At 43.7% G+C, this 138,825-nt stretch overlaps 12 protein-coding genes and 1 long non-coding RNA gene across 19 annotated transcripts; 7 read left to right on the top strand and 6 right to left on the bottom strand.

The window, feature by feature from the left end:
- Window positions 1–1,754: 1,754 nt before the first annotated feature.
- LOC124997866 (heparan sulfate glucosamine 3-O-sulfotransferase 6-like) lies at window positions 1,755–14,448 on the top strand. The gene is made up of 2 exons (XM_047571896.1): window positions 1,755–3,063; window positions 12,756–14,448. The coding sequence occupies exons 1-2, from the start codon at window positions 2,570–2,572 to the stop codon at window positions 13,372–13,374; spliced, it is 1,113 nt and encodes a 370-aa protein (XP_047427852.1). The 5' UTR covers window positions 1,755–2,569; the 3' UTR covers window positions 13,375–14,448.
- A 10,667-nt stretch (window positions 14,449–25,115) lies between these two features.
- Window positions 25,116–26,308, bottom strand: fahd1 (fumarylacetoacetate hydrolase domain containing 1). The gene has a single exon (XM_047571907.1). It carries the CDS (start codon window positions 26,187–26,189, stop codon window positions 25,530–25,532), a length of 660 nt encoding a protein of 219 aa, XP_047427863.1. The 5' UTR covers window positions 26,190–26,308; the 3' UTR covers window positions 25,116–25,529.
- A 212-nt stretch (window positions 26,309–26,520) lies between these two features.
- LOC124997869 (hydroxyacylglutathione hydrolase, mitochondrial-like) lies at window positions 26,521–30,473 on the top strand. Its single transcript, XM_047571901.1, has 9 exons — window positions 26,521–26,677; window positions 27,025–27,209; window positions 28,344–28,408; window positions 28,564–28,681; window positions 28,779–28,887; window positions 28,995–29,098; window positions 29,301–29,402; window positions 29,506–29,585; window positions 29,679–30,473. The coding sequence occupies exons 1-9, from the start codon at window positions 26,611–26,613 to the stop codon at window positions 29,776–29,778; spliced, it is 930 nt and encodes a 309-aa protein (XP_047427857.1). The 5' UTR covers window positions 26,521–26,610; the 3' UTR covers window positions 29,779–30,473.
- A 506-nt stretch (window positions 30,474–30,979) lies between these two features.
- hagh (hydroxyacylglutathione hydrolase) lies at window positions 30,980–35,970 on the top strand. Its single transcript, XM_047571903.1, has 9 exons — window positions 30,980–31,112; window positions 31,350–31,492; window positions 32,155–32,219; window positions 32,300–32,417; window positions 32,526–32,634; window positions 32,823–32,926; window positions 33,092–33,193; window positions 34,098–34,177; window positions 35,177–35,970. Exons 2-9 carry the CDS (start codon window positions 31,388–31,390, stop codon window positions 35,325–35,327), a joined length of 834 nt encoding a protein of 277 aa, XP_047427859.1. The 5' UTR covers window positions 30,980–31,112; window positions 31,350–31,387; the 3' UTR covers window positions 35,328–35,970.
- A 63-nt stretch (window positions 35,971–36,033) lies between these two features.
- narfl (nuclear prelamin A recognition factor-like) lies at window positions 36,034–40,108 on the bottom strand. Its single transcript, XM_047571890.1, has 11 exons — window positions 39,998–40,108; window positions 39,393–39,488; window positions 39,145–39,288; window positions 38,923–39,052; window positions 38,664–38,798; window positions 38,068–38,186; window positions 37,819–37,948; window positions 37,661–37,733; window positions 37,232–37,369; window positions 36,982–37,139; window positions 36,034–36,719 (listed from the first exon to the last, which is right to left on the bottom strand). The coding sequence occupies exons 1-11, from the start codon at window positions 40,061–40,063 to the stop codon at window positions 36,478–36,480; spliced, it is 1,431 nt and encodes a 476-aa protein (XP_047427846.1). The 5' UTR covers window positions 40,064–40,108; the 3' UTR covers window positions 36,034–36,477.
- A 1,050-nt stretch (window positions 40,109–41,158) lies between these two features.
- Window positions 41,159–49,741, top strand: e4f1 (E4F transcription factor 1). 2 transcript variants are annotated; one of them, XM_047571875.1, is made up of 14 exons: window positions 41,159–41,476; window positions 41,734–41,867; window positions 41,944–42,028; window positions 43,575–43,756; window positions 43,846–43,966; window positions 44,060–44,212; window positions 44,417–44,604; window positions 45,524–45,757; window positions 45,850–45,961; window positions 46,289–46,506; window positions 46,602–46,800; window positions 46,902–47,065; window positions 48,494–48,556; window positions 48,749–49,741. In XM_047571875.1, exons 1-14 carry the CDS (start codon window positions 41,380–41,382, stop codon window positions 49,133–49,135), a joined length of 2,337 nt encoding a protein of 778 aa, XP_047427831.1. In that variant the 5' UTR covers window positions 41,159–41,379; the 3' UTR covers window positions 49,136–49,741. The 2 variants fall into 2 exon arrangements, with proteins under 2 accessions (XP_047427831.1, XP_047427832.1); XM_047571876.1 differs by having other exon boundaries at window positions 41,162–41,476; window positions 44,435–44,604.
- A 1,241-nt stretch (window positions 49,742–50,982) lies between these two features.
- grid2ipa (glutamate receptor, ionotropic, delta 2 (Grid2) interacting protein, a) lies at window positions 50,983–75,806 on the top strand. Of its 2 annotated transcripts, XM_047571862.1 has the most exons (23): window positions 50,983–51,589; window positions 52,755–53,008; window positions 53,088–53,420; window positions 53,515–53,669; window positions 62,084–62,356; window positions 62,940–63,025; window positions 63,154–63,223; window positions 63,397–63,696; window positions 63,961–64,112; window positions 64,352–64,513; window positions 66,348–66,454; window positions 66,550–66,697; window positions 68,248–68,579; window positions 69,206–71,605; window positions 71,741–71,828; window positions 72,119–72,208; window positions 72,357–72,553; window positions 72,681–72,836; window positions 72,968–73,054; window positions 73,148–73,277; window positions 73,367–73,485; window positions 73,588–73,752; window positions 74,293–75,806. In XM_047571862.1, exons 1-23 carry the CDS (start codon window positions 51,508–51,510, stop codon window positions 74,371–74,373), a joined length of 5,967 nt encoding a protein of 1,988 aa, XP_047427818.1. In that variant the 5' UTR covers window positions 50,983–51,507; the 3' UTR covers window positions 74,374–75,806. The 2 variants fall into 2 exon arrangements, with proteins under 2 accessions (XP_047427818.1, XP_047427819.1); XM_047571863.1 differs by lacking the exons at window positions 50,983–51,589; window positions 52,755–53,008; window positions 53,088–53,420; window positions 53,515–53,669 and adding an exon at window positions 57,399–57,945.
- A 412-nt stretch (window positions 75,807–76,218) lies between these two features.
- slc5a11 (solute carrier family 5 member 11) lies at window positions 76,219–82,754 on the top strand. Its single transcript, XM_047571877.1, has 16 exons — window positions 76,219–76,383; window positions 76,699–76,842; window positions 77,839–77,910; window positions 78,029–78,133; window positions 78,219–78,278; window positions 78,363–78,467; window positions 78,562–78,667; window positions 78,763–78,843; window positions 78,926–79,131; window positions 79,490–79,625; window positions 79,869–79,976; window positions 80,049–80,199; window positions 80,647–80,815; window positions 80,956–81,171; window positions 82,137–82,317; window positions 82,390–82,754. The coding sequence occupies exons 2-16, from the start codon at window positions 76,699–76,701 to the stop codon at window positions 82,617–82,619; spliced, it is 2,070 nt and encodes a 689-aa protein (XP_047427833.1). The 5' UTR covers window positions 76,219–76,383; the 3' UTR covers window positions 82,620–82,754.
- A 130-nt stretch (window positions 82,755–82,884) lies between these two features.
- On the bottom strand, window positions 82,885–106,900 carry arhgap17b (Rho GTPase activating protein 17b). Of its 5 annotated transcripts, none has more exons than XM_047571870.1 (21): window positions 106,436–106,899; window positions 102,037–102,076; window positions 95,032–95,136; window positions 94,513–94,589; window positions 94,199–94,310; window positions 93,996–94,072; window positions 93,632–93,734; window positions 93,042–93,110; window positions 92,808–92,889; window positions 92,384–92,511; window positions 91,710–91,821; window positions 91,547–91,628; window positions 91,325–91,405; window positions 90,355–90,468; window positions 90,164–90,255; window positions 88,538–88,673; window positions 87,440–87,721; window positions 86,686–86,807; window positions 86,199–86,603; window positions 84,839–84,890; window positions 84,099–84,244 (listed from the first exon to the last, which is right to left on the bottom strand). In XM_047571870.1, the coding sequence occupies exons 1-20, from the start codon at window positions 106,486–106,488 to the stop codon at window positions 84,883–84,885; spliced, it is 2,280 nt and encodes a 759-aa protein (XP_047427826.1). In that variant the 5' UTR covers window positions 106,489–106,899; the 3' UTR covers window positions 84,099–84,244; window positions 84,839–84,882. The 5 variants fall into 5 exon arrangements, with proteins under 5 accessions (XP_047427825.1, XP_047427830.1, XP_047427826.1 ...); XM_047571871.1 differs by having other exon boundaries at window positions 84,108–84,244; window positions 84,845–84,890; window positions 106,436–106,900; XM_047571873.1 differs by having other exon boundaries at window positions 84,145–84,244; window positions 84,849–84,890; window positions 106,436–106,900.
- Window positions 106,901–109,640: 2,740 nt separating this feature from the next.
- LOC124997880 lies at window positions 109,641–114,429 on the top strand. Its single transcript, XR_007111000.1, has 3 exons — window positions 109,641–109,761; window positions 113,900–113,969; window positions 114,282–114,429. It is a non-coding gene; the product is annotated as an uncharacterized LOC124997880 (long non-coding RNA).
- On the bottom strand, window positions 111,041–115,456 carry LOC124997870 (meteorin-like protein). The gene is made up of 4 exons (XM_047571902.1): window positions 115,191–115,456; window positions 114,278–114,669; window positions 112,397–112,456; window positions 111,041–112,062 (listed from the first exon to the last, which is right to left on the bottom strand). Exons 1-4 carry the CDS (start codon window positions 115,274–115,276, stop codon window positions 111,731–111,733), a joined length of 870 nt encoding a protein of 289 aa, XP_047427858.1. The 5' UTR covers window positions 115,277–115,456; the 3' UTR covers window positions 111,041–111,730.
- A 2,318-nt stretch (window positions 115,457–117,774) lies between these two features.
- Window positions 117,775–120,494, bottom strand: cbx8a (chromobox homolog 8a (Pc class homolog, Drosophila)). The gene is made up of 5 exons (XM_047571900.1): window positions 120,275–120,494; window positions 120,116–120,159; window positions 119,645–119,710; window positions 119,145–119,211; window positions 117,775–118,745 (listed from the first exon to the last, which is right to left on the bottom strand). The coding sequence occupies exons 1-5, from the start codon at window positions 120,341–120,343 to the stop codon at window positions 117,930–117,932; spliced, it is 1,062 nt and encodes a 353-aa protein (XP_047427856.1). The 5' UTR covers window positions 120,344–120,494; the 3' UTR covers window positions 117,775–117,929.
- A 7,437-nt stretch (window positions 120,495–127,931) lies between these two features.
- On the bottom strand, window positions 127,932–135,296 carry cbx4 (chromobox homolog 4 (Pc class homolog, Drosophila)). The gene is made up of 5 exons (XM_047571995.1): window positions 134,993–135,296; window positions 134,817–134,860; window positions 134,024–134,089; window positions 131,667–131,733; window positions 127,932–130,699 (listed from the first exon to the last, which is right to left on the bottom strand). The coding sequence occupies exons 1-5, from the start codon at window positions 135,059–135,061 to the stop codon at window positions 129,287–129,289; spliced, it is 1,659 nt and encodes a 552-aa protein (XP_047427951.1). The 5' UTR covers window positions 135,062–135,296; the 3' UTR covers window positions 127,932–129,286.
- Between the last annotated feature and the right edge of the window lie 3,529 nt (window positions 135,297–138,825).

Genomic DNA, 138,825 nt, shown 5'->3' with positions numbered 1-138,825 from the left:
AATTTACTGTAATGGCTGACACATGTACAGGTCATCAGCAGGCCTCTGGCTATGGAAACCTCTGTTTGTGGGGCACGCAAGGATGCCGCACCAGATAGAACCTGCAGGCGCAACAGTTGGAAATTGCAGTCTAGATTGCACACAGGCCCCGCACAAATGCCTACACGCTTAGTGCGTAACATGTGAAATAAAGTGCATGCTGCTCCGGTAATGTATACAACGTCAGCGAGACGTACGCACTCATCAACAGTACTATCCGAGCTCAATCCTATATATACAGCCGCAGCTTACAACTCGCATGTCATATGTGTTTCCTCAACACAACTGCTGCCTGTTTGTTTCTTTTATCTCACTGTTTATATTTCTGGGTCCAGACCTGTCAGTATATCCCCAGCTAGTGCAATTAGCGTAAGGGAAAAGCAAATAAAATGTCTGATGAAAGTAAAGCCCGGATCCTGACCTCACTGTGACTGAAAGTGCCGCTAGCCAGCAGACATTTCCAGAGCTGTGAATTCCTCAGTGCCAAGCTGGCCTCTTTTTCAATGGATTTACAATGGCTGTTTGTGTGTCAAAACATATCATTATTCTATATTTGCCTGGGTCATGTAAGAATCCACAGAGGCCTTTGTTTGAGCAGACTGTGCAGGCTTTCACAGGCTTTGTAACACTTAGAGACGTTTAGCTGGTCCGTAAAGGAAAAGTTAGGGTTAGGGTTAGGGTTAGGGTCAGGGTTAGGGTCAGGGTCAAGGTTAGGGTTAGGGTTAGGGTCAGGTTAAATAACCAGCTGAAAATACTTCTGTTCACATTTTAAGTGTGTCTCCAAATCTCAAAATCTAGCTGTTTGCAGCAGTAAAGGCAACGGTGATTAACGTAACTTAACTACCTATGCCAACTTTGCATGTATCGGCATGAGTACATTTCTGATGAGCTTTTCTGTTGTGTGTTTTTTATGAGTATATGTTTTTTCAGATCAGACGTCACTTACGGAACTCATGGGCGGACCTCTGCTTTGACAGGAGCAGTTGTATAGGCTGTACTTAATGTGACCCAGGACGCCTTGTGTGTTCACACTGCTGACAGAGAGTTGTGAGAAGACCCTCGAAATGTTGTCTTGGTTTTTTGGACCTCACATGTGTCCTCAACATTTTAAGTTGTTATCTTTCAATCACATTACTCAGGATGGATGTCAAAAAGAAGAAAGAAATCAAACAAGGGTGTTTCCCAAAAACTAAATTTTAACGTCCTTCTTTTAAGCTCTTTTTGAGGATATTAAAGGACTAGAGATAAAAGAACACAGAATTCAATTAACCAACACAGTGAGCTTGCCAATTTATTATCCCTGTCTGAAACACACTGTGCTCCAGGGCTGAGGTGTGTTTAATAGTGTACGCTACTCTCTTTCAAGCAGATTATCTACCATTTAGCTCTCCTCCCTCTTTTTCTATCCTGTCATTCCATTCAAACAGCCGCAACCGGCGTTAGTCAGGTTCAAAGTTTGAACTTCATCTCCGAGGAAACTCTATACCTGCTCCAGCTTTACAGAGTCTGGGCAACATCCCGCCGCTGATCCTTCCTGTACAGCCCCAAAGGTGACGCACTCAACCTTCGGATACTGTATTTGTGGGAACAGAGACGGAGCGGCTGCAGGGACCCCTCCTCTGCCGCTTCGGGCCCATTGTTTTGGAGGTTTGTGTCAGGAGACCGGTCGTCTACGTGTTGCTTCAGTGTTGAATCTCAGGGTGCAGGGAGAGTACAAGAGGTTTTGGATAGACATCCTCGGGGCTTTTGTTATTCACAGAGCTCACTGAGACATCTATCACATCTATGGGTTCAAAGGGGCAAGGAGGATTTTCCTCTCTGAGGTCAGCTTACACTGATGCGCTCCCCTCCCTTCGGAATAAAGTGATCTTTTTCAGCTCGGGTTGTTTGTGTCACACTTTGTGTTACATTAGACCCCAAAATTAACTGCATTTTTTTATTTTTTATTTTTTACGCAAATTGCCTCACACAAACCTCAAACAAATCAAAAACACATTTCCTTATTAGAACTTAAATATGGATAAATCACTTTCCTATGGATAGTGTATTAAAATTACAAATGAATTTGAATATTTTCAATACATGAAACTAAATACACAGGATAACAGGCTCTGCATATGTCTCCCTTTGAGACATGTTTATCATATAGCGTATGGAAAGGGTGGAGACTTAAAAAAAAAAAGGGGGAGGAGGACGTGAGAGAAGCAGGGGAGCAATCTTGAATGAGAGATCACAGGACCTCAGAGAGCTCTGCTACACCAGGATGCAAAGTCCAGCTTATTAAGTGGCACTTTATTCAGTTTAAATAAATATGATTAGAGGACTATTCTGACAAAATTTTATGGAAAAAAAAATAGTGGTTATGAAGATCACTTTTGACAAACCAACTGTGCCATTCCGCTTCTGACAGACTGTCTCACCTTTGCGCAACAGGTATTGCTGGACACATTTAACAGTATTAACTCCATGTAGGAAGAAGAAGCATGCTGTCACCGTTTTGGCCCTTTGGCATCGAGCAGGAGATCAACTCATGGGATGTAGTGGATGCAGAGTTAGGTTCAACTTTGGGAAAGTCCTGTCCAAAGTGTCTGTGTTTTTTACCATGGTCCTGATCTTCACCTACTTCTTCTACTGCCTCACCGGATTCTGCGATTCGGCTCCGAGGACTTTGTACAGTCAGCGAGGTTTAGACGCGGACGATGACATGCTGGGCGGTCGGCGTAGCATACTGGAGGACCCGCCGGCGCGTCTCTTCCCCGACGCGTCTCACCGGAACCGCACGGACGCGCCGCAGGTGGTGCCGCAGCTGTCTGACGGGCGAGAGGAGAGCGCGCCGAGCAGCGGCATCCCCGTGTCCAACACTTTCGGGACCAAAAGGCTTCCGCGGGCGATTATAATCGGCGTGAAGAAAGGGGGGACCCGCGCACTGCTGGAGTTTCTCCGCATCCACCCGGACGTGAGAGCGTTTGGCGCGGAGCCGCACTTCTTCGACAGGTTCTATGATAAAGGGCTGGAGTGGTACAGGTACGCACACACTCAAAGACGCATGCGGGCTGTGCTTAGGGGTTAGTTCAGTTTTGGTAGGAAATTTTAAATTGTAGGGCATTTGAGAAGATTGTACACCGTGACAGGACTTATAAATTCCCAGCTCAAACATTTTTCTAAGTTCTGAAAAGTGTCGTTGGGCTGCCCTCATAACCAGGACAGGGTGATGTATGATGTCAGGCTGAAGGGGCAGATGAGCAGCAGCGATGACCCCGCCGCTGCTGACACCCAGTCACCTGTGCAGATGTGCTGCGTGTTGTTTTCTGCTCTCCTGTCAATAAACGGATAGGCACGACCCCGATGGCTGATTTATTCAGACCAGCTCAGAGAATATTACGCTCAGAGTGCGCTGCACTGTGGACCAAAGGGCCCGCAAAGTCCCGGAGGAGCAGTTAATCATCCTGACAGTCATCTAAACACCACCTATAAACTTCAACGTGGATGTCTTTTATTAGTTTTCCCACTTTGTTCCAAATGGTTCTGCACATGAAGGCAATTCACATTTACATAAGGTTCTCCAGACTGATAGATACAGTTGGGTTCATGTAGTGGTGATGTCCAGGTTGTGGTGTATTGTCGATGCACATAGGGCCTTCACGGGTTTAAAGCGGTTTATAGTTATTGCAAAAAAAAAACAAAACAAAAAAAAACAAACATTGCCCATGTCATTTTTTCCCCTAAGGTGCTTCAAAATATTTGTCACTTCTCCTGTCCTGATAGTGACCCCCCTCCAGTTGCATGTCACGATTTCACAGCCCTATATGGGGATACGTAAAACGTTCCTCTGCTACTGTGGAAGTGACAGCAGATGATCTTGGGCGACCAGGCTGACCAGAGCTATCATTTGGGTGGATTTAAGGCACTAAAGAGGGATTTAGGTCTGTGTGAAGTTGGGACTGATCATCTCCAGATGTTCTGCAAGTTCCTGGACATGTTTCGAGCCGAACAGTTGTACTCAGCAGTTTTACATTACTGCCATACTTATTTTAGAGAGACACAGAGAGAGAGAGAGACATGCCTAAATGGGCTGAAGAGCATTGAAACAAACACTTTGACAGCGAGATGCTCCTTCATCTTCATGGAATATGAGGTGTAATTCAATCTGCTCATGCCCCTTTTTTTCCCCTAAACTCCCTTCACTGTGTTTTAACTCTTGGAAAGCAGGGGGAATGGAAATGGTTTCACCAGTGACAGTTTTAGCGTGCCGCTATGTTTTCTCTGTCTGTTTCTCACAAACACACACATGCACCGTGTTAGCACTTTATTGCCTTGTACAGTACACATTTTCTTTTTTTACACTTCAATTGTTCCCACATTCTTCTTTCATATTTTCTTCCACAGCCCTCCTCGATACTATTCCAGTACTTACTATTTAGAGAAGTAGAAGAAGCCCTCGTGTGTAAATGCCGACGCAGAGCCAGTGTTTTTAGGGCATGTTTTTCGTTTTTCTTTTTTCTTTTTATTCTGCGTGTTTTAATTAGCCTGACTGCTGTGGTAAAGCTTTTGTGCTTGAAAGCTTTCTTTTTGTTGGAGCTGTAACACGGCAGCACCACTAGTAAAAGTTAAATCAGTCAAGCAGCGACGCCTCCATAACAAACGTGTACACATGGAGCTTTTGTTGTGAGTTAAATGCTGGTAGAGGTAATTTATACATCAGTCAGTGATGGATTTTTTAGGACATAGGCAAACATACGATTTGAAAAATGCACAACCTAATAAAAATGCTGTTTTTTAAGTACTGTAAAATGTTCATAGACCCACAGGTGGAGAGGGGGTTGGATGGATTAACGCAACAATAGAGAGGGACAGGAGCAATGTGATCTTGGGTGAAATCACTGAAAGGTGATTCCTCTGTTGTCACAGAACCTCACAATTTGGGGAAATCTGTTTGCTGTCATGTGCAGCGACCAGAGAGCGGCATTGTGCGTGTGTGTCAGAAAGAACTTATCCGTGTGGAACAAGCAAGGCCTTCTCGAGTGACTGTCGGCGAACGCAGGGTCAGCTCGCTGTCAAGCCTGAAATGCCTGAAACACACCCGATGCAGTGATGCAGGCTTCATCTGCATCTTTCAGAGGCACCGCGGAACGTACGGATATAAACGTTTCACCGAATCAATCATTCAATCATAGTGAGGCACTTATTAATCAATATCATCTTTAGTACGGTGACTTTGCCCTTAAAACACGCGTGACCTAAGGTTGCCAATATATCAGCCGTCAATCAATGTACATATTTAAATGCTGTACAGTCACCGTTCAGTTTGTGGACCAGCCACAGACTTACATTAGCATATCTGAAAAGTGTTTGTACATGTCACAACCCTTGTGCTTCCACGTGTCTTGGATGGAGAAGCAGATGGATGAGAAGTGAGCACTGTCGCATATTCGGTTTACGCTGTCAGATCCACACTCACCTGCCAGTTTATTAGGTACACTAGTGAAAATAAATGCATTCTAATATAATATCCCTGCGTTAAATCTTAGCTTCATCAAGGTTATGGCATTAATTTGTTTAACCTCCTCAGACCCTGTGTCCTCATATGGGGACATTACATTTTAGGTTTGCTGCAACTTATTCGTCTTCATTTAGACCCGTTGTCCGCATAAGGAGACACTTGTCTTGTTAGCAAATCGGTAAACGCACTCGTTTATTTATTCTAACTTTTCTAATTTGATATGACATGCGATAATTAACAAATTAACAAGTACTCATTTGAGGACATTGGGATTTCCTCGTTACAATTGTAATATACACTGAAATAATCCCTGCGTCCTCATAATTGCTTTCATTTCTTCTCAGGTCCTACTAATCCCAAATATCTAAAGACTCTTTATCTTATTTTAAAGAAATTAAGATAAATTCCAAACAAATGCTTGTGTCTCGGGAGGTTAAAGTCATAAACACAGCTGTTGATTCAAGTGTGTTTTCATTTTTGGAGGCTGTGATTTGTTGTACTGTAATTAGTTTCGTCTTGTACAGACATATGTAGGCACAGAAACACTTCGATGTTTAACTCAATCCAGTTTTAACAGCTCTTTGGATTTAGTGCAGCTCTATTATATTAATTTTTCACAAGTGTATCTAATGTTGTGGCATGTGACTTTACATGCTGGAGATACTTGACTCGGCCATACCCTGTTTTGTGCCGTAATCCCACAGCATTGTCTTCTGCAACACTTATTTCATGTGTTTTCCGTCGCTTTCATCTGAGCCTTCATGTCGGCCTCCATTCTCATTCTCCTCCGCCCTGTCTGCCTCCCCATGCCGGTCTCTTGTTTGCATACGAGGCCCATTACGGGAAAAGCCGCAAGCAAACAGAGCATCGAAAAACGAAGCAAAGATTGTAATGATTTTTCTGTGTTGTTTTATTGCTTCAAGGGGACTTCAAGGAGTGATGGGTTTCATATGGGGCTTGAGAGCCACCGCAGAACACTTGGAAAAAACCTCAGCCCTGCGTGGCACAATGGCTCCGATTGTCACGGCTTTGTCAGACTGACGTGGCCTCCGATGAGTAATGTGTACATTTTATCTTCCATTTGTTTTTCCCCCGGTTAAAGTGAACACACATGTTTTTGTCATTTTGGCAGAGGGCGAAAATAGCACCCCTAAATTCATGCATTTCTATTTCAGGAAAGAATTCCAGTTCTAAAATCCCATCAATAATTTGAAAGCTTATCAATTGGCTGACCTACAGTCTTGACACCAAAGGCCATGCCTGATCGGATTGCTATTAATATATAGTAAAAAAATCTTTTAAGGGCAGCACCGCGAGGGCAAGCATAAATGCTAGCACTGCTGAAAATGACATAGATTTATGCAAATAGGGACCCAAAGTGATGATAACAGGTGAAAATAAGAAGGAACCATGAGCTCTTCTTGAGGGTCTGTTCAGTATATGCTCTAGTGTGCATGGTTGATTCAGATTGAAATATTTATCGCGTCAATCTTGGTTTCTGACAGCTGAAATGGTGAAAGCGGATCCCACTGTGCATGGGGCAATGTTTTCCAGAGCGTGGGCCATTTTTCCCAACACCTCATACCGCATCCAGCCCTTAGGCCATTAGTGATGGAGGTTGAACACTTGGTGATTGGTGTAACAGACCAGGAAACTGTCTCTGTAGTGTTGAGTAGTAGCAGCGTGGTTTTAATGACGCTGGGTTTTGGCGTGAGTTGGGTCGAGGTCTAGGTGGTGGTGGTGGTGTTGTAAGGTTTGTTTCAAGGCGCCCGCCATATGGTGGGAATTAAAATAATTTGAGGTGCGTTGTGGTACATTTCGGGGCGCTTGTAAAATCTTGGGGAGGTTTTCAGTCGTGCTGCTATAGCTCTGCTGCAGTTAGAAACATACCGTGTGAAGAAAATAACAGTTCTGTTTCGATTGGCCAAAATGTTTCAGATGATTGGTAGTCATGCTCAGTTTCGCTGCCATTCCCAGAAAAGAATAACACGAGTCTGAAAACAGACTTAAGTATCAGATGGAAATCCAATATTTTATCAAACATAGTCAACAATTACATGGTTTGAAGACAAAATAGAGCTGACGACTACAGGAGTTCAAGGGCCAACACAGTCATTACAATTCACCCTAAAGGGGTGACAACGGATATCACAGCTATTCAACTCTACACCAAAAAAATGTGGACTTTATGGTGTAGTTAAATGAACAGTCAGCAAATTGCTCAAGTGATTAGAACCACTGGCATGATGGACCAGCTGACCTCTTTTGAGATGTCTGGATTAAATATATTCATATACTATATACTGTGCTTGAAAAACCCCAACCCTAGTCAAAGCCATTGCCATTAAAGCACCATAGATCTCACATCCTGTTAAGACTTGTAATTATAACTGGACACCCATTGTCATTAATTAGATATCGACGACCATAAAGTATTTTATGACTTTATAGACACACACTCAAGCACTTTTCCATTAACATAATGCTTTTGTCCCTCAGCCTAGTCCAAACCATCCCAACTAAGTGTCCACCAACAACCCTAACCCTAACCCTAACTACACAACACCCTGTTCCCACCCACATTATTCATCATAGGACAAATTCTTTAGGCTTGATACCCTTATAAAGCTGCTTCCTAGTTTTGCTTTCTTTGCTTTCCGTCAGGTGAAAGAAACTTTGAGGTCTCAAGACTTCCTCCTGTCAGGTTTCTCATTCAGACAAAGAATGTGGAGACTTCATGGTGACAGTCGCCTTTAGGATCCCACAGGCAATGATTTGCTACTCAGTGTGTGTGCGTGTACTGTATGATGCCATTCAACAAACGTTTGGGCTCCCCCGCTGCACTACAATGGGCTGCACTAGTTTGATGTTTGGCTTTCTGGATTCCTGTCAGCAGGAGCTGCTAGGGATGGACAAAAACACAGCAACTGTGTTGAAGTATTCTGCACAAATCAACATATTTGCATAAACAAGATTTCTAATAATGTAGGGGGCTAATTGCAGTCCTAGAAAATAGTTTAAACTTAGCAGGTGCTTAGTTTGGTTTATAGTTCATACTGGAAATGTAAAAAGGTAGCAAAAGTCCACACGTAAGAGTTACTGAGAGTTCTGAAAGTTGGTTCTAGTCAAGAAATAATGAGACACATAACCCCACGAATTGTCATTTTTACACTTTATGTACCGTAGATGGGATCATCAGTTGTTGTGTACCGCAATTACTGTCACCTTGGGACATAGCCATGGTAGCTCTTTCTGCCTGTATATCCTGATTTTCCAACTTTATGGTAACAAGCTGTAGCCAGAATCGATGGTGATGTTAATCCTTTCCAGCAAGAACACAAACACTCTTATTTCCCCAAATGCCAGGCTGTCCCGTCACATAGAGCTGCTCTGTTCTCGTGCTGAAACGTGTTTTCTTTCCTTTCCTTTTTATTCTGGTGAGAGGGGAATATATTTTATCCAGCAACAGCAGCATAAATCAAGGTTTCCGCGATCATCCTGTCAGCCTGATGGGCTGTCCGTGGCCTTCAGTCTGTTTCTGTCATCCTCCGAGCGTAGCAACGCTGCTGGGAAATGTTTCCCCTCAGTTTGTTGTTTGCACTCTTTCTCATTTTTATGGCCTTGATTTTCCACCACCTCTTTAATCGGATCTCGGCTAAGGAAGCTTTTGGATGTAGAGACGTCTGCCAGAGCAGAAGCTCCCTTTTGGCAGGGCAGCATTTAGTGTAGATGGTCCTGTTAATGGCTATAACAAGCCGTGGAGTCTGAAATCTGTTTCTGCTTGAGGAAGGGACACAATATTTGGATATTGTGTCCCCCCCCCCCCCCCCCTTACACACACCTGGCTCCACTTTGTGTGCCTTTTGTTAGGATGCTACAGGGGATGTAGCTGCACCACTTCAGCGGGAGAGCCCATAATCTCTGGGACAGGAAGTCTCTTGGCCACATCCTTGTTGCCAGTTTTTTTTTTTTTTTTTTAATTTAATCTCCTCATCCAGATTGTCTTGAAGACATCAGCAGTGCAATCAGCTCTGCAGCACTTGCAGGGAAGATAAAGACATCCTTTTAACAGCAGGGAGTTCCAGACTGGTGGTGTGACCAGTCAGCATGTCTTCCTGAAACCTCTACCGATCTCCACTCTATGCAGCGGGGTGGACTTAAAAGCACTTTTCTTAACTCTCTAACCCTCAGGTGTAAAGTATATCCCTGGCCTGATTAAAGTTTTTTTTTTTTTGCTGACACAACCGACCAAGACAGATTTATGATAGAAAATGGCCATTATTGATTCTCTGATAATGAGACTGTTAGTGATGAGGAGGGTAGGAGCCTAAGGAGAACGTGGAGGCGGGGAGGTGGCGCCAATTTATTAACTATTCATGAGCATGGAGAGAGAAGTTATGATCAATTACTGAAGTGTCACTTATGTGAAGGACAAACTCAAGGCTGGGGGATGAGAAGGATGCTGGTTTGTCTTCAGCGAACACTCACACCTCTGTGCTCGTACACACAAACACACACACACACACACACACACACACACACACACACACACACACACCGAGGAACAATCTGTCATATAGAGACAGACGTATTGATCAGACACAGATGAACTGGGGACAGCCGGGCAGTGATAGGCCATTTGCAGCTCTCGCAATTGGATAGTAATCAATTAATGGTCTTTTTTATGGGGATCATTTAATGGGGATTGATTGAAATGGCTTAACTTTAAGTAAAGAGGGAGGACTTGAAAGTCACTCTGGAGCAACTCTGCGGAAGTTTCTTTTCTTTTGACTATTATCTCGACAGCTCACTAGGGATTTGTGTAACTCCACTAATTACTTTACATAGAAAATGCCGTTCAGTCCCTATGTAAATTGCCATAATCAATATTTTATATAAACAATAAATCAAACGAAAACTGTGGAGATCATTTTAAAAGCAGACAGAAACATTCAACCATTGCAGAGTTTGTGGCTGTGAGGTGGTTGAAATCTAATTGTTGATCTCTGAGAGTATTGCATACGTTATGTATGATATATGATTTGCATGTCCACATGTCTACACCAGGGATCTGCAACCTTTATCCAAAATAAAACTGGTCTGATGCTGCAAAAGTATGCAAAGTTTCATTTATAGTTCTCCTGCAGTTAAACTGTCTTCTAAATAGAGTATACATCACTCGCCTCTGTGAGGAAAGGCTCAGCGCAGTAGATGTAGGATGTTACAAACCTTTCCGAGATATTAACTGCAGACGTCAAGGAACCTAAAAACTGACTTTTGACTGTTACTTTATCTGCTTTAAAAACAAACCATATTTTTCCTTGCGCATTAAGAGTTTGCAGGACTTATGGTTTCTCAGAGACAGGAGGAAAACTATTCAATCTTCCTCTATTTTTTGTTCAAAGCACTTTCTTTTTTCCTGCTTGTTTTTTGAAGTTTCCAAATGTCTCCGGCCTTTGACAGCAAACTATAACACGATTGTACGGCTTGCTGCAGTTTAATGTTAATCAAATCAGTGTTTGCCCATAGACAATCTGACTAATATACAGTAAACGGGGAAAATGAAAACAGATTTTCCTTCGTTGCCATCAACAGCACATTTCTGAATGGCCTCCTGTCACTGGCGTTTGGACTGAACAGAGACTTCCTATCTGAAACAAATAAAGCACATATGCTCCGTGACTTGTTTATTTTACGGGAAGCCACATTAAAGCTCTCTGATCCCAGGAACGCACCAAGAGACGTGTTGAGTGAACGAACTGTAGGCAGTTCATTTATCATGTTAAAACATTGCTCATCGTTCCTTCATTTGTTTCTGAAATCCAAAGCCGCCACAGCTCTGGCAAGCGCAGTCCGTCAATCTCCGTCGTAAACAAGTGAAAAAAGAAAAAAAAAACGGATCTGGCAAATACCGTGTTGCCCATAATGCCTGTTTTCCAGATTCTGTTGACCTGAAAGCGGCTTGTTCACTGGACGGGACGTCTACATTCATCTGGGAGGAGATGAATAAATAAAGAGAAGCAGAAGAAAAAACTTTTGTCAAACATGTTAGGACAGCAGGTGCTCATATGAAGTTTGTAAAGTAGTAGATAAGGAGATAAATAGGTAAGCTAGGTTAGCTAGATAATTCTAGGTTTAATCACAGATGAATTTATATTGGAGTTTGACTCATAACTTATCTCTGCAATTCGGTCACACATAATTTAACACACATCTTTTCCATCAGCGTATCATTTACAGCATCTCACCTCATTGCAGCCACATGTGTAAAACACTAGCTGAGCTCAGCTTGCCATCCTGGTCGCACTTCCTGCAGATTTTTGGGTCCTGTTTGGGTCCTGGTAGGAGCCTATAAGGGAGGTGAGGGGCTCTCGCAGGAAGAAGAGGGGGTGGAAATCTGTTGGAAATTGCTGTTAAGTGGTTCTTGAGGCTTTGTGGTTTTGACTCATCAGGCGCATAGTGAGTCCATGGTCCTGTTCTGCAGACCTTACAGCGAGACTCAGCGGGGCTTGTCTGGGGGCCCGTCCGTTAACACACCCGAGTGTCTGACGCTTTAATCATGCTGTAACCGTGAGAGAGGGTTTACGTTGTATCCTGATGTTCTTTTAACTGAAGTTAAATGTGGGGATTAGTGTCTGTGGTGATTTATATCTCCGCTTCAGCATTTTGAAAAGTTTCACCGGAGGTCTAGTTTCTAAACATAAAGTGGTATCTGGTTGTTAACGGACTTTAGTCATGTCAATTCCAGGTGGGCACCACTCACAGTTGTTCTTAATAAAAGAAATTAACTACCCACCATTTATTTAAAGACGGCAAGAAAACCCAACAAGACCAGATGATGTTGTTTCAGCTTGTTTTTTGGGTATACCGTGTCCTGGATGAGAGAAATATCACCCAGCTCCACTCCACAGACAATGTTTTTAGCATCCTATCCTTCACTCCTTAACCTGCTTGTCAAACCACCAGCTAATGGAAGCATTGAAGCATTTAGCAGCTAAAGCTGTCAAAGACCAAAACAGAGCCAAAAGGCTTTACATTCTTGACTAAAAACTGATTCCAAATGAATCCCAGTGTTGCTTTTCTTGACACACCAAATGTTGCTAACATGTTAGCCACAGAATTTTTTGTTTATCTTAAAAATGTCAGATGGAGGAACAACCAATACATTTTTGAACCTGTTTAGTCTTTATCTGATGGTTTTTTCCTTCTCGTGCAGGAACCTGATGCCTCGGACACTGGACGGCCAGATCACCATGGAGAAAACACCCAGCTACTTTGTCACAAAGGAGGCCCCTAGCCGTGTCTGCACTATGAATTGCCAGACCAAGCTAATTGTGGTGGTCAGGGACCCAGTTACACGGGCTGTGTCAGACTACACCCAGACACTTTCCAAGAACCCAGGCCTTCCATCCTTCCAGAGCCTCGCCTTGAAAAACTCCTCCACGGGTTTGATTGATACCACGTGGAGCGCCGTGCGCATAGGTCTCTACGCCATGCATCTGGAAAACTGGCTTCAGCACTTCCCTTTGTCTCACTTTCTGTTTGTTAGCGGCGAGCGGCTAGTGTCTGATCCGGCGGGGGAGATGGGTCGGGTCCAGGACTTCCTGGGACTGAAAAGGGTTGTGTCAGACAAACACTTCTACTTCAACCAGACTAAAGGCTTTCCTTGCCTGAAGAAGCCTGAGGGGAGCAGCAGACCTCGCTGCCTTGGAAAGTCTAAGGGTAGACCTCATCCCCAGATCCCCTCTGAGGTCCTGCAGAGGCTCAGAGACTTCTACAGGCCCTTCAATCACCGTTTCTACCAGATGAGTGGGCAAGACTTCGGCTGGGACTGAAAGCAAGAGATTTGCTGTTACCATTTCCACAGGGCTTATCGTTCTCAGGGAGGGGGTAGAGACAAAGTCCATCCTGCCCCAGTAGAAACCACATGACATGCAGCGCTCATGAACTTTCACAGTTTTGTCGTAAAGTAAAACCTGACGTGAACACAGTGCTGCTAATATGCAAGTTACACACATAGTTAAAGGCTTAGTTATCAAACCATTACGTGTATGTTACGTTCTCCTGCCTTTAAATACATTTTTTACTTTGTGTTTTTTTGTAGAATAAGCTGATATTTATAGTTTCTGTTGATACAAAAGACGACAGTTACATTTTCTTTTTTTTTATCAAAGAAATTAATTTATTTAGACATGAAACTAATGTCTTTGACATTAGGGATAATGTCGCACTCTACGATACGTTGACAACATTTATATTTTCATTGTACTGTTTCTAAATTTGTAATTATACATATTTTAGTCTGATGTCGCAAGATATGTACCGATGATACCTCGTCTGTAAATACTAAACTGAACATACACACATTCCATCTGTAGATAGTTGCTGTTATTTTCCCCTTTCAGAGCTGCATCACACTTTTCTTTGCCTTGGATGCTATTACCTTGGACCTTGGATAGCAAAGTTTGATCCGTGGTTAATTTTAACCATTTGAACTCGCACACTTGTGTGTGTGAAATCTTATCTGATATTGATTCTCTGTGTTGTGAAGTAAAGCTTTACCTGAAATTACATTCATAGCATGTTTCATCTCTTTTCATCACTGCAAAGATATGTTTTTGTTTTTTTTTTTATTGACGTTTTGTCCTGTGTTGCCCGCGACGCTGTAGTATGTGATTGTATCCACATAAATATAATCACATGTAGATTACAGGTTGTGATCATGTTCAGTGTTCTGCAATTGTCACATTTCATTGATCAGTCGGTTTGTAATGTTTAACTTATAAAGTTTTATGAATGAATTATGCAGCGCTAGCGACAGTAACCACTAAATGACTGCTATTTATAAGTTAAGTAGCTTTTGATGTGAAGACAACTACTTTTTAATAAAAATGGAATTGACCTAACTATCACCTGAGTACATCACATTTTATTTTAGGTGCAAGCAATGGTACGGGCGTTAAAATTGCTTATATTAAGACATGAAGAATAAATCATTCCCCTTAATATAGAACATAGAGATAATACAGAGGGGTTGCAAAATCTTTGGTTGCTTAGACATTTTTATATATATTTTATACGCGGATTTTTATTTACCCCCGCAAATTTGAATTTCTTTAAATAAATATTAATATGAATCCAACTTATTTTAGTAAAGGGATAAATGGAGGCAGGAGATGTTATCATTCACTCATTCAGCGATACAGGAGCTGTCTCACCAATACACCTTCACACAGAAGGCCCCGCCCCTATCGCTGCTGAGCCAATCACAAGGGCTGCGTTTAACAGACTCACTGTCAGGTGCAATTGGCCGAGAGCCTATTCAGTTCCCAAAAATAATCCCAGGTCTCTTCTGTAGTATCAGTTGAAGAGAAGTTAACAGTGCAGCTCGTTCCCTTCAGCCAACTACTGAGGCCAAAATCGATCGCTTTATCACTTAAACAAGTTTAATAAAGAAAACATATAGCCGGTAGCATCAGTTTAGGGGTTCTTGTCCTGAAGAACTCTGAAGCCCTCTGATATAAAATAACTACACAGGAAAAACTCTTTTATATATATATCTTATTTTGAAATTTGTCAATGCAACAACATGATCTATTTCCCCCTAAATGAAATCAAGAATGTTCCTGACTGGTGGCCTCTCCATGGAAAGCACGGCCTGTACTCAGTTAACAGGCTGCCACTGCAAAAGCAGAAAAGCACATGCCCTTCCCAAATTCATCCCATTGCAGTGTTTGTAAAAAGTTACCCACAGTGAAAATCTGTGGGCCAGCCATACATCATGGAACGAGGCCTGACGCTGACTGGGCTATATTCACAAACACAGGAACAGTCACACTGACTGCTAATACAACACTGTGGTTTCTTACTCTCTCAGTTGGGGAGTCGCCCAATTGGAGAAACTGCCCGTGCTCCTTCTAATTGTAGCTTCATGTCACAACAACTGGTAAAAATCTCCAAAGTTGGCCTTCAAGTCTGTCAAGCATGTCCTCATCCCTCTTGTAAGCAAACAGTTTAAAACTAAGAACTGCCCGTTCCACTTTTCCGTTTGTGATGTGCCGTGATGACGAAGGCCTGCTAAGGACAAAGACGGAACTTTTTGAATGTTTCCTGGGAATAGGTTCTTTATTTTTTTTTCATACGCAATTTCTGCTGTTTGAAAGTGAACCAGACCAGTGAATTTCATTATTTTTGATTTGTGTGTTCTCTGCAGCCTGTGTGGTGAGTTATCCTTATGGCTCTATTCTGCATACATTTATAGGTATTGCCCCAAATCTCTGCACCGTAACTTAAATTTACTAGTATTAATAAACAATAAAGAATGATTTATGGTCCAGAAAGTGTTCTGCCTTACATAGGCAATGAACTGCTCCATGATAGTTTGTTTTCTACATGTTTTATATGAGATTTCCAACTTATTTTTTCATCCACTATTACACAGAGGAACGTATTTTCATGAACCCTAACTACCTGTAGGTCAACACCATCTACCTGTATTCACGCTTGAGTGTTCCTTTTACAGTTCTCAAATAACAGAAGTTTTTTTTGGATTTAATCAGTTTCTATCAAACCACTTTTTGTATCACCTTTTTTGTATGTTCCCTCGCTCTTTTATTCATGCCAAGTGGTAACAGCCACCGAGTGTGAACTAGGGGCTGGTGCCAAAACTTCTCTGGCTCCATTAGACTTCCTTTTAAAAAGTGTTCCCATGAAATATTAATTATTATTATTTTTTTCCACAATTGTATTATGGCATAATTAGCTATATTAGCTACATTAGCTGCCCAGAGATCTAGTGGTTATTTCCTATAATTAGATTTAATGGTGGAGCTATTACAGAAGGGCATTTGTTGCTTGGGAGAACAATACTTTGTCTCTCATTATCTTGAGTCTTGTTTTCTTCTTTCTAGTTTATTATTTTGTTCATTCATTTTGAAATGCTCTTTAATACTTAATGTGTAAAGTGGACCCTGTGACGTGTTCAGGGTGTACCCTGCCTCTCGCCCAGTGTCATCTTGGATGACCTCCAGCCCCTCGCCACCCTTCATGAAATAATTGATGATAGATTATCGAAGGGTGAAGGGATGGACTTTTTGCAGAGGACTTTTGTGTACTAGCAAACACGGCGATAGTGTTTTAGGTCTTAGCACTGTGCTCCATGTTTCAAGTGTCACTCCCCTGCTCCACCCTACTTACATGTTTAGAAGGTCAGATGCCGTCAACCAAAGAGTTTGTTCTTTCGGCTTAATTTTAGCTCAAGCGCAAAACTGTGCATCATTTGCAGAGTCCATCTGTAAATGCGGTAGATGATTCATGCTCCCAAACTTTTGCTCCCTCACTCTACTCGACTCTGACTTTATTTACACCCCTCACTAGAGAGAAATCTCGTTCAGCCCTCCCCCCCCCCACACTGCTTGTCCCCACCACTTCCACGCAACGCAACCACATGTAGAGTCTCTGGCCTGCATGTGTTGTGGCCTTTAATTACGGAAGATGTCAGTTCGCTTAGAAGACCTCCTCCTTCTTTTTCTCTGGGCTCAGAATTAACAGCAGAGCTCTTCCCTTTCATGATGCACATAAGAAAAAAAAAAAAATCCTTCTCCCATGGAACAACCAAATAAGGAACCCAGCTGAGAAATGAAAATCTCACCGAGCTGCAGATGCTACCCTGAGCAGGATGATTAAAAATAAAATCAGACCGATGAAGGTTTTAGCTTTGTTTGTGAAAACGTCAGTGGCTTGTGAATAAAATGGATGGCTGCTCGGGTGTAAGTTTGAATGCACAGACACACACACACGCTGCTCTGGCTCCCTCCATGCATCTTGCCTCCTCTAATTCCAGTCAGTATTTCTGTCACATAGGTTCTGTTTTATAGGTTTGGCGTCAGTTTTTAGTGGGCCTCGCTAAAATTTTAAACATTGCTTGGCTCGCTTCATCTGTGCCAGGTTTTATTACTCCGCATTACTGATAGGGGACGGGCATTTTGCTGTGCCAGCCCAGCAGTAGGCATTTAAAGATAACCGATATTCCATTCTGCCATCTGGGAAAGATGTTAGTGTCAGTGTTGGTAGGACCAGCCCAGTGTCATTAAACCAGAACGACATTCAGCATAATCTACAGCTGCGACTTAACGTTGGTAATGATGTGAGAAATCCAATGGAGGAGATGAAGGGATTGGCAAGAAAAAGTGTTATACACGAAGATATTCGAAGATTTACTGCACGTACACTAAAGCCGAACTTCATCCAACTCTCTGATTTAAGTAAACAAGCTTTACAGAATTTGCTCAGAATATCGTCTGGGTTATGAGCCTGTGAAAGCCACCCTCCACTTGTGGCTGCCCCAGCAATCTGTACACACCACCACCAGAGTTTAGTCATATTTTCTTCTAGATATTTTAACGTTTAAAATTTATGGTTCGAGTCAACAGAGTATCGGGGTGTGTCCCACTACACCAGATGCTTAAAATGGAGCTAAAAATCGCGGATGCCAGTTACATGACCATTTTTGGTCAATTCAATAGTAGCACACAGTGGTAATCCAAGGTTCTAGGGGGCTTTGGGCAAGGACGTACATGTGCTACACATCACGTTACCTATAAAAAACTGTCCAATAAGTGTCAAACCCGCATTTATTGTGTATAGTCAGTTCAAACAAGCACATTCTGTCATGGGGTAGATATTAGGGGATCCCTAGGGGAGTTTTATGGCGTATTGTTGATGCATTTTAGGTTTAAGAGGGCTGTTTATGGTTGTCATTGCAATATATACCATAAGGCAGTCATCTAGTGCCTTCCTTGGTCATTTTTTTCATGGGGTACCCAACAATTGCTGTGATAGCCCATGCTGGTGGTGCATCTCTGCTGGTAGAATAGTTTAATGTTCAGATCAAACTAATATGAGCCCCAGTGCATTGGGGGGTGGGGAACCAGCACTATGGCCCCCCGCTCCTGTGGCCCGTGTCTCCTTGGGCCCTTCGCAAGTGCCCATCTCCGGGGTCGTCGGTGGACTCCTGAGTGGGCCTCCTCGGCTGGTTGGGGTGTCTCCGACCCGGGCCGGGGTTCAGGGTGAGGGATGGCGGTGGCGGGGGGTGGATGTTTGGGTAGATGGATGGGGTGGGGTATCAGAGCCTCCCTGGCCTGCTCTGGTTTGCACTTGCTTGGATGATTTCAGGATGCTCCCCATTGCCCACAAGGTTTGTCAGGGCTGTAGCGTGCCCTGTTGCTGTGGTGTTTCTCTGGGTACTCAGAGACTGTGGCTGTGGTGTTGGTTCTTGGAGGCCGGGTCCTCTGACCGGACTCTGGGCCCTGGTGATGCTCTCACTCATATTTAGGCAATGTCTTTCATCCTATCACCATGTGCCCTACCTTTGACTTAGCTCCTCTAGTGGGATACCTTTACCCTCCAGGACTCTCCCATCTCTCCAGAGATTTATACACAAACCCTCTGGACTCCTTAATCCTGAGTGAGGTGACTTGGAAAGCACATGATCCTACACTCTACCAGCACCACACGCCTCCCTTCCTCCGTCCACCTCCCACTTCTTCTCTGTCCTTTATTGTGGCACAAGTTACCCATTACTTTCCGTGATGTCTTTCCACTAATAACTGTCAGAAAAAGTCAAAACTGGAAAAGAAATGTTATTACTTTATTGATGGCTGACACCACAAGGCTGCGGAAAGTCACCGTGTGTTTGCCTCAAATCCAACTTAAACGTGTATAAGCAGGATTTTGTGATATCCCACTTCAGGATCCAATCCGCAACTGACAGAGCTCAAGTCAGTTTTATTTATGAAGCGCATGTGAAAACAAGAAAAGCTTACCAGAGTCCTGTTCAGTCAGATTTGCAAAACCATAAAACATAGACAAGACAAAGGAAGGGATAGAAACTAGAAACACACACAATAACATAGCAGCAACTTGGTTAAACACCAAAGAGTAAATATTAGTTTTAAGATGGGTTTGGAACTGTTCCACTACACCTCCCTGACATCACCCATTGGATTTGCGAAGAGCAGGCTTGAATTGAAGTGAATTGAATTGTGCTTGATTCCACCCACTCAGAATATACAGAAATGAGCCATGTTGGGGTGGGCTATGAAGGTTGTTCGGTAGATGTGCATGTCAGGGCCAGTCTATTCATTGATTTGCATACACTATGAATAAAATAGTGACAGAGTGTAGTATTATTATTATTATTGCTATTCAAAGAAGGAGTTTTCAAGCGTAGAGTAAATGAAAATGAACGATTGACGTCTGGATTGGATATTTAAGTCTGCACGCTGCATAACAAATAAATCATCATTATAAGTCTCTAAATGGCACAATGTGGTGTCATGTAATGTGTTGCTAAGCTCTGTATTTAACATCTCGTGCTGTGGTTGTTTCAGAAAGAGAGCTGTCTGCAACTGCTTTCGCAATGAAAGCCAGCTGAAAATCAAATACTCATCAAAAAGGTACTTTACAATCGCACCCAATCCAGATGTCATGAGGACAATACATTTTCTGACAATACATTTAAATCTGTCTGAAGCACTTTGTATTTCATACAACAGCTGAAAACAACTAAAATGTGAAGAAAATAAATTGGAGGTTAATAGGATTCCCAAGTCTTCCCTTGCCATGAGATCATCAATTTGTTTAGCTTTGGCTGGCATTCAGCTTCCAGTGATGTGAGCCCACAAATTAATGCACGCCACCAATTCCCGACTTTGTGGATTTGTCTGCATGAGTGAAAATTGCTCCGTTATACTTGCAGTCCGCTGTGATTATTTTGGATTAGGAGTGACGAGGGATGCGCATTTTCTGTGGCGACTCTTACTTTTAAATGATGGGTAAAACTAATAGGAGGGAATGACGAACTTCTGTGAAGGCTGAGCTGAAGGAGAAGGGGGGCGGTGGGGGGCGGCCCCTACAGATTAAAAGCAGGATCAGAGTGTAAAAGGGGGCTCCGTTCGAGCAGCCACAAATGAAGATGGTTCGTTCTCAGGACTCCACACATTTTCCGCCCATACCACAGTCTCCCTCAATTCAGGGAAGGAAATGCTCGGGGATTTTCTGTCTTCTTTGTGGTCAGGCCTCATAGTATCTTGTATAATTGTGACTCTTTAATTGATGAAAGAGAAATTTGGGTTGGAGGGATTTTCAAATGGTTGTGCTAGCTCAGTTCAAATTAGGGAACTTTCTACAATAGGATTTTATTGCATTGTTTTTCTGGACATATTTCAGCACGTGCTTTCACTGCTTCCTAAGCCTTGATTGAAAAACTTGAGCCCTCGGAGTTTATGGAGAAGCTTTCACTTGGGTGATGAGGTACAAACTGAGACCTGGCTGCCAAATGGACAGAAAGGTTCGACGCTAAATGTGAAGCTGTGTTAAGTTCTTCCTGAAACACTTTTGGAGGAGAATTCCTTTTCTAATTGGCTGTGTCCACGTGTGTAGAGAAGCAGCACATTTAGAGTTTAGGTGTTAAACCTACAGTATGTTCCACGGGACCCTACCCCCTTTGCCTTCCACCTGCAGCTTCAAACAAAGTGTTAGCACACCCGGTTCAGTCAGTCATTGAATGAAAGAGGTTTGCACCTGGGCTCCATGCATGTTTTTTTTTTTCACTTGTCAAAGACCCCATTCATTATTCACAATGAATTTGACTATGGATATCTCTATGTATGGTGTTACTTAATGATTAATTAAATGTACTGTTTCTGTTCAAAAGCACAAGTAAATCAAAACCTGTCAACTGTCTAGGACATAAAATGAAAAGACAAAGCTGTGTAATAACTGGGCGGACATCCAAGTATGTAAACTAAAACACACGCACAAAAGCACACACACTAGGACTTGAGTTTCTATTCTTGTGAGGACTTGTCATAGTGTATTGTAATCTCTAGCCTAGAGGTGCCCAATATGCTGATTGTGGTCAAACAAAAGGTAGATCACAAAGGTAGTGCAGGCAGAACGCTCGCAATTCAAAGAAAAAAAAATGTTTTAGATGTTGATCCATCATCTATCCTCACATCTGATGCTTGGTCGATGTACAATACATTGACGGTTTGACAGGTCACATTTACATATGGTCTGGTGACAGACTCCATATCTAGTGTGGGTCCTTCTGCTCTAGCACCTTACCCTAATCCTAACTATCTCAACTAAATGCTTTACCCTAACCCTGGGCATAGACTACTGTAACTCAGTAGGTAGAGTTGTCCAAGAGCCAGAAGGTTGGTGGTGCCATCCCTTGTACATGGACCACAGACCCAGTTTACATGAAATGGAGAAAATCCAATAACTGATGGATACATGCCCTCCTCCTCCTCCACACTAGGTGGCGATATGTGTCTTTTCAGCAGTTAAAACATAGCCATACAGTAAAAAAGAGTCGTTCATGCGGCAGACGTGTTTACATGCTCTTATGTCGTCCAGTTAAAGTCGGATTAAGGCAATCATTTTTTTTTCACATTCATGGCTTGGCATTGGTGTGTAGTGTGCGAGTGCTTGTGTGAATGAGTGGATGTGTCACTGTGACCGTGAAGTGCTCCAAGTACGAATAGGTAGAAAAGCATTCGCCATAGCTCTAACATGTGGGAACCTTGCTGCTGGGACCCACAATGTTAGTATCCCATGACAAACAAGACCACACACACACATACACACACACACACAAACATATACATAGACATGACACACAGAGTCTGCCGTTCCAAAAATGAAACAAAATTAATTCGCTGGCCCTGTGTGTCTGTCTGATGTCTGATGCGATATGTCATACATGGCATCCTCTCTGACTCACTCCTTCCAATGGTTGTGTGTGGTGGTCTTTTTTTTTCTTTTCTTTCCTTTTCTTAGAATTGCTGCACCGCAGACCTGTCTGGTGACATACCGTGCAGCATGCAAAGCCAGGCATCACGAACGGTAATTTTCTAAAACACACAGGCACACGCATGTTCCCAAGGAGTAAAAGACTTTCACATGTTGAACCTTCCTGCCACATTCTGCCAAAAAGTGACCGCTCCGCAATTGTGCATCTGTCACCAAAAAAAGCTGCATTTAAAATCAATAAGGATGATCAATCTGTTCATATATTCCGTCTTTAAACCTCTATGGTCACTTTGGACTGTTTACGCCGCTCCGTTCACTAATCTCTTCCGCTTTCCCATGCCAGACATCGTTTGTCATCTGTTTCTAGGTCTCTAGGTCTTTCCTAATTGAGCCCATTTACCCATGACCGCACCACAACCAATCACAACAACACCGACAATAGTCCGACAAGGGGAGGGAACGAGATGGAGCAGCTGATAGTTTGGTGTGGAGAGAATGCAGCTAAGGAGACTAAGGAGATTGTTGTGGTCTACAGGAAGAAGAAAACAGACATCCAGCCCTTACTGATAGGCAGGGACTGCCTCACAGAAGAACTAGACTTAAACCTAGGCCCAAACACTGTGGAGCTGGTGAAGAACACCCAGCAGAGAGGAAGAACAACATTCGTAAAGTAAGGAGGGCTGCTGAAGCGTAGGGGAAAGTGCTTCAAGGGGTTGTAAAGGTTGCCCAGGAGTCATAGGCTGACCTCTCCTCTCTCTTGAAGAACCGCACAGCACACACTGCCTCAGGAAAGCCCAAAATATACAGGAGGGATCATTGCATCCAGGAAGACAATACATGATACGTGATGAGCTGATAACTGATGTTGTAGCCAAGAACAAAGCAAAGGCAACTGGACTTGTTGGGTTTTCCTGAAGGTGTTTGCAACTCATCCAAGTTCTGATGCCCAGTTCCCGTAGGAAAGCATCTTAACTGCACCTTTACTGCCTCAAACGCTTGCACAGCGAAGTATTTCACCCTCAACGGCTGCAGTCGTACTACTAGTGGCTCTGTGAAGCCGCCATGAGGCTTGATTTCACAAAAGCAGTGACATCACCGTCAGCGTATGTCAGATCAGAGGACTGTGGTCTCCATGCAGCAGCCTCTCCTTTGAAAGACTCAAATATACCTTCTCGGGCTCTTGCTCACTCGATGACAACACGCCGGTTACTGTGGCGAACGTTAAGCCAGAGTTGAGCTCAAGCTTTGAAGCCATTGTTAAAACCTGCGAGGGTGTAATACCTTTAATCACAAGGGGACGATGAATAGTATGATGCACGTCTCATAAAAAAGTTAAACTTGTGAGCACATGCCAGCCTGCTGCACGGCTTCCCGCGGTTGGGAAGAAACGGACCATGACAACAATTCCCAGCTCCCAGATCTAATTGAATCCGTCTTGACTGCTCTAATGATGGACATGTATAACCCCGGAGTCCCCTGAGGGCCTGGGCTTGGTACTGCGAGTCTTTGAGATAAGGTGCCCTGCAGGTGTGGGAAGATGAAGTACACAGACTTAGGTTACAGCAGGCTGGCCCAGGACAGGTTGACGGAGGCTCCGATTGATCCTGTAAACAGAGAAGCGTGTGGGAGAGCTGGAAACTGAACTTGGAGCAGAGGTTGAACAGTGCGGTTATGGAAGTCAAAATTACACTCCGAGTGCAGAAAAGCCACAGAAAGTGTTATTGTTTAAATCGCGTGGCCTGGGGGAACATTTTGTGTGTATTACATTGTTAAAAAACCAACCAGAGAACAGAAGGTAACATCTAAACTCTGATCCAAATGGTAGTTTTGTAGCACAAGCGCGGTATCTGCGGTAACGTACGAAAGAAAAAAAAAACATATCTGGTAATCTGAAAAGGCCGCAAAATGGATTCCAAATTTAAACCACAGCCACGGGGTGACCAGTGCCAAATTGTTTTTTTTCTTTGAGTTTATATGAGGATTTTCCACGGCCACACTGACAGAACAGGGAAACCAAGAAATTGTTTGGCATAAGAGACATAAGAAAGGGCACCTTCCAGATGTTTATCCTTTTTGGCACATTTGTAATGATGTATATGATTATATTATTACTCTTATTATATATTTTTCTGTACCTGTATTTTTCTATTATTATACACTAATTAGGCATAACATTATAACCACCTTTCTAATATTTCGTAGGTCTCTGGGCAACAGAATGCTGTTAGTGTGGGCCTTTGGGTCGTATGTGTTGAGGGGAGGGGAGGGGCCTCTGTGGATCAGGCTTGTTCCAGTGCACCCCACAGATACTTGATCAGTTTTTTGGAGTTTTGTTCCTAAACTATTTTTGTGTGTACCACCAAAGAGTGGCCTGACCTCGGTGGTTGGTACATGTCAAAATAACAACCACACGTACACCAGGTTCAAAAGTGTCGCGGCTGAACATCGTATTGTTTCAAGGGGGTTGGTGTGGTTTACTTCAGCTCTCAGTGGTTTAAATGTTGTTTAACGTGTTAATCTGTAACAATATTGAAAGTGGGCATTTCGTCGCCACAGAAATGCAGTTAATACATCAGATCATTATCTTAATTACCAATTACCAATCTACTTATTATTTTTCCAGCTGGAAATAATGCTCTGTATCAGAAAATACTAAAACATATCCATCACGGGTTCTTGAAAACATCTGACATCAATAAGCATCATGTAAAACTGCAAAAACCACCACATCCTCACAAATGAGCAGATGTAAACAGGGAATATTTGTGTTTGTTTAATTGTCAATGAACATAGTCGCTAATCAAATAATCCCATTCACAGTTTTCTGTAAATAATAAATAAAAACCATATGATTACATCAAAGCCTCTTTTATTTAAAAGTCGTCAACACTTCCTCCACCACTGGGGGTCAAGACACTGACAACGTGTGACGATGAATGGTTTTTCATACCCCTGGTTTGAGTAAAACATACAGTAAAACATACGCTGCTGCAACTGTCGGAAAGTTGTAAACTGTCTTCTTGAAATGGTGTAGAAAAAATCTGGCACACCACTGCCATCTGCTGACCAAAAGCAGACATCGACGGAATCACCAGTTTTTCACAGTAAAAGCACCTTTTTCTTCACAGCCAGTGCATTTCTTTTGCCTCGTAAATCTATTTTGTGTCCACTATTATTCTTGTCTGTCTACTCTGAAGCTCATGGTAACTACGTCCTCGATCCCAGCCTGCAGCTCGTCGTGCTCCTGCACGGCGGAGACCCCCTTGGGAGTCCCCGTCAGGATGATGTCCCCTTCCTCCAGGGTGATGAAGTCGCTGATGTAGCTGATGAGGAAGGGAATGGAGAAAATCATCTGGGAGGTGCAGCCGCTCTGCCGCAGCTGATCGTTCACCTTGAGCCAAATCTTGACGTTGCCCGGGTCAGGGATGCGCTCTTTGGGGATGAAGTCGCTCACGGGGCAGGAGGTGTTAAAAGCCTTGGCCAGGGTCCAGGGCAAACCTTTGGACTTGCAGACGTCCTGGACGTCCCGGGCTGTCATGTCCAAGCACAGAGCGTAACCCGCCACATGCTCCATAGCGGCGGCCTGCGGGATGCTGGTCCCCCCTTTCCCGATGACCACCCCCAACTCCACCTCATGGTGCAGGTTGCTACTGTACAGCGGCACCAGGATAGGAGAGCCCTCTCTCACATAGGCAGACGGTGGCTTCAGGAATAAGACGGGCTCAGTCGGAATCGCGTTTTTCAGCTCCTTGGCGTGATCTGCATAGTTTCTCCCAACGCAGATGATCTTCCTTCCCCATTCCCAAAACCGAGATACATTTCGTGTAGTCATTGCAGAGAAATTGTGCGCTGTCCCAACCGCTCTAAAGCAGCCAGTGCAAGTTTAATCGGACTTTGACCGAAACCACTGACCGTCCGTCACCAGGTTAGCAGTCGACGGTAAGCCCGAAGGGACATGCGCTTGACTCTAAATGAAATCGAATCAAAAATATAATACGGGCGTATTTGAGAATTTTACCTTGACTAACGAGTACGATAAACCAAGACATGTACACCATACGGGGGCTCTGTCAATCCATCCCAAATAATTGCGTGAATAATCAAATATTTTTAAGTTATTATTGACGATCCACTGCTCTCGACTCGATTGGTAGAGGCTGCGAGGCTGCAGTTGAAAAAGGGGCGGAAGCGGAACTGACCCAGGACCAAACTTTTCAGGTTTATACGAACGTGATAAGACCACGGCTACTGTTATGTTATTGAAGTCACTAGTTGGGAGTGCCTGCACTCTGATAGGAGCAGCAACAGCCCTAAAATACGGTACGTACACACGTTTAATGCTTTAGCGTGCAGTTAACTAGCTCATCGGCTTGTTACGCGAAGGCCAAATACTGTTTTATTACTGTTAATATCATCTTAAGATGCGACCTGTCAGACGACAACAGCTGGCCCGTCTGAGGAGATACTCGTACCTCGTTACATAACCTCTTCTGTGACAGTCATGTTAGACAGAATAAAGCTTTGGCAGCTTTCTGAAAAAGAACGGACACATGTGTTCCTGTGTTTAGCATTTAAGCTGACGTTGTTTACATCCGAGTTGAGTGTCGAATTAACCGTAGACTGAGTGTGTCATCTTGTTAAATATTGATTTGTGTTGTCTCATGAAGTCCCTGTGGAAGTCAAGGCCCAAGCAGCCGCTCTCATTCATACCGCAACCAGGAAATCTCACCTGGTGGAACAAGCGAATATGAGGGTTGAACTTCTCCCAGCGCTCAGTGACAACTACATGTACCTGCTGATCGACGCGGAATCCAAAGAAGCCGCCATCGTTGACCCCGTGGAACCAATAAAGGTCAGCGCAAACTATATCAAAATATACTGTATTTATTGTGACATTTAGAAACAAAAGATCAAAGCTGTGGGCATCAATAATGACAGCGCAAAGTAGAGGAGAAACATTCATAACTAAAGAAAAATCGTGTACCTAATTAAGAGAGAGCATTATAATAAAAGAAAGACAATAGTGATTAAATTTAACGTCCTCTGTCAGGGAGTTCCATCCAACGGATCACGTTAGTCACTAGGTGTGTTTTAGGGAGAGCCAGGTGGAAGGTCTCAGCTACCGGGCACAGAAGGAGTTAAAAGATAACAATGTTGGAATTGATCCTAAAAGTAGCTGGAAACCAGTTAAGACTAGAACACGTTTCAGTAATTTGGCCTCACGGCTGAGCGAGTTCAAAGAGCAGCAGTGTTCGAATGAAATGGAGCAATAGGTGATGAGTGATGAGTGAAAGAAAAGGTCTAACTTTAGAGGTTGAATGAAGCAAGACTGCACAAACTTTGTCACACGAGTGATAAAACACAGACCACTCTTTAGATTTCAGGCCTCTTATGTAACATTAGTAGAAGCAAGGCTGGGCCAAACCAGTCAGTCTGTATTGTTTTGATTTGTTCAAGTCACAATGATGATTTCTGTTTGGGATTTTCAGACACATACAGAACAGTAAGGGGTATATACATCACTAGTAGGTTTCAAAAGGGGTTATTCTGTATCAAATATGCATGTATGTGTATATGTGTGTGTTGTAATGGTTTGTTTGCATTTGTTAACCCTCTCTGTTGTAGAAACTACTTGTGGAGTTCCGCAGGGATCCATTCTCGGCCCTCTACAATTTTTGTGGGGGAAAAAAAACAATATATGTGTGTGTGTGTGTGTGTGTGTGTGTGTGTGTATATAAAAGCCTATTTTTTATTTTTGACAAATGGAGAACAAACTATTTTAATGGGAAAAGATTACAGATGGCTCAGTCAAATTTTGTGCATAACTCTTTCAAAGGCAAAACCTAGAGAAGTTTTAACTAAGCATTAATGTAATTATTATTAGAGGCATCACAAAGGGTTGGAAAAGCTGATTGGAAGGTGTCACAAATGTGATTTTTCGATTAGTCATCTTCGAAACAACATCAGTTTTTTTCCCTTTCAACAGGTGGTGGAAGCTGTCAGAAAACATGGTGTCAAACTTACAACAGTTCTGACCACTCATCACCACTGGTAAGCTGCGTGTTATGATGTTATACTGTTCTCACAGCATTATTGAGATTTTAAGCTGTGCAAATGCTGCTATGGCACGCGTAGAAATGTTTATAAATGGCTAGTACCCTTATACCAATGTATAGTAATAATACAGTGGTCACTTTCTGTTTTAGGGACCATGCCGGTGGAAATGAGAAGATGGTGAAGTTAATGCCAGGGTTGAAGGTCTGTGGGGGAGACGACAGAGTTGATGCCCTTACGAAGAAAGTTTCTCATTCCAACAGTTTCAAAGTAAGACCACCCAACAGTTTGTTCTACGGTCCAAATATAAGCCCTTAAAACGCTGATGTTCACTCCCTGTTTTTTTTTTTTTTCTCCTCTTTCTCAGCTTGGATCTCTCAATGTCAAATGCCTGTTTACGCCTTGTCACACGACCGGTCACATCTGCTACTATGTGACAAAAGAAAACAGCTCGGAGCCACCAGCTGTTTTCACAGGTACGTTTCCCCCTCAGACATAAACTGCTCAGTTAAATACCGAGCAACACATGCCCCTTTGTCATCTGTGATCTTTAATGCCCAAAGGCCTCTTTTAACCCATGCAGGGGATACGCTGTTTGTGGCTGGTTGCGGTAAATTCTTCGAGGGTACGGCGGAGCAAATGTACAGAGCCTTGATAGATATTCTGGGAAGCCTGCCCCCTGAAACGGTAAATATGGCAAATTTGATTAAAGAAATTTCGGTTAAGAGTTCGGTTATAGCACTTTTACCCAAACCTTTTTTTGTATGTATAATGAGTGGGAAAAAAATCAACTACTCTTAATCAGTCAGTATAAGATCCATATTCATTTTCATTGTCAAAGGATGTTTAATTGGCATGACCGACTGACCGGGATGTTTTTGTGTTTAAGCGTGTTTACTGCGGTCATGAGTACACCGTCAGCAATCTGAAATTTGCACGTCATGTGGAGCCAGACAATGAAGTCATTCAGAAGAAGCTCGCCTGGGCAAAGGTATTTGAGAAATGTGTCATGTTTGACCAGACATCCCCTCAAACAGATGATTAACCACATGAAATAAAAACAACTTCACATCCGTGCCTTTATCTTCCCGTAGGAGAAGTGCAGCAATGGAGAACCCACTGTCCCGTCCACTTTGGCAGAAGAATTCACATTTAACCCCTTCATGAGAGTAAAGTATGTGACAACTTGTTGGAAAACTATGTCACTCAGAAGACTCTGTCAAAGTTCTGGCTGACTTTTTTTTTTTTTTTTGGATGTTTAATTCAGGGAGAAGTCTGTGCAAGACCACGTAAAGCAGACCGACCCAGTTGAAACCATGAGAAGTCTCCGGAAAGAAAAAGATGGCTTCCGCGTGCCCAAGGAGTGAAGCCCTGCGCATTCGTGTTGACAACTGCTTATAACACCGACAGCTTTTTATTATACGCTGAAGAAAATACCTAGTTAACTTGAAGTAGATCGACTACATTGTCTCTCACTAAGGGTACATACCAGGTTCTAACATATGACTCCAAGTCATCTGCCCTTCTTTTAAATGTATTTGGTTTGTTTTTGTGAATTTTAAGGAATATATGGCCATTGCTTTAATGCTTTATATGAAATGAAATTCAGTTTGTTGATCTAAACGTGTAAGAGTCTATTTAGCATAATGCTGAAATTCATGTATGAACAAACTACTGTTTCATTCACTTTAAATTTGATGCACTTAACCAGACAGGGAGCCACACGAGTAACAAATGTTAACATATGTGTACAGTGTCTGGGAATTTATTAAGTCATACCTACACATTTCTTTGTAAAGATTTGTATCAATGTTTTATTCCGACCTGGAATGTTTCTTCACTTCATTGCTTCCCTAGTAGCTGAAAAATGTTTTATCACGTCTAAAAAGTGATACAACTGCGTTCGGTGAGCGTTCAGCAATGGCTAGTTATTGGCGTGTCAGCGTTACAGTTTGTAAATCCTGAATGCTCTTTCCTTGTAAAATACAGTCTTACAAAAAGCTTCGCATGAGGTGGTTTGCATAAAACGCAATAAAAGACATTAGTTGTGAGCACAAGCAAACGTCTGCATTCAGAATATGACTTGAAGATCAGATGGTAACACAAAGTTAATTACGTGCAACTTGGTGGAGTACTAGTTCACGATGAAGACTCTAATTCATTTATCGCTAATTAAGGTTAAAGTAACGGCTTTTTTTTGGAGATTTTGCCATTGACATCTTTATGAAATCTTTCTAACTAAGATTTTAAAGGGTATTCAAATCAACCAATAAATGCATCACTTTTTGCATGACGATGTCTAGGTCTAGTTATCAGTACAAGAGAAAAAACTTGCAATTAGATAGAAAGATGCTTTATTCATCCCCAACTGGGACTGCAATGTACAAGTATTAGTATGTAAAAGTATTATGAAATAAGTAAATACGAAAATCAGTATCCAAACGGATTTAAATAGATTTCCGAAAGAATTTCACTCATTAACATATCAAATAAAAGTTCTGCATCAGGCATAGAAAACTGCACTGTTGGATCGAACCAAAATATTTTTCTTGATGATTCCTTTATGATTCCGGCTCGATTAAAATGTCTTGACTCGATGATGTCACGATAACTTCCTCGTCTGCACGGACAAATGTTGAATAATATTTTTGACAGAATCGCTGTCGGGCAGGAATAACAAGTCCGACACCACTGACGTGAGGTACGACCTGCCTTTTTATTATTGATGGGTTTGAGGTTGATATTCATATGCTGAGGCCACATTACTTTCATTAGTTTGCAGAGCTAACAACACCCAGCTTTTATGGGATGACTGTAAGTTTTGAACATGTGCATTGAATGCACCGCCAGTATGTTAACAAAATATGTGCAAATGGACGCTGAATAACTGATACATCGATACATGAGGAGTTGTTTGATCAACAAATCTCTTCCTTAGGCGTCGCGCATCGTGTTGCGCATGCGCGTGTGGCTGAAATGAAGGTAAAGGTGATCTCCATCCTGGAAGACAACTACATGTACCTGGTGATAGAGGAGCAGAGTAAACAGGCCATAGCTGTGGATCCGGCTGTACCGCATCGGGTGAGGGACTTTGTATTGTAAACACTGCGCTCCACTTCACATGTAAGGGCATCTCTACAGAAGATGAATGGGGAAAAAAATAGTGTATTATATACTCTGACACTCAAATAGAAGTGCAACAAACTGTCATCCGCCTCATCAGTTACGCTTCCCCTTACATGACATCAGTGCGCTGCAACCTAAGAAAACACAGGAAAAAGTCTCGGTAAATATAACACCAGCAAACAGAGTATAAACCACAACCGAAACATCCCAAAAAGCTAATGAAAAGGTATTATTATTTAATGTATATTATTAATGCTGTCAACCTGCACATACAAGTAAGTCTTAAATTACATGTACACTAAAATTACCGCTTCATTTGCATTATGGCCCCCTCTGGCCCAGGCCTGTTATGTTTCTGTCCCTCTTTAGTGGAGTCCATCCCAGAGATGTCCTGAGCTGACAGTTGAGTGACAACAAATTTTGTTAATTAAATAATAAGCAAAATACTAATATGGAAAGATGGGATGAGGATGGTATCATAATATAAAAATAAAATAAAAAAGTAATATTTCAACATATATATGTTCAGTTGCAAAAAATCCCAATAATTTCAAGCTTCACCCTTGAATGTTTGGTATCGTTGCTCTGAACTTAATGGATCGCTTGTCGTTTGACAGTTGCTCGAAATAGTGAAGAGAGAAGGCGTGTCTCTGGTAGCTGTCCTCACCACACACCACCACTGGTAAGACGAGCGTTTTGCTGTTAGAAATAACCAGCTAGAAGTCGCCGCTGCTGAATAATAATGATGTTTTCTGTTTCTAGGGATCATGCTCGAGGGAACGAGGCTCTGGTGAAGGAGGTTCCTGGCCTGAGGGTGTACGGGGGGGACGATCGGATCGGGGGTTTGACGGATAAAGTCGCAAATGCTCAGGAATTAAAGGTGCCTGTACAGTGACAGGAGAAAAATTGAAGATTAGACGGACAGGCAGTCCTTTTAGTCGTGGCTTTGTCATGTTGTCTTTCGATTTCGTCTCTTCTCCATTTGCAGTTTAGCAGCATCAATGTGAGGTGCCTGTTCACTCCCTGCCATACCTCTGGTCACATGTGCTACTTTGTTTGGGAGGATGAGTGCACCGACGCCCCGGCCGTGTTCACAGGTCTCTCTCTGTAAACTCGGTGAACCAGTTGAAATGGATTTCTCGCGACAGATTCTAAACGGCTCACTTCCTGTAACTGCCTGCATAGTTTTGAGTGGCTAGAGATATGAAGGCTTAATTGGTGTGAGCGAAGGCGTCTGGCCACTTCTCTCCGTCACATCCCCTTGTCGTTTGGTTTTGGTTGCTAGGGGACACGCTGTTTATTGGTGGTTGCGGGCGGTTTCTGGAGGGTACGGCGGAACAGATGTACCACAACCTCACCCAGGTGCTCGGCTCCCTACCTCAAGACACGGTCAGTGGGAAATGAGACATGTTTGTTGTTGGATTTGTGCAGCCCTCAGCAGCTAGCGTGACCCCAGATAAGCCACAGTGGATGGATAAGGACTGTGTGCAGCCTGGCTCTGCTTTGCCCCTTCACAGTGGAGCATCTTTAAACGAGGCTTTTGTTCGTCCGTAGAAGGTGTTCTGCGGACACGAGTACACCATTAAGAACCTGAAGTTTGCCATGCTGGTGGAGCCGGAGAATGAAAAGGTTAAAGAGATGCTGAGCTGGGCCAGGGTGAGAAATACACTGAAAACTGCCTGAGGACTAAAGCAATATATTCTTCTTACTATTTACAAAAAAACAAAGCTTTTTCACTAGAAGTTTAAACACTAGTGTATTTGTTCCTACTGATGAGTTAAATATTTAAAACCAGGACAAGTATACCCTGATCAGCCATATCATTATGACCACCTGGTCATAGTCTCTGATCAGGTGAATAACACAGATTATTCCATTTACATGACACTTGTCAGTGCCATGTAAATGGTATATTAGGCAGAAATGTGAACATTTTGTCCTCAAAGCTGATTTGTTAGAAACACGAAAACTGGTTAAGAGGAAGCATTTATACGACTTAGACGAAGGCCAAAAGGGCGATAGCCGGACAACTGCGTTGTACCATGTTCAAAACTGCAGCTCTTGTGGGTTGTTGCCGTCAAAAGTTATACATGGAGGGAGAAGCCGCAAACTGATCACAGGGTCATGGGTGACCATGGCTCACTGATGCAAAAGGTTGAGCAAAGGATGTCCATTGTGGTTCTACTACGGCCATATGAGAATTGGATACATACTGCTCCAGGATACAAGGAACACGTTGCTATGGCAGTGGTGTGCTTGGCCTGCAGTAGTATCTAGATGGTACCCATCGTCGACATAATTCAGTTCACTGCCTGGTGGTTTTAATGTTGTGGCTGATTGGTGTATAATTTAAAAAAAGAAAAATGCCTAAAAAAGCTGGGTGCTGTAATTTTGTTGCAAACATGTCTCAAACTAGAGTCAATACTCGACCCACTGGGAATATTTTTTGAATCTTGCATAGATACACTTTTGAAAATTTGTGGTAGCTTTCGTGAGTTTGCATACAGATGAGGAGTAATCATTTTCCCCAGGTTCCTTACAGCTTCTGTTGTGTCTGCAGGCGAGAGACGACGATGACAAACCAACGGTGCCGTCTACCCTAGTGGAGGAATTTGAATACAACCCGTTTCTTCGCCTCTCGTGAGTGTAGATATGTACATGCAATTTAAATGAACCGTGAAAGAATGGGCTAGGGAGGAGCAGTCAAGGTGGTCTTCCCTTAAAGGCAGAAATACACTCTAATGTAACATATCCAGAAAGTTGAAACCAGGGCAACTGGACATGCTGGGTTTCTTGAAGACTTTTCACCACTTATTAGATTAAATTCTTTAGACAAGAGTTTAGACAAACTGGTAGGGACTGGGAAGTTTTATTAGGTACCATGGGAGGTGGCCTATGGTCTGTGATGATCAGATACTTAGCTGTATTTGAGGGAATCTGTTTGGGTCCTGTTTTCCTTCTCCAATAAATGGTAACCTGGTCTTTAAAGACCCTAGTCACGTCGACATATCTCTGTCCGGATCTGGTGTGTTGGCTCTGGTAAACCATCTGGTCATCTCTGCATTTCAACCTTGTTGCAGCAGCTGTTGTACCAGTTTGCTTAACTTCTACTGAGCCAATGTAAGTTACGTTACCAGTCCAAAATTCCTCCGCCAACAAGGTTTCTGTAGAGGAATGTCAGTCTTGAGTCTGTTCTGAATTCGTTCAGAGATCTGTTGGGACAGTCAAATAGTTTGGGCATACGGCAAACTTGTCATTCAGGTCTCATTGGAGCTGAAAAGCAAGCAGCTTAGACTCCACTATGGTATCAGTGTAAAATATATTGACGGAAAACTGATACATTTACTGAGAAGCATACGAAGCATAATCCGTGCTCTGATTGATTGTAGGACTATCCAGTAATGTGCAGAGGTATCTTTTCTCTGAATCGGTTGTAACATGCCTCATAATGAAATTGAGGGAATTCATGTCGTTCAACTGGACAAAGCAGCACTTCTTAAGAAGGATTTAAGAGGCAGTCCTCCTTAGGAATGTGTATGTTTGGTCACTAGTCTCATGTTGAAGGTAAATTTGGTGAATTTTGGACATTTCCTGACACATATTTGATGTTTCTTTCCAATCCTTTTTACCGCACTGCAGGGAGGAAGGAGTACAAAAGTTCACGGGCAAGACGGATCCTATAGAGGTACTGAGGGTCCTGCGGAAGGAGAAGGACAAATTCAAGAAGCCCAAGGAGAGACTTCCTCCTCACGCCATGCTGGCTTTAGAGTGGGGCCTGCTCCGACCATGAGATCACGTCTCAGAGCTTAAAGGTCAGGACATACTCAGCTGCTAACGAGGGATGCGGTGAACGCGGCAAAGCGCTAGAGTGTGGTGTCTATTGCTTCGACTTAAGTTTGACCAATTTACCGTATGCTGCTGGGTGCCAGGTTCGCCCTGAAGTACCACATGTTTATGTGTTAAGTCTGCTCAAAAAAAGGCCAGTTCAAAGCTGCTTCCATTAAATATTCCTGCACTAATTTAAAGGCTGGTCTCCGTTCTGCACAAACTAACTGGACCAGGTCACATCTGCCCATCTGCTATAGCTGTTTATGTCGTTTCTTTTTGTCATTGTGGTCAGTAACGATTTCCGTTCTTTATATATGGTATATATTTTTAAATTGACCCTTTTTAACCCTCTGATTGGTCTATTGACCGCCAACCACCAACAGGGGGCGTCTGGTAAAGGGTCAATTGTGTTTTTTGTTTTTTTTTTGTCCTACATTTGCAAGCTTCCAATCTAATTTATCATATGTAAAATTTAAGTGATATTTTGGGGAAGGTGTCAAATGTGTTTTAAACTGTACCACAAGAAAGATTTTAAAAAATCATGCGGTGTATAAAACCTTGAATGTACTTTCCAAAAGTTTTAAAATATTAAAATTAAAACAACAGTCTTGATCTCATTTCTGGATATATTCTTCACGTCCCATAAAGGACCACACAAAACATATAGATGCAATTAAATAACGTGTTTATTTTTCAAAATATATACATATATGCAAATATGATTAAATATACACAATGGTTGATTATATTTTTCTTCGTGTCATTTCGGCTCCGGTTTTCACAGCGTTTTCACAACGAATAACCTAACTAGTAGTACGTCTAAAAGGACAATCAGCAGTGTGAGGGTAAATCATCAGTTTATGAACATAATTTGGCTTTGCTTAAACATATATGTTCTGATATTCCTTGTTGCTAGACTCGTAGTCTTTAGACAAGGAGAAGAGTGGATGCAGGCATACTTCTGACCTTCTGGCTTTCAAGTTTTCACCCCATTGCCTCAGAAGAGAGACAAAAATGGTCGCCTTTACTTGGACGAGTTTGAATCAGTGTGTGCAAAATAATAGAATGCAAGACTGCATGTGGAAGAAAACTAACTAAAAAACTAACATTCGTCACCACTTCATAGTGAGCCCATTGGTCATCTTCTCCACCGTGTGGTATTGCGTGTGCAGCAGCTCTTTGGCTCTTTCCTTTCCTACACTGTTGAGCCAGGACTGGTACAACTCGGCCACGCGCACGTCGTCTTCTGGCTGTAGGGGGCGTTCTGCCTTGTAGAGCTCCTCAACTTTCTGAAGACGCTCCTTTGGGTTCTGACCATCTGAGGGCTTCACCTGCCCGCCACCGTTTAGACAGCCTGAATGTTAACAAGACACCAAAGATTGAAGTAGTCAAGAGTGTAGCGTGTAGTGTAGCTATCGTAGGGGTTCTTATCGTCAGTTATCTATCTTCTAACTAAATGGATGCATTTCCTTTGCCAGCTTCTTTTCAGAAAAACTATCTACTCTATAAAAATTTCAAGGCTTTTCAATCTATGATCTGGCGAACAGGTCCAATATACGACTGCTCACAAGAAAGGAATGTTTTGGGTATTTTGACATCAGAAATATTCACTTCACCTGACGGACAAGCCATAACTTCCACAAAGTGGTAAGGCGACTTCCCCCTCTTGAGTTTCTGCACGAGGTTCTGAATGTTCCGGAAGCCGTACGTCGAAGCGAAGCAAAGTACGACGACGCCGTCTTTCTCAAGACTCACCTCTTGGAAATCTTTATTCCTGAAGGAGGAAGTGAGACAAGTGAGGGGGACAACTCAGTAGGTTTACTTCATTTGTATCTGTGACCTTTGAAGCGGTTGAGACGGACTCACCGTAGGGTCTTGTAGGTGAGCTCCTTCACCTCCTCTCCAAACAGTTGTTTAGCAGCGTAGGTAAAGACGTGATGGAGGTAGCCCCCCGATCCACTCCCAGCGTGACTCAGGAACTCATCCCCGCACACACTGCTGAACCTGAGACAATTATTTAGAACCTGTGACTTGAGCTACTCAACTTGAATTTTGTCATTATTTTAAGTGAGAAAAATGACCCCTTGTTGGCTACCAACCCGAGGACTCCTACATTTCGTAAAGTCTTTTTTAACTAAGCTGTCTAGCCTCCGTGGTATCGCTGGAGTCCCCCTAAAAATGTTAACCTCAACATTGGAAGCTCGCACTTAAGGAAAAGTGGGAGCCCTTTGGTCAACAGACGAATCTGAAGCTAAACCAAGGTTCAATAAGTCACCAAAAAGCCAGAGAACTTACATTGTATCTGGTACTGCAGACTCCAAATCCTTAAGAGACACATTTTCCTCCTCCAACATCTTCTGAACCTCTCCTTTAATAGACAAGGAATCGTGTAAAACACTAGTCAGTGCACATATTTCTATCACAAAGGGCTTTATGAAGAGTAGTTACTATACCAGAAGTGATGACACAATCCACTTCTCGGATCTCGGCTTCTTCCATGTAGAAGTCTGGCCGTGAGGCCTCAAGTTTCTTGTCAAAGCACGGCATCACTGCCACGTGGTAGATCTGCTGCGGACTCAGGCCCTAACGATACACAAAATAAACACTCAATGTCAACTCGTCTGCCTTTCTTTTTTTAATGCCATTCATGTGCGTGCTGTGCATTTGTAGCAGAAAACCCTGAGCTCAAATACGAATCATACCTGTTGTTCAGCAAAATAGCCTTTAACCAGAGAGCCCATCATCTGCTGGGGGGAGCGAGTGGTGCTGATGTACGGAAGAATAAACTCCCCGTGGGTCTTCTCTGCATAGCAGATCCAACCTGAAAACCACAAACGTGTGCAGATAAACATCAAAAATACAACAAACCTAACATCAGAAGCATGGGATCAAATAGATAAATGGCACAAGTTACACTGTAAAGACAGAAAAACTAAAAAAATGGATGTTTTCAATCACATTAATATAAAATGAGTGGGAGCATATTTTGGAAAAGATTGCCAAAAAATGCAATGACCAGAGGATTATTGTTTATGTTTATGGAGATGAAATTCTGCAAAAAGCTATTAAAAAACACAACAAACCAATGCCTTATTTATTATATTCATCGTTTTTTACTTTTTGTTAGATACGTATACCAGTTTCACGCTCGACCACTAATATGATGTCGGTTGTAATTTAAGTTATAATGATTGCAAGATGAAAGTTAGCATTAAGCTGGAAATAAATATCTTGCGGTAAAGGCTTCAAGCACAGTCGGGTCGCATTTTGCGGTCAAAAGGATCTTTTAGTGGAATACCTGGACAGGCAGACGTTAGCATGGGAACGGCCTTCCTGTCCTTCTCCTTCCTCTGGAAACGCTCCACAAACTCTCTCTGACTCTCCAGCAAGCTGAAGGTCCGACTAAAGCTAGTGTCAAACACATGATGAACCCCTGCAACAACAATAAGATTTACAATGGACAGTGTCGAGTTAAATGGACCCATACGATTGAGACCGGCCACATCAGGCTACTTTTGTGACTTAAATAAAACAGACGAATTCATACTTGCACTTACCAAGGCCTTTGAAGAACGAGGTTAGCCTCCTGCCTGCCTCACTACTGCTGAGGTCATAGTGTGCTGCAAGGGAGGCTCTGGACTGCGGTGACACTGACACCACCACGATCTTCTGGTCCGTACCACCAGACTGTGTCCAAATATTGCACAAGTCAATACACTGTCACTCTAAAAAAAAAAGCCATATGTAGCAGGCAAGCATTCAGACACATCTTTCATTACTTTGTTGTTGCGGAGCACTTTAAACAGCTCCTCGTGGCTCTGCTGCGTGATGAGGACGCTCTCGGCCGAAGTGATGCAGCCACTGCAGGCCAAGCAGTCATTCAGCGTGATCTTTGCTTTCTCCAGCTTCTGCTTGCCTCCATCCTGCAAATGCACGGTGGATTAATTCAAGACAGATTGTGCAAGACTTCAATTCTAATAATTTACATCCAGATTATTGTTTTTTAAAATGTAGTATTGACCCTTACCTGGTTGACTTGGACGTAACTGCCGTCATCTTCTATCTGGATTTTGGCCACAGATTTACCCTGTTTCTTCTCTACTTTGACGGGTTTGACACATTCCTGTAAGACATGGATAACAGAAAAGATAACAGCCAGTCCATCAATATTTATTAAATGATAACCCTTTATGGACCAGATTAACGCTGCCATTTACAACAAAACATCCTAGAAAACTCGGTGAAAACAACAGAGAAGGAAGAGAAACGTAATGTTTTCGCTGATTCAGCCTAAAACAATGTTATTTCTCGCGATTACATCATCGCTATCGTTAGCATGAAGCTAACGGCGCAAAAGTCATTTCATGCTTTTAAAGTTTGTGGATTTTTGACATTATAAATAACAGTATAACCTTGTAACAAACACCATTATGATGATGAGTTTAAAGACTTAAATGTTGTGGTTCTTTTTGCGTTCTTTCCTCACAAAACAGCACTGACAAGAAAGGTTACACCGCATGGAAGCTACTCCGTAATGTTTTCAGCTGTGGGCTCCGTTACGTACGTATTTTTATGAAGCTATTAATTAATATATTACACTGTGACATGTTAAAATAGTTTCGTTAACAGTACCTGGGATGGAGTAATGAAATCATCGAGATCTGTCAACTGCAGCACACCGCTGAAGTGGGAAGCCATTTTTACTGCCGTCAAGCGTTTGTTGTTTATCTTTGTCTTGTGTCGTGAATAGCTTGAGACAACTCTCAATAATGGCAAACCTCACAATTTTGAAATGTTCACACGAGTTATGTTCATCTAAAATAAATGTGAACAGACGTGGAGGCACCGGGGGGAAAATATGTAAAGAGATATAACTGAGAATAATCTATAATAACTTTTATCCCCATAAAATACACTTCATGTGCCTACACTAGACTTTTCATTGGACTGTAAATAGGGAAAAGAAAGGAGTGCAGACTGTAAACTTAATTCCACAGTTGTAAATAGTTCCTTGTTTCTCCCAAGTGATCACAAATTTGATGTTGCAAAGGATGGATGATCCATGGTTCTTAAAATAAATCGATAAACAAATAAATATTACATTTAAAGGTTGTTTAAGATGAAAATTACATTAAGGTTAGTAATCTGCAAACAAACTACAAAATGATACCAATTTTCTGATGTTGTCACATGACAGGCATTATAATGAACATTCCTTATTTACAAAAACTGCAGTCGTTCGGGGCTAGTGGAAAATAAAACCCACTTAAACTAAATTGAAGAGACATGTGCATCAGTTCATGCCTAGAAGCTGAATGTTTACCTGGGTGTATGTAGGAAACCATTCTGTACATGAACAGTGGCTTCCAGAGCCCTTCATAATAATATGTCTCACTTCCATGTGGAAAATGCAGGTAGAGACTGAATCGCATCTTTTTTCTTTTTTTTTTAATTTCTATTTTTTCACTGTGCTTTTTCAGTGTAACTCTGTGTAGAAAAGCATCATTATTATTGCCTAAAAAGTTTTAAAAGGTGAATTGTTGCACATCGGATTATAGCACATAGCAAAGAATAAATTAGTGCAGAGAAAAGCAGCAGAAACTTGAAAAAGAAAAGAAGTGAATTATTGTATATTGCTGTTGAAATGTATACCAGATAAACATGTAGACTGACATGAATAGGAGCTGGATATACATTTACATTTGCATATGACGAAATTTTGGGTGGTAGCTCTTGGCTAAAGTAGTGCAAATATGAAAAACAGTAGAGTAAGCACTATAAAATAAAATAAAATAAAATAAAATAAAATAAAATAAAATAAAATAAAATAAATAGAGCTGTACATATATACCTAGATAAACACATATTTAATTATTTATTTTCTTCTTTCTGAAAATCTATGTGAAAAACACATACGCACGCGCCCTTTTGTTGTTATGACTACGGGGTCGTAAATCCGCCATGTTTTCCCTCCCCGCTGCAGCGTTGCGACAGAGACGGAGAATTCAAACGACATGAGTGTTGAAAATAATCATACGGCAGAAACAGAGAGCGAGCAGACGAAGGACGGCAACGAGACGATCGCCATTCAAACCACTCTGGGAGACGAAGGTTGGTCCTCTTAACAGCTGAAACTAGTCTGAATTGTTTGTCGTTTTTTTACGTGTGGGCCTAGCTGACTTCCTCCGTCGTGAATTGTTGCTAGCTGCTAGCTGCCATTAGCGAGACTTTCTAGTTTTGCTTCTGGCGTGTGTCTTTACTCGTGTTAGATTAGAAGTCTGGGCGGTATTTTGAAAAGTTTACACCTGCCAGGTAACGCGCAGCACAGATTATTAATGTCTACTTAATGTCCGCCTGCGTGCTTTTAGATGAAGACGTGCACAAGTGTGGACGCTGTCAGTCAGAGTTTTCCACGTTGGAAGCTTTCATACAACACAAGCTGCAGCACGTCTGCAAACGCGTTGAAGCACGAAAGGACAACAGCCAGGATGCCCCCCAAGAGGTATGAACTGCGATAGTTGGGTTTTATGTGCAGTAAATGACTCTAAAAACTAATGTTAATATTTTCAATTTTACAGGAGGCTGACAACACTGGAACTTATTCTTCAGAGGTGAAGACAGTTGAAGGCACATCCTCAGATGAGCCAGTGAAGAACACTAATGGTGGGTCCGCAACTTAACTTGGCCATTATTTTGTGGATGAGTTTCATTGCTAGCGCGGGCCTGGTACCACCTTTGTCTTCAGAGCTCCCTTGTCCGTGTTTGACATCACAGCGTCAGACAATTGCTGCACATCGGTGATGTGACTCGACCATTCTGCCACGATCGCCCGTGACTGTGAAGGCCTTTTCAGTGCAGTGAACAGTGAATTGTCCTGTTTGTCCAGGATTTCAGTTTTGTGACGTTGTCCCACTGGATATCATCAGAAGATAGATACACTGGGGTCGTAAAGGAATGACGTGTAGGCGGTGGCATTTAAACAATGACCCCACGATTTTCATATTGCGGAAATAGAAATATAGACGTGAAATACTTTACTTCATCACATGTCCAGTGCACAAACATACACAGACATCAGCATAAGTAATAGCAGCAGTAAGAGCAGTGCAAATGAAACTAAATATGGCTGTGCAAGAAAGGGGGCTGAGCAGTGGTGGTGCCAAACTACTTGCAGGTAATCGGGCATTTTTAAAAGGGAACAATTAAACTGTGCCGTTCTGCGGTCTGATGGCTGTGGGGACATAGGGCCTCCTCAGCCTGCTTCTCTGCCTCTCCAGGATGTCATGGAGGGAGTGCCTTATCTTGTATAGGAGTGGACTGCACTGGGATGCACGTGCGTCTCTCAACAATAGTCCCCAGTGAGTCCCGACTCCTGCCACTCTGATAACCAGCCTTCTTAACCAGTCTGTCCAGTATCATAGAGTTTCTATGGGTCATGCTGTCCCCCCCCCCCAACAGAGGTAGAACATGTGTAGCATTTTACTACACACATTGAAAAAGTCGACTCTGATCAGACCAGTGGTCCGTCCTATTTCCAATTTCGCCAATGCCTTGCGTATTGTAGCCGCCTCGCTTTCCTCGTCTTAGCTGACAGCAGTGGCAATTGTTGTGGTGTTCTGCGTCGTCATTAAGAGATGCTTTTCCACATACCCTAGCCTTCACGATCGGCTCAAACCAGTCATTCTCGTATGACTTCTGGCATCAAAAAGGTGCTTTCCCCTCCGTACTGCTGCTCATCGGGCACGTTCTCCTTCTCAGACCATCGTGTGTAAACCCAAGAGATGTTTGTGTGTGAACAAACCCAGCAGTTTGTATAATACTCAGATCGTCCCGCCCGGCACCATCATCCGTGCTCAGCTAGCAGTTGTACCTAATGAACTGGCCTCTGAGTATAAAATGCAGAGAAATACCAATTGTAATTTCCCACAGGTGTAAAAACAACTTGTGCCAGTTGCTTGTTAATTCTTTGTTTGGTCCAGGACATTTCGTGCTCTTCGTATATGACAAAGAAAAGTTTAACGTCCCCACAGCTGATGATCAAATGTTGAATATTTTGCTTATAATAAAACTAGAGGGAAGAAAAAATGCCTTTTTTTTTTTTTTTAGATTGATTAGTCTGTTCATTGAGTCATCACTTCAGCTTTTACCAGAGTGATCTCAGATCTGCATTAGGACTAAATTGTTGTTTTTTGTCCGTTTCCTCACACAGACGAAAGCAGTGACTTGTTGGGTCGTGGTCGCAGGAAGAAAATTGCTTCTCTTAAAGCCTCTGACCAGTCAGATGGGGCTGAGGGGTCTGTGTCCGATAATGCCTCCGGTGACAAGCTTATTTACAAAGTCAACCAGGAGGGACGTTACATTTGCCAACTTTGTGAAAAGACCTTCAAGACGGTGAGCCGAGCATTTGATTTAAGTGTGTTTCATTGAAAAATTCTATGGTTTGCTAATCTTTTTTTTCTATCTCTCTCTCCACTCTATAGACCAACATCTTGAGAACTCACATGAAAACTCACAGCGACCAGAAGAACTTCTCGTGTGATTTATGTGGGACGTCTTTTCGCACTAAAGGTTCCCTGATTCGTCACAACCGCCGTCACACAGGTACGGAGCGTCGAACCAAAGTGAAGCTGGACCGCCGTCGTCTTTCTTTTGCTTCTCGTAAAATTGACCCGACCTGTAATGTGCCTCTTTCAGACGAGCGGCCGTATCGGTGCACGCTGTGTGGCCAGTCCTTCAGAGAGTCGGGTGCTCTTACCAGACACCTCAAAGCTCTCACGCCCTGCACCGAAAAGATCCGCTTTGTTCAATACAAGGAAATCCTGGTGAGCAAGGATGGAGTGCAGAAAGGTCAGCTTTCACTTTAGTATTTGTGCAGTAGCCAATACAAAAGTTAAAAACAATTGTCTTGCAGGCATTTAATTAACTCTTTGTGAATTTCAGCTTTTTACAAAAAAAAAACAAACAAAAAAAAAGTAGTTTTCACACCAGGTTTTGACCTGGGATGAAAACTACTTGAGTAAAGCGATAATCCACTGAGTGCTAATTGTTCAGGGGTTGAATCTGATCCAGCTGCAGTGGCTGGCCAGGAGGAGGTGGTCGTTGTGGAGCAGCAGCCAGAGGAGCAGGAGATGGTGGAGGCTCAGACTGCCGTGGTCAGTGTGGTAGAGGCTGGTTCCCAGGAGGTCCTCCATCAGGTCCACTTCACAATGGAGGTGGATGGAACAACACAAGAGCAGCAGGTGGGGATGCGCATTTAACGTCCGGTATGTATTTGCTCCCTATCAAAATGTGTACACTTTATACAGGCTCGGTTGAGACGTGAAGAGCCGTCTGATCAGAAGTGGCCGACTTAATGCACAGGTTTGAAGGTTTGAACACAGCTGGGACACATTTGGAGTCGGTCTGGGACACATTTCACTGCATTCCTTTAGTCGTGTTAAGAAGTCTTTTATGACATTAAGGGCCACGTACTACTCAAGTGCATCATTAAGAAAATAACTCCCAACAACTATTATAAATTATCACCTATAAAGGTTAAAGTAGTGGTAGTGGTTTATTAGTAATGTTATATTAAAAAAAAAAAAGTTGTATTAAGGCGCGACGTGGTAGAGAAAAACACCCACTGATCAATTTGGAGGTTTCTTTGCTTCATAACCATGTCTTGAGCTTCGTCTGTAGCCCGGCATATGAGGAACCGTTGTGAAGCTCTTTACCTCCTACAGAAGTCTGTCGGGTCCAAATATGGTCATATCCTTTGTATTGGCAGCCAGTCGTGAAAGCTGAAGCTAAACGGAAGCGTGATTCGTTCAAAAGCATCACGTGACCGGATGTTCTGCCGCTCTGTGTTTATCTGCAAGAGACATTAAAAAATGCCATGAAGCCTTTTCTAAGAAATTAGAAAGAAGATTTGAAGAAAAGACACGTGAAGGAGAGGAGAGGGGAAGTCGGCCTTCATCTGGAGTTTTCATATATCATTCAGAGCCTGATCTAGATCACATTTTACCTCTGAAAACGTGCCAAAAACAAACCAAACTAATAAATATGGACGGGGCCATACATTGATTTCCATTGAAGATCAAATCACAGTGATTTGGTATGACATGGTTTAGCCTGTGCTTTTAGTAACTTCTTTTTTTTTTTGTTTTTGTTTCTGGCCAGGTGGTGGTAGAGCAGTCTCAGGCAGAGGCCCTGGCCGCCGCCGCAGCAGCGGGCGACAATCTCATCTGCCAGGCCATCCTCAACTCTGGCATTGCACTGGAGACGGAGGAAACGGTGGTCGAGGAGATCGCGCCCACGGCCGAGGAGATCAACAAAGTGGTTTCTGGCAGAGCCGATGGCGACGAGGGAGTCATCGAGATCCAAGTGAAAGAAGAGTTCGTGGAGATGGAGGAGGTGGGTGACGGTAACTGGCAGTGACCTGGCGGTGATGTTAACTGGGCGCCCCAGGACGAACATTTCTTCAGAACGCTCTTCTTCTTTTTCAGGAAACAAGTGACGGTGGTGATCGTACGTCATCGAAATTGCACATGTGCCCACACTGCAACCGCTCCTTCAAGGGCTTGAATTATTTCCGCTTCCATGTTAAAGGCCATTTGGGTAGGTTCATGAGTAAGACTCACAGCGTCACCGTGCACCTCCTCCTTCTCACAACCTCGTCCGGCTCAGTCCTTATCAGGATTTGAGTCTGGTAACATGCAATTTCACCATGAAACATGGTTCAGTTGGAACAAAACAAATACCTTTTCCGATTGGATTCCAGGCTCGACCCAATCTGAGCAAATCAAGTCAAAAAAAAGTCTCGACTCAGTCAGATTTGGTCATTACATTAAAATGGCTTTGGGTTTTGAAGTTGTTAGATTGAGGATATATTGTATATACAGTACATATTTAAATTTCTCTCTATACCCTGTCCTCTTTATGCAGGTTATAAGCCCTTCAAGTGCACACTATGTCAAAAGGAGTTTCTGACTGGCTACCTGCTCAAGAAACACATGGAAGTCCACGTCAGCGAGCGGAGGTACAAGTGCGGCGAATGCGGCAAACTCTACAAAACCATCGGACACGTACGCGAGCACATGAGGGCTCACTCAGATGAGCGACCCTACCGCTGCTCCAGATGCAGCAAAGGATACAAGACCAAGGTAGCGCCGTCCGGCCGTCGAGGCGGATTAAGTTCCACTGAAATATTTGAAAAGCGTTTCACCGCTGTCCGTGACGCGTCTTTGTCTTTGCACAGAACGCCTTGCAGGTGCACCAGCGCACCCACGGGGACGAGAAGCCCTACGTGTGTCAGTTCTGCTTGAGAGGCTTCAGGGAGAAAGGCTCCCTGGTCCGACACATCCGCCACCACACCGGAGAGAAGCCTTTCAAATGCCCCAAGTGCGGCCGCGGCTTCGCGGAGCATGGGACTCTGAACCGGCATATGCGTGCCAAAGGTGAGGGCGACGGACGCAACACGTGCAGGTGTTTGCACAAGGCGACACAAGCGGTTATAAAAATGCAGCCTGTTTTTTTTTTTTTTTCGTTTTCCCACCAGGAGGCTGTCACAAGGACGACAGCAGCGAGCAGCAACCTGCCGTGACTGAAGAGCAGGAGTCTGTTGACAGCCTTGCTACAGCGGCCATCATCTCAGAGGATCCTCATGCAGTCCTGGTGGAGTTCTCCTCGGTGGTGGCAGACACGCAGGAGTACATCATCAAGGTGAGAACGACAGGGAAACAGGGTTAGGAGAAACATCGTCTCTCCCTTACTGCTCTGATAAGAAACAATTTGCAGTTATAAAGTCAGAGCTTAGGCCACTGGCATTTCATTTCATTTCAAAATGACTAGGAATGAAACGATTTAAAGTTTGTATCTACAGTAAAATAATCACTGGCCAGGAAAGATAAGATTTTATTGATCTCCCGAGGGGGAGTTATGTGTTGAAGGTTCAAAAAATTTAAGTAAAATGAGAAAAGTGGTAAGAAATAGTTGTACCAAACTTGGAGTTAAGTGAAAATCAAGTAAAGTTAAGAAGAAGTTAGATGGAAAAAAAAACACAATGTGAACATGGTGAAGGTTGAGTATATCCTGTGGATATGAACTGGGACGAATGATGAACTTGAGAAAACCAAACATAACTGCTCTAAATGACACCACGAGTAAGTATATCTGTTCTATATTAAACTCGTCCAAGTGCTGTTTATAAATATACATGATTTTTTATCCGGTCATGTGCAACTGTAGGGCGGCGGTAACGTCTTCTGACTCCATTTATCTCTTTACTAAAATATGCTGAATTCCTGTTAATGTGTATTTAAAGAAATTTTAATTTGAAAGAAAATACATAAAAATGTCTGATCAATCAAAGATTTTTCAACCCCTCCCCCCTGCAGTACCTCTACGGATCCCCTAGGGGTCACGAACCCCTTGTTGAAGATGCTAGAGGATTTAAGAGTCTTTTTTTTTTTATTTTTTTTTTTTTAATAGAGAACTCAACACAGTGCTAGCATGTGCTGATGTTGCAGTCTTGACTGCTGTGGGGACAAAGGGCCCAACCGTCTCATAAAGGGATTAGAGCGTTTGACAGTTTGCCTGTTAATCCTCCTCTCACCCACCTGCTCCGCCGAGTCCAGACCGAGCAGAGCCGGGGTGGAGCTGACATGTCTTGATCAGCTTGTCCAATTTCCTCAGCAGGTGGAGGCAACGTCGACAGCTCTTGCGCAGGCTGCTAGTGTTGTCCGACGAGTCCAGATTATAGTCTCCGGACGTTGCAGTCTAAAACCTTCCTGTGTCTGTATCTCCTTTGTGCTGGAGGCGTTAATGTGATTAAGTTCACACTGTATCATCTAAAAGCATTTGGACGTGGCAGCTATTTGTGTTGCATGGGTAGTCTGATCTAAACAATATGAAACAAGTTTATTTAGTGCCGTAGCTCAACAGTAAATAGCCCTACAGGTTAAAGACCAGACTAGAATTAATACCAGGATATTCATGGTCACATCTTTTGGGGGATGTTTGGAGGATTTTTATTTATTTTTAAATAAATAAATAAATAAATCATCACCGTATTTAATGCAGTAACCCAGGCATTCCCGGGAGAACACACAAGCTATTAATAATTTGCTTTGCTTCCCTCGTGTCATCCAGACTCAAACCGAGGAGGAAATCCAGGAAGAAGAGGTCACGCTTATTCAAGACAGCCAGAATGAGGTCAGTATTCAGACACGGGTAGCACAAAGCAGAACAAATACGTAATCTTTATTCTGTGCGCCGTGTGCTGCCAGCGAGTTCCCCTCCGTCAGCCAATATCACAGTTATATATAATTAGGGTATGTAAATAAGTGTTAAGTAGCTTCATAATAAAACCATAATAAAAACTACGTTGAAACCTCTCTCTCCCAGATGGGAAACCACATCATGAAGGTGGTGCAGCGGATCGTCAGCCAGTCGCAGAGCGCCGGCGGCACGGGCAGCCACCAGATCATCGTGCGCAACGTGGCGGTGGACGAGGACGGCCCGTCCATCTCCGACTGCGGCGACACCATCACCATCGCCACGCCCGAGAGCCTGACGGAGCAGGTGGCCATGACGCTGGCCTCCGCCATCAGCGACGGCACGCTGCTGGCCGCGGCGAGCACCGCGGAGGCGGCAGCGGCGGCGGAGGGCGCCGTTACCGTGGTTACCACCGAGGAGACGGTGGAGGAGGAGATGGTGGAGATGGTGCAGCAGCAGGAGGGATATGTCATCACCTCCCCAGAGGAGGTGGAGATTCAGACTGTGGTCGTATGATCAAAGGGGATGCTAACTAGGGACTGTGATGAATTCGGCTCCGACTGTAACTGCAGCCAATTACTGTAGAGCGTGTGTGAGCGGGTGAATCAACTACAAAACTAAGGCCTAAGAAATTGTGTGTCATATGAAGCGTGCATGAGGTCTTTCAAGTGTTAGAATGTGTACAATTAATCACTCCGTTCGATATGCTCACTAAGTTTTCAAATTTAAGTGAACGCAGTTTAACGTGATAATTATTATTATTTATTTAGCGAGACTTTTTGTTTTGAAGTCCTGAAGTGAAGGGGTGTTCCTTTTTGACGGCGACTCCGTTCGTCGCAGCCGGATCTCGGTCGGCCTCGGCAGTTTTCCCTCCTGCTCCTGCCCGACGTCTGAGACAGTTACAGTTTTTAAAACTTTTAGTTCGTTTTTGAAAATGTGACGGCCGTGACGGTGGCTTCGAAGCTGTGCATGTGCCTGGCCCGCCTGAGGCCGCCCCCGCGATACAGTGTTGCAGTCCCGAGCCGGCGAGTCGCGATGCGTCCTCGGCGGCGACGGACGCGCTAAAGATGTGCACGGATTTCCTCGACGGAGTTTGCATCCAATAAATGCTATTTTCATACACGGCTGACTTCTCTCGTCTTTCTCCCTGGTTCCTGCTGGGGCCTTTGTGTGTTGTTGTTGTTGTGCTTTTCTTCCTTGTACCTGTGTGGATTATTCTCTCACATTCTGAAGTCACGGGGGAATTGGCGATTCCAAATTGACCACAGATGTGCATGTAAGTGTGACCGGTTGTCTGTCTTTCTGTGTTAGCTCTGTTATAGACTGACGGCTTGCCCAGCGTGTACCCCACCCCTCGTCCAGTGACACCCCATGCCGCCCTCTGCAGGATAAGTGGTTATAAATAATTGATTGATTTTGCTGTGGGCTGTTGATATCTTGTTCTTCCTGTCTGTATTGATCTAACGCTCAGTGTTTTTGAGACCAAGGGCCCCCAAACTGATGAAAACAATTAAGCAGGGACCCCCTGATGACACAGATGCAACCAAATTAGCGAGATGTGTGACCCTAATGAGAAGCAAACGACTTCTAACACTGATTGGATGGATGTTAGCGCTGTTAGCTTCTCTCCAGCTAATTGTGAAAGCGTGCGTCTGACATTTCACCTGGGCACTCAACAGGCTCTCGGCCAATTGCGGGAAACTCGACCGAGTCAGAGTGTAACATGCTGCGTCGTGATTGGCTCTGCGGCGATGGGGGGCGGGGCCAGCTGTGTACAGACAGGAGGCTTAGATTGACAGGTCTAGCGGGGTGCTCAACGTGAAACGGTGCGCCTGGCTTCCAAATTCACTAGATCCCAAACTGATCAAGTATCTATGGGATGATCCACAGAGGCCCCTCCCCTCAACCCAAAGGCCCCCCACTAACAACATTGTGTTTCCAAACACCACAGGACCCCCTCAGAAGCTCCATGTCCATTTTCCGATGAGTCACAACTGTTTTGGAGCCACAAGAGAGACCCGCACAACATTAAGAAGGTGGTCATAATGTTCCGCCTGGTCGGTGTAACCTCCATTCTCGTGTATGCGCAGAGGACCAGGAGTGTGTTTAAACAGCTTGTGTTATTTTCACTCCCTTTTTCACCACAGCTGAGGCACCGCAGCGTGTGATGCGTTTGACCTTGAGCCCATCTTTCCGGGTACATCTGTGTAACTGGTGCTCCAGTACCGACGCTATAATCGGAGCAGTGTCCCTGGCTGTTAAACCATACATTTTCTGGGTCATCCCTCAGCCCTGAGAGAGGGCCTCATCCACACGAGCAACAGAGGGAGACAGAGAGATGGAGAGAGAGAGCGAGAGAGGGAGAGAGAGAGGGTGGGAGGGTGAGAGAGGGGAAGGTATTTATAGAAAAATGGGGCTTCGCAGTACCTTTTCTTGCACAGAACCATTTCAGGACCAAGTGAGTGTGTCCCAGTTTTCTGATCGTCCCTCAGCCATAGGGTTTGAGCTGAGGCTGAGGCTGAGGCTGAGGCTGAGGCTGGACCGCCTCACCCAGGATGGAGCGCCTGACTCTCAGACGCTCTCACCTCTCCTCTGGCCTCCCTCTCCTCTTCTCATGACCGTCGGTCCCCAGGTTAAGAAAAGAGGACGGCCCACGTAACTTACAAATGTGATCTTTTCGGTGCGCTTCATTCTTTTTTTTTTGTTTGTTTGTTGTTGTCGTTTTTTTTTTTTTTTTATTTCGCCACTGGGTAGAGGCTTTTGGAGGCATTGAGCTCAGGTGAGGAGCAGCACAAGAGTGTCTTCAGGCACTCTTTGGCTGCGTCGACCCCCAGGCCGGGGGTGAAGATAGGCTGGCTGGAACGTGCCCTGCCGCAAGCCGGGCGAGGATGAGGCGTTTCCTGAGCAGGAAGGGCCGCTTCTCCCTGCGCCAGAGCAAGTCTGGCACCCGGAGCGCCTCCAAAGACTTCTGTAAGTCGGTTTGACCCGTTTCATCTACCGGAGGTAACACAAGTGGTGGTGGTGGGGGGGGAGGGGGCTGAAAAGGAGCTAGACGTGCATCTGGGTTGCAGGCTGGAGGGTAAAGGACGAAAGAAAACTCTTGATGGTGTTAATTTTGTTCTGGAAAAAAGAGAATATCATAATGCACAACTCTATTTCAGTGATTTCCCAGTCTGTTTAAGATGAATGATTAGTTTCTTTTCAGCAGCCTGGATTTGAAGCATAAAGTCTTATTTTTTTTTTTCTTTTGTTTAGTTTTGTTTCTAATTCAGTTTGTCTCCCTCTGGTTCGTTACGACAAGAAAAACAATGACTCTGCGCTGACAGTTGTGATGGATGACCGCATCCAGTAGTTTGTGTGTCTGCAATTTTGTGCAAGAGTGCACTACTTTCCTCCTAGTTTCAATGAGATGAAACCATCTTTGGAAGGCAAACGTGCTTTATCATATCACTCATATAGTGGCCCTTTGTAAATTCACTGGAGCCGTATTCACAAGTAACCCTGTTATGCAAATGATCTGAAGGAGAACGGCAAAATAGGTATTGTTAGTAACAACAGGGCAACAGTCTGTCGTCCGCTTCTCCGACACAAAAATTTCTTAAGTGTGCTGACCGGGCTCTGTGATGTCCTACATACGTCTTCGATGTATTCAGATGGCTGTGGATGAGTGGCGGTGGAGTCCAGGGGTCTCTCTCGGGACCCTCTCCGCAGCACTTAGAATGAGGCCAGTGACCAGGGGAAGGCCAGCAGTTCACGAACATGCGGTCTAGATGCCATCCGTCACAGATAACTTTCAAATAATCTACTTCTTGTTACTTTGAAGAGGGAGAGAAAATAATCTAATGTTTTTTTTTGTTTTTTTTTTAATTTTTGATGTCATGTCTGTGGCTTAAATAGATCAGTACCTGCTGCTCTGTCCCCGGCTGAGGTGGCCCAGTTAAACCAATGCACCATTTGACCTCCATTTAACGCCTCCCAGCCCACTTGTTTATGTCGCCAGATTGGTACGACACACTGAATGTGTCTCATGATGGAGCCTTACGTACTTTCTCAGTTAGTTTGGACGTGGCTGCTATTTAAAAACACCCTGCTTGTTTGAAACCCTCTGAGTGTTAATGACCTGTCCGTCATCCAGACCTCGGCCTCCCAGCCACCAATCAGAACTGGCCCGAGGCGTTCGGCTTCCGGCTCGGGGGCACTGGGCCCAGCTACATCCTGTCGGTCGTGGAGGGCAGCAGTGCCTACTTGGCTGGTCTGCAGCCCGGCGACCAGGTGGTGGACATCGAGGGCCAGGATGTGACTAACCTCAGCACGCCGGCGCTGATCGCACTGGCCCAGACGCTCAAGACGGTGCCGCCCAGCATCGGAGTGGTGTCGCGCCTCGAGCAGGTCAGTCATCGAGCAAGTAGTCGTCACTTTGATTGGTTCAAAACCACTAAGGTGGTGACGTCTTCGTTCTTCTCCTCAGATCGACATCAACCCAGGGCCAGATGGCCGCTTTGGCTTCACCATCGTGGGGGACAGTCCCCTGATGGTGGAGGACTGCATGCCCAACGGCCCGGCCGGCCGCAGCGGCCTCAAGGCCGGGGACTACGTCATGGAGGTCAACGGCATCCCGGTGAAGCACCACGAAACGGCAGCGGCCATGATCAAGGCCGCTCAGGGTCGACCTCTGCGCCTCGGCGTGCTCAGCATGGCCCGCCGGCCCAAGCGGCTGAGCAGCAGCATGAGGGTGCTGTCGCAGACCGGCGACAGCGTCAGGGAGAGCCGTGCCCACAAGGCCATGGAGTTCAATAAAAAGGTGAGTGTAAAGTGGTTTCTCAAAGTAATTTATTTATATTTTAAAAAATGTTATCGTCTATATTTACAGCCTGTGTCATTTATTTTCCCATCAGGTAGAGGAGGTACTAGGAGAGGAGCAAGATGTGAAGGAGCAGCTGTTTGAGGTGCTGAAGCAGTACGCGGCGGAGAGGGACGTGGAGAGCCTGGCCGAGGCCCTGCCCGACATTTTGATCACGGAGGATCATCAGCAGCTCATTGACAGCGTCAGGTAGCCAATCATTTGCTCGCTCGTGCATCGAGTAACAGGCCCAACGCCAGAGTTCGCGGCGTTCGCATATTTGTTTGAGAGTGCAAGATCAGCTTCAATGAGTTACCAGCCTTTAAGTACCTCTAATGTTGCGATAAAAGGAGCTTTGAGGCTCACACTTCGGAGTTTTGCTACGGCGGCGGGGTTAGTGCATAAATATTTTAGCTTGAAATCTAAATTGGGAATTAAATCGCTTCATACATCAATGTGTACTAAGATAAACCGAAATCCCTCTTGGGTTTGATGTTTTTGTATGAAATACGTGAAAAATCTGTTCATGTAATTCACGTACAACCCTCCTCCTTATGTTGGGAGGAAGCTGTTAAGAGTCAAATTATATATTCCGTGCAACTGGCTTTTCGAAATACATTTAAAAAATAATAATAATATTTTTCTATCCGACGGGATGCAGTGGCACATTCAAATTATTACCATTCATCATAGCTACCTATAAATCATTATTTTTGCGACTCCTTCTGAAAGAGCAACTCTTTCCAGCCCATTGTGTCTACACTATAGACTTGAGCAACAATAAGAACACAGCGAGGGAGCGAAAACACCTTAATTGTCTCATGAAATCAATATCCGGGAACCCACCCATTCAGCATTTTCCTGCAAAATGTGTGAGGGGGAGCACATCAAGGGCACACGTGTGGAAGTTGGGCGCCCTTGGGTGCTTGAATGTCGCTCTACTGTATGTTATTCATCGGTGCGGTATGGAAGTTCGCCATCGAATATTGCATTTCTTCCTCCTCAGCATTGATCGGAAAATCAAAACCCAAAACGCAACACCGCCGCACACACTCGCAGTTTTTTTTTTCTCATTTTAGTCACTTCCCTTCTCTCTATCCTCTCTGATCACTTCCTCTCACTTTCACTCAGTGTTCTTTCCCATTTTTCCCCGTCAGCTGCGATGCGCTCTTTGATACACATCACTGGATGCTATTTGCTTCCTCGTCTGCGTACGGCTCCTAGCTGCTACAGCCAGTTTGCTTCTGGTGGTTGGGATATGCACACATACGAACACAGAGAGACGCTCAGCCTCCATGCACACAGCCCAGTTTCTCGCACACATGCGCTCAGTCCTGGCTTTCAAGTTCCATGCTGGAAGAAATTATGAATTGCTGCCTCAGGTGAGTACTAAAAAAAACAAAAAAAAAACAAGAAAAAACAGTTTGGCAACGTTCGTTTTATGATTTTGTAACGGTTGTAGCAGGTTATCAGGTAGCAGATTTGGAAGCTGAAGTGCTGCTAAAGCATTCTGTAATAGCAGACCTCAACAATCAGTTAATGTTGAATTTTCCCCACGGTTCATATTTTGGTGAGTAATCGGTTCTGTTCCAAAGCCGCTGTCCAGACATCTCAGTCTTTACATCAGCTTCGAAAGCACATTTCCCTCCTTAGAAAGCTGCTGTAAAAATGAGCGGTAATGTTTGTTTTGCACAGGAGTCCCATTAATTATGCATTAGTTAGCCGCAGAGGACTGAAAACTGCTTAGATGTTTCGCACACCTACGGGCAATAAGAAAGTGCGGTAATTCTCTCGATCAGTGGCTGAAGCAGGGTTTAGGAAAATCAACTGTATCTTCAGATAACTGCAGTTGCCTATAATGCCCCGCTGGTGTGCTAAGTTCAGGTTAGCAGTGTAGATTTAACAATGCAATGCAGACTTTTTCTTGCTAAAATTTTGCAGGGTGTTCTTGAGTTTGTGTTCACAAGAAAAGGCCTTCAAATTTTATACCAGACTATATACCATAGAATAGATACTATTACTGAGTTGTCTTCTGCCGTAAGAGCTGCAGTAGCTTGGTGGTGTTGGTTTCTTCAAACAATGGGATGGTCTCAGTGGTAATATGGAAGTGCTCTGTTCTTGTGGCTGATAATATGTTTAATAAGTAGGTTTCAAAGCTGCTATTGGCGCTTTTAGCTGTGCTAGCAACATGGTTCCAGGAATGACGACCTTAGTGTTGCATTGATTGCCATTAAGCTTTCATGGCTCCCCCCAGCAATAAACCCCTACGAGATCCCTAGTTATTTACTCGTCTAATGCCACCAGCATGTTAATGTACCACTCAATTCTATCACATGCTTACCTCAAAAATTATCAACAACAATTACAAGATTAATAAATTCCAAATTTGGTATATGATGCCCATGGTGCTCACATAATCTCTGAATTTCTTCTTGTTCCACCGCAGTTTTAAGTAAAAATCTATTAATCTATTGTGGTAACCACTGACCCTTGGTTTTGGTCTTCTAACCCTAACCCCCAACCAGAAGGCTCCTACCCTTTATCAATGCCTGACTTCCTAGGTTACCATTGCTAGGTTAGCCAAGCAATTGCCACTCTGGAGCGTTTCCCACAGGAACACATTGAAAACCTCACCTAATTAGCATACAGCAAAATGTGTACATCAAATAGTCGACAACAGTTAATACAGCGGGGTAAAAAAAACACATAAAAACTGAAAGCTAGTGAAACATCCACTCATTCCGTCCAACGTCTCCCATTGTTAGCATGTTATGCATGCATTAGCTGTCTCGCCTCCATGTCACCTCTAGACTCTAAAGATTTTCATTGTTTTTCAGTAGGAATGGATCCCTAAATGGTTTGTCTAACCAACACTAACACTGGAAAATTGAGCCTTCTGGTTGGAGGCCAACAAAAGGATCAGTTGACTGACATTGTGTAGTGCCTATCCGCCATTGGTAGCATGCTAACATGCTTAACTAAGACGGGAGTGTGGCAAACATTAAACCTACTAAACATAAACATGTTAGCATTGTCATTGTCAGTGTGAGCATGTTGCCATGCCATGTTAGTGTCTGCATTTATCTCAAAGCATAAGTCGCCATATTGAAGAAACGAAGAGAGAGATAGTCTGAATATGGTGATACCTGATTGACGATACCAGCAACAATATGAGACTGGCGTTATTATGAGCTTGTGCTTGTATTGCAGTTTTATGTAGAGTGGGACGGTGCTCCACCCACCTTACCTCAGTCTAAAAATCAGAAGTCATGGATCATAGGATCCGAGGTGTGCTTAACAGCTTAGGAAGTAATTTCGTCTGCATGCCTCGCAAGACTTGACCACGCAGGCCACATTTCGCTCCGTCTGCCTCCGTCCTCTCGTCGTTTTCCTTCACCCTCCCACAGGACGTGTTCTATTTTTAAGCAGCCTATTTCTTTTAATAAAGTCTCTCTTAGGTTTCTGACGCATTTACTAGTGTCAATTCTTGCGCGGCTTCAGAGCCCCAGAGGTCAGCATGTGCTTGAAAGTTAAGCGTTACGCCGTGTATCAGGAGTGTCATTGCAGACAATCCCGGAACATCTTTTTCTGTTCATGCGGTTCTGTAGTGTTGTGATCATTTAGTGAAATTACACTGAAAGGTAGGACTTTGACTGACACTGTGTCTATATATAGACTACAGAGATGTTTAATTGCACTGTTGTATTCTCAACCCAGGATTAAGGATGAAGTGCAGTTTTTCTTACCTTTTTTTGGCCTTTGACTTTGAGAGATTTGGGCAGCTGTCAACATAACTAGTTCCTGTACATTCACTCATGCACGTTGCTGTGTTGTGCACACACGCAGTCATTGTGCTGACCTGCCTATGAAATTCCACCGGGACTCTCCTCTCTTCTCCACTTCTTTTCTCTCTCCCTCCTCACTTATTCCTCCGTTCATCTCATTCTTTCCTTCCTCCACTGAGGGAAGAGAAGATTTGTCACTCACTACCTCTTACTGCTGAATGATGGACTACTCACTGATGAGGATTATCCTTTAACTATGACCAAGAGGACCACCCTGAGCTGATCCTGTCCTTTGCTTCTTTGCACTTGAGGACGAAGGGGATAAAAGAAGGGGAACATGTATAGAATGCAAACGTGAATTTGGAAATGATGCGATGATTGTGCCAGAGGATGGTTTGGAGTTGCAGAGGGATGTAAACCACGTCCGCTCTTACAGTTTACTCCCTCCCGCTCTCTCATTCTCTTGCTTTCTTCACCTGGCTGCTTTCCGAGCCTGCAGCAAGCGCTGTTGAGATCCGTGCTCCTTCCTTTTTCTCACCTTTCTCTCCTTTCCCCTTTTGTCTGTGAGAGTTGATTTACAGACTAGATGGGGACTCACCGGGACAGAGGGGAAGCATTTTTATTGCTTAACTGACCTCAGGCACTACCTTAAAGCCCGGAAAAGCCATGGGAAGGGATAGGAACCTTTCAAGACACTTTCGGTATGGCGGTTTTTATTTGGTTTTAGCACTGTGCTTTGCATTGTTTGTGCTGAGTTGTATGTGAAGTTGAATGTGTCGGCATGCAAAGATATGAAAATATATGCTGTACCTAAATTTGATTCCATCACGTTAAACTTTAGAAAAAAGCAATTGATCATCTGCAAACAACTATGGGTAATTTCTTTGTTTACTAATTTTGTTGGTTAGCTTTTTGTGGCCTTTTAATTCCACTCTGTAGTTCCACTCCGTTGTGTCTCAAGTTGTTCCGTGGTTTTTGTCAATTCATGCTTGGCACAGCTGTCAAATTGGCTGATCAGAAGTGGGTCTGATGATAATGGTTCTTGCAATGAGTTTCCCAGCTGATTTCAGTTGTCATTCATCCCTGTATGCTTCGTGTCCTTGATCCACCCCTCCTTTAGACCTAATTATAGAATCCTCTCGCCCTCCTTATAATTGAGGGCATCCCAAGGCCTACATCCAACTTCACGGGAGAAAGGCTGTGAAGTTTCTACTCACTTCGTTTTAGTCAGGTTACAAGACTTAACATGTAAAAGTTGTTTTTGTTTGACTGAGCTCCTAACATCATCACAGAGTTTAAAAGGAGCTCAAGAGGTGTTGGGCCTGACGACAGCTGTTGAAATCAGTGGTTGACAGAATGAAATAGAGCTACAAACCACACAAATACACAACATACGGCCCCATTCTGTTTCATTTTCCCTCTCCACCATTTGTCCAGGAACAATGGTGATGTATGAGTGAATTTTGTAAAAGTTTTGTGGCCTACATAGGCTGTAAGCATGGACTATGCTGCTTGATTCCCAATAGTTACATGACCGTGGCCTAGAAAGAGCTCTAGTTCTCAGTTTTCTCTCTTTTCTACTCTGTCACATCTGTCAGATTTTCCTGCTTGTGCCTCCTTATGGTGTTTTTCTTAGGTCTTTCTACGTTTCTTCCTCCATCAATTCATAGGCTCGTACTGTTCATCTGTCTGTCACTAATTTCTGACTCGCTCTCTCTTGTTCAATGAGGCTGAGACTACTTTTCGTTATTTAATGTCTTTTAGTTATGTCTCTAACTAGAGCACCTCGCTTCTCGTCTTGTTGAACTAAACTGGCCCTCCAGATAGCAACACAGAGCAATGTGGTGTCACAGTTGAGCACACCACATCCCTCCAGGGGAAGAGTTTGGTTTTTGCTGCATGAATACACCATGTACTTAATCACTGTCACCTACATACACTACCTCCTTTGGTTTTTAATTTATGTGGATGTCTTCACTGTAAGCAATTGAAATGTTGTCTGTGTAGTTACAGTACAAAGTTCCACTTGTGAGTATTTCTGTTTTATGTATGCCTCACCAGGACACAATCTTTTGCAGAGATACAACTGAGTATTAAGGTTCTGCTTTTACATATGAAATTAAAGAGGGCCCAGAATTGATCCTTGGGGAACATCAAATGCCAAAATATGAAACTAAACAACCATTATTTCACTGAGAATACTGAGAAGAACATGTCACAGAGCTGAGTTTTCCTACCCAATAAACTCACATGCATTTTACACTGGCAATTGGATAGGCCAACATAACACATTTTCAAACAATCAAAGACAGGATTTCATATATGGTTTTAACAGAGTGAATCAAGGTGGCCCTTTTAAGTGTTATTTCACCTGGGACCCAAATACCACTATATCTATTTTATCACTGTTCAATAGTATGAACACCAGTTTGTGAATATTCATGTACGGTATGTACTAGCAGGACTGAAGTTCTCCAAGTCAGAAGAGGTGTGATTATATAAGTAACAGTGGATCCATGAGCCTTGGGGAACGCCATATGAACAAAATATTAAATCATTTAATCTCTCCAAATATATAAGATAAATTTTGAAACAATTTTCATACAACCTTAAAGTCCCCTTCACTTAATTATTATTATTATTATTATTGTTATTATTATTATTATTATTATTATTGTTGTTGTTGTTGTTGTTGTTTATTTTTTTTAATTGGAACAAGCTTCTGAGGCCAAGACACATGGATCCAATGAGGCCGGTCCCTACTGGGAGAGTTTTTATTAGAAAATCAAATAGGCTGTTCATGCTGGAACTGGTTGTATTGTGTGGTTTTCTGTGCGGTTGTCTACCTTGGCTATTGATTTTCCACTATGTGACTGAGGTGTATGTGTGTATAACTCAGGATTGGGGAAATTGTGGATAGTAGTTGTAACACTAATAGTAGTAGTGGAAGTATGTTGTAATAATTCTGATTACATGCTCCAAAAGCACAATATCTGCTCTTGTGATATTTAAAGTCTATGTGTGATCAGTTGCATGTGACAGCTAGTCAGAAGTATGACCAATGTTCGTTTCTGGTGTTAAATATCCACGTTGCACAAGCTATCCACAAGCAAACATGTTTTGACACTGTATTGCATTTATTGTCTTTATCTTTGATGAGCATCGGACTTTGGGTGTGGTTTGAGTTCAATTTACAGCCTTGGTGTCAATGACCTAATTAGCAAAAGTAAGAATGCGTGATAAGAACTGTTTTGTTACACCCACACACAAATTGACCTTACATATAGTCAGGTTTAATGGCTAAATGTGATGTGTGTGGGTTTTGTGAAGCCATATTTTGACTGCGAATCTTGTCAGAATCTCAAAGGGAACCATTTTCTTGCCTCATCTTTGGTTTGTAATATATTGGTATGTCAGCAGCTTTAGTTTATGTGTCTCTTTTAATTGCCATGCAATACTTGTGTCGTGTATATGGAGGCACTTTGAAAGTGGTTCACTCCTGGAAAAAAAAACCAAAGCGCTCTTTTTTCTCTTCAGCACAGTAGAGGTACCCAGGAGAATCGTGTCGGAGATAGAGCGGTAGCGAAAGATGTGTTGTGAGGATTCTGGCAGCATCATTTTGTAGGCGGGATGGGGACATAAATATGCAAAAGAGAGAAGGAACAAATGAGGTGTGTGTATGAGAAAATGAGGGAGAAGCGCCCTATATTTAAAGGAGAAACACGCACTGAAACACATTTCAGAACAGATGTTGCCAACGTTTTCTCCATTTCTGGGTCATTTCTGTTTTTCTGTTATGTTTTTTTTTTGTTCTTGCAGATAATTGGCCAAGCACAAACCGCATGCAGCCGACAGCACACATACAAGGGAGTTTAATGGGAGCAGAAATTTCAAACAGTCTCAAGATATCAATGGTTAACGTCAGATTTGTGCATTGGTGCTGCTATTGAAGGGTCCTACAGGGAGAAATTTGTCATAGACGGTGGTAGCAGTTTTTACACCAGTCCTCAAGGAGTTTATGCATCTAACATCTAAGCCTTCATTAGTAGGCTTGATGCACACAACACAGTGTTATCATCCATTTCACGTAGTCGACACTATCTTTATATTTACAGTGCATGCATGCAGCACACAAAATTGACCTGAGGAAGTGTGTGCATCATGCAAAAATAAACCTTAGAACATACATAATGTCACACACTGAGACATGTCAGTATTCGATGGTGGCTTTTTCCTTTAAGAAGAAAAAAATAATAATACTGAGAGTTGTTAATGGGAGGGGAGAATAACACGAGTCGAACACTTTCTCCCAGAGGTGGCTGTGGCACCGAGCCTCCTCCTTTTCCGTGCAGTGTATCGGCTGTGAGCTGTCACAGATGCCGAACGCTCTCACCTGCAGCAGCTGATGTGACAGAAAGAGACAACAAAGCTCGCCTCTTGTCTCTTTCATCCTCTCCCACACATGCAAGCTCACGAAAACGCACACAAACGCCGGACCAATCCCTTCTACCTGCGTCGACCCTCCCGTGAGATGATGTGGACTAAACTATTTTCGAGCCAGTTAAGTGGATCCTGCAGCTGGAGCATTAATTCCTCTGATTTGCTTTAGACAAAGAGAGATTGGGATAAAAAAATAAAATAAAATAGCAGTCTAGGATTCTGGATTCTTCACTGACGGGATTTTGTTTTCCTTTTTATGATATCATTATCATCATGTAGAAATGTATGAAAGTGTGTAATCGTCCCGACCACGAGCAAACGAAGCCAGTGGAAACCACCCCACCTCTGCTTTCCCATAGTCTGTTTGAGGCTGTTGTCTGATTCTACGATGTTTGCCAGAATCTTCATTCCCAAGAAGCACCGGGAACGCTTTGACGAGGTGGTCTCTCAGAGCCTGATGAGCAGGCTCAAAGGGCGAAGCTTCAGTGACCCCAGCCGGAACCGCTTACGCCGCAGCCGAAGCGAGGACCACCCCGAGCGCCTCCTCGTCTCCACCCGCGCCAGCTCGGTGCCCCGCACCCACGCGGAGGAAGGTGTGGTCCCCCCAGCCCGAGGCATGCGCAAGACCACCTCACTCATAGCCGGCCACTCCAGTGGCACCACCAACTGCAGGTCAGTGTTAAACAGTAGCACATCAGTTATTATTTCCCATCAGCTTCCTTCAATAAATCACAATTTCTCCCTCTTTGAGACTGATCAAAAATTTAAACACTTAAAAGACTTATGATCTAACTGAAAATAGATCATTCAGTGGTAGAACAAGTGGCAACGTAAACCTTAGATAGTGACACCTGCTCTCTTCGTGCTCTCTGCTGTTTCTTGTCATGGATTTTTGATTTGAAAATCCCGAAAATGTTCTGAAGATCTGGGAGAAAAAATCGCCCCAAGAAACCACTAATCTCTTCTGTGTCTCTGCCTTATGAAGATGTTCTACAGCTCCCATGGGGTGCGCTGTCCATATTTAAGTAGCACTGTTCCCCTTCATGCAGGAAGTGAATTTAAAATAGTCTTATGGATGTGAAAATCAGAGTCAGAGGGCCACATTTGGACTCCCAAACGCGCAGATAAACTTATTAATCAAACAGCTTCATTTGGATGAGTCTCCTGGCTAAACACAGGTTCTGAGTATTTCTGTACCTGTTTTTCTTCTCACTTCAAATCAGTTATTGATCAGAGTTCAAATTTGTCTCTTTAGGACCGTGAGAGTGTGCAAAGGCAACATGAGTTTTGGCTTTACGCTCCGAGGCCACGCTCCAGTGTGGATTGACTCAGTGATCCCTGGTAAGTAAAGAATGTCTGTGGCCATACATTTAGTTATTAAACTGGTTGTATCCTTCAAAAAGCCAGGATCCCCCATTAACGTGGCAATTATTAAATCAAAGTAATTTCTTTTGTTTTCTGTCCTCCAGGAAGCCCCGCAGACAAGGCCGGACTAAAACCAGGAGACCGCATCCTGTTTCTCAATGGACTCGACATGAGGTCGAGCTCTGAGCCACATTAACATTACAAAAGAAAAACATGAGCAAACAAAAAGTATATTGGAACTAGCTTAAGTCAAAAGAAAGAGGCCTTTCGTAACCAGAGTAAACAGTGTTACACGGTTATAAAGCTATCATGTGTGTCAGCATACGTCACCTTGTGTCTGCCTCCAGGATCTCCTCCCACGAGAAGGTGGTGTCCATGCTGCAGGGAAGCGGCGCCATGCCCACCCTGGTGGTGGAGGACGGCCCGTCCACGTTCACCCAGTCCGAGCAGGAACTCGCGGGGGGCAGTGGCCCCGCGGCTGAAGGCGCCCGCTCTCCGGCGCTCAGCTCGCTGCAGTGGGTGGCTGAGATCCTGCCTCCCAGTATCAGGGTTCAGGGTCGCACCTTTGGACAGCAGCTGGAGCACCTGCTGACCATCCAGGAAAGGTACACAATCTGCAAGGCTTTGGAGAACTTCTTCCAGCACAGGTGAGTTGCAAATTATTTTTTGGGAGACAAAAAATAATGTTCTACACCAATGTCAATGCACAGTATAAGCACCTTAGCTCATTAAGAATGTGACCTTTGCACAGGGAAAAGTTGAGCACTGGGAAAATGAAACTCTGACACAAATCAAAAGCCAACGTTCAGATTCGAGTCGCCTGAGCTCAACTGTTCCCGTCGCCCGCTAATGCACTAATTGACTTTTGATCGGACAGCTCTGTCACCTTGCCTGTGTTTCCACGGCGACAGGAATGTTGACACTCTGATCGTGGATGTGTTCCCGGTGCTGGACACTCCAGCCAAACAGGTGATCTGGCAGTTCGTTTACCAGCTGCTGACGTACGAAGAGCAGGAGCACTGCCAGAGCAAGATTTCACGTTTCCTTGGATTCAAAGCGCCAGGTGTGTGCACACCTTTTACATTCTTTGACGTTTCTACGTACGGTGTGGGCAGCTTTCAGGGTCTGTATGTTGATTACAAATTGCTTTTGTTTTTGCGCGAGATGGACGCCATCATCAGAATTCCATGGGGATCTTGAATTAAACCACCGGGTCATTGAAATTCAATCAGCTGGGGTGCCTCAAACCTTCATGCGCATTTATCTCTGCATCTACATTGCCAGTATGTGTGTGTGTTCCAGTTCCACCACCACCACCACCACCTCCCCCTCCTCCGGAACCCGATGTTGCCCCTGAGCCCCATCGCCGTAGCAGCTCCATGAGGGTGACAGGGACCACGTACAGGAGCAGTGTGAGGGGCCGTAGCTCTGATGACCTGGTCATTGGCACACACTTGGGCATGGGTACTGAACTTCATTATCTTCATCATTGTCAGTAGAAACAATAACACTAAAAACCATGACAGCACTCTCAAATTTCATCATTATCACGGCTTTTCTTACCACTAACACAGTGTTCTCTTTGTGACTTTGAATATAGTCTAGTTTCATACCAGTTTTTTTTTTAAACATTTAGAATCTACTTAGTTTTGCTTCTCTTCTGCTGCCAGGTTATATTAAAGGTCCCATATTATGTTAAATTCACTTTATAAAGGTTTTCTAACAGTAATGTGTGTCCCTATAGCCTGTGTATGAAGCCCCGGGAAGTGAAAAACTTGCTTGTTCCATTTATTAGTGAACGTAAATAACCACTGTCTCTGGTAGTGGACACTGACTTTGACCTGCCCCGTGGATAGATCAGCCTGTCCTCTAAAATTAGGGAGCGGGTGCCATTTTTTCTTCTCGCAAACTTCTTCAGGAACTTCTCCTTCTGGGTCAGATTCTGGTTTAAACTGGTAAGGTAAAACGACAGTGTCTCATCCAGCCATAGTCATAAATCCACCGTCAACATTAGCACATGCCAACGCCAGCAAAAGCTGCATCCTCTCCCCGAGAGGGGCGTGGAGTAGGCGTGGACAAACACAGCTCATTAGCATTTAAAGGTACAGACATAGAAGCAGCTGTTCTCAGTAGAGCTCGCTAGAGCAACTTTTTGACTGGCTGAAATTCAGGACAGAGGCTGAATTTGGGGTAATACACTTTGAAAACAATGATGTTGGACCTCTGACACATGTATGAAATTGCTGGAAAAATGTATAATATGGGACCTTTAAATTGTGATTTAACATATTTACACCCAGTGGCTGATTTAAATCCAGACTTTGCCGTTAGCTGAACTCATGAGAAAAACATAGACATAGGTCAGAATTCTTTCAACTTCTGCATAAAATTTAGCAAAGTTTAAAAACATCAGTGGACTAAGTCCTGAAAATAGGCAAAAAGAACCCAATTAAACAAACTTTTCCTGTAACTGCTTTATTGTCGTCTACATCAGTTGGAAGGAACATTTTCACCCATTACTCAGAATATAACCACTCGCCTAATCTTAAGGTTTAGCTCATGGACAGACGTCCCAACATTTTCTTTCAGACTTCGCTGGTATAATTCAAAAGACACATTACCAAGCCCATGTTTAACGGACGGTATGAGGTTCTGATACTTGAATGTGGTGTTGTTTTGCCTCAAGTCATAGGTTTCTCATTTAAACCACATAATTCTGCTTTGGACTCATTTGTTCACAAACTTTTTCAAAATGGTCGTTTGGCTTGTCCACATGATGTTTACCAAACTGCAGATGGGCAGGAATGTTCTTTTGGGACAGCAGTGGCTTTGTCCTTGCCACTCTGCTATGTGCATCACTGTTGTTTGTCGTTCTTCTAATGGTGGATTCATAAACATTAACATTAGCCAATGTGAGAGAGGCCTTTAGTTGCTTAGAAGTTACCCTGGGCTCCTTTGTGACCTTTTGGACTGTTATGCATTTTGCTTTTTGGAGTGATCTTTGATGGTGTACCCTCAGTTGTCTGATTGTGGATTTGTGTATTCCACACTTGGAAACACTTCTGAACCTATGGACTGATTTGGCCTTTAAATTAATGTGTAATCCTAGAGGTCCACTTACTTTTGTCTACTTTCAGGACTTGTTAGAAATACACTGATGTTTTGAGTCATTTTTATGCAGCAATGTAAAACATTTTGAGGGACGCACAAACTTTCAAGAAGCACTGTATATGGGTCAGTCTACTGGCTCGGCTACCCTGGTTGTATTTAAGTCATTTTAATTGGTGTGTTACAATAGGTCTCCGTACAGAGCCAGTACATGAGACAGGAATGAGGTTGGCTCCAGGAGAAAGACAGTCAGGGGACGGTACTTCACTCCCTGAGACTCCCAACAACTTAACTAACGTATGTACCTGAGCCAGTTTAATTATTATTATTCACTCACCAAGCTAGGACAAAACGTCTCACCCCGGTTTCTTTGTACATTTCCGCAATGCAAGTTGTCAGCAGTGTATGCTGAACTGGAGAACATGTACTCATCCAAGAGGTCCAAGTCTCTGAAGAGTCGCCCTCCTCCTGCCCCTGAGAGTTTGCTGGATCTGGAGCCTCCTTCACGCACAGCATCCCCTACAATACATGCTAACACAGGTAGCTGAAAGTATACATTTACACTAAATTCATGGCAGCCGGAATTAACAATATAATAAAATAATATACTATACAAAATGAGTTCCTGTTTGATATCTTGTGTGCTTTAGGTGTATTTAATGGAAAAGTGTAAGAGAAAGTGTAACCCATTTATGTCAGCTGATTATATACATATACATTACCATGCAAAAGTTTTAGGCAGATCTGGAAAATGCTGTAAACTAAGAATGCTTTCAAAAACGTAAATAAATAACATAAATAATGATTGTTTATTTTCATCAATTTACAATATACAAAGTGAGTGAACAAAATAAAAATTTAAGTCACATCAAGATATGGTGTTACTATGCTTTGCCTTCAAACCAGCATTAATCCTTACAGGTACACTTGCACAAAATCAGGATGTTTGTTCACACAAGGGCTGGAGAGTGGTAAAATAGTGTCTACAAGCAACAGTGAAGCATGGTGGAGGTTCCTAGCAAGTTTGGGGCTGCATTTCTGCAAATGGAGTCAGGAATTTGGTCAGGATTAATGGTCCTCAGTGCTGAGAAATACAGGCTTATACTTATCCATCATGCAGTACCAGTAGGGAGGAGTATGATTGGCCCCAAATTTATTCTGCAGCAAGACAACAAACAAAAACATACAGCCAACGTCATTAAGAACTATCTTCAGCGTAAAGAAGAATAAGTCCTGGAAGTGATGGCCTGATCTCAACATCAACGAGTGTCTGGGATTACATGAAGAGACAGAAGGATCTGGGGAAGCCTGCATCCACAGAAGATCTTCAAGATGTTAGGAACAACCCACCAGCCGAGTTCCTTCAAAAACTGTGTCCAAGTGGACCTAGAAGAACTGATGCTGTCTTGAAGGCAAAGGGTGGTCACACCAAATATTGATTGGATTTAGCTTTTTCTTCTCTTCATTCACTGCATTTTGTTAATTGATTTAAAGAAACTATTGACACTTCCGTTTTGGAAAGTTTTCTTTATTTACAGTATTTTACAGTATATATTAAACATTAACAAGGGTATTTTCATGCAGGATAATGTAAAACATTTTGGTATATTATGACTGATGTAGGCAGGATCAGAGCTAGAAATGGGACACAGGGAGCATTTATTTAAACTTTGACTCAGACATAGACTTGGAGAGACTTTAATAATCCACAAGGGAAATTCCATGGTCACAGTAGATTAGGTGCACATAAAAACCCCAAAGGCCAAAAGCAGCATTCTCATGTTGTTCTCAAACATTTACCCACGCACTGCAAGAGCATGGTGGTGGTGGAATTGGAACTAGAAAAACACACCATTAAATACAGTAATTTGTTTTTTAATGGCTAATCATATGTACAATTTTGAAGAAAAAAAAACCATATGACAGAATTGGTTAATTCCAGAATGTGACTGCTGGAAACTTTTGTTCAATTAATTCATAGACCAAAACACATTTCTAGCAAGTATTGCACAAAATATAGTTAAGAAAAGCTTTTAAAACAAGATTTCATTTACATTAAATAGCTATTTATGTATCCTTCTTGTTCTCAGGTAACCGTAAAGGCCCCCCACCACCGACCTCCTGGCCGGAGCCCCTCCCAAGCCCCCCTCAATCCCAGTTCTACCCGTCAGGGTTAACAAGCCAGACCAGTGCGGAATCCAACCCTTACATCAGCCTGGACAGTCCCCCTCCCTCACCTCCCGAACCCCCCGACTACCCATCTAGTCCTCCCGCCCACCGCAACAGCAAGCGCCGTTACACCTTCTCCAAACCACCTCGTTCGGAGGACACAGACCGCTTTCTGGATGCGCTGAGCGAGCAGCTGGGACAGAGGGTGGCCATCGTTGACGAATTCTTGACTCCTGAAAACGATTATGAGGAGGTAGAGCCACACCAACACTGCACCGAGGAATGATTTCTCAACCAGACAAAATGGCTCCTAGGCATCATGGGTTAACTCTTCAGTTTAAAGCCGCCATTTAACCCATTTGTGACCATGAAGCATAAAAACAGGAAGAGAAATTTGATTGAAATATTTTAGGACCATTCATTTTGTGTTTAGAAGGAACTAAATTCAGCTTCAATCCAGCTTTACGATTTCTGATTGTTGCCACTGGACACCGGGTTTTAAGAAAAAGCCTCTATTTTTTGTTCTCCAATGAACATAACGAGTTGGGTTGGAGCAATCATTGCTTTTTTAAAAAAAAAAAAAAATTTATAGTTACTCATGTTCCATAGGTTCTGGTCACAGTAGGTTAACTGTGCTACGTTGATTTATCTTGTACACTAATTTAAGCTTTGTGTTCAATGTTCAACAGGACATACCGCTTCTGACACACATACACTTAAATAGAGAGTACTTTTTATACACTCTTAATACTTTATACTTATGTGAAATATCAATACAAATTGTATCATATGTATGTATACTGTATATTAATAAGTATACAAAAAAATATGTCACAAGTTCCTATACATCTAATGAAGTTTAATTGGCGTTAATGCCAGGATGTTGTGCAGATGGGCTTCCCAGATGAGGAGGATGAGGATAATGAAGACGACTTAGGGGTGGATGACGAAGAAAACGGAGGATTTGTGGCTCCAGAGCTCAGCAGCCCGAGTGATGTTCAAAGCAGCAGTGGAGAAGAGAATGCCTCCTCTCTCACCTACTCCTCGTCTTCTGATCACATTCCCCCACCTCCCATGACTCCTCCACCTCCTCCACCTGTTCAGTTCAATGACCCACCTCCTCCACCTCCAGCACCGGCACAGACACAACCTCAGCAGCAGCAGCAGCAACAGCAGCAGCAGCAGCAGCTTAGCTATACTCCTGAACACTCCCCGAGAGCATATGTGCCCATTCGCCGGAAGTCTGGTCCTCCTCCACCTCCTCCTCCCCGCAGTAATCCACCTCCTAAACGCCACTCTTTACATAAAGTTCTCCCATCTAGAGAGGACCTGCAGGTCCATGCTACCATACAAGAGCTAAAAGCCTACCAGGAACAACAAGCTTACCAGGAAAGACAAGCCTATGAGGAGCAACAAGTATATAAAGAGAGGCAGGCATATGAGGAGCAAAAAGCCTATGAAGAGCAACAACTATTCCAAGAGCAGCAGGCCTATCAGGAACAACAACAAGCCTACCAGGAACAACAACAAGCCTACCAGGAGAAACTAATCAAAGAGAGACAGGCATATGAAGAGCAGAAAGCATACGAGGAGCAGAAAGCTTTTGAAGAGCAACAAATATACCAAGAACGACAAGCATATGAACAGCGTCAAGCCTACCAGGAGCAGAAGGCATATGAACAGCGGCAAGCCTACAAGGAGCAGAAAGCATTTGAGGAACTACAAGCCTACCAGGAACAGAAAGTCTACGAGGAGCGTAAAGCTTATGAAGAGCAGAAAGCTTACGAGGAACGTCAAGCCTACGAGGAGCAACAGATGCAGCAGATCTACCAGAGCCACCACTCAATGCCTACACAGCCCACACAGCAGAAAGCCCATTCACCACTGCCTCTCCAACAACTGCACCAGTCCTTACCCCCGCTCCCCTCTCCAGACTCTACCCATCCCCACCCTAACCACCCTATTTATATGATGCGCCAGGCACAGCAGCAACAAGCCCACCAAAGTCATCACCATCGACGCCTGTCTCGCTCAGCCCCTCCCCCACACCAACAATCACCCCAACCAACTGTCCACCCCAGCCAATCGGGTCAATACGCAGAGGGCATCTACCAAAGTCATCAGATTATAAGACCACAGCCTCACCATTCCTCGGCCGAGATGCTCCACCAGATTCACCCGGCGCCAGCTCCAGCTCATCATTCTTCTGCTGAGATGCTCCACCAGTTGCAGCAATCTCAGGTCCACCACTCATCTGCCGAGATGCTCCAACAGATGCAGCAAGCCCATGCCCATTACTCGTCCTCAGAAATGCTCAACCAAATGCACAAATCCAAGGCCCATCATTCTTCAACGGAGCTTCTGCATCAAGGCCAGCAAATACAGGCTCACCACTCCTCAACGGAGCTCCTCCATCAAGCTCACCAGATGCATCGAGGACAGCCCCACCATTCGTCAACTGAGCTGCTCCATCAAATACATAAACCCCAGGCCCATCACTCCTCCACCGAGCTTCTCCATCAAGCCCATCAGATTCACCAACCTAAACCCCATCACTCCTCCACAGAGCTTCTGCATCAATCCCATCAAGAGCCTGCCTCTCTGCCAGTTCAGCTAAACCGGGACAGCCACTCCCATCAGAGCCGGAGAAGTATTAAAGGTCATCATCAAACTGAAGTGTCATTGCAGCAGATGCACCAAAGCCAACACCCCCAGCCAACCAAACCATCTCCGCAGAGACCACACTCCATCCAGCAGACCCACCATCATTCCAGTTCACCGCAGATCCACCACATCCACCACATGACCCCACAGCCTCCTCCTCAGGACTACCAACACCAGATTCATGTCATCCATCCTCCCCAACAGCCGCACCGGCCCCAGCCCCTTCTCTCCACCTTTCAGCCCCTCCAGCCACACCAGTCCTCCCTGTCCACCTTCCAACCTCTGCCCCAACACCACCAGTCACAGCACCAAGTCCAGTCCTCCACCCAAACCGCCCGTCCGCACTCGCAGCCGTCACACCACCTGCTCCAGTCCCAACACCAGCCGCAATCCCATAAGCAATCCCATAGCCAGAATCAGCCCCAGTCCCTCCCCCACTCTCTTTCGGATCCCACAGAACATCTGGACCTCCCGCCGCCTCCCCCACTCCCCCCACCCTGCTCCCCTCCGCCACTGCCAAGACCAAGTCTGTCGAGGATGGACTCCAACCACATGAGTGTGAAAAGGCTGCGCTGGGAGCAGGTGGAAAACTCGGAGGGGACTATATGGGGACAGGTGAGTTGTGTGGGGTTCGGACATGAGGAGCTAAGATATTTTTAAATGGAACCGATTTTAAATTTAGATTTTAGAATTGAAAACATATGCTAAAGGTATACAATTTGATTTTGCGTTTTTGCATATTGTTGGTAGTTGGGAGCAAATTCTGACTATGACAAACTACATGACATGGTGAAGTATCTGGATCTGGAGCTGCACTTTGGGACACAGAAGAGCTCCAGTGAGTACACATGGCATATATCTGCAGTGCTTTAAAAATAAGCATTATTATATTTAAGATCCTCACATCTCTGGATCCTTCGAGCATGATTATTAATTCGACGAATGTCAACTGAGAATTCTGCATATTTATCAAAGTTTGGACTGTTATGTGTGTGATCTTAGATTATTCTCCTATTAAATTCTTTGTAATCTATGTACTAATGTTTTCTGCTCCATGTTTGCCCACCTTCTTACATACCTATGTCTCCATAGATTTTGACATTCAGCTAACACTGATCTAATTTGTAGTGCCTGCTCCAGAGTCATCCCCTCATCCAGAAACCTTCAAGAAGAAAGATGTAATTGAAATTCTATCCCATAAGAAAGCTTACAATGCATGTAAGAATATTTCTTATTCTTTTGCCATTTTCTTTATAAAGCTTCATATATAATTGTAAACATTTATAGTTTTGTTTAATTTGTCATTCAAAATGAACAGTTTCCCACTAACAATTTGATTTTTGCATTATTGTTTTTCAAACTCTAGCCATCCTCATAGCCCATCTGAAACTGTCTCCCGGGGAGCTCCGTCAGGTATTAATGAACATGGCCACAGATAGGCTAGAGCCAGCTCACATCAAACAGCTGCTGCTGTATGCCCCTGATGCAGAGGAAGTCAAAAAATATGAAGAGTATAGGCAGGACCCCAGCAAACTCAGCGAGCCAGACCAGTTTGTGTTGCAGGTACAGTCCTGGCAGTTTTGTTGGATGGCGCATGCATGCATATCTTTCTGTGGATGAGCCCGTGCATGTGTCATTGCCTCAGCGCTGCATTTGTGCTTACTGTATCTCGATTGTTTGTGCCTGTCAGATGTTGTCGGTGCCAGAGTTTAAAACCCGCCTGCAGAGCCTCCTCTTCAAGTGTTCTCTCCAGGAGAAGACGGAGGAGCTGAGGGGAGCATACGACTGTATCTACAATGCCTCCATGGAGCTCAAGACCAGCAAGAAGCTGGCTAAGATCTTAGAGGTAACCTACTGTTTGGAAAAGTAATTACAAATGTACACTTGCAAAATGTTATTTGTTTTTATATATTGGCTTAAAGTAGAGCTAGACATGGAAAACACTCTGTTGTCTCCGTCTTTTGTGCCTTTCTTTAGTTTGTGCTGGCGATGGGGAACTATTTGAATAATAGCCAACCGAAAACCAACAAGACTACGGGCTTCAAGATCAACTTCCTTACAGAGGTACGTCACACACCATTATACAGTATTACAATTTCATACCAACACATGCATATGATGTGTATGAATTTAATAACCACACTATGCCTTGTACAGCTGAGCACAACTAAAACCGTGGATGGGAAGTCCACATTTCTGCATATTCTGGTGAAGTCGTTATGTCAGCACTTCCCGGATGTTCTGGATTTTTCCAAAGATCTTACAATGGTTCCTCTCGCAGCAAAAGGTAGATATGGTAGTCATTTTAACCTTTCACCTGCACCAAATCTAGAGAATGTTTTAAAATATCTCATTCGTTCACACGTGTGTCTTCAGTAAATCAGAGGACCATCACGTCAGATCTGAATGACCTCCACACAACCATCCAGGACATTCGCTCAGCCTGTCAGAAGATGCCTGCGACGTCCGAGGACCGCTTTGCCGTTGTAATGAGCGTATCCTTTAATAAGAATAAAGAAAGAGGAATAAATAACACAGTAAAAGAGCGCAGTCGATTTTTTGTTTTTGTTTGTTTATCCCTTGACTAAATTATGCAGAACTTCTTGGAAAACAGTCACCCAGCAATCCAGTCTCTGGAATCTCTCCAACAGAGGGCCATGGAAGAATTTGGCAAAACCGCCTCCTTCTTCGGAGAGGACAGCAAATCCACCAACACTGAGGCCTTCTTTGGCATCTTTGCTGAGTTCATCAACAAGTTTGAGGTGAGCAAGAATGAGTCTGATGTCACTTTTACATTATTGCAGTCAAAATGACATGTGTGTTTGTCTCCTCAGTCTCTCCTGATGTTATCATCCCCTAAATGTTGTTTTCTTTCTCATACTCTCTGCTGTTTGTAATATATAAGACTGAAATACATAATTGAACTGTAGTCAGGTCTGATGACCATCTCATTACTTGCTGCATTTCCTGCTCTGCCAGTGTTTTGTTTTTGTAGTGGCCCATGCAGTATGTTCAGTAATTAGCACATCTTGTATTGCCTCAAAGATTTTGAGAGAAAGCAATTAAGGAGGTGTGATTGCTGTGGGGTGGGGCTGCCTTATCTGGTCTGTGTGGGTGGTTCATGACCAAGTAAAATACACATGAATGCAAAAAAAGGTCCAAAAGCTTCCCAGCAGAACTTTGTATTGTCACAAGATGGTCAAGAGTACATACTTCTCCTGTTAGTGGTTTTAATGTTGTGGCAGTTCTGTGCATGATCTATTCCTGCATACATTTTTAAATTTTTTTTCTCTTCACTCCAGAGAGCTCTCAGTGATCAGCAAGTTGTCGAAAATCCGAAGAGTCCCAGGAGTCCGCGATTGGCCTCCCCGCTGGCCTGGTAACACACACATGCACATATATATAACATGGAGCAGTTCATATACTACATACTCATGTTAAAAAAAGAAAAGAAAAAAGAAACATTATACATAAATTCACCTACAGACACCAGTCATTGTGAGGTATTAAGCAAAAAAATGTTTTTGTGTTAACATGTTTTTACAAATGTGGATAGTTACACTTTATGCCAGTGCTGTAATACATGTATCTTTCTGTTGAAAAATAATATCTACAATGGATTAGATCAGTCAATAGAACACAACCGTTAATATATCTCTACAGACTGAGTCATACTTACTCACACTATTAACAATATATAGATTAAGTTATTCCTCTGAGGCCGACTTTAGCTCGTTGTTCACCTGCATAAAGCTGTGTGACAATTTTCCATTAAAATCATTATTGGCAGTTATAAGAGTCATAGAGTTATACATTTTATCTTGAAATATATATTTAACGAGCACATAGTCAGCGATTCAGAATAAATAAAAGTAAATAAATCATTTGTTTTGATTATATAAGTTTACGTGTTTAACTTTTATAAGGCACCCACCACTCTGAATGTAACATAAATTCTTTAGTGAGTGTCACCTGTTTTCTCAAGTTAATATTCAGCTGATGACATTTACTGCCTTGTATCTACGCCTCAGTGTTTTTCCAAATTCGTGATGCTTCGTGACTGTGCAATTTAATGGTTGCGCACTTCTAAATCTACCAACGTGTATATAGCGGGAGTTGCTACTTGCTGCTTGTTTTTATGAAAAATATTAACCCCAACGAGGATAATTTTTAACCTGGTTCCAGTCGTTAAGACGCTAATGACAGACTGGACTGGACAGACTGTGTGGATCTTACAGCAGGCGCTGTGCAGTATGTGAACGCCGAAATGTGTCCCACTGTTAGATATTATACCACCACTACTACTACTACTACTAATGAAGTGTAAATGAGACATATTATTTGTGAACTGTACAGAATAGCGAGAGAATAGATGAAATATACGGTATGCTACGATATATGAATCACTTTGCTACTTTAATGTATTACCCAAGTATTTATTTTATTGAATGTGTCTTATTAATTGACTCTAGAGCTATACCACTGAGAGGATAACACTGTCATTATGTGTCATTTTCAACAATATTAATAATAATAATACGGTGTACCAGCTTCTCTGACTTACCTGTGGTTTGTAAAAAGCTAAAGTTCCAATTCATATTTTTCAAATTGTAAGTCAAATGGCTATGATAAGGATAATTAATGCGTGCAGCCGGTATAGACGTCATTTTCTAATGCATTTTCACTTTTCCTTGTTAAAATTACAGAATATAAATCCCTAAAGCTTTGCTGTCCATTTAAGGCCTATAAAGTGTTAAGTCTGTATTTTGTATTGTAACCTAGTTCTGACAAATATAAAGAGTTGTTTGAGATCCACCTTTGCCTGAATCTTTGTGCTTTTTAAGACTTTTTATGAAACAAAGAAATATTCGCTTGTGTGTTTTTGACAGTGTGAGTCATATCAAAGGCCTCATGCACTGCATATCCAGCTTTTTTATTGTGTGAATGTGATAACATTGGTTTACTGCCTCTCCTGAAACCAAAGCCGTGGTCAGTTTATCTATCCTTCTGAAGCCATACATCAGACAAGCATGTGTGTTTGCGAGATAAGACTATACATGTTTTCTTTTCACACACGGACATTTGACTTATCTCGCTTTAATCTCTTGTCATATCGTTTTTATTGGGCCGAATTTAAAACTCATTCAGCGATCATTTAGCTGTTTACTGGGAGGGCCGGTGTCATCCGTCAACACCTTCCTGTGGAGCGTAATAAGTCTCTTACATTTTAACCAGTAAAGGAAAGTGGAGTTTGATCTTTGGGAGCGTGGAGGGAGCTTCGAGGCAAACGTGAGATTGCTGAATTCGTGACATGCTGTGTTGTTTGGAACAGTTGAGGACGCTTAAGCCAGTCCGGCTGGAATGATTTTGAGTGTGTGACGACATATTGAAAGGTGAGTTTGTTTTACCTTAGCTGTAATACTTGTCAATGCATTGGCTAGGGGCAGTAGGGAACTGATTTAAGCTTGCTCCTTCTTACGCTATTGTTTTAATAACCTAAAATATGTTCATAGAAAAATAATTCCCCATTAACTGCCATTTGAATTTAGTTAGCTGACAGTCAGTTAGCTAACAAGGAATACACTGCTATTTTTACAATGATTTTAAAAACTGTTATGAGATATTAATCATCCGCAAATACAAACCTTGTAAGCTTGTGATTGAGTTGAGTGTCAGTGCAAGGCAGTTTTTAATTTCTTGGATTTCAGATGGGTTTTGACCTTGTAGACCGCCAAAGGACCATGATGCCTTCAATTCAGTCGCCCTCATCAAAGGGAACAAGCACCCTGGAAACTGTCGATATAGTGGTGCTGGTAATCTACTTTATACTGGTGATGGGTGTTGGCTTCTGGGTAAGTACGGAGACCAGTATTTTCATATAGTAAGCTGCATTATTTCTTACTAGACAAACTGAAATAAGATGATGCTTATGAACTGAGAGCTAATGACTTGAAATATAAAACATGTTGTACAGATCTGTGCTTCCTTTTTGCCTTTTTGCAATTGGCAAATGCTAGTGTCCTTCAATAACACTTTCTAAGACCCTGAGATAGGTTCCACTATCCAATCAAGGACTAGTGACCACACATCTCTTACCCATAAAACCCCTGCACAAAAGCTCCCAAAAACTCACAAAACTGGAGTTATGCCCAATAACTACATCTTTGAAGTTTCTCAGTTATCCAGGTCATGGTATATCCAAAAAGGTCAAAGAAAAGCAACTGGATTTGTAGAGTTTCCTGAAGACCTTTCGCCACTCATCTAAGTATCTTCTTCAGTTCTCAAGGACTGGTGGGGAGTTGAGATTTAAACGGGGACATCTGTGGATGTAGCCCATCAGAAACTGGCTTGACTAGTGTCCATTAACAACCGCATACTTGCAGGACTAGTGTCTGTTAATTGCTAATTGACTTCCTTTCCTCATTTTTCAAACCAACCACCGTCTTCTTTGGCCAAAATGTGGACATTGTCACCTTAAAAGGTGTACCTGTCGTCCTTCAGGTGCTGGTCGACCGCTCAATCGTTTCCTGATGATCTGGCGCTCCTGTGCTGCGACATGTGTTTTGTGGATGCATTGTTTTCTTTCCCCAATGTCCCCCAACAGCGTACACTACATCGCTTTGTTTTTGCCTCTGTAGTTTTTCTTTGGGGCGAACAAATTTCTATCTAATTTTTCAACCTAAACGGCATAAAGTCTGACCAACTGACTCTAGTGGCTGATGGTTTGAACTTTCGTGCCGCTTAATTAGGGATCCTGACCATAACCATCCTCTCATGCATTATGAATTGATGTGTCTTCCTTGCTTTTACCTTCAAGGAGTTTTTAACATTTCCCATATCTTTACTAGTCTATGTGGAGGACAAAGCGCAACACCGTGGATGGATACTTCTTGGCTGGGAAATCCATGACCTGGTGGCCAGTGAGTAACACACCGTAGCAACCTCTGTGGACTAGCGTAGGAGTGCTTACAGAATATCCTGCGGTTCAAAGCGACATGCCAAGCTGATCCCGACTTTGATTCCTTTTTCTACGTGCAGGTCGGCGCTTCGCTGTTTGCCAGTAACATTGGCAGCGGGCACTTCATCGGCCTGGCAGGGTCAGGAGCTGCAGCGGGAATCGGGGCCATTGCGTACGAATGGAATGTAAGACATGTCACAGAAAACATGTAAAAATAAGTTTGGTGTGAGCAATGAATCATTTTTTTAAGTTTTGACATTCCATCAATAGGGCATGCTGATGGTGCTGATGCTGGGATGGCTCTTCCTGCCCATTTATATCGCCTCTGGGGTGCGTTGTCCACACATCAGACTCGCATGCGTGATTCTGTTCATTTAATCCCTTGCATTGACTTTCAGACCCTTTCCCCTACAGGTGACGACCATGCCAGAGTATTTGAAGAAGCGGTTCGGTGGAAGAAGAACGCAGTTATTTATTGCCGTCTTGTACTTATTTATCTACATGTTTACGAAGATATCGGTATAATCCACAAGAACTCTCATTTTAGTTACTTGACTTAACGTCGCCACTGTAAATTACAGATTTCGTATGCGTGGGTGTTTTTTCTTGGCAGGTGGATATGTATGCAGGCGCACTTTTCATTCAGCTCGCCTTACAGTGGAATATCTACCTGGCTGTGGTGGTGCTGCTGTCAGTCACTGCCCTTTACACTGTGGCAGGTGACATTTTCTCCTTCCTTTAACATTTTCAAGCAGTTTCACAGATTGTAAAAGCTTAAGACACAGGAGTTCATATGCTGTATGCTGTGTTTAAGGTGGTCTGGCGGCAGTCATCTACACCGACGCGGCTCAAACTGCCATCATGCTGGCAGGAGCTCTGACCCTCATGGGCTTCAGTAAGTCAGACATCCCCGAGCATGGCATCCTTTCCGGTGGGCTGTATTCTAGTGTGTTTGACACCGTTGTCTCCAAATTGAGGCTTTGCCGAGATCGGAGGCTGGAACGCTCTGATGGAGGGTTACGCCCACGCCATCCCGTCGATCCGCGTGCCCAACTCGACCTGCGGCATCCCTCGAGATGATGCCTTCCACATATTCAGAAACCCGGTGAACTCTGACCTGCCTTGGCCTGGTATTATCATCGGCATGTCCATCCCCTCCATGTGGTACTGGTGCTCTGATCAGGTACTGCAATAAAAAAAAAATATATATATATATATATATAAATTTGGTATAAGTATATAAGCAAGTAAGTTAAAAGGTGTAAAGCAGTGCATAAAAAGCCATAATAATGGGAAAAATAATGATAATCAGTGTATCAAGGACACTTCTGGGGTTTGAGCCGCTCTACCTACCAGCCGCAGCCATTCATAAAACCTTTAGCCCCTCATATATTTCTGAGTGATGGCAGTGAGCCATGTGATTACCATTGCAATTTTGTAAATAGGCCTCTCTTAAAAGGTAGTTACACACTGCTGAACTCAGTCACTCATTTACCACTACCCGCTGGGAGTTAACCCCCTCTGTCGGGATTCTTGTGCAGGTGATTGTGCAGCGCTCCCTCGCAGCCAAGACACTGACCCATGCCAAAGGAGGCTCGCTGCTGGCTTCATACCTCAAGATTCTGCCCTTCTTTGCCATCATGCTTCCTGGCATGATCAGCAGAATACTCTTCACAGGTACAGTGTGAAAACGTTTTCTTTCGCCATTCGAGGCTGCCAGCTCAGTTTAATTTAATTTTATGCACATGACATTGGTAAAGATACAAACTGTCTCAAGACAAGAAGGAGAAACCTCAAGCAGAACTGAGCTCACGTGGGCGGGTTTAAAGATCTAAAAAACATATGGTTCCCTCTTGATCGTTAAAATACACTCGATTTTATCAGTAACTGAAGGTTTTTGCTGTATGATGTTGTGCGTAGATGAGGTGGGGTGTGCAGAACCTGAGCAGTGCAAAGAAATCTGTGGCAACCCAGTGGGCTGCTCAGACATCGCCTACGCCAAGCTGGTCATGGAGCTGCTGCCGGCAGGTGAGCCACTTTCCCCCCGGTGTGCCTTCTGTCCTGCACGCAGCCCGTTTCATGACTTTCCTCCCCTCCCAGGACTGCGGGGTTTAATGATGGCCGTGATGATCGCCGCTCTCATGTCCTCTCTGACGTCCATCTTCAACAGCTCCAGCACAATCTTCACCATGGACCTGTGGAAGAGTTTCAGATCCAATGCTTCTGAGTGGGAGCTCATGATTGTGGGCAGGTACGTGACACCCCCGACACATAAACTACACTCTGAAACTCCAGTTCACGCTTGCACTTAACAGCAACACGAGCAGCAACAAGCATTTGGGACTCAAGAAATGTCGCTCCGTTCAAGGGCCACACTTCTGTCAGCGTTTTTCCACAGGTCTCAAGCTGAAGGCTTAGCCAGGCTGTATTACACACGCCACATATGGCTTTATAATACGCTTTGGATGAAATCACACGCCATGTTAAATTATCCCAATTTTTTTCTCTCATCCTCGCCCAAACCACAACCCCTCTTTCCACATATTCTTTAGTAATGACTTTTTCAGATTTCCTTCTCCAGTTTTTACAGTGAGCCTCATTACCATTACATGCATGTATGTTGCTTTTATATTTTGTTTTATATTTTCCCTTGTCAGGGATCAGCATTCTCTTGCAATTTAAACTGTGTGTGCTGCAGGGTGTTTGTGCTCGTCTTGGTCGTGGTGTCTGTGCTGTGGATTCCCGTGGTCCAGGCCAGTCAGGGCGGACAGCTCTTCATTTACATCCAGTCCATCAGCACCTACCTCCAGCCCCCTGTCTCTATCATCTTCCTCATGGGCTGCTTCTGGAAGAGGACTAATGAGAAGGTTTTGTATCTGTTTTGTATCTGTCTGATTTATTTATTCATTTATTTGCATTATTGTTAAGCATATTCCTGGGTTTTACGGACACTGGAGACATGCGATGCAACACTAAGACCGGTGTTTTTACACTTTCCCTCCTGCAGGGTGCATTCTGGGGCTTGCTAATTGGCCTTGTGGTGGGCTGCATTCGCATGTTGTTGGACTTCATCTACCCTGCTCCTCTGTGCTACGAAGAAGACACCAGGCCTGCGGTGCTGAAATACGTCCATTACCTCTACTTCTCTGTCCTGCTGTCCTTCATCACCCTGGTTGTTGTGGTGGTGGTCAGCCTGGCAACAGAGAAACCTAAACCAGAGCAGGTGAAATGCCATAGCATGTCATTTGCACTTATTTTGACCATTACAGGATATTGTGTATGGTTTTGGTTTCCGTCATTCAAGTAGCTTCTTCGGTTCTGAATGTCTGGCACTTAGTTTTAGTCTTGTTTTTCCCCCAGTGAAAACTATTCAGGGATGCTTTTTGACAGAAACGGATCACACATTTTGGCCACAGAAGAGAAATAGGTATGAGACAGGCTGTAGTAATTTTAGTTCCAGGTAGGCACCACCCACGGATATTTCTAAAAGTAAAACTTAAATTCCCCACCAGACATTTGGAGCTGAAGATGGGATGAATGGCAGCTTTTTATAGCTTTTATCAGTTTGCAATCTTCTCTTTAGTTGTGCAATGGCCCATTAATGCTACTACACAGTATACACCGGTCAGGCATAACATTATGACCACCCTCCCTAATATTGTGTAGGTCTCCCTTGTGCCTCCGAAACGGTTGGGACTCATCAGAGGATAGTCATGGGCTTTCTGAGAGTGTCCTGTAGTGTCTGACAACAGAACATTTTTAGTGGTGTCATTGGGTTCTATGGGTGGAGAGGAGGGGCCTCTGTGGACTCAACGCATCCCACAGATGCTTGATCAGTTTGGGATCTAGTGAATCTGGAGGCCAGGTCAACACCTTGTGCTTTCTTTAATGTTTTTTCAGTTGTTCCTTAACCGTTTTTGGGTGTGATTCCTGATGGGTGGTATTTATCTAATCGTTGCATATAAAGACTATAGCTCTACAGCACCACTAGATGTCAGTAACACTTCAGCACACCTTCAAGGAAAAGTAATTTTCATCTAACATTCAGAACTTGAACAAATGTGTCATCTGCTTACAGCATGAGCAGTTTTGAATGTCCAATATATACAATATGTTGTTTTTTGTTTTAATTTTTTGTATAGAAAATGAACTTTGCTTTGTTGCTGTTGGTTCATTTCTCTTTAACAGATCAGTCGTCTCACGTGGTTCACCAGGTTTGACCCCGTGCAGTCCAAAGAGCAAGAGCAAGTGTTCACCATCGAGCGGAGCAGCACAGCGTTACAGGAGATCACCGGTCAGCCGGAGGGGGTGGAAGTCAACGGAATAAAACAAGAGAGCGGCAATGGAGACGCGGGTCATCACAGGAGAGGTGGGTCTCTGTCCTGAGTTTTGTGACTGCTCTCGTTTCCATTTCTCAAACTTGCCAAACCTTTGTCTCCAGACTCTGCGTCGTCCGCGTCCAGCGATCCGCCTCAGTCTAGGTGGATGTCTGCTCTCTACTTGCTGTGTGGGATGGAGAGGAGGAAGCGGGGAGACGGCAATCCTCCGCCGCCCCCTCCGGCACCCGAACCAGCCACCCTGGAAGAAAAGCCGCGCCTGCAACTCCTCGTGAATGTCAACCTCATCATCAGCCTCGCCGTGACGGCCTTCATCATTGGTTATTGGGCTTGACTGGCAGGTTATGACACTCAAAATGGACACAGTGTGTTGAATATTTCGTTTTTTGCTTTTTTCCCCTTCACAATACATGGTTGCTGTCTAAGTATTTTTGGAAAATTCTGATTAAACTCTGTTCCCTTTACAATAGTCCCACTTGAAATTCAGACTTTTGTCATTGTTTTGCCATGCACCGAGAGAATATTGAATTTCTTTCTATACAACAGCCGTCCAAACCCACTGCGACGATTTTTACACGATGACAAACGACTCAAGAAAATGAGAAAAAAAACACGATCTTTAATTATTAAGGGTAATGATGCATTATATGAGGCGTCATGTGCAGAAAAGCCACCATAAAAATTCTGAAAAGGAATAATCACAGAGTTGGGAAAAACCCCTAAACAAGGCAAATATGTGAGCCATTATAAAAAGTATACACGATTTGAATTATTTGGTCATAGCTGGGTCTGACTGGGGGATTACAATCAGTTTGATAGGGGGGAAAAAAAAACTCCCTTTTAATTGTGAAATCGAATCTTTGAGCATCAAATATATAAATCTCTAAATCAGGTGAGTTGTAATCAAACAAAATTCTGATGGAGCAACACTATTAAATCCCTCCCCCACCCACTCAGTGGACCGCTGGATATAGTGAAGTAAAAGTGTCAGAAATACCTTAAGTGGCCACGCATGTCCCGCCACTGGAAGACGACTGAATTTCATATTGCACTCTTGCCAAATATTTGGTCATTGGCAGCCCTTATTAACCCTGAACAGATTTAAATTTGAACTGTATTTCCTTTGGCATGCAGCCATTTCTTTGGTCCTTTATAGTAGACTGTTGAAAACATTCAAGAGAAACATCGCAATTCAGGTTCATGACGTGTAACGCTCACCTGGCACTGGTTTAACATTCTGTAATCAACAGGCTGAGGTAAAAAAAAGAAAGAAAAAAAAACAACAACAAACACCCTATTGTTAAACCCACTTTCACAGATTTTTGTCAGAATTTATATCACTGCATCTTAAGTACAGGATTTAAAAAGGAACAAAAAAATGGAGAGAATTTAAAGCATTCGTTGACCAACAAGCTTTGGCTAAATTTGTTGAGGTTATACGCTCCATTAGCCTCGAGTCTAGCAAGGTCTTGCAGTCAATTCGCAAACGTTTCTCCAGCAGTAAATAGAACAAAATGAGTTCACTGTAAAGCCTGACATACATACAGCGCCGTGTCAGCGAGAGTTTTGTGGTTTAAACCACCGATGTTAAACAAGGTCCCTGGTTTGAGTCAGTATAGCAAAAAAAAAAAAAAAGGCAGCTGTCCAGAAAGCACTGCGGCGCGATGGGAGGGAGCGTGAAGAGGTGGAGTGAACCTTTGCCTTTTCGGGGTCACCTGTCTCGTATTTGACTCTTAACATATCTAACAGCTGAGTGTGGTGGTGGTGGTGGTGGTGGAGGTGGAGGAGGGAGGGGGTTCCTCTTCGTTCACAGAGCGGTGCTCTCTGATGGAGCGTCGGGGTCTTGGTGCAGGTCTGAGGCGGCGGGCTCATGACCAGCAGAGCTCTCCGGTTGGTGGTCCGCAATTACCGCTGGGATAATAGCTCTTCCAGTCCCCTTGGACAGGAACAGGCCTCCTTCTGCACGGGACGGTTAGAGGGAACAGTCAGCGAACAAGTCAGTAAGCCTCAAATCACAATGTTTCAGACTGGGGTGCACACACACGTGCAACGTCTCCACACTCCGTAAGACACCAAGGACTGCTCTCATTATTAAAATCATCAGTCAGTACTGCACTGATAGTGATACGTTTTAGAAGTGGAGGCAGTTATTCAAGAGTTTCCTTGGTGTTTTATCCTTTAAATGTGACAAGTCGTCTACACAGCTGTGCAAGGACTGCAATAGAACGCACACACAGGTAGCGCGCTGTCAGCTTTAACGCCATTCAGGGGCACGTTAGTTACCACAGGAAACTGTTAGCGGGCAGACAGTGGGGGAGTCACAAACGTGTTAGTTTTGTGGGGAAGCACACTTACGTGTTAGACTGAACGCACAAACACATACCATGACATTATACATACACACAACATATGTATAACACGTTTAAGCATAGAGTATGTGTACGACAAAAGTTAAGACGCCAAAACTTGTGTTAGACTTCTCCCCACCACGTGGACACGCACATGCAGCGGACACACAAGCAAGCCCAACGCATCAGCCAGTGAAATCCTTACCATTACCTGCCTTGCAAAGCTCATCTTACAGGCAGGCCGACAGCTCAGACATCTGCAACATTTACACATTTCCTGTCATGCTTCACATCACCAATTATTTTAGTGAACGCTACAAGACAGCGAAACCAAAAGCCACAGAGATAAACAGGGCAGTGCCCTGAGGGGAGACCAAATTCTCAGGTGAATATCAGCACAGGGAAGTTATTTTAGTTACTGCAACGTCTACAGAGAAAAAAAAAAATGTTTTACTTGCGTATTATGCATTTCTTTTCCATGTTGGATCTTAACAATTGTACAATGAGTACTGTGACCCACAGTAAAACTATAATAGAAATGATTTTAGGTATTTGGTTGTTTTTGGTCCTAGCTAAGACTTAGTGATCAAACCCAATAAACGGACTCTTTTTTGGCCTTCTGATTGGTTTGCTAACCACCAAACAAAGAGCTTCTAACCTGTTAAGTCCAACTCCCTGGTACTGTTGCTAGGTTAGACAAGCGATAGTGTAGAAAAACCTATAATAATAATAGAGTCTAGGGTTAAGGTGGAGGCGAGGCAGCTAACTTTAGCAACGACCAACGTTAGCAGACACAGGAAACATTATTTCCTCCACTGTACCCACATTCGTCAACTATCGTTTGACTAACCTTAGCTACAGTAACACTGAAAGTTGCAAAACAGGGTAAGAGCCCTCGGGATGGTGGTGGGCAGACCAATCAGAAAACCAAGTAAGTAGAAAGGAAACTGCTAATGTACAACAATATAACGTTTCTTCTTCTGCTTCTTCCGGGTTGAATTTTTCTTACAATATGCACCGATCAGGCATAACATTATGACCACCTGTCTAATTCTGCATGGGTCTCCCTTGTGCCTCCAAAACAGTTGGGACTCATCATAGAATGGACATGGGCCTTCTGAGGGTGTCCTGTGGTGTCTGGAAACAGCATGTTACTAGTGGGAGGCCTTTGGCTCCTATGGGTTGAGAGGAGGGGCCTCTGTGGATCATCCCACAGATACTTGATCAGTTTGGAATCTAGTGAATTTGGAAGCCAGGTCAACACCTTGTGCTGTTTTTCATGTTTTTCGAGTTGTATCCTGTAGTGTCATTGCTGTGGGGTGGGGGTCTGCTCTGGGTGGATGGCCCATGTCTAAGTAACAAAACGTTTCCCAGAAGAACATGGTATTGTCACAAGATGGTCAGTGTTACTTACTTCACCTGTCAGTGGTTTTAATGTTATGTCTGATCGGTGTATGTATGAGAAACTTCATTTATTTCTGCTGCTGCATTCCTTAACTACTCAAACACCATACTGGATATTAATCCTATTTATGTGTTACTATAAACATGGAAAGACAATTTACCTGTTATGATCTTGGAGGCAGAGCTGGGTATGCCGTTACCTTCGTCATTTGTCGCAGGCTGTGGGGGTGGCGGCATGCTGGGTCTGACCCTTGGCTTCGGAGCCGGCCTAGCGGGACGGGGGAGAGATCCGGAGGGATAGGAAGAGAGCGGGCTGTTGAGCGGCCCATCGTGAGGTGGAGTGTCAGGCGGCGTGGGAGTGCTCGGAGGGGAGGGCTCAGATTCGCCTTGGGCATGTTGGGCTTGAGGAGGCTGCGGGGGAGGGTGGCTCGGGGCGTGGGCGGGCCCGTCTCTGCTGGTGTGCCGGCGGGCCATGACGGGCGGGTGATGAGGGGAACCCTGCGCACCTAGCTGGGAGGCGAAGGGGCTGGTCTGCTTCGGTGGGGCTGGGGCCTGCTTCTTTGTCCCTACAGAGGACGACGCAGCTATTAAGATATTTTTAACATTTATGACGTCAAATAACTGGAAAGGGGATGCACGATTTATCACCTCTCCGGATCATGTGTGGGCTAGGCCCCCTGGACCCGCCCTGAGGGTGCGGCGTTCCCACTGAAAGATGAATGGAACCATTCCTCTGGGGAGGCGGGGTGGACATCATTTCGCGGGCGGGGCTGTGGAAATACAAAAATGTTCAAATGTTAACCTATTTACACGTCTGTGCTCTTCAATTTAACAAGCAGGTGGCGAATGGCAGGGACTCATGCACAATACATCGGACAAACTGCACATCTGTCCAGACTGCTTAGATTTGATGAAGGTTATCAAAGGAAGAGCGACGGCAAAATGAAACAGAGGCGGGCATGGGGAACGGGGTGCAAATTCAAAAAAAGTTTGTTTAAGTGACTGGACAAATGGTCAGTGATGAGTAGCAAGCAAAATCAGACAATGCCACAAAGAAGGCAATTAAGACACACTGATAAGCAGGCTTGAAGGAGCGAGTGTTAGCTTTAAAAAAAAAAATCAATCATCTCAAGCAGAAGACAGACTGAAATTTATGTAACCAAAGCATACCATTACTTTTACTACATTACATTCATGATTAATGAAGCCAAATTAAGAGCTGGAGCCACTGTAGACATAGTTATTTTCATTATTTTTTTGATTTATGACTCCTGGTGTGGAACTGTGAACTAAAATAAACAATCAAACACATGACAAACACAAAACTTGGGCGAGCTCCGGATTTGCTGATTGGCTGCGAACACACGGTGGCATATTGTTGCTACCTCAGCTCGCTCCTTACCTGCTCTCTTCTGCGCTGAGCTGGGTTACAACATGAGGCTTCACTGTGGCTACATGGACCCCAACACCTAGACCACCACCACCACCAATACCAGCACCGCTCAGGCCAGGCTTCTGAGCCTCTGGAGCCGAGGACGAAGCTTGAGGCTGGGGCTCAAGCTGCGGAGGGCCACCGGCTTCCAGAGGGGGCAATAGGGGTTGGGAGGTGGGTGAGGTTAGCGGAAACTGCTTTCTATTTGTCGTGAGTCTGCGTGGAGCCGGCTCCGGCTGTTTGTTAACAGGGCTAGGGAAGGGGGGGAGATGGGAGAGAGTTCAGGAGGGCAAACCACACGCCATCACACAGAGTGACGAAGCAAGAGGACAAGGGTGACAGAAAAAACAAAGCGAGAGCAGTAAGAGTTGTTGCGAGAGACAGAAAGAGACACTACTTCCGGAGTTTGGTGAACCCAGTTTCAGAAAAGAAGAACCCAAAGAGGACGTAAAACCACATGACAGTGACCTTTCTAACAGAACAACTTTGCAGTGAACTGCAAAGCCACTGCAGGGACATTAAAAACAGGTGCCGCATCAAACAAACAAAAATGCAACACAGGAAGCCCACACAAAACATAGCAACCTACAATGTGGCCTAAGCTTTAATTGGAAATTAAAGAGATAACACAAGAGTACACAACAATAACACCAGAGACATGAAACTCTGGACAAAATGCTGTCCAAACAATACTGGTAATGGTTGAAGGGAGTTTTGAAGAAAATACGTGAAAGACGGCTACTTATTCATATGTGCAACCTTGAGAAAAGCATAACTGATCAGGTTGTGTTTAAATCATAACAGAAACGTGATGCATAATATGACACAAAACATCATTCCCTTTTTCAGTTTTTAGGAACTGGACTGACGGGAGCTACATGAGACTACGGCACAGCTTTGAAGTCTGGGCAGGGCAGATCTTCAGTGGGTGTTTCAGTGACCGTGATGGACTCGTCGGCCACTACATAAAGGGCCGACACGGCTGGGCCCCGCGACTCCTGCCTGCTCATGGTCTTGGTACGGGACGGGAGGGTGAGGGGCAGGCTGAGGTTGGGGCGAGACAGATACCTGTCTTTACGGGGAGTGTGACTGTCCCCGTCCTGCCCCATGCTTCCGGGGCGTTTCCTATCGAAGCCGGATTCAGGGTCTGGAGTTGACGGATGGGTGTCCTTGGCAAACATGCCTGACACATTGAAGTCCACCTCTGAAGGGAAGGAGCAAAAACACGTAGTGATGTGATGATCAACAAAAATCCATTCAAACTTTCAATATGTCCAATTTACTGATATATTCTATGTGATTGGGTTTAGTGCTACATTGCTAATATGGGCACACCAACAGACTTCGAATTTTTGAACAAGGTTAACAGGATAGCTGGAATGAGCGTGTCAACATACTAGTATGCAGTATATAGGGCATACTAGTATGCTGGTATTAGAATTTGCTTTAATTACAATGTTCTCAAAGCACCGTCATGCCCCGTTCAGACTTCAGTAATAACATGCCACATAAGTGATCTAGTTGTAAGTGGCCAACTAAAGCCCTATTCACACAGGATTAGTTTAACCTGGGGATGTCATGTGATTCAGAAATTACCCCACTACGTCTGTGTTTCATGTGGTGGATTCACACAGGATAAGCAAGCTCTGTTTTAGTCAAATTTACGTTATCCGTAATTATGGCTCTGCTACTTTCCATCTCACTACACTGCGGGTCAAAGACAGCATTAATTACTTTGCAAATCAAAATATATTTTTGATACTATTTAAGAAATTACAAATTACATATTTAAATCAGACCCACTTTTGCAGATGAACACAGTTAATGACTGATTTATGTGATTTATGTGCCTCAGCTCGAGTCTTAAAGTACTTGGAAAGTTTAATGAGCATACCCCGCCTGAGCATAGGAGTTGTCTCAGACTGTGAGAATTTGTGAGCTTTGTCACAAGTTAAGCCGAACAGCTAGTCACAGTGATCCCTCTCACCAGTCTCTCTTTCTTTAGCATGTTTACTCGGCAGAAATATCACAGACAGTACTTGTACTAGAGCCAGCAGAACACTGATAGTCCCACACTGGACAATGGCCAACTGCCCATTTGGTGTGGATCCACTACCCCAACATCAAAGAACTACTGTAAAAAAACTAAGCCCCTAATTGCAGAGACGTTGTATTATGGGAGGACCTTTGCGTTACGAGAATTGTGGCAGGTAATTTGCGGTGTAATTATTACTTCACAAATTACAGACATGGACCATTTGCATGGGATTAAGATCATAGATGAACTCTGTGATTATTACAAATTAGTGAAGGTCCCCAGATAAAAATTGACTGAGGAGACTTCAGATCCGATTGGTCAGACCACATTTGGAGGTGGCGTGGTCAGCTGGAGCCTACTTTCTTCGGCAATGTGAACTCGCCATGATATGTAGCCATATTGACGGACCACCTATGCCCTCTTATACGAATGCTTCCAGAGTTCAAATTGGTTGAGGTCCATTAGAGACACCAGCTGTTTACACAGTATTCTTCTGCAATCTGAATTAAGTTAACTTTATCTGCCAACTGAGGGCAAAACTGAGATTGATCATGGATCGAAATTTGTCGCTAGGTGTGAACGCACCTACTTAAAACTTTATGCTTAGGTTAGATACACAGACAGAAAGAAAGAGTAGTACTGCAAACGTAATTTACCATCAGGGAAGAACCAATCTGCATGTTGGATGATGGGCTCAATGATAGCCACCACATGGACAGATGTAGCTGCTGCCATTTCTGCCAGTGTCCTGAGCACAACCAAAGTGAGAAAGCCACACAAGGACGTCAGGAAGGTCAGCTAAACAACCCATGGACTTACACTCATGGAATAACAGAAAGGCTCTCACCCTTCGTTCTTCGCCCAGAGCAGGTTGGGTCCCAGGACTATGGCAATGTTGCTGGGGGTCATTTTGTTGACGTCGCTGTCCTGAGCCAGTTTAGCCAGGAACTTCACAAGATACCTGAAACAAGGACACGAACTGCTTTAAAATCTAAGAGAAACTGTCGTTTTTGCCCCTCATCATATGTTTTTAAACCACTGGATCCCAACCCTTAGGACTCCTCATCTGTAAGAGCAAAATTATGGCCTTGGTGTGGTCGTGAATTATGAGTAGTTTTCATTTCAGGCTCCTTTTCTTGAAGGCTTTGACATATATACATTTGTAGCAATAAAAGTGAGTGGAGGGCTCCGTCGATCAGACCTGTTCCAATGACAGGGACATGGGATCTTGCGAATTTGGAGACTAGGTCAACACCTTGTAATGTTTTTCATGTTTGTTAGTTGTTCCTTAACTGTTTTTGTGTGTCTAGGTGCGTAGTACATGTCTAAGTAACATCAACATGAATGCCAGGTCAAAATGTTTCACAGAAAAACACTGTATTGCCACAGGATGGTCGATCTTATTTACTTCTCCTGTCAGTGGTCATGATGTTATGCCTAATCCGTGTATTTTGAGCCAGACCCAAACTCAAAGCAAAATTAAGGCCTTGGTGTAGTCAGGATTTCTGAGCGGTCCGACCAGTGTCACTCTTCTATTTCAGACTGCTGTGCCTGTGGGGGGTCTCAGCCCACATGCCCAGGGAGTGCTCTAATGATGTATCAAAGTTACATTTAGAACACTCTATTTTCAGATCGTCCAAACCTGTTGTCTCAAATGCACTAATGAAAGCGAAAAATGGAACGGAAACCATCTCGGCTCTTATCATGCACTTTAAGAAAAGCAGTTTAGTGCCAGTGTGTCGACACCGTTGTGTATTGCAAATTACAAAATACGGAACAGAGTTAAAGGAAAAGAAATTAGAGGTGAATGCTCATACCTGAGATTGGCTTTGTGAGCCTTTGGCAAACTGTCACATGTCACCCACAACTCCTGAAGCCTCTTGTCAGGGTCCGAAACACTGAAACCACACGTACACAACATTCAGCTCTTCGTAGTTGAAAACAGCATACACTGCCTCAGGTTTAAAGCTTATTAACACTGCGTGAGTCTGTCCTTTTACAAGATATTAAAAGACTAATTTCTGTGTGTGCCATTTTACTTAGAGGCCCGTGTCCACTCGTCGTAGAGGCTATAAGTCATTAGAGGTTCAGGAAGTTCCCTGAGGTAGGACTTCAGGGCTCCTGGGTGCGAAAAAAAAACTATGAGAAGAAGATCTGGGACAGATGGTTTCGCTTTTCACGGATTTGCAGAACAGGCTGTACCAGCGACGGCGTGGGGATCGGAGTAGAACTCCTCAAGCTGTGAGGTGGAGCAGTCCAACGCCGCTTTCAACTTTTTCAGTTTAGAAGCTCCAGCAGCTATCCTGAAGAGACCCTGGATGGAAGACACAGAGAGAATGAGTGCAAACAGGTATCTGGGTACTGGCTGTTATAAAATAAAAAGAAGTGAGCACAGGCAGCAGGAAAGAGGAAGTTTCTGATCCACCAACTGGCATAGAAAGTCGAGAGAGGAATTGTTTTGTTACCAACAGAGATGTGGTTCTTTCAAGATGAGCACCAGACAGACACACGGCAAAAAAGCGGTTTCCGGTTATAAAAGGAAATCGTGCTTCATGGGGTGTCTTGTGATATAGTTACATTTAAAGAGTGCAACAGCGGACATGCTAATGGGTAGCAGATGCCTACACACACACGCACGCACACATACACTTCTTATTCTTACAGGCCCAAGACTAGCTAACCACAATCTGGCCACAGATGTTTCCAGATTCATCTGTAGAGTGCAGGCACATGACCCACATCTCCTTCCAGCTCAGACTGAGCTGAGGAAGTTTTACGGGCACAAATTTACTTCCAAACTCGCGGTCGGTGCGGCTCAACTTTGCCCTACTTTTGCAACGCCTCCCCTGTCACTTTCTTCAAGGGTTCGACCGTACCTCCTCCCTCATGCCGGTCTCCAGCAGCATCATGACGCAGGCCTCGATGGGCAGGGCGATCTCACGGTTACTCCTCTTCAGGTGCTCCTCCAGGGCCGTGCCGTACGCCGGCTTCTCCGTCCAGGAGTCTAGGTGAGAGGAGAATTATCATCGTCGTTTGAGTTACTATCAGCTATTCTTTTTTGTATATCTGGAAGAAAATAGGTCTAAATATTAAAAATAGTTACTTTTAGAGTTACAGTGGTTACTTTTTTTTTTAGCTAGACTTGGATGAATCATTCACTTTGATTATTTTTGCATGACTTGTCCTCATGTGATGTTTCTCTGTTGTACAATATAACGGCGCCACAAGGAATTAGGTAAATGTTGTGTTTGAACATCATTTGCATGTTTAAAAAAAGTGTATGTTTTTTTGTTTTTTTACCTTGCTGCATTTGGATAGTAGGTATAGCTGCCTCCAGTGTTGCCAGAGACTTCCTGTGGTACTCAGCCTGGGCTTCTAGTAACTGACATGCACACACAAACATATAGGCAGCTCACACATACAGAATTTTAGAACAAATGAAACAATACATTCAGATTGGCGGACTGGATCACATTTGCATCGCATTTCCATTTTAGTTCCAGGCCATAGATATTAAAACTGAAGTGAACTCACCATGACATAATAGCGTGCATATTCTCCCTCTTTGGAGGCAAAGCTGTACATGTCTGCAGAGAGCTGGTCCTGTCAGGGGAAGAAACAGATTTTACCACCCATGCCAAAATCTGTTTGACTAATAAACCCCCTTTTAGGACACTAATAGACACCAGATGACAAGGCAATGACAGACCTTTAATTACATTGTCCTAATAGTGTGCATGATACAAACGTTTCCTTTGTCGAGCCAGTTCATTAGATATGACCCTCAGCTACTGCAGGCTGGAATGTACAGATATTAAACTAGACAAGCATCTGTTAACTTTGCATACCCATACACATATACACATACACACTGCTGCTATTGTTTTGCAATGTTGTGTGACACCCTAACCGTAACCCTAACCCTAGGTACACCGGTGAAAACCAACACCTGACTTTTATATTATAATTATAACAACAACAAAAGCTTGCGGTGCTGTTAAACTGGATTGAAATAAACACAAGTGGAAACATGCATTCATTGGTGCAATTCAATGGTAAGGCCTCCAAAAATAAAACCCCATCAGCCGCGTCCTCAGTTGTCTTTGAACAAATGCAAAATCTACCTTGCATATTTCGACTTTGTTGAGGGCCTCATCCATCTCGTCTTTGAGCATATCTGCTTTAGCTGCCATGGCCATGTTGCTGGACTTTGCAGCCTGCAAATACCTGCGAGCCAAAGGATTCAGATGCTTAGGAATGTCGGCAGTGAGCATGAACGTAAGCTTTTCTTTTTACTTCGCAACTTAGTAACTGATTTCATCTGTACAGGAAATCTAACCAATGTCGGTCTAGGAGAAAGATTGGGCTTTACTCAATTGGGCAACACAGTTAGTGTGGTAAGAAGAGGTTTGGCTCTGCTGTACCTCTACAGAATAAGTGGTTAAACATAATGGATGGATATCCAGAGAACAGTGCATGCAAATGTACCTCGTCTTAGCCGAGTCAAAGTCGAGAACCAGCTTAGCCAGTTGCTTCCTCTGTTTCAGTATATTGGGGATTTCCACCTGTAGAAAACAGTGGGGATCATCAGTGCGCCACCACAAAATACACTCTGCAAATTAGATGCGGCTGAACGCAGGTCATAAGGGGCCGGCAAAGCGTGAAAGGGAACACGGTGTCCGTATTTCTACCTCTGCCAGCTGGTTCAGAGGTTCCAGTATGTCTCTCTCGATCTGCAGCTCATGATGCATGAGTTCGGTGGCTAACTTGCTTTCTGCCTCCCCGCACACATCCATCATCTTGCTGTTGGCACGAACAAACACAGGACAGAACCCTGTTACTTGAAAACGATCTGTTCAATCTCGCATTCATTGCCTCTAGTATTCATTCAGTACCAGTAGTTAATGGGCATTAATGCAATTATTTCTCATCTGGTGACTGGATGTCGACACATTGACGTAATGTTGAACTACTTAGTTTGGTCTTGCTTGCAATGAATTCATACCCGATCAAACTCTCATCTCCAAGCTGGCTGCCTCCCTCCTGCATGGTCTGGGACAGCGACGTGAGGGGAAGCTTTTTCTACAAGAAGAGCAGCAAACATGCGTGAGTATTTATTTTACTTTGTCATTTAGATGAAACTCAACTCATGCACGAATAGTCAAAATTCCACAATTAAGTTGCCTCAACGCTTTAATCAAAGGAATTCATGAAATGTATGGCAACTGAAGACGTAATCCGTTGTCTCTGCTTCTTCATTCAGAGCTCCGTGGGCTGGGTCTGCTCGACAGGGTTGGTGAAGCAGGCGGGAGGCCAGCTCTGAATAGTTTTCCCCTGACTCTCTATCATATCTACGTGTTACATAAGAAGATAGTGAAGCTAGCAGGTCCCTGCTAATACCAACACTTGTGTTACAGTGATCCACCCTTCAATTCAGTTTGTGTATATACATAGTGGCCTCCGAATAATTTGCAAAAACGTATCAGGTTGCGTTGATAACATGAGGTAACAGAGTGCGTCTTACATGTCTCTTCTCGGTGTCCGTGCCCAGTTGACTCTGCAGACAGGACACCAGCCTCTTGTGCGTGTTGTGCGACACCAAGCGTACCAGCTCCAGCCGCCTCTCGATCTGCATGTGGAGACGAGACGAGATGTTGGGTTAACCAGTTTGATTTGAACTTCTTCTCAACACGCACACACATGCTTCTTCCCGTTCAACACCGGCAACACAGGTGAAGTCAAAACACAGATGCTGCACCAGCATGCGTCCATCTCTAAATGTTACTGTTTTCACTGAAAGGTGGCGGAGGGTATCGCCGCCGATTGTCTGGATCTGATCTGCAGCGTGCAGCTGTGCAACAATGAGCTCTGACAGCCATGTGGAAGGAGTCAGTGGCGAGAAGTAGCACAAAGTGATGGATTGTGGTCTTTTACTGTGAACAGGCTCTGTATCAAGATACATCAAGAAACACTTTACAGGAGAAAAGATGAATAGCTCTGACTGCAGGCCTGATGTTTACTGGTCATGCTTTATGAATAGGTGCTACACGGACTTTAGTGGTGGTTTTGTATGTCTGAACCCTTTAACTGTAACCTGTGGATGTTACTTTCCCAGCCTGGGAACCAGACAAACCCAGAACCCGTTTGGAAACACATTACAGTAGATTGCAAAGATCTGGCACGCCGCAGGGAGCGATGTAGTCATCCATGTCATCTGAGCACCACAGACTTGAATTTGTTTACAATAGAACAGTTTCCGATTGGTTGTAGGACTAACCAATTGCAGGTTGAGGTTTGTTCTTTCTCTTTATCAGTTGAAACTAACCCCATAACAAAATCCAAATTGGATCTTACGCCAGGCTAATATTTTTTCATTATTTCCATGGCCCATTTTCATAAGAATCTTGTTTTTTCCACATTAGCTCTCTATTTGCCTTCCATGGAGGCAGTGCTTTGGGCTTCAGAGTGCTTCAACACCCATATTTAGTTTCGATTCAGGGAGGAATTGATGCAGTGTTGTTACGATGATGCATTTAATCGGGGTTCGGTGACAGAGTTCTGACACACACTCAACATCAAGCATTTGGAAACAGTTTGGTGATTGCTCGTAACCCCGCTATATCAGGTAAGCCTGCAGTTAAGATAACTACAAGTAGCCCTATTGGTCCGTAGGTAAACATGTTCACACTGAAAATGAGTGGTTTCAGCGCAGATGATTTGTTCTGGTGAGGAAACACTCCCAGTTGTGGAAGGATGAACTCGGTGTGGGAGCGAGCCAGTCCTACAACTGAAACCAGGGATGCAGATTCTTCCTTTATGAAAAGCTGATGTTGTGACTGCTGACACTGACCAGCTGAACAGTTACTCTTTGCTGGGGTTGCCCTGACAACCCAACACGCTGCAGCTTAACTGAACAGATTTACGGCAATAAATAAGATGCACCGAGTTCGAGAGGCTTTTCCTCTCGAACAAATATGTAAAAAGAAACATTTCCCAGTTTGGGATTAATAAAGAACGCGTCTATCTAGCTAACTTTGTAGATCCTTGAAAACAAAGTATGAGTTGGCATCCAACTCTAAAATCACAGAACTCAAATTTTCCTTGAATGCACTACTGAGATTTTCCAGTCCTTGCTCACAGCTTCTTGGCCATGTGACAATGACATATCTCTGATGAGTGTCAGGTTTCCAGTCTCCAGTCACCAGTTAAGTAGTAGTAGTAGTAGTAGTAGTAGTAAAATGAACATGAATGAAGATATTTTTAATCACTGTAAATCTAGGTCAAAATTTTGGATGAAGGCTTAAGATATTTCTTATCTAGTATTTGCCACAGGCTGGCTAACACCCAACTAGTTGCTTGTCATAAGTATTCACTTCCTCTTCCTGTTTCAGTATAAACATGCAGCCATGCCACTACATCTTAAGGCCCATGGATTGCTGTCTGTCCCTCACTAAATCACCGTCGTCTTCACTCCGTTTCAGTCTCTCTCTCTCTCTTTCTCTCTCGAACACAAACACCCTTCTCCCTTTAATGTACTCTCATCCCTTTTTCCTGCAGCTGTTGCACCATGCCAGACCACATTGGGACTTGGCTTCCTCGTCTGAATCCAATTGATTCGCTCACCATTCAGCTGATCCCTGGCTCTCGATAATGTATGGGACTGGTGATGGTTTGATTGAATCCAGATTTCCAACACTCTGTGCTGGGAAGGAAAGTGGGAGGTTTGAGTGACTGTGGAGTGGCCAGTACAGTAAACGCTTAGCAATCACATTGTCCAATATAATTATTATTTTTTTTAAGGAGCACATCTGTCCTTAATTGTTCTTGACAACCGTTAATCTGATCTACTTGACAATAGGTGGATCTATTGATGGGGACATTCGAATGAGAAGCCAGCGTCCGTTACGCTTTAACAACAGTCAGACATGAAGTGGATGGTTCCCAAGAACCACCAAGGGCTGACCAGTTTTTCAGCATGTCTTAAAATACGCCAACCCAAACCGCATTACAAACTGTGCCAATGGCATGAAATGGTATACACCTACTGTCTCCTAAGTGGGTGTTCTCCGAAGTGTTCCATGTTGCAGTTGGGTCCAACATTTAGTTTATGGTGAAAGAGTCTGATCTCCCTTTCGTCCACCGAAGCAACTGAAATGGTTTCTCAAGACAAAACCTTAGACCTAATCACTATCCCTTTACAGGCTTAACCCTATTTCACCTGGTAGATAAATGTCAGACAATGCAAAAGCATAAAATTTAGGAAATACTAAAACTTGTTTAACAGCATAGTGGTTTTTGGACTGAAACTAAAGCACTTTTAGGGGCCTGATTTGAACTTCGTCTAGGTCACAACACTGACACCTGAAACTATACAAAAGTTGCACTTCTTTCTCTTAAGAAATGTCCAGTTACTCATCACATGTTTTGTAAAAGTGCAGCTCATCAAATGTCAACGCTTATAATATTCCTCTTTCCACTAAAACAAATGGAAACATCTGGACTTGTCATTGTTTATAGGTCAATACGCTATTGTGTTACTGGTCAGACCAGCTTGAGATGAAATTGGGCTGCATGTGGCCCCTGAACTAAAATGAGTTCAACACCTGTGCTCTAGGTTCTGGCCTTACAGAGTAGACGGGAAAGGAAATTGTCAAATAGTTCAATTATCAAAAGGGCATAATTCTGAAATATGAAACAGTTAATAAATACACCATGTGTGTAATAAAATAGCATATGCGTGTTTTAACTGATTTCATACATTTTTAATGTACCATTTCTTTTTTCTTGTACTTTTTTTACTGATTGCTTCTTCCATGCTTTTTTTTTTTTTTTACCCACTCGCATGCTTCCTCAAATTTGTGTCATTATGAGCTGAAGATAAGTCTGCAGAAAAACACAGACTTACAGAAAGTGTACATACTGTAAAGCTCTATCAATCTGGCATTATAACAGACCTAGGGCATCGCAGGCTTAGCAGGAACGTGTTTTCATCCAACCCGTGAGTTCATAAGTGTTTCCATTGAGAGTGGGTCAAACCATTCCTGGCCAACTGCAATGAAAGTCCTCAGCCAGGAATGTCCCTTAAGACGTCTCCTTCAGCTTCCTGGGAGTTGTTTTGCCCTGTGTGTGTGTGTGTGTGTTCACCAGCTCAAAAAGGATAGTCCTATTCTGAATTATGATAGCTAGAAATGACTGGTGTATGGGCTTATAATGATGGCTCTTACAGTTCTCACTTATATTTTTTCCTACATAATAGTGCACCAATGCTTTTAAGCTTCACAAAAACAGAACCAACTATGTGATATTCTTCCCAATGTTCAGAAGAAAGGAAATGCCTTCAGAAAAGCAGGAAGTGCTGTCAAAAAAAAAGATAAGCTAATTGTTTATCTAAAAATCTGATGCGTATCTTGATGGCACAAATGTAATGTTAAAGCAGAAATGAACAGTGAGTGCCTGAGAAAGCCCCTTTTAGAACACCAACCAATTTTTAGAAATTTGCACACAGAGAAAAGTGCCCTGACCGGCTTAAGCTGAAGAGCTGAAAAGGAAAAAAAGGAAAAACTCCCTGATTCTAGACAAACCCCTCCTCCCCCACACACACGCACTCATCACACACCACACACACTTTAACATAACAGAGATCCATTCCATTCTCCAGTTGCAGAACTGTCCAAAGGTTTACAGTCCAGTTATTGCCAGCATTTTTCCAGACAGCCCAGCAATGAAAACAGTGAACAGAGCAAGCTGGCGACCTCTGACCTGCCGTAGCAGAAAATACGGAACGTTTAGTGAGTCAGAGAGGAAGCAGGCGGGTGGACACAGTTTTTGTTTTCTGGCTTGGGGCCGCTTTTGGCTGACTGAGGATCTGGTTTACTGACGGCTGGCCTGCCGGCAAATGACGGAGCAGAAACAAGATTCAAGGAGGAGTCATGTTTGCTTAAAGGAATAGATTCACATTTGGGGGAACTACAACACTCTAGTTGCACTCCACTGCTCATTACAATGTAGTGACAAAAAAAAGTAAAAATTTAGCACACACTCATAAAACTGTTGCCCATTTTCTCATCTAAAGGTATTGACACACCACATCAGCAACAAAGTACTACTGGCTACGAAGATTGACGGGGACTTCATCCGTGTCTGGACCAAAATATTTGTTCTTGAACACACCGTGAAGACTCTTCATACCAGCAGGTGACAGTGCAATATATTTGTCATTCAAAACCGCTCTTATTCAATGGGAGGCTAGGAACCTTTAAAAGTCTACCAACAGCTGTACAGATCTGGCCTCTCCTGAATCATACCAATGTGTTTGTCTACAGAATATTCATTCTAGGTTATCGTAGCATTGCTAAAATATTTGTCACTAATCTCAAAGTAAAATGTGAAACGCCGGAATGGGTCAGATACACTGGGAGACCTAGGGTCACCGATGCTCAAAGTCTGCCGACATCGGCCAACAACCCTAACCCTTGACAGATACTCAGGGGTTTTGCTTAGCTCACCATCTGGTTCGCTGACAGATACCTGCTTACCATACGGTATCAGATATGGGCATAATGCATAATGACTATCTACCCGTTACTCATATCCTCAGTTGTATTCAAATGCTGAGATATGGGGCCAGTTTCAACCTGACTCTCCAGTGCGGGAGCAAGACAGGTAAAGATATACAATCCAGTCTGACAGCCTCCGCAGCTCTCCCACTGAGGCGGGGCATGTCCAAACAAGACAGATGCCTTAGCCAATGCAAAGGAGTACGGAAGAATGGGAGAGAAAGGACGTCCACTCCATGAATATCAGTGTCAAATTTCATGAAAAAAGGGGGATTTCTCGTAGAAGGGGGTTGAAGGAGCTTGCGGGAATTAGGGATAGGAAAAACTATTCTTTCTCGGCTCATGTTGGAAAGAGTAAAAGAGAAAACCTTCCCAGGCAGCGTGATTAAACTGCTATGCCGATAACGATTCACTGGTGTGTAGCTACACATCTTGCAAGGTTACCAGGCAGCAGATCTGAAAACTATGTGCGAGTGATTCTTCTACACTTTCAGTTATTTCCAATAAACGCAAACTCTGACAGGCAAATTGAAGCTGAAGTCGTTGTGCCAAAAGACATCCTGACAATCACATTCCTGACTGAGGGCTAGAGCTTAAGGAATGTCCAACACAGCACAAAGATCCAGCAGTTCAAGACCAGGACCAAAATACAACTATTAGCACGGCTGAAGCGAAAATGAAGTGGTTTGTACTCCTGTGTGTTAATCGTACGGGGTTCATAGTTCACTGCAGCGTGTCATAAAAGGTCCACGGCTGTTGTCGAGAGTCCTGCACACTTTTGCTTTTACCTTCCTTCAACAAAAGTCCTTTTCTTCCCCTAAACATGCCATTTCTTGCTCAGTTTCTGTCATATTTATTCACACTCACTTTCTAACCGTGACCTCACAGTTTCACTGGCCAGCGTTCCCATCCCCCCCCTCACACACACACACACACAGACACTATGCGGCAGTGTACTTCCAGTGTGATTCCAAGATAAAAGAACATTGCCAGAGTCTGCCTTGAGTGGAAAACCATGAGGCACTTCTCCCGCACTGCCAAACCCCTGGGCTGGCGAGGCGTTAGCGACTGAAAGGCTACCCAGTAATGTTTTAATGCCAGCAGTTGTACTGAAAGACTGCGAGGCGACTTGGCATCAACAGGCTACTAAAGCGTGATGGCTTTAACAGAGCCTTTCGAGGGGGAACTTGTAAGTCCTTTGATAACTTCTGTATTTTAGTCAGACTTCTAAAGGAGCTATTTTTAAATGAAGACACAAAATTGTGTTTTGCAGAGAACATGGCACGACGCCCTTCGTGAGTGACAGACACTGAATCACAGTGACATCAGGTCATAAACATTTGGAGTCATCTCTTGCGGTCTGCTCATCATTTCGTATAACACACGATGCGGGCTTCGTTTGTATTTGCACGTCCGGCAAAAAGAAAACTGCAGCGTGATGCCAAATTTTCCTCATTTGTTCCACTTCATTTGTACTTAAAAGTGGCCCTCGCCCACTCAATTGATGGGCTTTTGCATAATAGATTTTTGCATCATTCATGAAAAAAACAAAAAACAGAAAACAACTGATTAAAAAGAAAGGCCACCAGAGGCAAAATCCGGTCATTAGTATGCAGAGACCTTTAACGTCATCATTTCCTGCAAAGTTGCTGTATTTCCTTAACGATGACCGGTATTGTGAGTAAGTTTTACTACCTTTATTTATTTTACTGCAGCAAACAGCACAGCGGTGATAGTACTGTGCATACAGACGCGTCCCGGGTTCAAGTTATAATCCTATAATATATTTGCTTTAGAACTGTGGTTAGATATCGGACTAAAACTCCACATGGCTCAAAGCCGACTTTGGGAATTCAAAAATGCCTGAGAATTAGCTTGCAAAAATACTGTGCTGCAGCATGAGCGTATATCAGAGGACACAAAATAGAGTTTACATGTACATGGACACTAATGAAAGAGGATGCGTCATTTACCTGTAGGAGGTCATCGCTCAAGACTTCAGTTTTCTCAGCCCTGTAGAAAGAAACACAAAGGCCGGCGGTCAAAAATAATGAAGAACACACCTTTAGTATACAGCGACTATACACGATTGCATAACAGTCGCTACTCACGGCTCGCATAGGAATGTGTATGTAAAGACTGTATCCTCTCACTCTTCTCAAGTGGAGCTCCTTATCATACCGCATTTTCTCACATGTTTTATTTAACTTAACCCGATTAACCAGTTGCCATCCTGTGTTTTTCACCTCTCTTCTATTTATTGAGGGTCTCTGTGATAACACTGATGTCGGTGACGTTAACAGAAGCCTGACCACATCCATTTGCAGTTTGCACCGTATTTGCATGAAGTGAAAATGCCACAATGTGCTGAAATCCGCAGTAAAAAACATCTGATTCCATATGAATTGCATGTGTTCAGAAATGCTGCGCTGAACCTGACAGATTCCACCACCGAATCCTAAAAGACACTTCTCTTTGTGTCATCTCCACCTTTTGTTATGGCAACAGGGGATTCATGTGGAGGAGGATAGGAGTGGCCATGCTGGCTGTCAGAGGAACACAAAATTGTAGCTGCAGAAGTCTGCAGAAAATAGATCAGCACAACATTGCTCAGAATACCTTGATAAAAATCACTCGCCTCTATTTAAGTAATATACATGTTCACTTCTTCATGTGGCCTTTCGCCGTATTTTAGCTGGCTGGTTTTAAATCTTGTTTAGATTGCGAGTTCAACGAAAGAGGTCACGCTATCAATATCTGACAAATACACCGACATATTATGTCTCCACACACAAATCCCTGAGGACCTCTTTCCTCCCTCTTCCAGGGAAGGCCTACACTATAGATTTAAGTCTCACAGGGATCAATTAACCCTCCGCCACACAAGAGTTACGACCTAATCCTGGTGTAAGACTCAAAAATAAGATCTTCATGTTACACCCTCCACAAGCAGTACGCGCTTACCTCACCCATGCCTGAAATGTTCTCACTGCATATCCAAAACGCCTCTGGGTGCAGACTACTGGCTCAAACCATGAGATTTTAGTTCAGCTAGTCATAGGCCAAAGTTGCAAGGATATGTTTTTGTTTTCAATCTACAAGACAGACTCTGGCAAAGTTATTAGCATATTGAGGCCGTGGCGCACCATTACAAGACTTGGGCCGTCTTTGGCCACCGGTGAGCATCTCTGTCCCTAGCTTGTGCAGTGTGTCCCAGTCTCTTCTCACTATTTGGACATTTAGCAGCTGCTTTTCAGCCACTTCACTTTGAATCAGCGGTAGATGAAAAAGCCAGAGCAGTGCACGAGACAAGAAACAGAAGTGATGGAAGTAAACAGAACATTAAAAGTGTGAGACTCTCGTTTTCATCTTCATCTTGTTTGAGCATTTGGATAATATTTTCTGCCACCGCGCTGGTGTTATTATTTTTTTCCTTTCATGCTGGCGCAGAATATGCGTGTGCCCAAGTGCAGTGAGTGGTAAATCTCAACTTCAGTAACACTAGCCAAGTGTTTGCTGTTCCGAGAAGTCAATCTGCAACTATTGTAATGACAGTTTCAGACAGTTCAGTTGCTTGATAAATTATTTTATACAATTTTAGTGTAGTTCTGTGATTAAATTAAATCTGTGAGTAAATTGAATATTTATAGGTTTTGTACTGTTAGGGTTAGGGTTAGGGTTAGTACCAGTACCAGTACCAAGACTTTGGTTCTGGCATCTTCTGATGGGGTCTTTTCTGGTGATACCCTACAGCCTACTTGGCCTGGTCATTCTCGCAATCTTGTTCACTCAAGCTGGATTCATGGCTTTGTGTCAGATCTACGGCGATAACCGCATTTCGGCAATCAACACTTCAACAGCTGTGATTGGTCTGAAATGCGTCTTCTTGTTCATGGCTATCAGTGGCTGACTAACACAGATCCCCCCCCTCCTTCTGCCATTTACATTCTACTCAGATGTCTCATCTCTCTTTTGTGGACAGCAGTCATTTCAGTAACAGTAATGGTTGTTCAACAACAATAAGCTTCAAACTCCAACATGAGCTGCTCAGTTCTGCTTGTCATCATTTGAAGTACAAAGAGAATCTCAACACAGATTTCAACATCTGCTGACAAATCTTGGTGTAATTACAGAATGATGTCGACAAACCAGCTCAAATGTGGGCTATGCGAAGGTCCCCTATGAAAGCAAGTCTTGTGTCTCAGAGGAAGGCGCTGACGAAGGTATGGCTCAGGTACTGTGTTGGTATAAGCATGCTGAGAAGACCGACTGATTTAAAACAAAGGGGATAAGAAAGAAATCACTTTTGTCCAGTGAGACTGCACACAGAGGCTGCAAGTAGGCCATTCATCGACAGCCCACTGACGAACAGCATGCTATCTGCAGCCAGAATACCTTGACACTGAACCACATGATCACATTACACATTACTATACTGGATCGCCTCTGAAGGAGAAAGCTACATGAGAAATCTTTAGAGTTCCATCAATACTGAATTAGCATTGATTTGAGTAGGGTACAACTTGTCTCTGGTCAGCAGCGATTGTTCTAAGAATAGACTCCCGCAATATTAGAGCAAAGACACTGCAAGAACACTTCACAGAAAGCCGAGAAAGAATGATAACAGAACAACACACACAAATATTGTAGACACCGAATCCAAAGTCTAAAATCCTGTATGACTTTCATGTATTATCTGATATGTCATTGATTTGGTAAAGAGGCCCTGCCTAACCTTATCACTTTTAAGTGTTTCAGAGGTATTCGCAGGTCATCTACTGCGCTGAACCAACATGCGAATCAAACTGCTTCCTCTTGTTAATCACATGCAAATCGGACTGGCTTCCCCTTTTATTAAAAACGTGCTCTGCGGCTGCGGGACGTTCCCAGCTCTCCGCTGTGTCCCTGTCAACAACCATGGAAACGCTTACTCCACAAAAACCCTCCGTGCCCAACCTTTCCTGTGCCAAACACAAAACCACAAATCATCACAAACTCTCAAATCTGATTCACCACTTTGTGAACCAGATATTCCTCGTCGCAATGGGCTCATACTTTGTTTTGTCAAAGGCTGTAAACAATTACTTTGAAAGCTCATGCAAAGTTCATCTACACTTATTCTGGGTACTCAAACATATGTATATATTAAGTTACAAAAGCTGGAAGAAACATGTAATCAAGTTTATGAGGTTATGTTTATTACGAAAAATGCTAACCACACCCGCTCATTTTCTTTCGGTCATGCACCGGTACTGTACAAATGGCACCTGATGATTTCTGGCATGTTACACTCTGTCCAGCTATAATCCAGTGTGGGTGTGTGCTCAGTGTTCAATTGAGTTTTACTGCTCTTACACAACATGTGGAGCAATATGCGTGAGGAATCCAAGGCCAGTAATTTTCAACCATCATTATCTGCACATGTATTAACTGATGTAGATTTAACTTGCGGCATTGTCCCAGTGGTGGCAGATGGTGGAAAGAACCAGGAAATGTGAATTGTAAATGCATTCTACTAGAACAATCATGCGCTAAATCTTAGCTTTGTGAAAATAGCCAGCAAAGCCCCTGACTTGATTAATTTTGGAGACCGTGGCTCATAATACTGCTGAACTGCATTGTGTTGTACCGACACAGACAGTTGCGTGGGCTGAATAATAGAAACTCTTGCATGTTTAATTCAATCCAGCCTAACAGCACCACAAACCAGATTCTCCAAAATGATCATACACCAGCTGTGAATTACCACCTTTCTTACACAATTTCAATACAAACTGAACATTAGCTTAGAACATTAGAGTTTTGAAGCTAAGATTTAGTGCAGGGCTGTAATATTAGAGGGTTGGGGTTATGTTTTGAGTGTAAATTGAGTTGAACATGAATCAATTAAGTTAAAAACTGTACCAAAATTTAAACAGAAATTAACCCCCCAAGCCTATTAAAGCCCTACAGTGCACAAAAATATATCCCACAACCTCCCCCGCTTCCATCTACATTGTGTCAGGTTTGACTAATTTGGACCTGGGCCCCCCCAGCCAGAACCTAGGCTCGGCACTGCTGTTTGTCCGTAGGTAACAGTAAACTTTTGTTGTCATTTTTCATAACAAAAGCCAAATACTTTCGTTAAACCGCATCATTTACACACGTGGTAAAGTTCTGCGTATTTCCGTCAGCACTGAATTAAAAACTGCTGACTTAATTTTGTGAAACTTTAAAAACCGTCCAGGTATGTATTACCCAAACCCGTGGCCCAGCCCTTCCGACACCGCCCACCACCAAAATACAGATGACAATGGAAGACAATACTGGCCCACCAGATTTACAAAAAAACAGTGACACCACCTCGCACAAAATGCAAACCAAACACCTCACCGTCCAACAGTCTGGTTGGCGAGCTGCTTCATGCGATTAAACTGCTTCTTCATGTTGCCACTCTCCTTGACGTCTCCTGCAAGGGTGAGAAAGTTTGCGGCACCTCCGAGCGCCGTCGGTCATCCACCTTGGATCAGAAAAGTTGCGCTACGTCGCAGCCATTGTGGCTTAAAGAAAAAAAATGAAGAGCTGCACTTCGGCCAGTGTTATTACACTGCGATTGTGTGGTTTTCCGGGTTGAACAAGGCGGCATCGGCTGTTTAAACGCCACAGAGACGTACGGAAGTCAACCTCTAACAAGCGCCGAGATCCCCATTGCCACGAGCGACAGACGCGCTACTAAACTGACTGGTTGCAGTACAAGTATGGTAGGAAGAAGGAAGTGCCTTTACTTCCCGGACTGTAATGCTTAAAGCCGCATGGCCTGATGAGAAAAAAAAATAAAAAGCACTGACTCAGCCACTGTAAGTCTATGCTCATGGACTTGCAGTAAGGGTAAAGCCTTTAAAATCTTTTTTTTTTTTCTTTCAAATTGGCCTGGCTGTTTATTCTGTCAAATACGAGAATCGTGACAAACACTATAAAATTACTCAACGTGTTAACAAAAAAAGTGGTGATGGTGCATATCAGAACCGACTAGATTTAAACAGTTAAATAATCGTTTAAGCACAGCTCCAGGTTCAGTAGGACACGCCAGAGCTGGCCAGAAGCCCTGCAGAGATCCAGATCCCGGGACTGATTTGAGGTCAGTTTGCCACCAACCGTGTCTCGGTTGTTCGTTTGAGAGGGATCTGCTGCCACCTTGTGGCTGAAGCTCTGTCATGACAGGTTGAATTCACCAGATTTGTGTATTTCATCTTATTTGATCCGTTTTAGACTAATAAATATTGTATTGATGTTTTTGTCTTTCATTGTGACCTTACCTTTTGAAACGTTTTTACACAATGATCAGCCACAACATTAAAACCACCTTCCGAACATTGCGTAGGTCTCTCTTGTGCCTCAAAAACAGCGCGGACTCATCAGAGACTGGACACGGGCCTTCAGAGGGTGTCCTGTGGTGTCTGGCAACAGCATGTTGTGAGTGGGGGGCCATTTGGGCGTCATTTTGTCTTATTTCAAAAATATAATATTTACGATATATAACTCATATCAGTAATATAGGGCACCAATTTCTCTGATCAATGTCCGTTAAGAAGTCTTGGCTAGTACCACCAGGCCAAGACCGTCTGTAATCACGTGTTGCTACTTCAAAAACACAACTGAGTCTTCTGCAACAGGATGTCATTTGAGTGGGCCATCTGTCAATGCGGCCTAGGATGCAATGTGTGCTCGCACTGCTGAAAAGAACGTGCTCACCAGCAGACCACTTCCAAATGTGGTCTGAGCAATCAGATCGTAAAAGTGTCATCATTGCATCTTTGGCTGTGTTCACACCCGTATTTTAATTAATATTGATCAGATCACCCAAACCTCAACGTTGCATGAGTGCTGCTCTAAATTTAACAGCCCTCAGAGGTTAGATTCAGTTTTTCCATTGGTCCGCGAATACATAATGTTAGGTGTCTCTAGATAAAGTGTGTCATTGAAAACAGTTTATAAGAATGCCCTCATTCAAATGTATGTCTGACTGATGCCACCAGTTGATGACCTCCAAAGAGAACTATGCCAAATCCTGTGGTTTGATGCAATCAGGCAGTCAAACAGGAGGAGCGCTGTCTGTCTGCAATGACTTGCCTGGTCCCCATGGTGGCGCTGCTGGGGGCTGTGGACAGCAAGACCAGAATTTCCTATAGTGCCTTTTATGGTGGGCTGCTCATCAATATCCTGGATGGTGAGTAAAAATAAGAATGATTATAAATCTATTCTACGATAAATGTCCTCTGTGTTGGATTTTTGTGATTTTTTTTTTTTTTTTTTTTTTTTGCTGTAATAATATTTATCATGGTATTTTAATAGGCTGACATCAGATTTTTTTATAGCACTAATGCTTCATCAGAGGGCATGTGTCTGACTGTCTAAAGACAGTAATGTCACTGTCTTTAGGCTGATGGCTGAGTCCAGCACCCACTGCTGTAGTTGGTGCTGAGGTTACCAAAACATCTCTCACTTTGGTTATGCAAAGGACTGGACTGCCTGAAACAAACGGCCCCGGTAGCCCAAATCTCACACATATTCACATATTTAAAACATTGTTCTCCCTCCAACATATGTTGAATATCTCTCAGTATTGAAGGCAGCATGAATTGTCCTCCTTCAGTTTAAAAAATTCTTTATATTAGTGTTTTATACAATAAAATTAGACAGTTTTACCCAAGGAAAGGCACTACTCATATTTGTTTTCATTTCAATTTCTAAGTACTAATATAGGAGATGACGATAATGTTAAAATAAATAAATAAATCTTATGGCCTTGCATAAGATGCATGCCTAGCTTATAGGTTTATTCAAAAATCCATCCAATTAAATAAACCTGTCACGGTATTATTGGAAAAGCTAGAGTCAAACAACAGTGTAGACACCTGGCAAATTAGTTTACCCGATTCTCTCTATAGGACAATTTGTTTGTCTGGCATACGTAGAATACGTAATTTCACACCTTTCCACCATTTATTTTAAAAGAAACTTTGCTGGCTAATTAAGATAAACTCAATTTGCTTCTATAATAGTGATTCTTTGTCTGTATTTTGTGTTTAAGACCAAAAGGAAATTATAAAATAAATAAACAGGTGCATGAGTGATTATAATTACCCACCAATCTTTACAATATCTGTTAAATTCATTACCTTTAAAGACGGAGGAGCCTTCTCTGAAAGGGAAAAAAAGAAGCTTTAGTCAGAATTCACTTACTTCACATTTTCAACCACAAATGCGTCCCACTTTTAAAAGGAGACCAAATGGCAACCTTTTCAAAGTCAAGAGACATCTCTGCCTCAGCTTTGTGCTTCTGCTACCCTGTCCCCGTTGTCTATAGCAGGAGCCGTGAATGCCCCTTCAGCGCTGGAGGGTATCACGCTGTTTCCATATTGTGCCCCTGGGCCTCCCCGCAGCAGTGACCCACATGGGAAAGCAGGCCGGGCGGCGGGATAAACCAATTACCCCCCTAGTCCGGCTGGACTCCTGCCGGTGCACCATGCAGCAGCTCCGGGACTGAGCCCTCCTAGGCTCGATCCCCATGAGAGCCGGCTGGAATTCCCCGAAATGAGAATTGTGTGGTCTCAAAAGCCTGCAGAGAGACCATATTTTGCTTGGAAATTTGACATGGGGGCCTCCAGGGACAATGCAGAGGGAGGAGACTTGGAGGAGGATGAGAAAACACTCTTGTGGTAGGCTTGATTTTTTTTTTGGGGGGGGGGATAACATTCATCAAAATAAGACATTTTTATGACTTTTAACCACAGTAAGTGCACACACTCAGGCAGTTTAAATATTAGGTCTAAATTCCTTGTGTCATTCGGTTTAATATTAATATGAGTTCATATGATGACTTTAGTTTTTCCACACATGAAATGGATTTGGTGCTTGTCTGAAATTGCCACATATATATATATATATATATACACACACACATCCAGGAGTAGCAGAGAAACCGAGAAGAAATGCACGGGAAAAAGCAAATGTGGACACGGTCGCAATAAAAGAGAGGACTCACACCTTCCACTGGCTTCTTGGATTCATGAGCCCTTATGCTTTCTGGATGTCAGCAGCCGTGACAATGGTCATTATGTCCGTCAGGGGCCTTGTCACTGCAGGGCCATTGTTCGACTCCCATTCACCGCACAGTCATTTACACTTTCATTGGCAGCTATTTAGTCCTCATAAAACGTTCAACATACCAATTTGTGAGCCCCCGCTCAGCCGAGGAGAAGTGTGGAATTGGCTCAGAGAGCAGTCGCTTTAAAAGTCAATTAATTGTTCCCCCCTTCTCCTGGGAGGAGCCGAAGGGGAGGATCCCCAGGCTTTGGGGGCCTCACATCTGTCCATTCGTCTTCTTGCCGTGATGCGGCGGCCAAACAACTCAAAAGAAACTTCTCATTCAGCCCAGTTTAAGCAATCTAAGGATATTCTTCATTTCGCAGAGCTATCCCATTATCATGACAATCCGATTAGCGGGTAAAAGATTTGATGAAGAAGGAAATTGGACAAAATCGTTTGTAGGGCACCAACATTAAGTCCTAGATATTGTGGTGCACAGGTCAAGGGGGTGTAAATTCATTAAAGCGGTTTCAAAGCCACCGGTGAGAAAGAGGCCGGGATTTGAATTTCTGTTTTTGTTCATTGTCTGTGAGCTCACTTAAACACAACTTATAAAGCGAATAATAACAGCTGTGAAAATTTAAATAGGACTTGATAAATAATATACACTGTTGCCCATGAAGTTGGAATAATTTTGTGTTCAGACAGATTATTTTTTTATTATTATTATTTGCACACGTTAGTTATATGTCTGGTAGAGATTGAGAGGATATGCACTTTATCTGTCGAGAATAAATCATTTCATGAGAAGGTAACAAATATTCTATTAATATTCTATCAAACCTTATGGGTAACAGTGTATTATAAACTGTGTCTGCTAAAGGAACTAACCACATGTCCACGTATCGAATACTTATTTAGTTTATTAAAACAGTATCAAGGAAAAAAAAAACAAAAAAACAAGAGGTACATTAATAAAAAAAAATAGTCTTTTTGATGAAACAGTGTGACATTGACATTTATTTGCATGAGGGGAAATAATATGATCACCACAAGGTATTTCTTCAGTCCATTGGATGCACATTTTTTTTTCAATTGTCTTTAATTCATGTTGCGACATGAACAAATAGACAAAACAAAGACATTTTAAAACTTTAAAAAGCAGAGATATCACAGACTAAAAGTGACCTTTTTTTTCACTCTGACAGACTGGCAACGATAAAGTCTTCCCTCCCGCCTTAGTTCATAGGGCAGCTCTCACACAGAGCCAGCCAAGTGAACAACAGTTGATGTGGGGAGAGGCACACAAAAAAAAGAGAGAGAGCAGCAACCCAACCCCTCCTTCGTCTCCCAGGACTGAGGGCAGTGATGGGACAGAGACAAAGGCCTGATCCTCTCTGAGCTTCAGTGCAGGAGGCCCTGCTGTTTGGCCCTGCTCCTTTACTCCAAATTTGTTTTTCACCAGCGTCTCAGTAGCTCTGTCCCTGCTGGTAGCGCTGGATGCCACCTCTGTGGCACATAGCAGCGTCCCAAGTATCCCACAGTGCCTTGGTTGCAGCTATTAGGACTGAGTGCTGCTCAAACAACACAACTCCTCACTCAGTCTAAAGGGAAGTCGCAGGAATTCTGACGGGCCGCCCGGGCTCTGCAGTACATAGACAGGAAGTCTTTGTATCGCGGGGCACACCCTAACCAGGCTTCCCCGAAGTGTTCTGACCCCGTGAAGAGAAACTCTCCGTCCCCGGGCTTCACGTGACACTGCAGGAGGGTGCGGATGTGCCCGTGCCAGGACGGTGGCGACAGAGGCGAGGAGTCCGCGCATTCCTCGAACACGCCGCCCCGCTGCCAGTACACCCTCGCTGCCGACACCTCCACCAGTGACGTTTGTCGGCCAAAGTCGTGGGTGACTTTCTTAATGTTGCCCCGAACCACTGAAAGAACAAACAAGATGCACGACGTGTATGAAACTGCTTCTGTGACAGCAAGTCAAGGCACAGACGTCCTTGAGATTCCGCAAAATCCAGACGTCTGTTTAAGTTCCTACACACTGTGGCACTGCTTTCTCAGCATTCACTATACAATAATAGGTTTTGTTTGTAAAAAAAAAAGAGTCCAAAACATAAGTCACTAATTCCTTAACATGTAAGTTATTTCTGTAGACGCAAGGAGAGCTAACCCTAACCCTAGGTCGGAAACAATGTGAATGGCATGCAAATGGTATCAGATCTTAGCTTCTAGATGAGGATTGTTCGTGCATGTACCCACCAAAGTCACTGTTGCAGACGGCCATGAGGAGCTCTGAGTCATTGCAGGGTCGGCACGAAGCTGCGGGTGCAGAAAATGAGAAAGCGTTTCGTCTTAATCTGTCACATTTGCCTCATTACAGTCATGAGATTCACAGCTGACCTCCCTACGTCTTCCCAAAGCATTCGCGGTCCAGTGACCGATACATAGGTGTCCTGAAATGTCCCTACCCGCAGACCAGCCACATTCAACCCACTTTCCTCACATCCCACACGAGAAACCATGGATGAGGTGAAGGAATGCGTCTCCTGTGTTTGTCTTCCTTTAAGTGCCCGGCCCACCGCTCAGCCTTCAGATCAAAAACCCCCTCACTAGTCCTGACCCCATGTCTGACTCCTATTGTATCCACCTAATTGAACGACCCCATGCCAATGCAGGGGACGGCAGGAGTCAAATGCTCCGCCAGGGTGGCAATGCCGAAAAGATGAACCAGCAGCTGTCTATTATGAGCACAGGGTGACATCACCACGTCGGGAGCGGCCCGCACACCCAGATAAATGCTAACAAACAGGCTCACACAATGAGGAGGCATTTGGGGAATCCGCAAAGTATTTGCCGTCTCAATTCAAGCCTCTTGGCCCGGTGCCCTCCAGCCACCCTGCGGTCTTCTCTGGCCTGCCTGCTTTGTCCACTGATGGAAACCAGACAACCAGAGAAAACACAAGGCTGACCAGCAGCTGCATGATTCAGCCTGCAACCGGGGAGTCTGTAATTTAATAACTGCCATTTTTTGAAGCTAGGAATTACATCTGGTCAGCAAGTCTCACAGACAACCATGAATCAGCAGTGGGAACTGCCCGCAAATGTCAAGAGATGCTGAAAGGCATGCTCGCGTCCTCTTTGGACATGGATATGGTGTGATCAATAAATCTATTAGAGTTTCATATACACTCTCTTGACAAAACGTTAACTACATTGGAGAAAGTGTATTCTAACAATCCTCCATGGATGTCATGAGGAGGATGGAGACTACTGACTAAAATGTGTCAGCGGGTGCAACACAATAATACTACAAACCACAGACTTCAACATGAGAACGGTTGAACAGCTCTCTCCGTTATTTTAAACAAATGCTGAATAGCTTAACCTTCATTAACATGAATGATATATCATGACGCTGGCATTTGTTTACACTGGTATACCTAATGAACTGTAAAGCCGGATTAAATGTAGCCCCGAACGTCGTGGTCAGTCAAAAGGACTTTTCAAAAATTTAACAACTGAAAAGTTTGCCTTATTAACAGCTTGTAATGAAATCAAATGAAAACAGTGAGCACACTTGGAGCAGAGGTCATACACGGTACCCTGGGAGCACTTTGGGGGGTAATTAGTTGTGGAAAGTGCTTTATTGTTAAATAAAGACTTTTTCTTGAGTGTTTACATTTTATGCTCTGCACCTCTACTCCTACTAGGTTTCAGGGAAATATTGTCCACTTTCTTCTGCTTGCTCTCAAAATATAACAGATTTGAAGTCTTGGCCTCTTGGATCAGCCGTGTGTCGCTGTGGCACCTTTGGATTTCTCTACAAAAAAAGGTACAAGCTTTCTCAGATGACTCATCTGTGCACATGACCAGGTACTTTATTACTCTTATAGCCTTCATATTTTTGTTCTACTTTAATAAGAATTTTAATATTGAGCTACACACGTTCACTTAAGAAAATGTGAGTTATTCTACTGTTATTTATAAATAATAAGGATCTGGCAAACAATATATGTATTGAGCACAGCATATAAATAAACATCTTTGTCGTAAATACTCTTTTATGAGGGATGTTTTAGCAGCGTAGCACAAAATGCATAATGTTAGGGTTCATCTCACGGTTGCATCCGTACTACTCACCCAGGTTGGACAGCGCATCACTCCTGTTCCCCAGCAGCTCGTATCTAAAGCCCATCGTGCGTCTGCTCCAGGGTCCGTCGCTCTGGAGGCTGGTCTGGAGGTAGATGGCCGGCCGGTGCGGTCCATCCGCGCGGAAACAGAACACCTGCCGCTCGGCCTGTCCGCCGTCCGTCACCAGCAGCTCCAGCTCCCCGGCCCGCTCGATGAAGACGCTGGCTCCACCGAAGGACGGGGACGGTTTGATGCAGACTGTGCTGCGTCGGGCGGAGAACAGATTGGGCTCGAGGACAACCCTGAGGGCCTGGCCCGGGTAGACCCACCTCACAGAGCCCTCGGTGCAGCGTAGCCGAACCTGGAGAACGATTCTGGAGTCCACGGCAGCTGCAAAACCGCTTTAACCGAGGGGGAACATCGATTAATTGATAGCACGGTGTTTGAGGTAAATCAAATTACTGCCCTTTAAAGAATTAATGAATTGAATGGGTAACACTTCATATGTTATTTAGCAATGTTGTATTAATTATAGAACAGTCACATAATTACTTCTATGTTGGACTAAAAAAACTGCAACTGTATTATTTTTGATCGATTGTAGGGTTATAATCGATCAAAGTAAAAAATTTAACAATCTGGTAATAAATACTGTTTGGTTTCTGGAGTTTAAAACAACCACCAGACATCAGATCAACAGTTCTTAAAGTCTTTTTGGGGGAAGGTGCGATGAGGATCAGGCTAGAACCTATCACAAGTTAGGTTGTATTGTTTTTAATCGATTTAAACCGATCTACGAAACAGATGAAATTATTTAATCTGACATTTTAATATCACAACCCTGTTCCCCGTTTTAAATGGATTCTTTTTCACCCATCAAGAAGTTGTCCAAATCATCTCTACTGAAGAAAGGGCGCCTTACCTCCCACTCCAGTTGCACAGATCAGCTGCACCGTGGCGTAACCGAAGAGCCAGAAAACACATCGAAAGTATCACATTTGGCAACATCTCACCCGCGCAAATATGGAGATCTCAAAGGAAGCTGATGGCAGTGCATGACTGTGGAGCCTGCAGAGTAACAGGAGTACAGGCGCTCTGCTGCAGCCCGGCACTGCGACTGAAATTTGTCTGTGGTGAGAGCTGGTGTGCCTTCCTTCAACCCCCCTCGTTCCGTCGGGTACACACACACACACACACACACACACACACACACACACACACACACACACACACACACACACACGCACACACTTTTTTCTCAGACTCTAATTAGGACTGGTCCAGTTGTTGGGGACTCATCCATCTGTTAACATCTGTGCGCCTTTACGCACAACAGTTCATTGTCCTCCGAAGACTCTCCGGTATATTATTCTACTTTAATTTGAGTTCTTGAGTTATACTTAGAATTTATATACTTAGAAATTATTATATACTTAGAAATCTCTGAAAATAACATCTCTCTCTACAATGCATTAAGAAATGAATTAATGTATAAATAAATAGTAGAACCATCAATACTTCGACATGAGGTAACTCCAGAAGTAGGCCAACCAAAAGAAGGAACAAATAAAGGAGTAAATATGTAGTCTGTGCTTTTGTACATGAGCTTCATCTAGTGGTGGGAGGATGCATAGTCTCCTCACATCTGGAGGGCAAAATGTAGTCTGCTCCAGGCTATAAGGAACAACACGAGGCAGGCTACAACTCACCGACCTTTAATACTGTTGATGAGTACTGAGGAAGTATAAGTTACTAGCTTTCATTAATGATTAATCGACCGGGGATGAGCCGCTTCGCTTCAATTTAACCCTCAGGGTCATTGTACAAAAAAAATGTATTTGGCACACTTTCAAGATCTTGGCGGTGGCGACATCTTGTGGAGGTAAACTCTGTGGACCGTGACAGTTCTCTCGGAGGGCGGGTGGTTGCTTCTGTCGAGCTGGGCTCAATAAGGCCCCGGGGGAAAGGACTGAGGTTTGTGATGGGTACGCAGTTGAGGAAGTTGCATTCATAAGGAGAATTCGACCAGGCGTTGCCCCAAATGCTGGAAAGGGATTTGCTTCTCGCTTGACAAAATCCCGAGAACTTCGATCTCAAAATACATTTGAGATGAGGTTTCACGATTTTTCTTTAATATAGAAAACGCGCTACATTTTTATTTTCCATGCTTCATATTAGAGAGCCAAAATCCGGATGGAGTCATTTTCGGATCGGATCCCAAAGAGAGACGAAGCAAAGCCAAATGAATGGAGGCCTCTTGTTGGCACCGTGCAAAATATGCCGTTGGCCTGAGGTGATACATCATACGTCATTAAAGGAACATTCCAAGTCCCTACATGATCTCAACCAAAGCCGCCTTCTGAAAACACAATTAGACGCTTTCAAATAAATTAATTAAAATAATTAAAATCCCAACAAGGAAATAAAAAAGACCCGAGGTCACGGTTTCTGTAGTTCCCCTGCAGACTCTGTATCTTCATACCAGCAGTCCAAATTCTCTCTTGTGATTTAAGTAACCACAAGAATATACTTTAGAATTATTGTATAATACTAATAATCATTGTAGTGATAAATAATGAACTACTGTAATAGAGCCACGCTCACCGCTGTCAGCTTCAAGGCCCAACTCGACCTTTCGAGCCATTCCCTGAATACTAACCTGGCCGTGGAGAAGAAACACGAAGACAAGCCCTCTGCGTTTTAAATTCACATCAGGTTTACTACAGCATCGCATTTGATAAGACATTTTAATAAGAATCTTCCAACTATTTAAATTACGGCTTAGTTCAGTCAAAAGCAAATAAATTGAAGGATTTTATCCCCCGGCTTGAGATCAGGCCTCCATTCACGGTTTGAACTGAACCAGAGGGGTCAGGGAAACACCAAACTCCCCTAATAATATATTTTTTTATATGTATGGATGTATCCCTTTAGTGTTTAAGGGCAATCACGTTTTATCTCCTGGACGATGATCTCGCCGCCTCTTTCCTTGCTTTCAGAGTCATTTAATGCGGACTGAAACCTTCAGTTTTCTCTCGTAAACCACTTTTAATGTTACCTTTACAGGCAAACGAGAAGAAAATGTTTAATAGGAAGCATTTTAAGATTAGGAGTTTGGATTTGATGCAAAAATTGAAACGAATGCAAATTAAAAGTTGGAGATTTCCTCCTGATCAAAGTTTTTTTGTGCGTGTGTGTGGATTTTTCTCAGTATCTTGTTTTCTAAAAGGATTTCAAATAATTTATGTAGCTGAACGGATACACTGTATATATTTAAACTGACAAGTAAAAAGTCGAATTTAACTTACGTGAAGTTGTGGCAAACAAAAGAAGGAACTAGTTTACATCTCATTTTTTACTTCGTTATAATTAGCCCGAAATAAACATCAGTGTGTAGTAGTACAAGTGTGCTTTTTAAGGATCTATTTGCAAAGTTTATTAAACTTTAATATGCAAAGACAATGGGGCATTTCCACGATGAGTGCAAAAATAGCAACAACAACAACTTCCAATATCACTTCCGTTTTAATTATCTCAGCAGCGTATTAAATATTCGCATGTACATGTTTGAAAGTTACATAGAAAAATATAGTATTACAGTAGGTTTGTTTGTTAGTAGCATGTTAGAACAGTTACTTCGGCCACGAAACGCATCAAATACTCATCTTTTCTCTCTGAAAAAGCCTTTGTCCGTGCTGCTCTCTCTGATGGTGACGGTCAGGAAGTTCATGGTGACGTCGGTCACGGTCACAGTGTCCAAGTTGGTGAAACAAGGGGTCCAAGAGGGCCGCGAAGAGGACTCTTGGATGGACTCTGGGGAGATGACGGGTGACTGCTCCCAGGGTGGACGGCTCGGGAGCTCTCTCATCTTGCACGGCTGGGAAATTGGCACCCTGCTCAAACAAATAGTCCTGTGCCCACTTTGGTCGTTTTTACGCATCTCTGGACTGAACACGCGGCTGTAGGCTAAGCTGGTCCCTCCCGCGTGTCTCTGCTCGCTGCTGGACTTGGGCGTTATCGTGGTCTCCTCCTGGAACCTCTTGGTCAGCTGGAGGAGAGTGTGGTCCGACGTCTCTCCGTGGTGGTGCAGGCGCCGGGACAATTTGGACACGCCGTGAGACATCGGCTCCTCCAGCGACCTGCTCCGTTTGATGTCCGGCTCCGCCGAGCTGCTGCCGTCATCTTTATCATAATGCAAGTGCAGCTTCGGTTTGCGCCCCCTCTTTTTGGGGAAGCGCGATTCTTGGACCGTCAGCGCCGCAGGGGGCGCGGGCCTGGGCCTCCTCTCGGGCTCCGGTGGCCGGAGGTGGACACTTTCCCCTCTGTTGACCGTGCTCGGAGGAAAGATTGTTGGAACCACCGTGCGTAAACCCTCCCGGGCCCTCGGCGTTATGACAGGCTCCGGGATGGGATAGGAAACCTGAATACCTCTGGGAGGCTCTCTTCTCAGTTCATATGTCTTTTCTTTTGCTTTGGCCTGAGGACAGGGGGAAATAAAGCTTGTGAGCTTTTGTAGAGACTAAAAAATGTGAAGTCTCTTGAGGAAATTTAAAAGTTTAAGAGGAGCAACTGGACCTCTTCAAGGCCTCGTCCTAAAGTTGCTTTGTTTTTTTAAGGAATGCATGGTTGTGAGGACTAAAATGAATAATAAACACAGTGATTTTTCATTATACATCAGGGGCCATGCAATCAAATAAATTAAACAGCGGATTTTCCTTCTGAACCACAAAACAACGGGTTCAAAATTCAACTTTCAAACTTTGAAATCATCGCAATGATTTTTTCCCCTTATGTTTCCATTTCTGAAGATCCCCGGGAAGGCAGAACAGATGGCGACATGGAAACCCGAGAAATAAGAGCCAAAAGATTCACCCACCTTTAGGAGAAAGGTCTCGGGTTTGGGTCCCCTCTTTTTCGGACCGAACATCTCCCTTTCTCGCTCCCTGAGTGAAAATGAAAGAAAGAATCGTCACAGCGCATTAACTAATTGTTCGACTCAAGTCAGTAGCCCAATCGGAATTTTTTTATTTTTTTTATTTGCGACATGTGGGCTGGAAACTGAAACCCGGGCCGTGATTTGACCAATCGGATTTTATAGGTTCAAGCAAAGTAAAAATGAGGACGAATAAAGAAGACAACTTGCTTGTGACAGGAAAACCACTTCACATCTTGTAGCCATTTTTTTTTAAGTAAAAACAAACAACAAAAAAAAGCCACATCTTAGTGTGACATTTTGTTCTCGCTTCCGTTTACAGAACTTTTAAAGACTCAACCTTAGATGAGGTGACACATTTGAATTGGTATTTAGTGGCGCACAAGGCTCGGTGCCGCCTCGCTCCCGCAGAGAGGCCTACTGCTGCGCTGTCAAACCCTCACCTCTCCTCGAAGGCGGCGAAGAGCCGTGCATCCAGAATGTTTTCCTCCGGCTCCCAAGTGCTGTACCTGCGTCAACGACAATCGAGAGGAAAGCTGTTGGCGCCATGCACTCAGGGGATCGCGTGTCAGTGCGCGCAAAAGCGCGGTTTTTTAATGTTAAATCAATCTCGTTGCTGGCGCTGCAATTACAGACTACGTAGCGGACAGTGACGCATGGTGAACCCAGCCATTGCTAACGCTGTAGCGTGGACTTAAAAACATCCCAGAGGGGCTCGGGCTCGGGCATTTTCAACACCTGACTCCTCCTCGCGAGCCAGCAGAGGCGAAGCAAACTGCGCCACAGTACAAACGGCACATTAAAAGCGTTAAAAAAATACGTTCCACAAGCCGAGGAACGAGGGAGTTGGTGCATTTGTGCGAGCGGCCAGGATGGAGCGCTGTCCTTCACAGCCTCGCTTATTATATACTCACTTCTGAGACCAGCCCTTCCATTTCACGAGATATTCCCAGCGACCCTGCAAAACAGATCCGCAACAGATTCAGATTATCAGCCTCTCGGCTCGGGCACAAACATACGTTTGCGTAATAGGTGTAGAGACACAGCCTGTTGGCGAAAAAGACAGCGAGTACCCGTCTGATCCGCCGTTTAATGATGGACTCGGCTGCGAAGACGCTCTCACCGACAGCCGAGAGCTCCATGATTCACCATGCACCTCGTTTATTTCTGTCTCTTTTATTATTTTTGGCTTCCCCTCGTCCTCTCCGGGTTGTTTAATTCCGCACATCCCATAATACGCGATCTGGAGTGGACGTCATCACGTCTCTTTCTGTTGCCAGGCACCGCGCTCGGTAGGACGGATCGTGGCTGAGCACATTGGCTCAGTTGTTGCTACGTGCTCCGGGTTTCTGAGTGAGGGGAGGAGTCCCGATGCTGCTGCCGCTCTGGCGGCTGTGCAGGAATGTCTGGCACAGTGGGGCAGGCAGAGTCAGGGGCTCCCGGAGCGGGTCCACTGACCCCCGAGGTTCCGCGGGGGCTCAGGTAGCCTCCACTAAAATAAAATAAAAAAAATCATTTAATTTCGCAAAATGAATGAATAAATAATCACATAATATTTAAAACGGAAACCGAAGAAAAACGCCTGTGACAGACTAGATCCTCAAAACCATCCCTCTCACACAAAACACATGTAAACATTACCTTATATAAAGCACCGACATCAAATACAATGGGAAATGTTGACTAATATCACTGCGCAGGATTTTTTTGGCTACCAGTCACGTCCCATTTGCGGTGTTAAAATGCCTTGAACCAGTCCAAGGCACACCTCGGCTGGCCCATGTCTTTCGGTTTTAATTTTTCAGAATGATCTGTTTGACGTGCAACACAATTTCATTTAGAATGTGAGCAGCTTCAGGTGCAAATCTCTGAAGGGCCTTGGAGTCAAGGGGCTACCCCGCAAATGCCTCATCATGCGTCACTGGACTTTTTAATTTCTGATCGTGCACGCCCTGACTGTCCTTGAATCACTGCCTGTGACAATGTAGCCTGAAGCTCGCGTCACAAAGACTGTCTGGGCAACAGGATGCATTTAAAAAATATATATAAATAAATAAATGAAAAAGAAAATCCATCAGTTTTTTTTATTTTATTTTAAAAAAGAGTTAAATATCCTTCCAAAAGCTATGATATTTAGATATAGACATAAATGTATAATTTTTATATGACAAACCAAATTGTATGAATGGCAAACTAAAGCTTTAAACAACCAAAAATAAGCCAAATATCATTAAAGGGGAGACATCAAAAAGCACCCCGGCGTGCTCCCCGTGTTCTACGCAAAAGTAACAAACTGACACGATATCAATCGACAAATAATTCACCAAAATATAAAAGAAAACATTATTTTAATTTATGTTTCTTGTTTGGTCAAAAGTTCCTCAAAAAGTCCCCTGCGTAACTCAGCTTCACCCTGTTTTCAAAATGAAAAGCATCAAATGTTTTCGTAGATTCCGGATGAATAATCCAGTCATTATTTCACATTAGGCACTATATTTCTGGTAAAGGACAAAAACAAATAGAAGTAGTCCAACCTGATCAGTAACGAAGGAAGCATGGTTCACTGGTTTACTTCACGGTGAAGAAAAGGTACTGTCCTGGCTTCCTGATCTCTGCGCCTTCCTCCACCGTTTCTTGTTCAGACCCACGTTTAACTGTTAGACAGGAGAGTTAAAGTGTCAGTATTTAAAGTCATTTTTATTGCTGGGCTCACTATGAAATATCGTAAAAATATTAAATAAAAAGAATATGTCTCTGATGTACAGGAACTGTGTCAAATTGATACAGTTATTTTCTGCATTCTACGCTAGTTATTGTAGATCTTAGCAGACATTTATTTTAGCATAGTCAAAGTAAATTACTACTAAACAGAAAAGGCATGTCTACTCTGCTTTAACATCTAATAGTTTGAGCGCTGAGTCTGATTAAACATTGGAAATGGTCAAACTAGAACTGGAACTGAAGCACTGGAAATACAAGGTAAAAAAAAAAATGTGTTTCTTCTTCCCAGTCTATAAACATAACTAAGCCTTCATTATCACCTGCGTGCAGTTTATCTTAGCCAGGAATATATATATATTTGTGCACCTCTTATGCATTATACTGCCTTTTTATAGAATAATCTCTCACTATTGACCAGGTCAGTACTTTTAAGGAGCGTTGGATTCGTTCAGTTAAGAGCTGCTACCTGCTATTCCGGATTACACCAGTGGTGTCGCTGCAGCTGAGATGACCTATCGAATATCTTTAGGCCTATAAATGAATAATCACAAAGCATTTAAAACTATAACAGAAGAAAATCGTTTTGTGACAGACTAGATCCTCAAAACCATCCATCTTACACAAAACGTATGTAAATATCACCTTATATAAAGCACCGACATCAAAAATCAACGGGAAATGTTCACTGTACATTCGTTTCTAATTGTTCCGAATGACCTGTTTGACGTGAAACACGATTTCATTTCGAATGTGAGCAGCGTCAGGTGCAAACGTCTGAAGGGCGTTGGAGTCAAGGGGCTACCCCGCAATGCCTCACCATGCGTAACTGGACTCATCACGCGTCGTGGTTAAATTCTGATTGTGCACACACTGACTGTCCCAGGATGTATTTTAAAATAAATAAATAAATACATGAAAAGAAAATCCATAAGTTTTTTGGGAAGAAAAAAAAGAGTTAAAGATCTCCCCACATGCTATGATATTTTAAATATAGACATAAATATATACATTTTATAGGACCAACCAAATTGTATGAATGGAAAAAAAAAGAAAAAAAAACTCTTATGCACCATACTGCCTTTCCATAGAACAATCTCTCGCTATTGACCAGGTCAGTACTTTTAAGGAGTGTTGGATTCGTTCAGATAAGAGCTGCTTCCGGGGCTACACCAGCGACCAACCAGTGGTGTCGCTGCAGCTGAGATGACCTATTGGATATCTGTAGGCCTGTAGGCAGTAGGCTACGCTTTGCCAATAAATAAACAAATAAACAAATAACAATACAGGTGTAGGTAAACCTGCTAGGAATTGTTCCTCTGAGCACATGGTATTATTTGACATTTGTCAAAGTTTATTAGGTTTTGCAACACATGATTTATTCATCAATATATATAGAGAGAGAGATTTTTTTTTTGTTTTTACTGCTGGTGTCAACGTTCTTACTTCATCGCACTGATTTCAAAATCTATAGCAACAAACGAAAGAATTAATCATATGTTTCACCCCATAAACGAAACAGCTTCTCATGATACAGTAACTTGTCAGTGAAATAATGAAGTAAAGCCCAACTAAACTCTCAAACTGTCCTGAAGCCAAACGTGCTGCAACTCAACCATCTGGAGGTATATTGTTCATGTTAAAATACGCAGGCTCCAGGTAATATTCGCTCCCATGGATAGATGCTCGTTAACCTTCACAGAAATTGTGCGTCCCTGCGCCCCAGACATTCAGATGAGCCTGGACCTTCCTGGCGAGGAAACCGGCCCTCGCAGGATGCGCGAGGAACCCTTGAGAGCATTTCCGACATGCCTGACCGTCCGTGTCGTGACAGATTTTAATTCTTAAAGGTTAAATGACATTAGGGGAAAAACAGCTCGCCCACTCGGTACAATTTTGAATCCTAAAAAGTCTGTCAACCAGATTAAATTTGGGTTGAGACTGAACGCTCTTCTTCTTTAATTTAATCTAAAATATGGAATTAGAGCACACAGAAATGTTCATCTGTGACAACAATGGTAACACCAGATTTTAAGGAATTATCCTTCTTTATTTCTGTAACTATAATTATTATTATTATTACTATTATTATTTCGTGACCATGAGCATAAAATATAGATATGTATTTTTGTGGAAAATTCAGTTAAATTCCATTAGGACATTATCATTATTATTATTATTGTTATTATCATTATTGTTATTATTATTATTATTATTGGGTAATTTTCCCCATTTTTCTGCATTTTTTGACAATCTCTATAATCTCCCTCTGAATATTGGTCTCGCAAAAAAAGGGAAAAAAAGAAAAAGAAAGAAGAAATAGAAGCAGTTCCGACTTGAAAGCTTCCTTTGCATGTAATTTTTCTTGGGCCTGAACAGCAACATTCTGAGTTTTTAACTATTCGTTGCAATTAATTAAATGGAAATATAGATAAAAACAATAATAATAAATCACCACAGTTTACATTTTGCAAAGAAACACCCCCACCTTCCACGTCCCTTAGCAAAAATTTACCTTTCACTTCCAGGACCTCGCCAGTAAACTGACCTGGTGGGAAAGAAGATTCTCATTTGGAAAAAAAAAAAAAAAAAAAAGAGAGAGAGAAAAAATGAATGGAAAAAAGAAGCAAATTTTGGTTTCAATAAGAAGATCTAACCACATCAAACGGTGTGTACAATACTGGATAAATGTTTGCTCTCCTTTAATTCAGACTTCTGCTATATATTTTTCACCCAATCTCCAGTTTCCAGTGCATTTAAAATGAGAACAAAAACGCAAGAGCGAGGCCTCTAGGAGTTGATTCATTGGAGGAATGAAGTAGGTTTTAATTATATGTCGTGAAAACATTTCAGTTTATGTTAAGACCAACTGTTTATGGGAAAGCCGTTCCCCTTGTCTGGCAATTTAACATTTAAAAGGATTGCTGCAGTTTCCAGAGAAGGACGTAACCACGGAGGAGAATTATTCCAGAAATAGAGACTTGACACGAATTCAGCACAAATTTGTGGGATTACAAAGAAACACAGCACGGGGACCCAATTTATCCCTTTCCTTTTCCCTGGATCCGTGTTCTCCATGATATCGAATAAACCAATAAAACCCGGACTTACACGCGCCTTAATAACCCCAACGGGAGAACGCGGGAAAATTCCTAATTCATTTTAAATATCTGAGGCTGAACGAGCGAGGCGCGTCATATTTTGGGGTAAAAAAAAATAAAATAAAATAAACGCACAACAGGCAAGGAGGCAGTCACTGCGCTGCGGAGAGGCGCACCAGCGATTTGTCAGCATCTATTCGGGATCGTGTTAAAGATAATGAATAATAGCCGGATATACACACGTGTATATATAAATACGTATGTGTCTGTATATATTTGGTGCCAAGTGTCGCGGTGGAGCAGACAAAGGCGGGCGCGCCGCGGACAAAAGATGCGTTGTGGCTGCCGTCGAAATATGAACCACCATTTTGATAGTCATAGCCTGTAGACCGACATTTCCTGTTGGTGCTAGAATGGTTATAGCCTGTTTCTGAAGAGACAGATAGAGGACTGGAGCCCGGTGAAAAGAGGCACGCTGCACACTACTGCTGCTGCTGCGGTTCTCCATATTTGGCCATGAGTCGATGAAAAGTGAGTCTGCAGGAGCCGCAATGGCGACAGCCGCACATGAATAAACAGAGCTGGCTCTGTGAGGACATTATTGGCTCTCCGGTTTCTGGGCAACTGCTGCACACAGCTCGCTGTTCGCTGTCCTACTTTAACCGGGCGACATTTTCTGCTGAATAGGTGGCTTAGATGCACAAAAAAAAAACCTCAAGTGAGAGACTGTAAAGCCGCCCTGACCTGCCTGCAGCCTTGCCATGTCTCGGCTCATGTTTAAATTAGAAAGCGTCATTTATACAACGGCGTGAAGCCACTCACCCTAAGCGCCAGCTCACATTTCTAAAGGCTGTCTCCATTTATATATATATATGTATATATTTTTGTTTGTTTGTTTGTTTGCTTCATCAAATCCGCGACAGGTCCACTGCCATGACTTCAAAATCCAAAGAAACGAACAAAATTACGCATCCATGTTGCATGTGTTTAATTATCTCATATTTTACCAGTAAATATTTCTGTAATTTCAGTCGTGCCACGGGCCTCCAGTTGGTTCCACGCAGGAGTTTCTAATAGAGAAATGATCCCGGTGATGACACGATTCCTGAGAAGCTGCATGAAACCAACACTGTGCAGGCTCCTGCTCCTGCTGCTGCTGCTGGGCTCGATGATAAAGGGGGAATGTGAAACATCACACTTGGTCTATAAATACGTCCCCCTGCTCAGCCATGTTTCAGTTTCCCACTGATGCACGACTGAAACGTTGTTGGTTTGAAGACCTGGAGAGATCGACAGTCATACCCCTTCAGAGAGAGAAAGATCGAGATAGAGATGTGTGCTCATGGGCTTTGAGGTTCCGGTTATAGCTTCACACATGATGTCAGCTCAGTTTCGCATCGCAGAATTGCTCACAGGTGTCTTCGGTTACCAGTTTTAGACGCGCCCCCTTGTTGGCATTAATCGATTGTTTGTTTTTGCGGTTCGACTTTCACGGACCGAAGTGCGTTCCTGACTCGTTGAATCAGAGAACGAATCAATCCCTCGTGCAAATGCATTGACTGCAACCCGTCATCTTGCAAAAGCACAGAATTCCGGAGAAGGAGAGAAAACGAGGCGTGGAAATTCCGACAGGGTTCGAGAATCTGTTTCGGACAGAATTATTTCGATTATGCATGTACGGACACATTGTGCCATGAGATTCATACAAGTCTGTAAAGGCACCGTTGCCCCGTTACCTTTATTTGTTCCACTCAAATGATTTAAGATTGCGTTTCCCTGGTCTATGCTAATTTCATGAAATTCCAGCCCACAGAGACAAATTATGACTTTAAATTTAAAACGATAGCAGTATCACAGGCTAGTTCAGAAGATTTATTCTCTCAAAGACTGGAAAAGAACCGTTTTTTACTATTTAACTGAAATATATATGAGGAGGACATTCGTTAATTGAGTAATCTAGAGCCAAATCTGTCCTACATTAACAAGCTTACACCATTTGAGAGTCTTATTCCCTCTTAGAGTTGGCTGCAGTTCTTAATAACATTCTCCGATAGGCAACTCCCATGAGTGAACTGACATTCCTGGGCCTTCGTGTCTTTCAAAACTTTCAACTTGCAATCAGTTCGAGATTCCAGTATGACAGGGGGAAAAAAAAATATTTAGGTATGCAGTTTCAGACCAGAGTCCAGGGTACAGGCCAAAACGATCCAAGTAAAGACTGGAAGAGGCCCGCAGCATTCAGCAGTGTCAGGAAAGAAAGGTCAATATTTGGAGTCCACGCAGAGAAGCTAAGCTGTGCACAAATGTGTGTCTTCAGTTTTTGCATTTGTGTAAGTCTGGACTTGTTTGTCCAAATGAAGGCAGAACTGCCTTGTCACTGTGACGCAGGCCTTCAAAATAAAGTCTCGCATGAGAACAAGCGAGCACATTATATTTAAATGCCGCTCCATTGTACATTCGTGAAGCTTTTTCATCTGGATAGAATCTAAGAAGTGAATAGCCCGGCAGCTTTTCCCTGCCCTTTTCCAGTTATGCTCGGTGTTTACATTCCTGCTTGGGGTCGAGCTGCAATAGAAAAATAATGCACGGGCAAGGTTTTAATAATAATACAAGTGACCGGTGCAGTTACGCAATACAGAAGGCCCTTTGTGCAGGATTGTTTATGATTATGCAACATGATCTGTTTTCCTACTCATGGTTCACAATCAAGTTAGTGTTTCTAGTGTTTAACGCCACGTTCTTTCTCTTCGTGCGCAAAGAGGTTCCAGGGGATCTACAGGGGAAGAACAATGATACATGAATCGTTTACTGGAACTCTAAGGAAAATTCCAGAAAACAAAATGAAACGCCTCAGTGCTGAACATCCCCAGGTATCCCCCCCCCCCCCGAGCAAATAACACGTGCAACAAAATACCAGAAGTCAAATCTCTTTCTTTATTGTGAAACATACCATCCAGTGAGCCGTGCCAACGACAATAACTCAGCCAGCTCCTAGTATAACAGACTTTATGACAATCATTTTCACTTTGAACGGAGTGCAATAAAGACTGGACAAGAACGGAGAAAGAAAAGGAAGAAGAAGAACGGCGGCACACTCATTCAAAGCGGTGGAACTGTTCAGTGGAATCACTTGCAGCTTCTGATGCAGCTTGGAACTGTTTTGGAACGTCAATAAATATGCACTCTTTCTTCTTTTTTTTAGTACTATACCATTTTAGCATTCTCACTGGTTTTGCATTAAATGTGCGTAGAAGGCCGTTGTTACATCCAACAGCTCTGATATTTGAATTTTCAGCAGCATAATCAGAGTAGCTTGCACGCGTTGAATCGCCCGTGAGAGACAACGTTGAAATAAATCACAATCTTATCACGCCGACAACCAGTAACTCATAACAGGATGTCGCATGTTTTATAAATGACCAACTTTTCATAATGGGTAACTGACCTCTGAGAGTGTACATGCCAAGTTTTATTCCTATTATGTGTCCTAAATAGGAATTGTGCAATATAGATTGGGTTGCAATGTGTGAACCACTGGTGGCTTTGCCTGATCTAAAAGACGAGGAGACGGAAACGTAATGGGACATTGTTGACACAGTCATGTCTGTCCTACATTTGTCGCTGTGTTTACACTGTATTCAGACACACCTGTTTTTTAAATTCACATGACATGGCTAATTGTTTCCTGGAACAAGCCATGAGCAGAACATGCAACAAAAAAGTTGCCAATCGAGTCAAAAGGTACCTGTCAAAAACAAAAAGAATCCGTGACACTATAGCGGCTAGCTGTTACTCCGGCAAGGACACAAGCAAACGTATCAAAATGTAATTAAGTGCTTTCAATTTGATCTTTGATCACCGTAAACTCCAACAACTTCCTCTCGACCTTCTAATCAGGACCAAAATCAGAGATATTATTAATACAAAATATGTATAAACCTTCATACATCTCAGGTTTTAAAGTTTGGTACAAGTATGAAACAACAGCAAAAGTATCCCATCAAGCTCCATTTGAAGAATTTTTTTTTTCTTTTCTTTTTTAACTGGGATACTTCCACCTGAACGCATTCGCTCAAATCCTCGAGGGCACTTTCTTGGCTACAATATCACAGAGGAGTTACAGTATAAAACATCATAAGAAACATATTGGATTTGAATGATAAATTATAAATTTCCATATATACAAAATTCTGATGTTTTTACATATGCACATATTGACAGGATCGTCCAGTCGGTCACTGGTAGTCCCATGCTATAAGCCGTTTCTTAAAAAGAAACATATTCCTTGAAGGTGACTGTGAGACTGTTCGTTGTGATGTCGGTGATGATGATATTTCCCATGAAGGGGGTCTTTTCAACAGGTGCTTCTGTAGATTTCTCCGTGGATTTCTGTGTGTCCTCTGTCATAGGGGGTGTATCTTTAACAGCAGGCTCAAGCACAGGCTCATACTCAGGCTCTGGCTGTATTTCTGCCTCAACATTCTTCTTAGCTTTAGGGCAGCTGAGGTCCATCGGCTCCTCTTGGCTGCCCATAGCCTCGTAAGTGCATGTACTACTCTGTCGTGTCCCGCTACAGTGGAGGTCCATGGGTTTGTCCTGAGGTGGTGTAACCACTGTGCTGGGCCCACTGAAGCTCCTTGAAGTCAAGTATATTTTGGCAACACTCCTGTCCTCCACGGGATCTGAGAGCTTTCTCTTGCGGTCCCCGGGAAAGGAAGGGATCCTGATCTGGTCGACAGCCGTTATGGTTGGGATGTTGGTGTCAACGGGCCAAGACGTCGGAGGAGAGCTGGCGGTCAGCTGTAGGGGCAAATCATCCGGTAAATCCGCCTGACCGCGAGCCACTTCCGTGTTGTATTCCTCTGCTGTGCTTGGCGAAGGTTTGGAGAAATGCCTGTCCTTTGGGGAACACTTTATGGGATGCTCTGCGACAGAGAGGGAACTGCCGTTACAAAGTTCTTTTGGGATGCCGTTCTCTGGGTGCTCCACCATTTTGGTTCTATTTGCTGGATTGTTTTCTGACGGTTTGGTATTTTGGGGTTTCTCTTCTCGTGAGGACTCCCCATGTTTACCCTTTGTTCCATGAACCTTGTTGCTGTCCATATATTTACTCATGACAATAACAATACGTCCATTCTTGTTTTTATTCTTGATTATCTTCATTTTGCTGTTACCAGAATTTGGCAGGGTAGCGTCCTTAGGGTTAGGTTTAAGGGCGTGCTCACTCTCTGCCTCTTTTACAGCTGGTTTCCTCACTTCCACTGCCAGCTCTTTGACTTTGCTCAAGCAGCCTGTGTCTTTGTCCCGGACCCATTTCTGTTGCAGGGCCAGGGGTAAGTTCCAGCCGGGATTTGATGGTTTATTGGCTGATTCCTGAACCTTGACCACCTCTTTGAGCCTAGATGCCTGTGTATCGTACATATTTGGGTCCGGCTCATAGTGGTGGTGCTTCTTGCTGTTAAGCTGGTAGATGAACTTCTTCTTGCTGTTGGCTAGCTGGTCAGCAGGTACCTCCTGGCTGCTGGGCTGGTACTGATGGTGCTTCTTGCTGTTCAGCTGGTACTGCTGAGGCTGGGACCGCTGGACCTGGATGAGATCAGACTTGGTGTTGCCGTCTGCATCCGGAGATGTTTCCTCAAAACCTGCAGGAATGCTTGATCTTCTGGCAAATGAGGGCACCTTAAAGAAGAAACAAGACATTTAGCATTTCATGCACATTCACAATGCTCTTACATTACAGCAATGACACCATCACTAACAATGGGACATGACCTAAAATGGAGCAGTATTTTTCAAGCCCAAGCTGCGAACCGTGACAGGGTTACTTCCTTGGACTTGACACGGCTTCTCCAGAGGCGCTAAGGACATTGCACAACTGTTTTCACTGGCTGAGCATGTGTTGCGACATCACTTATGCTTCAAGATTGCACATTCTGTCAAATTAACTATCCAATCAAGAAGTTATGGCCACAATCTTGTCCCCTCCTCCTCCTGTACAGCGCGGACCCCTTGGCCATCAGAAGGGCACTGCAGCGGAACACTCAAGGCGCTTTGGCTGACCTTAGGTCACAGAGGTGCCACCAGACATGTCACGCTCTGGCCCTGATTGCTGGCCACGTGTGAGTCTGGCAGAGTGGTATGCCTCTTAAGACACTGACACTACATAGCAATCCACTCTCTCAAAATATATAATCACATTTGGCTCAGAACATGGCCCTGTAAACGCCTGCGCTGAGATAGTCACAAACCAGCAGAGTGCTACTTTCAGCCATGTATTTTTGTCTGGGCAAACCATTTAGAAGAGGGAAATGAAAGAAGACAAAGAACATTCACACAATCTCTTAAAAAAGCAGGCAAGTAACTGTTTTGCATGAAAAGCTATTTAGAAATAATGAACATGTAGGATAAAGGACTGCACTCAAGCAGTGCTTGCATAACCTCAGGCAACAAACCCGGCTTCACGTTCATGATGCTGCCAGAAAATCCAACTGTATATCCCTGTCCCCTTTTTATCACATCTATCTCTGAAAGAAACCTGCAGTGGCTCTAACGCACCACTCATCTTTTGACTGCTCAGTGAAAGTTAAAGACACAGTGCACGGTGTTCCTACGGGAACTATTGTGTTGATGATTCACAGACACTTACCTGAAGTAAAAGATGTTTTGGTTTTGGCCCCCGTTTACGATATCCCATCAACTGCTCCTGCCTCTCCCTGTGAAAACAAAAGATAAGTACGCCTCATTACATCAAATGTCTTATGCCACGTCTGCCTTTTAATATATATGTATATACATTGCCTTTTCCATTTCACACTATGAGCCTGATGAAGAAAAGTGCAGGTTTGACATTTGGATTATTCCTTCATTTTCTCCTACCTATTCAAGGTCAAAACATGGAATTTTGATTCAGAGAACTAATGAATGCCCACATGTGACCAGCTGCAAAGCATTATGATCCTTATTTGCATAGCTCTCCATGGTAATCGGCCCATTCCGTATTCTCATTATCCTGGAGAAATTCAATTAAGGCTACTGCAGGGAGAATCTCTCCCTGTCTTTCAAACATTCTCCCTTCTGCAGCCCACCCTTCCATTTCTTACATTCAATGTCTAATTAGGGTCATGAGGTACAAATGACATGGGATAAACAGTGCCCGGTTTAGTGCTTCTTGGGCACATGCTGATGTTGAAGACCTACACGCCACCAGCTCTTTTACAATGTGATGCGGACACTTTGAAAATGCAAGGTAATAAATAACAGCCTAACAGCTTACCGCTCTTGTTTTATTGAAGGAGGAGAAGGAAACATGTAATTGCAGTTGTACTGACTAGACCAAGCACTGAACCATCTGTGAAATATTGCTCCCTGATATAAACCTTGACTCATCATTGGCTCATAAATAACCAGCGGCGGATGAAGGCCAGCTGTACGCAGGCCTCACCAGGGCGCGCGTAAACCCGGACTATTGTTGGCCTCTGGCTTCCGACGTTCAGACTACCAGAGCTGCCAGAAGACTGTCACGATGAACCATCCGCACTGCTGTCATGTGTACGTTTTCAAACAGTGTCTAACGGAGTGACCCCTATTCACAGAAGATTTGGCAATTACAGACTCCCTTGCCGAGTCCCCTCCCCCATCCACTGGGAGCAGAGAGGAATCCACACACACAGTGCAGAGGCAGCACTCCATGACCATCAGCGCACAGCCAGACACACACACACACACACACACACACAGTCAGCCAGCCAGCCAGCCAGCCAGCCAGGCAAGCAGGCAGGCGGGCTGCAGGGGAATATGAGAGCAGTACACTGGAAACGTTGAAGAGCACTGCGCGTCAATTAGCCTTTTCAGAGAAGCAAATTCCTTTCCCCAGCCATCCCGTCTTTACCCACTCTCATGTGCGGCCTGCTGGCCTACAGAGAGAGCCTATATCAGAGGCCTAGTCGGTCCAGCAACTCAGACAAAATGCAGCTGTGCGTGGAACCTGATGAGGACTGACAGTCATTCATTCCTAAATGCTTCCACAGGCCGGACTTGACCATAGGTTGTGCACATACAAGGCTAGACGTTCTGTTTCATTAAAGTAACAACTGCGACCCATGGTGATGGATCAAGACAAGCGTCTATGAACAGTCCTTCTCTTGAATGAAGGACTAATAATTGCATTCTAATACAACAGCCCTGTTCTAAATCGCTCTTCACAACTGCTATGATGGTCAGTTCGTATTTAAGCTTCGTCAGAAAGGTGGCGATTGAACGGTTAGATCATTTTGGGAGGAAGCTGTTTGTGGTGCTGCTTTTATTATTTAGCCTAGCCTAGTGATCCGGGGGTTGTTAAAGTAATAGAAACATGTGTCAGCACAACACAACTCAATAGTACTATAAACGACATTCCAAAGTAAACAACAAAAAGCAAATGCTGAACACCTTCATGAAGCTACGATTTAATGCAGGGCTGCTTGTATTAGCATGCATTTGCGTTTACTATTTTACCTAATGAAGTGGCAGGTGAATGTGGGGCTCTGTTTTGCAGGCTCGTGCCCATCCAGTCATGCAGGTTTCTGCATGGTTTCTCTGCAGCAAGCTACGTTTCCACACTGCACTTGTGTGGTAATAATTATAATTTGATCATTGCTGTTGAGTTTCTTGTAGGTCTAGCAAATGCCTACGCTTTTAGGCCCCTTCAGATCTTCAGATTTGTTTTTCAGCGCAGGCCGGTGGAACCGGCTGGTTCCTGATGGCACAGAATATTTCTTGTACATCCATGCGTATTTCCATAGCAATGATTAGGACATTCTCATCAAATCCCAAGTCTTTCCCCCAGGAGACAGTCCTGAGGGAAGTGTGCCTGTGTGCGAGCGCAGAAGGGGGGGTGTGTGTGTGTATGAGAGGAGGGGTGGGGGGGTGCTCGGGTTACTGGAGCGCCCCTCCTCCCAGGTCCTTATATGGTCATGGCAGAAGTGGAGGCTGCGCCGCCTCGTCCGAAGTCCACCTTTCTCTCACCTGTGTTGAAACGCGACCAGGAGACGCGGGTCAAGGATGTTTTCCTCTGGTTCCCATGTGTTGTATCTGCGGGGAGGCGCAAACAAACTGTCAGAGAGCTGTCACGTTGCAACTTCCTTTTTTTTTTTTTTTTTTTCAGGCTGACTCACAGGCCTCTGTCACTCACGCATTCCCACTCTTCACCATTGCTGCGCACTCAGAACAAACAGGTGACGAGGCACACCTCTGAATTATGCTTAGAATTACGTTTTTTAGCAGCTTATCTTTTTTTATTTTTATTTTTTATTATTATTAACCTTTATCTCGTGTGCAAAAACTGTAGGGGGACAGACACTGCCGCTCGCCTCATTCCCGCTGCAGCTCAACGAGCATGAGGACATCCAAGCGCGCAGGGGGAAGCGTTAAACCGAGAAAAAAAAGTGGCTGTATGTGCTCTCCAAAACGTCCTCCAGCAGCGACATACAGTCGGCCATTTTAGCACCGCTGTCTCGTAAATTCGCTGGCAGAGCAGAAATAATTAAAACGGGATTACATGGCCGTGCCTACCCCCCCTTCCCTCGCATAAATTAGTGAAGGCATCCGCGGATACACTGAAACACATACCGACCGCGCTCTCCCAGCGCGCGCGCGCACACACACTCACACACGCGCGCGCGCTCACGCACACACGCATTGACAACCACAGACTGCGCGCACTTGATGGATGGCATTTCTTAACTGTACCTACATTTCGTTACATAATATTTGCACGCATGCTTACGCGAGGTATTATTTTATAAACCGTAAGACTTACTTTGGAGACCATCCTCGCCACTTGACCAGGTACTCTATCTTGCCCTGTGATGGTGGAGAAAAGCGGGAGGGGAGGGGGGGGGGAGAGAAATGGTGAAGCTCTTAGCTGAGCGCGATATTTCAACGTGCGCATTATTGTGACTATTATTCTTTGCAAATGCGTCTGCATTCTGTTACCTTCCGTATGCGCTTCTTTTCGATGCCCTCTACCGCAAAGACGTGCTCTCCGGCGGCAGGGAGCTCCATTCTCGGCTCAATCCGATCGCAGTGGGGACGGGGAGAAGGAGAAATGCAGGCTACGCACCGTCGATGTGCCTTCCGCTCGGGTGCGTGCTGTGCGCGCTTGGTTGTTTTCCAGTTGTATCCAAATACAGCTATATTCCCTCCACCTCTCTCCTCTTACTCTCTCTCTCTCCCTCTCTCTCTTCTTTGCACACTCCACAGTGCTGGCAATGAGCATACGGGCAGTCACAGTGGTGCGGCTCGGTGCATGACGTCAGGAGAGGAGGGGGAGGTGGAGACCTTGCAGAGAGAGGTTGGGGTTTTATCCCGAGCGTACCGGACTGCGGGAGGGATATCTGGAAATTCAAATCAATCACTACGTTACTGTCACGTGGTGGATTCATAAAATCCACTCGTGCAGTCATTTCGTTTTGTCCAGTAGTAACTCTGGGGAACTAGTATTTCTCCCTCAGTTGATGCTGCCTACCACTTAGGAGAAACACACACACACACTAAATAAAACATTTTAACGGTTGACTTTCATTCAAGTACGCATGTGGAGAAGCAAATGATGTCAAATAAATATGCAGATGTGACATATTAATTAGTATGTGTGGGATAAGTGGGAAAACGAGGACGTCTCAAAGAGGCAAGACTGCACAGAAGGGAGCTAAAATTCAGTTTTTGTCAGCGCTCATCCGTCTCCTCCAGTGTCCGCATCCGTCAAAAACAGCCACTTGTAAACAACTCCCATAACAAAGATGGTCTCTCAGCCTTGGGAGTGACAGCACAGTGTCACCAAAGCTCTGTCACTGTGACTGAGGCTGACGCACAGAGGGGGGAAAGTTCCCTTAAAGCTGCACAGTTATGGGTGACAGAGGCTTAGAGTTCGGTCTGCTAACAGTGCTGTGCAAATATAGGTCAAGCACGCTCTGATAGTCAAACCAGTGCCCTGTCCTCTTTACTCAGACACCGTCAGTGTGACACGCCAGCAGAAGGCTGCTGCGCCGACGTATCAATCTACCTGTGGCAAGTTTCTGATGGCAAACACGTGCCACAGCATCCCCACAGCCTGTTACTGGCTGAAATATTGGTCGCGTCACGTCTATCCACGCCGTGACAATTTAAATCCAGCTGCATAAACCAAATCACCAGCGATCATGTATTCTGTGCTGTAAATGTCATCCACATTAAGCCAACTGATTTACTGAGAGGGGGAGGGGGTGGGGGGTGCTTAATTAGAAACAGAAGCCAAAAATGCGCCTCCAGTGCGTAGAATCCAGGTTTCTGTGCGTAAATCGTGACCTGTGCGCACGGGCGTCATCGCAACGGCGAGATTCGTTCGTTTATTCAGAATTTGTAATGTCAAAAGAGGGTGTATTTGCGCGGTAAAGCCGATGCTTTTCTTGTACTTAAAATAATTCAGCAGCAGAAGGGTTAAATGGAGCCTCTGAGCAGAGCGGCAGCGGCCAGCCTATTACATACAGGCACGATATATCTCTCCCCTGCCATATAAGGTAATGGACAAAAACCGCCGAAATATTGCACTTTACACCCCCCACTTCCCGGGTTTAAGTCCTGAAATGGGTACAACGGGGGGTTAAGACGGTGTCCTGTACAAATGTGCTCGATTAAAGCGTCTAATTTGCGCGTTATTGCTGTTTTTTTCCCGTGCCCTTCATCCGCGGCCAAGGAGCGCATACGCCCTGCTTCCCTAGCAACAGCATAAAAGGGGAGAGAGAGAGAGGGCGAGCGAGCGAGAGGGAGAGAGAGGGGCAGAGAGAAACACACACACATGCACACACACATGGAGAATTTAAGTTTGTGACAAACAAGCGAGCTCTCAATAAAAATTCAGCCAATGGAGCTGTCGTTTCCTCAAACGGTATTTTGTCAACCCAAAGATGTTTCCGAAACGAAATGCGCATTCAAAAGCGCAGGGGCAGAGCAAATTCGGGATCTGTATGTGTTCACTGTCAGCTCTGTTTACTCTCCAGGTACCCAAAATACTAATTAGGTCTCATTTTGTGTTTGTGCTGACGGAAAGGACGCGCGAAGACAGACACAGAGATTTAGAAAATCCTCCGACTCAGCCTCTCCTCCCCGTGATCTGATCACAGCGCCACATAATCTAACCAGAATATATCTGCCAATACTTGTGTGATCAGTACATTTATGGTTATTGGGATTCAGGGATCTCGCAGTGTTCTATAGCAAAGCAGCGTCGCCAGCGCGCACGACCTGCGTATTAATTTACAGCAACGACGATGTGGCTCTTCAGGTGCGAACATTCTGGGAATTAAAACCATTCGTTCTCCCTTTAAAAAATATATTTTCTGTCTGTCTAAAACAGGATTTCTGGGTTGTCTCCGCCGGCCAACAGTCCCACATTTCGCTCAGATCATTATGGTGATTTTTTTTCCTGAACATCTTGGGAAGCAATCATGGATCACATAATCAGATGAAAACAAGGCTTCGCAATCATCATCTTTAAAATCGGAATGAGTCGAGAGTTGTCGCTCCCCGCTCCGTGTGCCCTCTCCCTCTCCCTGTCTCTCTTAGGAATGCGCCTAGGTGAGCTCAGCTCTCTTTCACTTGTCCACCTGTGACTTTTTTTTTTTTTTTTTTTTTTTTTTGTTGCATTCACCACAAAAGCCGACGAGTGGAAATGGAAATCCAGCGGGCTTTTTTGTGTGTGTGTGCCAGCGGATTCGATTTCGACAAAGACAACTAAGAGAAATCTATGCAGGCATTCAAATAAAAATAATGAAAAAAAAGAAAGACACGGGGAAATAAAACGAGAGACTTTGCAGTGAAACAGAAATGGGTCGAATAAGACCCTTCTCTCTATTGATCCCTAATATTTGCGACATGAAAATGACGCTGTTCACCCGGGTAGTCTTTTTTTTTTTTAAAAAAAAAAGAAAGAAACTGCCACTGTCTTTTATTTTCTGAATTTCAAATTTGCCTTTTTCTTTTTTTCTTTTTTTTTTTTTTAAAAAAAAGCAGAGTGTGCCTCGAGAAACTATGTTTATTTTGTCCTTGCCAAGGCCCGTCAAGGTCAACCGAGCCCTTATCTAAAACACGAGGATAAACTCAGGGTCAACCAGTTTATTTTTTCTCTCTCTCTCTGTCTTCTACATGAAGAGACTCTTTTCAAACAACTTATGGGGTTGTTTTATTTCATCATTTCGTCTCCGAGGCTGCCTCTGCCTGCTGTTTTACAGCCACACCACGTGCAGAGAAATGTATATTTTTGCAGATGCTTTTCTATTGAAACTGAAAACTTCTCCTTGTCTTATAGGAGGAGGTTCTGTGCACCTGAACGTGTCAAGTCTGCGGCGCAGAGGGAAGAGAGAAGAATGCCTGTGCAGGACATTTGCGCGCGTTCGCGAGGTTCCAGGGTCGGGCTAAGCCGTGATCCCTGGTCGGGTCTCGGCTAGGAGCACGGAGAGCTCGGCCTTCTCGACCTCTCCTTCTGTGGCAGCGCAGGATTTCTTTCGTGTTTCTCCCACCTTACATGTGGTGCATGGCCCGCTCGAGGAGCGATCCTCAAAATGGTGGCTTCTGGGGAAGGCGGGAGGCCTTCCCCTCTCTGACAACCGCCTCCACAGCAACCACCGGCGCCGCCATGAAACGAGGTAGCTGGTGTACCGCGGGGAAAAAGAAACGGTGCGGTGGAAAGGGGACAACGTGGCAGAAAGAAAGAGGGAGCTGGACCTCTGAGTCGGCCATGGCCAAGCATCTGATTCATTCCTTCACAGAGATGAGGAGAAAGAGTTGATTGG

The sequence above is a fragment of the Mugil cephalus genome, chromosome 20, assembly GCF_022458985.1.
Source record: "Mugil cephalus isolate CIBA_MC_2020 chromosome 20, CIBA_Mcephalus_1.1, whole genome shotgun sequence".
Classification (NCBI taxonomy): Eukaryota; Metazoa; Chordata; class Actinopteri; order Mugiliformes; family Mugilidae; genus Mugil; species Mugil cephalus.
Note: the sequence above shows the minus strand (reverse complement) of the source record. Positions and strands in the feature narration are given on the sequence as shown.

Excerpts from the sequence above, each read along its gene's own strand:
- cbx4 (XM_047571995.1), bottom strand. The coding sequence starts at position 135,061 with ATGGAGCTCCCTGCCGCCGGAGAGCACGTCTTTGCGGTAGAGGGCATC. Across the intron at positions 134,861-134,992 it reads AAAAGAAGCGCATACGGAAG|GGCAAGATAGAGTACCTGGT; the intron begins GTAACAGAATGC and ends CCACCATCACAG. Across the intron at positions 130,700-131,666 it reads CAAAACATCTTTTACTTCAG|GTGCCCTCATTTGCCAGAAG; the intron begins GTAAGTGTCTGT and ends TTCTTCTTTAAG.
- slc5a11 (XM_047571877.1), top strand. The coding sequence starts at position 76,699 with ATGGGTTTTGACCTTGTAGACCGCCAAAGGACCATGATGCCTTCAATT. Across the intron at positions 78,279-78,362 it reads CCATTTATATCGCCTCTGGG|GTGACGACCATGCCAGAGTA; the intron begins GTGCGTTGTCCA and ends TTTCCCCTACAG. Across the intron at positions 79,626-79,868 it reads CAGCAGAATACTCTTCACAG|ATGAGGTGGGGTGTGCAGAA; the intron begins GTACAGTGTGAA and ends TGTTGTGCGTAG.
- LOC124997869 (XM_047571901.1), top strand. The coding sequence starts at position 26,611 with ATGTTATTGAAGTCACTAGTTGGGAGTGCCTGCACTCTGATAGGAGCA. Across the intron at positions 26,678-27,024 it reads AGCAACAGCCCTAAAATACG|TCCCTGTGGAAGTCAAGGCC; the intron begins GTACGTACACAC and ends TGTCTCATGAAG. Across the intron at positions 29,403-29,505 it reads AGAAGCTCGCCTGGGCAAAG|GAGAAGTGCAGCAATGGAGA; the intron begins GTATTTGAGAAA and ends ATCTTCCCGTAG.
- LOC124997866 (XM_047571896.1), top strand. The coding sequence starts at position 2,570 with ATGGGATGTAGTGGATGCAGAGTTAGGTTCAACTTTGGGAAAGTCCTG. Across the intron at positions 3,064-12,755 it reads AAAGGGCTGGAGTGGTACAG|GAACCTGATGCCTCGGACAC; the intron begins GTACGCACACAC and ends CTTCTCGTGCAG.
- cbx8a (XM_047571900.1), bottom strand. The coding sequence starts at position 120,343 with ATGGAGCTCTCGGCTGTCGGTGAGAGCGTCTTCGCAGCCGAGTCCATC. Across the intron at positions 120,160-120,274 it reads TTAAACGGCGGATCAGACGG|GGTCGCTGGGAATATCTCGT; the intron begins GTACTCGCTGTC and ends TCTGTTTTGCAG. Across the intron at positions 118,746-119,144 it reads CCGAGACCTTTCTCCTAAAG|GCCAAAGCAAAAGAAAAGAC; the intron begins GTGGGTGAATCT and ends CCCTGTCCTCAG.
- narfl (XM_047571890.1), bottom strand. The coding sequence starts at position 40,063 with ATGGCTTCCCACTTCAGCGGTGTGCTGCAGTTGACAGATCTCGATGAT. Across the intron at positions 39,489-39,997 it reads ATTTCATTACTCCATCCCAG|GAATGTGTCAAACCCGTCAA; the intron begins GTACTGTTAACG and ends CATGTCTTACAG. Across the intron at positions 37,140-37,231 it reads CTCACCTACAAGACCCTACG|GAATAAAGATTTCCAAGAGG; the intron begins GTGAGTCCGTCT and ends TTCCTCCTTCAG.
- grid2ipa (XM_047571862.1), top strand. The coding sequence starts at position 51,508 with ATGAGGCGTTTCCTGAGCAGGAAGGGCCGCTTCTCCCTGCGCCAGAGC. Across the intron at positions 53,421-53,514 it reads CCATGGAGTTCAATAAAAAG|GTAGAGGAGGTACTAGGAGA; the intron begins GTGAGTGTAAAG and ends TTTTCCCATCAG. Across the intron at positions 63,697-63,960 it reads GAGAACTTCTTCCAGCACAG|GAATGTTGACACTCTGATCG; the intron begins GTGAGTTGCAAA and ends CCACGGCGACAG.
- fahd1 (XM_047571907.1), bottom strand. The coding sequence starts at position 26,189 with ATGACTACACGAAATGTATCTCGGTTTTGGGAATGGGGAAGGAAGATC.
- e4f1 (XM_047571875.1), top strand. The coding sequence starts at position 41,380 with ATGAGTGTTGAAAATAATCATACGGCAGAAACAGAGAGCGAGCAGACG. Across the intron at positions 41,868-41,943 it reads GCCAGGATGCCCCCCAAGAG|GAGGCTGACAACACTGGAAC; the intron begins GTATGAACTGCG and ends TCAATTTTACAG. Across the intron at positions 43,757-43,845 it reads GTGAAAAGACCTTCAAGACG|ACCAACATCTTGAGAACTCA; the intron begins GTGAGCCGAGCA and ends TCCACTCTATAG.
- arhgap17b (XM_047571869.1), bottom strand. The coding sequence starts at position 106,488 with ATGAAGAAGCAGTTTAATCGCATGAAGCAGCTCGCCAACCAGACTGTT. Across the intron at positions 93,111-93,631 it reads ACAAAGTCGAAATATGCAAG|GACCAGCTCTCTGCAGACAT; the intron begins GTAGATTTTGCA and ends TTCCCCTGACAG. Across the intron at positions 91,406-91,546 it reads GAGTGGACACGGGCCTCTAA|TGTTTCGGACCCTGACAAGA; the intron begins GTAAAATGGCAC and ends GTGTGGTTTCAG.
- hagh (XM_047571903.1), top strand. The coding sequence starts at position 31,388 with ATGAAGGTAAAGGTGATCTCCATCCTGGAAGACAACTACATGTACCTG. Across the intron at positions 31,493-32,154 it reads ATCCGGCTGTACCGCATCGG|TTGCTCGAAATAGTGAAGAG; the intron begins GTGAGGGACTTT and ends GTCGTTTGACAG. Across the intron at positions 32,927-33,091 it reads GCTCCCTACCTCAAGACACG|AAGGTGTTCTGCGGACACGA; the intron begins GTCAGTGGGAAA and ends GTTCGTCCGTAG.
- LOC124997870 (XM_047571902.1), bottom strand. The coding sequence starts at position 115,276 with ATGTTGCCAAATGTGATACTTTCGATGTGTTTTCTGGCTCTTCGGTTA. Across the intron at positions 114,670-115,190 it reads CTGTGCAACTGGAGTGGGAG|CGGTTTTGCAGCTGCCGTGG; the intron begins GTAAGGCGCCCT and ends CCTCGGTTAAAG. Across the intron at positions 112,063-112,396 it reads CGTCTGCAACAGTGACTTTG|TGGTTCGGGGCAACATTAAG; the intron begins GTGGGTACATGC and ends TTGTTCTTTCAG.